Source organism: Colletotrichum costaricense, assembly GCF_030867565.1.
Source record: "Colletotrichum costaricense strain IMI 309622 chromosome Unknown Scaffold_35.1, whole genome shotgun sequence".
In the NCBI taxonomy this organism is placed as follows: Eukaryota; Fungi; Ascomycota; class Sordariomycetes; order Glomerellales; family Glomerellaceae; genus Colletotrichum; species Colletotrichum costaricense.
Genome location: NW_026848264.1, coordinates 8,437 through 146,625, shown reverse-complemented (window position 1 = coordinate 146,625; position 138,189 = coordinate 8,437). Strand labels below are relative to the sequence as shown.

General features: G+C 38.6%; 28 protein-coding genes across 28 annotated transcripts; 15 read left to right on the top strand and 13 right to left on the bottom strand.

The window, feature by feature from the left end:
• Positions 1-7,505: 7,505 nt before the first annotated feature.
• On the bottom strand, positions 7,506-9,092 carry CCOS01_16910 (riboflavin transporter MCH5; the record flags this gene model as incomplete). Its single annotated transcript, XM_060465045.1, has 5 exons — positions 7,506-7,780; positions 7,876-8,111; positions 8,175-8,206; positions 8,253-8,840; positions 8,883-9,092. 5 exons carry the CDS (start codon positions 9,090-9,092, stop codon positions 7,506-7,508), a joined length of 1,341 nt encoding a protein of 446 aa, XP_060304410.1.
• Positions 9,093-10,421: 1,329 nt separating this feature from the next.
• Positions 10,422-11,397, bottom strand: CCOS01_16909 (uncharacterized protein; the record flags this gene model as incomplete). The annotated part of the gene is made up of 3 exons (XM_060465044.1): positions 10,422-10,532; positions 10,589-11,128; positions 11,209-11,397. The coding sequence occupies 3 exons, from the start codon at positions 11,395-11,397 to the stop codon at positions 10,422-10,424; spliced, it is 840 nt and encodes a 279-aa protein (XP_060304409.1).
• Positions 11,398-12,212: 815 nt separating this feature from the next.
• Positions 12,213-12,681, top strand: CCOS01_16908 (uncharacterized protein; the record flags this gene model as incomplete). The annotated part of the gene is made up of 3 exons (XM_060465043.1): positions 12,213-12,260; positions 12,331-12,579; positions 12,628-12,681. The coding sequence occupies 3 exons, from the start codon at positions 12,213-12,215 to the stop codon at positions 12,679-12,681; spliced, it is 351 nt and encodes a 116-aa protein (XP_060304408.1).
• A 2,939-nt stretch (positions 12,682-15,620) lies between these two features.
• Positions 15,621-17,012, bottom strand: CCOS01_16907 (uncharacterized protein; the record flags this gene model as incomplete). The annotated part of the gene is made up of 1 exon (XM_060465042.1): positions 15,621-17,012. The coding sequence occupies one exon, from the start codon at positions 17,010-17,012 to the stop codon at positions 15,621-15,623; it is 1,392 nt and encodes a 463-aa protein (XP_060304407.1).
• A 1,879-nt stretch (positions 17,013-18,891) lies between these two features.
• CCOS01_16906 (fungal Zn binuclear cluster domain-containing protein) lies at positions 18,892-20,034 on the top strand (the record flags this gene model as incomplete). The annotated part of the gene is made up of 1 exon (XM_060465041.1): positions 18,892-20,034. One exon carries the CDS (start codon positions 18,892-18,894, stop codon positions 20,032-20,034), a length of 1,143 nt encoding a protein of 380 aa, XP_060304406.1.
• Positions 20,035-20,195: 161 nt separating this feature from the next.
• On the bottom strand, positions 20,196-21,111 carry CCOS01_16905 (uncharacterized protein; the record flags this gene model as incomplete). The annotated part of the gene is made up of 2 exons (XM_060465040.1): positions 20,196-20,881; positions 21,015-21,111. The coding sequence occupies 2 exons, from the start codon at positions 21,109-21,111 to the stop codon at positions 20,196-20,198; spliced, it is 783 nt and encodes a 260-aa protein (XP_060304405.1).
• A 3,663-nt stretch (positions 21,112-24,774) lies between these two features.
• CCOS01_16904 (uncharacterized protein) lies at positions 24,775-24,924 on the bottom strand (the record flags this gene model as incomplete). Its single annotated transcript, XM_060465039.1, has 1 exon — positions 24,775-24,924. A coding segment is annotated over one exon (150 nt), but the record flags the coding sequence as incomplete, so codon positions are not given.
• Positions 24,925-60,393: 35,469 nt separating this feature from the next.
• On the top strand, positions 60,394-61,549 carry CCOS01_16903 (uncharacterized protein; the record flags this gene model as incomplete). Its single annotated transcript, XM_060465038.1, has 2 exons — positions 60,394-60,517; positions 60,570-61,549. 2 exons carry the CDS (start codon positions 60,394-60,396, stop codon positions 61,547-61,549), a joined length of 1,104 nt encoding a protein of 367 aa, XP_060304403.1.
• A 2,987-nt stretch (positions 61,550-64,536) lies between these two features.
• CCOS01_16902 (uncharacterized protein) lies at positions 64,537-66,573 on the top strand (the record flags this gene model as incomplete). Its single annotated transcript, XM_060465037.1, has 2 exons — positions 64,537-65,536; positions 66,356-66,573. The coding sequence occupies 2 exons, from the start codon at positions 64,537-64,539 to the stop codon at positions 66,571-66,573; spliced, it is 1,218 nt and encodes a 405-aa protein (XP_060304402.1).
• Positions 66,574-70,361: 3,788 nt separating this feature from the next.
• CCOS01_16901 (uncharacterized protein) lies at positions 70,362-70,787 on the bottom strand (the record flags this gene model as incomplete). Its single annotated transcript, XM_060465036.1, has 1 exon — positions 70,362-70,787. One exon carries the CDS (start codon positions 70,785-70,787, stop codon positions 70,362-70,364), a length of 426 nt encoding a protein of 141 aa, XP_060304401.1.
• A 754-nt stretch (positions 70,788-71,541) lies between these two features.
• CCOS01_16900 (uncharacterized protein) lies at positions 71,542-72,936 on the bottom strand (the record flags this gene model as incomplete). Its single annotated transcript, XM_060465035.1, has 6 exons — positions 71,542-71,893; positions 71,967-72,370; positions 72,421-72,488; positions 72,546-72,582; positions 72,660-72,755; positions 72,862-72,936. The coding sequence occupies 6 exons, from the start codon at positions 72,934-72,936 to the stop codon at positions 71,542-71,544; spliced, it is 1,032 nt and encodes a 343-aa protein (XP_060304400.1).
• Positions 72,937-77,386: 4,450 nt separating this feature from the next.
• On the top strand, positions 77,387-78,123 carry CCOS01_16899 (uncharacterized protein; the record flags this gene model as incomplete). Its single annotated transcript, XM_060465034.1, has 2 exons — positions 77,387-78,038; positions 78,095-78,123. The coding sequence occupies 2 exons, from the start codon at positions 77,387-77,389 to the stop codon at positions 78,121-78,123; spliced, it is 681 nt and encodes a 226-aa protein (XP_060304399.1).
• A 1,538-nt stretch (positions 78,124-79,661) lies between these two features.
• Positions 79,662-79,922, bottom strand: CCOS01_16898 (uncharacterized protein; the record flags this gene model as incomplete). The annotated part of the gene is made up of 1 exon (XM_060465033.1): positions 79,662-79,922. One exon carries the CDS (start codon positions 79,920-79,922, stop codon positions 79,662-79,664), a length of 261 nt encoding a protein of 86 aa, XP_060304398.1.
• Positions 79,923-81,969: 2,047 nt separating this feature from the next.
• Positions 81,970-82,875, top strand: CCOS01_16897 (NAD dependent epimerase/dehydratase; the record flags this gene model as incomplete). Its single annotated transcript, XM_060465032.1, has 1 exon — positions 81,970-82,875. The coding sequence occupies one exon, from the start codon at positions 81,970-81,972 to the stop codon at positions 82,873-82,875; it is 906 nt and encodes a 301-aa protein (XP_060304397.1).
• Positions 82,876-83,531: 656 nt separating this feature from the next.
• Positions 83,532-85,432, top strand: CCOS01_16896 (dihydroxy-acid dehydratase; the record flags this gene model as incomplete). The annotated part of the gene is made up of 2 exons (XM_060465031.1): positions 83,532-83,651; positions 83,771-85,432. The coding sequence occupies 2 exons, from the start codon at positions 83,532-83,534 to the stop codon at positions 85,430-85,432; spliced, it is 1,782 nt and encodes a 593-aa protein (XP_060304396.1).
• Positions 85,433-85,951: 519 nt separating this feature from the next.
• CCOS01_16895 (uncharacterized protein) lies at positions 85,952-87,484 on the bottom strand (the record flags this gene model as incomplete). Its single annotated transcript, XM_060465030.1, has 1 exon — positions 85,952-87,484. One exon carries the CDS (start codon positions 87,482-87,484, stop codon positions 85,952-85,954), a length of 1,533 nt encoding a protein of 510 aa, XP_060304395.1.
• A 4,181-nt stretch (positions 87,485-91,665) lies between these two features.
• CCOS01_16894 (uncharacterized protein) lies at positions 91,666-92,322 on the top strand (the record flags this gene model as incomplete). Its single annotated transcript, XM_060465029.1, has 1 exon — positions 91,666-92,322. One exon carries the CDS (start codon positions 91,666-91,668, stop codon positions 92,320-92,322), a length of 657 nt encoding a protein of 218 aa, XP_060304394.1.
• Positions 92,323-95,322: 3,000 nt separating this feature from the next.
• CCOS01_16893 (pectate lyase B) lies at positions 95,323-96,307 on the top strand (the record flags this gene model as incomplete). The annotated part of the gene is made up of 2 exons (XM_060465028.1): positions 95,323-95,858; positions 95,920-96,307. 2 exons carry the CDS (start codon positions 95,323-95,325, stop codon positions 96,305-96,307), a joined length of 924 nt encoding a protein of 307 aa, XP_060304393.1.
• A 2,361-nt stretch (positions 96,308-98,668) lies between these two features.
• CCOS01_16892 (WSC domain-containing protein) lies at positions 98,669-101,155 on the top strand (the record flags this gene model as incomplete). The annotated part of the gene is made up of 3 exons (XM_060465027.1): positions 98,669-98,807; positions 98,873-100,298; positions 101,023-101,155. 3 exons carry the CDS (start codon positions 98,669-98,671, stop codon positions 101,153-101,155), a joined length of 1,698 nt encoding a protein of 565 aa, XP_060304392.1.
• A 4,807-nt stretch (positions 101,156-105,962) lies between these two features.
• Positions 105,963-109,832, top strand: CCOS01_16891 (uncharacterized protein; the record flags this gene model as incomplete). The annotated part of the gene is made up of 1 exon (XM_060465026.1): positions 105,963-109,832. One exon carries the CDS (start codon positions 105,963-105,965, stop codon positions 109,830-109,832), a length of 3,870 nt encoding a protein of 1,289 aa, XP_060304391.1.
• Positions 109,833-111,917: 2,085 nt separating this feature from the next.
• On the bottom strand, positions 111,918-112,106 carry CCOS01_16890 (uncharacterized protein; the record flags this gene model as incomplete). The annotated part of the gene is made up of 1 exon (XM_060465025.1): positions 111,918-112,106. One exon carries the CDS (start codon positions 112,104-112,106, stop codon positions 111,918-111,920), a length of 189 nt encoding a protein of 62 aa, XP_060304390.1.
• A 1,164-nt stretch (positions 112,107-113,270) lies between these two features.
• CCOS01_16889 (alpha-L-fucosidase 1) lies at positions 113,271-114,806 on the top strand (the record flags this gene model as incomplete). Its single annotated transcript, XM_060465024.1, has 1 exon — positions 113,271-114,806. The coding sequence occupies one exon, from the start codon at positions 113,271-113,273 to the stop codon at positions 114,804-114,806; it is 1,536 nt and encodes a 511-aa protein (XP_060304389.1).
• A 742-nt stretch (positions 114,807-115,548) lies between these two features.
• On the bottom strand, positions 115,549-117,008 carry CCOS01_16888 (lactonohydrolase; the record flags this gene model as incomplete). Its single annotated transcript, XM_060465023.1, has 6 exons — positions 115,549-115,757; positions 115,807-115,983; positions 116,030-116,239; positions 116,295-116,402; positions 116,455-116,797; positions 116,853-117,008. 6 exons carry the CDS (start codon positions 117,006-117,008, stop codon positions 115,549-115,551), a joined length of 1,203 nt encoding a protein of 400 aa, XP_060304388.1.
• Positions 117,009-117,677: 669 nt separating this feature from the next.
• On the top strand, positions 117,678-118,751 carry CCOS01_16887 (uncharacterized protein; the record flags this gene model as incomplete). The annotated part of the gene is made up of 1 exon (XM_060465022.1): positions 117,678-118,751. The coding sequence occupies one exon, from the start codon at positions 117,678-117,680 to the stop codon at positions 118,749-118,751; it is 1,074 nt and encodes a 357-aa protein (XP_060304387.1).
• A 3,556-nt stretch (positions 118,752-122,307) lies between these two features.
• CCOS01_16886 (uncharacterized protein) lies at positions 122,308-123,476 on the bottom strand (the record flags this gene model as incomplete). Its single annotated transcript, XM_060465021.1, has 4 exons — positions 122,308-122,832; positions 122,886-122,921; positions 122,976-123,306; positions 123,361-123,476. The coding sequence occupies 4 exons, from the start codon at positions 123,474-123,476 to the stop codon at positions 122,308-122,310; spliced, it is 1,008 nt and encodes a 335-aa protein (XP_060304386.1).
• Positions 123,477-124,409: 933 nt separating this feature from the next.
• Positions 124,410-125,495, top strand: CCOS01_16885 (uncharacterized protein; the record flags this gene model as incomplete). Its single annotated transcript, XM_060465020.1, has 1 exon — positions 124,410-125,495. One exon carries the CDS (start codon positions 124,410-124,412, stop codon positions 125,493-125,495), a length of 1,086 nt encoding a protein of 361 aa, XP_060304385.1.
• An 803-nt stretch (positions 125,496-126,298) lies between these two features.
• On the bottom strand, positions 126,299-128,016 carry CCOS01_16884 (uncharacterized protein; the record flags this gene model as incomplete). The annotated part of the gene is made up of 9 exons (XM_060465019.1): positions 126,299-126,486; positions 126,551-126,618; positions 126,673-127,008; positions 127,063-127,100; positions 127,173-127,240; positions 127,300-127,336; positions 127,393-127,577; positions 127,640-127,778; positions 127,888-128,016. The coding sequence occupies 9 exons, from the start codon at positions 128,014-128,016 to the stop codon at positions 126,299-126,301; spliced, it is 1,188 nt and encodes a 395-aa protein (XP_060304384.1).
• Positions 128,017-133,449: 5,433 nt separating this feature from the next.
• On the top strand, positions 133,450-134,955 carry CCOS01_16883 (uncharacterized protein; the record flags this gene model as incomplete). Its single annotated transcript, XM_060465018.1, has 1 exon — positions 133,450-134,955. One exon carries the CDS (start codon positions 133,450-133,452, stop codon positions 134,953-134,955), a length of 1,506 nt encoding a protein of 501 aa, XP_060304383.1.
• Positions 134,956-138,189: the final 3,234 nt, after the last annotated feature.

Sequence of the window (138,189 nt, the reverse complement as noted above, 5' to 3'; positions counted from 1 at the left end):
TATATACTTATTAATATATAAACTACTACTTTATTCTTAGTATATAATTAGTAATTAATAAGCTAAAGATGCTTATTAATAAATCTACCCTTTTTAAACTAGGCGCCCTTAGCTAGCTTAATATTATAATTATTATAACTAATATAAATATACTTAAAAAGTAGTAAAGTACTTTTGAATAATACGAAATTTAGTTAAATAATATTATAAGTATTATAAATAGCTAGGCTAATACGGATATTAGGATTTAATATATTAATATTAGTTTAGTTATAATAATTATAATAAATAGGCTAGAGGTATATAAAGTTAAAATAATAAGTTAATATTTTAAATAGCTTTTATAAAACCCCCTAAGTAATAATAATACTTATATAAAAAAAGAGATTATATTAGACTTAGTTATTTATATAAGCTAGTACTAAGAGGTTTTATATATATTAAAATAAGTAAAGCTCGTTTTATTAATAAGTAATAAAAAGTTAAGAATTATTAATAAAAAAGAGATAATAATTAAGTTAATTAACTATTATTTTAGTTAGTAATTAAGTATAGAGCGTATTATACTTAGTTTTTTTTTAATATATAATATATAGTACGGCCCTAGCGGATTGCTTTATTAGGGGGGTATTAATAAGAGAATTAATATACCGGCGTTATAAATTAATATACCGACGTCGCTCTTATACTAGTATCGCTACTTTACTTTTTAATTAGTTTAAAAAAATATTATTAATATAATTAGATTTTATTAAATACTTATAAAATATCTTAAGCTTTTATTTTTTTACTTTCTTTATACTTAAGTTATATTATTAAGCCTCGAAATTTAACTTATAGTATTTACTTATAATAGCTTTTATAATTAGAGTTAAAAACGTTTTTTAAAGCTAATTTTAAAATAATACCCTTATTAAGAGACTTCCCTTTTTATAAAAACGATTATTAATTAATTATAGCCTTTTATTATTATTTAGCTAATTATTATTATTATTTTTTTGTTTTTTAAAAAGTAGCCGCTTTAATATTAATTAATTTTATAAAATTAATAATTTTAAAAAGTAATATAACTTTATTACTAAGCTCTTAATTAGTATATTATAGAATACGTAATTTTTTATAAATAATTGTTTTAATATAAAGTTTATATTATATTTTATTTATTATTTCCCTAAGGGAATAATAAAAACCTAGCGAATTACTTTTTTATAACTTTTTTTAAAATATAACCCCTCTCTCCCTAATAAATAATTTTAATAACTTTCTTATTTTATAATAAAATAGTTTAGTAATATTCTTTAGCTTATTAAATAAGTTATTAAAACTAATTAATGATTAATAATAATATTACTTTAATAATAAAAATATATTCGTTAATAATAATAAATATAAAGTCCTTAAGTTAATTTATTATTTTATTTACCCCTATAGCTATTTTTTATTTAAAACAAAGCGTTTTTTTAAATTATAACCTCTTATTATATTTTAAATAACTAATCCTCTTTTTTTTTATAACTAAAATCCTAAACTTATTAATTTTTAATAATTAAGAGTAAATTTATAATACCCTTTTTAACTAAGTTAATAACTTTATAAGAGCTAATAAATTTAGTATTATAAAATAAAATAAGTATAAAGCTCGAGGCCGAATTATTTAATATATTTTTTAATATAATTAGTTTAATAAACTTAAGCTTATATAAAATACTAATATTTAATAATATAAGTTTTATAAATATAATTATAAATAATAAGTTATTATTAAAACTTAAAAAAATAATAAGTAGTTATTATATTATTATTTAAACTCTTAATATAAATAATATAACTATAGCCCTAGTTTTAAAGCTTTTATATATTTTTTATATTATAAACTTATTAAAATAGCTAAAGATATTATTAAAACTATAAACTAATAAATTAAAACTCGGGTTTATAATATACGTATTATTATTTAAAAATAGTTTTTAAAATCCTTATTTATATAGCGAGATATTTATAATATTAAAGCTTATATAAATTAAAGAAACCAATTAAATACTAGCTAATTATAATATTAATTAAGCTATTTAATAAGTAAGATATTTTATATATAATAAAATAGGTAAACGACGAGCTAAACTACCTTATTAACCTTATTTAAACTTTTTTTTATTATTTTTAAATATAAAAGCGATTTTTTAAAGTAATTAGTTTTAATAATATTTATAATATTAATCGCTTTAAGCTCCCTCTTTTTTAAATTACTAAGTAAACTTATTTTAAATTACTAAGTAAACTTATTATAAATCTATTTATAATACTACGTTTAGCTTTATTAATAACGAGAGACTAGAGAGTTTTTAATTTTTTTAATAAGTATTTACTAATTTATAAACTAATATTTAGTCCGTTACTTTATTATTATTATTATAAATTACGATAAGTAAATAAAAGTTATACTAAATAAGTAGTTCTTAGATATTTAGTAATAATTTTATATTTATTATATTAACTTTAATATTATACTTAGGCCTAAGTAAAAATAAGTTAAGGACCGTAGTTATAATAATAATAATAATAAGTTTAATAACAAGAGGTATTAATTATTAATATAAATAATAATTATACTAAGTAATAAAAATAAAGCTTATATTAATATACTTATTAATAAGCCCCCTTTTTATACGTATTATAGGGTTTTTATAATATAAAAGCTTATTATATTTATTAAAACTAAGTATATTTTTAAAAAAGCCTAGACTAAGCTTTATAAAAAGTTTAATACTAATACTTAATTCTCTAGTACTTTTACGTAATATACCTATTTTTAAAAGTATAATAGGCCCGTTATTTTATTTAAAAATATTAAAAATTTAATACTTATATTATTTTTAATACTAAGTTAAGTAATAATAATATTAAAGGTTATTTTTTAAATAATCTTAATTACTTATATCGGCTTATTAACGTTATATAAAATATAATTAATAATTAAAAGCTATACTTTTACTAAGTTTATATAAAAAATAAAGTATTTATAAGCTAAGAATATATAAGTACTCGCTTTAAATACCTAAATAAACTTTAAATAATACTTTTTTTAAAATATTTTATTTTAATTAGGATATAAGGCCGGTTTATAAAAAAAATAATATTATTTAATAAGAAGCTATTTTTAAACCCCCTCGGATTTTATAATTTAAATTATACTATTTTAATTAAACTAAGTATCTTATATTATTATAAAATTTATTTTAAAATATTAAATTTAGCTATTTTTAATAAATAAGAAGTATACTCTTAATAACATTTTTAAAAAACGTTTTTTTTAAATCTATATTACTAAATCCTGAATTTTAAAATTATTATATTCTTTTATAATAAGCTAAAAAATATAATATAGCTTATTTTATTATAATTAGTTTTATTTAAAAAAAAGCTAATTAATTAGTTAAGCCTATATTATTTATAATAATTAAAGTATAAATAATAAAAAACGAGGCTACTTATTTAAAAATAAAAATAAGTTAATGTTAACTAGGCTTATAAAAAAATAAGTTAATTAAATTAAAGCTAGATATTAAGCTTATTTTAGTAATAAATAGGGAGCTAGTTTGGTATTCTTAATAAGGGGAGGATAATAAGGAATTATATAAATAAATCTAGTACGTATAGCTTTAATAAGGTACGGGATATTCTTATAAAAGAATATAAAAAGTAAATATTTATATAGAAATAAGAATATATGAATATAGGGGTAATAAGCGTATATAAAAGAGGTTTTTATATTAAAGAGAGTAATATAAATAAATTACTATATAAGAAGTTACTTACTTAACGAAAGGTCTAGGTAGGTAAATATATGCCTATATATAGGTATAAAAACCTCTTACTAGAACATTTTATTGCTTATTAATTATAAAATAATTAATAAGCGCATACGTAAGTAAATGCGTAATCGTAGTACGTAATTCTATCTTCGAGAGGATTTTAGCTTATTCTATTTCCTTCTAGTACTTTCCATTGCTCACGTAAGCTTATATAAGCAGTATTGCTTATATAATCAATGCCTATAATAATCTACGGAAGACGTAGATTATTATGGTATATATATTGCTTACGTAATATTGATAATAAGGCGAATAATAAGGTAAACAAAGTTACCTTTGTAATAATAAATAACTAATATAGCTTAGTATTTAAAAAAAATAGAGCTAATAAAAAATAGTTTATAATAATAATAAATTATTATAACTACGTTAAAAGAGGTAATTAAGTAAACGTTATTATAATTTATTTTTTATATATTTTAAATATATAATAGAAAAAAGCCTTATTTATTTAAGATTTATAAAATTTTATATTACTAACTAATTTAAAATTTATAAATTTTAAATAGATAATATAGTAGTTCTAGATAAGTACGTAAGTTATAGTAATATTATTATTTTTTAAAATTTTAAACTAGAGCTTAAATTAGAAAAAATAATAAGAATAGTTATATAATAGTTTTTTTTCTAGCTTTATAAGTATAAGAAATTAACTTTAATAGGATTACGCTTTTAAAAGAAATTATATAATACGGTATACTTTTTAATTATATAATATATATAATATACTCTAAGTACGTACTTAACGTAATATAGTAATTTTAATATAAAAACCGCTATATAATTCGGGATAAGTAAGCTACCTTATTACTTATTAATAATAAGCTAAGTAATATACTTACGCAGTAGTACTAGTTAAAAAAGTTAATAATAAAGGTTAGTTATAATAGTTAGCTATAATAGTTAGTTATAATAGTTAGAAACGGCCTTTTTTAATTATAAAAGTTCTAAATTTTAATAGCGACGTAGAGGTTTTTAGAAAAAGGGCTAAATAGGCTAATATTTACTACTTTTTAAAGCTCGTAAAGATTCTTTTTATTTTTATTATTTCTAATATTACTTAAAACTACTCTCTATTTAAACTAAATAAATTTACTAAATAAATTTATTAAATAAACTTATTAATATATAAACTATTATTTTAATAAGAACTTATTTTATTTTTAATATATAGTTAGTAATTAATAAGTTAGAGCTTTTTAAAAATACTTATTAATAAGTTTACCCCTCTTAAACTAGGCGCCCTCTTTAACTAGCTTAATACTATAGCTATTATAACTAACGTAAATATGCCCGAGGATTAATAAAATATTTTTTAATAATATAGAATTTAGCTAAGTAATAATATAAATACTATAAATAGCTGGGCTAATACGGATATTAAGATTTAATATATTAATATTAGTTTAGAAATTATATTTTATAAAGCTAAAAATCCCTTTAATACGGGCTATATTATAAATATAAGAGAATATATAAGGGGCTTTTTAACTTTTAATAAAAAAGAGTATATAATATAAAATTTAGCTACTTATATAAGCTAGTATTAAGAGGTTTTATATATATTAAAATAGGTATAGCTTACTTTTTAAATAGGTAGGGGAAGGTTAGGAATTATTTTTAATAAAAAAAAAATAATAGTCGAGTTAGTTAACTATTTTAATTAGTAATTAAGTATAGAGCGTAATATACTTAGTTTTCCTTAATACGTAATATATAGTACGGCCCCGGTAGATTGCTCTATTAGGGAGAGTAATATTAATATAAGAGCGATATTAGTATATTAATTTACGACGCTAATATATTAATTCTTATTAATAATTATATTATTTATAAAAATATATACGTTTTATTAAATTTTAAAACTATTAATAACTAGTTTATATTTTATTAAATAATTCTTTTACAAGTTAGGATTATTTAATATAATATTAATTATTTTAAATATATAAAATTTATATCCCCCCCGATAGAACAATCCGCTAGGGCCGTACTATATATTACGTATTAAGAAAAATTAAGTATATTACGCTCTATACCTAATTACTAATTAAAATAGCTCCCGACTTTTTATTACTTATTTAAAGGGCGAGTTATATTTATTTTAATATATATAAAACCTCTTAATATTAGCTTATATAAGTAATTAAATCTTATATTATATACTTTTTTTTATTAAGAATTAGGGGGCCCCTTATATATTTTTTTATATTTATAATATAACTTATATTAAAATTATTTTTAATTTTATAAAATATAATTTCTAAGTTAATATTAATATACTAAATTTTAATATCTATATTAGCCTAGCTATTTATAATATTTATATTATTACTTAGCTAGATTTTATATTATTAAAAAGTACTTCGCTATTTTTTAAATATACTTACGTTAGCTATAATAACTAGGGCATCGAGGGGGCCTAATCTATCGAGCCCTAGAGGGGGGGACTTATTAAGGGGTATTTTTAAAAAGTCCTAGCCCGCTAATTACTAATTATATATTAAAAAGTTCTTAACGAGGTAATAGTAATTTATATATTAATAAGTTCGTTTAATAAGTTTATTTAATAAATTTATTTAGTTTAAATAGAGCTTTAAGTAATATTAAAAATAACAAAAATAAAAAAAATCCTTACGAGCTCTAATATAAATAGCTAAATATTAGCCCTTTTAGCCCTTTTTTTTTAAAAAACTTCTATATTAGTATTAAAATTTAGAACTTCTATAGTTAAGGGCCGCTTTTAACCTTTATAACCGACTTTTATTATTAACTTTTCTAACTAATATTATTATATAAAAAGTAGCTTACTTATCCTAAATTATATAATAATTTTTACATTAAAATTATTATATTATATTAAGCGCGTACTTAAGGTATATTACGTATATTATATAGTTAAAAAGTATACCGTATTATATAGTTTTTTTTAAAAACGTAATCCCGTTAAGGTCGATCTTCTATGCTTATAAAGCTGGAAAAAAACCACTATATAATTATCTATAATAATTAGCTATAATAATTAGCTATAATAATTTAAAGCGGCCTTCCTTAAGTATAAAAGTTCTAAACTTTAATAGCGATATAGAGTTTTTTTTTTTTAAAAAAAAGGCTAAATAAGTTAATATTTACTACTCTTTTACTAATAAAGCGTAATATATTTAGTTTTTTTCAATATATAATATATAATACGGCCCTAATAAATTACTTTATTAAGGAGATAAAATTAATTTATAATTAGTTATAAACTTTAAAATAATTAAAAATCTCCCGAGTAACTAATAGAAATAAAATAAAAAGATAAATAAACTTTATTAAGAAAAATTAAAAAAATTAAAAAATAGTTTATTCAAATAAAAAGAGTATTTATCAATATTATATATTATATTATATAAATAATACAAAAAACTACTTAAATAATTAGTAACAATAAAAATTATAAATAAATAATAGAGTTATAAAGTCTTGTTCTAGTAAATATTATAAAAACTAAAATAAATAGTAAGTTAAATAATAATAAGTTAAAACTACCCGTATTTAATTAACGCTCTTTAAGATTTATATATTTAAAAAATTCTCAAAAAATTAAAAAAATAATATGCCCTGTTTAAAATGTACTACGGTTTTAATTACTTAGACTTTTGCTAACCCCCAGCCTCCTTTAGCAATACGAGAGGCGACTAAGAATAATGTACCTAGAGCCAGACATAGCCCTCCAAATATAAACGCATAAATATACCGACCCTCACCGGCCTTGATCAGAAGTCCGGCCAGTGGAGGGCCGGTTAAGTTTGCGAAACTAACAATTGTGTAGACCATTCCCATCCTTGTGCCTGCTTTCTGAAGATCGGTTGTCAATGATGACAATGCTGCTGGGAAGAGACCCTGAACTGTAGCCCCAAAGATACCTGGAGGTGTAAAAAGAATGGTTAGTTTTGTTAAAGCGGGAATTGTTTGTCTGGAATCCTCAAAGAGTGGACACAGAAAGGAATGGGTGACTTACCATAAAACACAGCCCAAGTATACAAGGCAGTGGAACTCTGGATTGCTATCCAACAGAACAAAAGAGTTGTACAAATAGCCGCGGCCGGAATCACAACATTTAATGGCCCCAAATAGAGGTCTGCAAGTAAGCCAGGAATCACACGACCGATCGCGCCGACCCCATTCATAACCATAAGAATGTTGATTGAACTGTCATACGAAAATGAAAGCCTGTCGCGACTAAATGGACCAATGCTATATAGTCTGTTAGCTTCAGTGAGGTACAGGAGATGAAGCAGCTTCAGCTGTCTAACATACTAATAAAACGCAAAATAGACGCCCCAGAAGTTCTAAAGATATTAGTGATGCACGAAGATCAAATTAGGATCAACTTACAAAAAACATGCCAATCGTAAAGAGAAGATAGGCTTTCTCCGTAAAAGCGGAAAACTCAATCACCGAACCGGACCGCCTCGGTCGTATTCTGGATCGCATCGAGAAGTTGGCAATCAAGAGAGTGATGAGTTGGATCAGTGCCATGACACGCATTGTCCAACTGAATCCAATCATGGGTAAAAGCTGGCGTGCAATAATGGGATAAATCATCCCTCCAGTAGCTGAGCCACTGATAGCAACTCCGATAGCGAGGTTTCTGCGCCTGCTGAAGTATGTCGACAACACAGCTATAACAGGGCAAAACAAACCTCCCATGCCAAGTCCCACGCAAAGCCCTTGGGATAAGAATAGTTGCCAATACTGATTCGAGAACGATGCGGTCAGGCTTCCCAGTACCACCAGCGTAGATCCTGAGGCAAAGACTGCTCGAAAATATCCAGCATCGGTGAGACGCCCGGTGAATACACCAACGACGAAAAGAAAAAAGACTTGCATGGAACCAATCCAGCTAATTTCAGAAGCCGACCGAGAAAGATAATCTCGATAGAATGTTTGAAAAATGCCGAAAGAGTTGATTGTTCCCCAAGTATTGAAAACAACAAAATGGGCCATGAGAGCCTGTGTCCAGGCCTTGACGCCGCCGTCGGGGGGCGGTCCATCAAACTTGTTCTCATATCCAACGCAGAGGTGATTTCTTGCCAATTTCTTGGTGTCGGTTTCTTCGTCGGACGTATCAAATATGATGGATCGAGAAGGCCTAAGGCTTTGGTGGGTTGACTTGTCTTTCGGCTCGTTGTTTCCCGAGCCAGCCGTGACAAATACAGGACTGGTTTTAGCCATGTTGAGATGTGATAGGATGAATAACGAAACGAGACAGGAAAGTTTGGGGCCACTCAAAGGAAGCCCAATGAGATTGAAACACTGAAAGCTTGACTGTTGCAATTCTATGACCAATATATAGCATCTTTTGAAGAATTCGCCAAACAGAATCCTCTAACACGCAAGATTACTAGTGTGAATTTCTTCGTATTCATCACCCTTACTCTTGCCGTAACAAACCGAAATGATTGCCCCATGTTCCGACAATCTTTTTCATCACCTTGTAATGTAATATTCCACATGCCCCTGTAGTTTGGCTCCTGAGGCGTGCGAGTTTTCCGGACGAAACCATTAGATAATGTGCTGATTAAAGGTTTCCCGCACAACTTACCCGGCATTCGGCGAACTTTCCCGCGGAAAGATAGTTCCCCATCTATGGACTGTCTCTAGCGTCCTATGGCGATGCTATTGGTACGTGACCTCAAAATGAAATGGGACTCAGACCAGCCTGCTTGCCGATCATGGTCCTACGATAAGCTCTGGGCGGTTGACATCGGCACAAGGCATTGCCGGTGTAATGCTGGTTCGATTCAAGTATGGGTCTGATGGCATTCGCAAAGATGCAGCGATGAACTACGTAGTAAGACCAGAGACTGCTCGACCTTGCTCCGCCCTCAGCTGACAATGTCACGATGCCGCGATCTTTCATCTAAGACTTGCGTCTTGATGAAATGAATGGCTTCAGATAAGACCGGGGCGATGTTATTTGTCTGCGTCTCGAGGAGGCCGGTATCATGAACGCATCGAGAGTGCCTAGATACTAGACGTCCGATAGTCTGCCTATGTTAGATACGAGAGTATGTAGAGCAAGATTTTCTCCCAGATAAACGTACCCCAGGCTTACTTACGCAGATTAGTTAGGGAAGTTGCGAGTAGCCACTTATCGCGATGGCGCAAGCCGTATAGAAGCCCCCTGCAAAATTCAATGCTGCTTACGCCATGTTGACTCCGACAACGGGCTCTTGAAAGCCCCCGATCATAAGTAGGTCATTTAGTCAAAGGGTAGGTGCGTTTACAGAAGCATTCCAGCCAAACAATGTTGGCACTAATTATAGTAGCTATCCACTAACAGCCAACAGAATTCAGTGTTTGTTACATTCAAATGAAAGTCGAAAGGCCCAGCCCGAACTTTTCGTGTATGTACATTGGACACGATCTATCAATCCCTCCCAGTATGTTTTTTTGAGGCACCATGACGCAGACCACAGTGGAGGACGTCATTAGGTTGAGTGACTGCGACACAGACCAGTTCAGTGAACGTAACTCTTCCGAAAGACAGCACCAAAATGATTATCGGAAGTTGCCGCTACCATTACACCGGGACAATGGGATAGAGCTCTGCCTCTTGATGCAGGCAGTAATGGCACCACCGACCCAAGTAACGCCCTCGCAGGAGCCATTCTGCGATAGAGTAATTAGCCTCGGTCAATACTATTACAACGCAAGGATTCGCGCACCTCGTGGCTGTCAGCCATAAAAGTTCCAGTCTGTCGGAGGCTTCCAATGCAACCCTGGAAGGTGCGGCCGTATTTGCGGTTGGTCCAGGGGCGAGTGATAACGACACCAGTGTAACCATCATCAACGGTGCCTCGAATGAGGTAGCCCCGGCCCGTCGTCCAAGTACGCGAGTAGTTGATCCCAAAGCTAGTCTTGAGTCGGTCCTTGATGAGACCCAGATCAATGCCAGCAGAAACCTGGACACTGTTCGCAATGGAGTATGACTTGGGAATGGTAATGTCAATACCCTTACTGCCAGCACCGATGACAACAGGGGACATTTGGACATCCCAGTCAACAAAGCGCTGAGTGCGATCAACTACGGCCTGATAGTTGCTGTTGCAGTCACGTTTTTCAAGGGCGAGACCGGTGTGGTTCACGGATATCTCCGAGAACTCATCACCAGACCTAAGGAAATCATGATCAATGTCTGGAGTCTCGGCCTCAAGACCCTCGACCTTCAACAGGAGTTCCCAAGTGTTCTGGATGATGATGGCAGCCTCAAAACAAATTGAAAAGTCAGCATGGTAAATCAACGATTCGGATTGAGTTGCGTACTTCGAAAACTCGTTCCAAAAACGACAATTTCTCCGTTGCGAAGATTGCGATCTAGGGTATCGGTGATGTTAAGGGCACCATAATTGTTGTCAGCAATGGCGGTTGGCGCAGCGCTGACTGCGGCAGCAAATGCAGAGAGGAAGGCAATCCATATAGAAACCATCTTGAGGGAAACGACGGAGAAGTATTTCACGCGAGTAGATGAGGACATGAGGAGAGTTGGAAATAGCAAATGACTCTTTGTGGGATTATTCCGAGGCTTTATATATATTCTTGGAATGGTATGTATTCTTCTTCTTACCGACTCATGCAATACTCTCTGATCGGCTGGTGAACTACTGGCAGCATTCTCATCATGATCGTTGAATCCACGGGAGCGCGGTTGTGCTCATCCGAACGTCTGTCACTAGTCAGGCATGGTCCCTGTAGGCCTAGTCCAACATATGGTTGCTAAGTGCCCTAACGGCCAGGTGGAGTTTTACCTACCCATGTGGCGTCAAGACGTGATGTCTCGTGTAATTACCGCTGGAGTGCTGTTCTCATACACAGGTGAATTACCTGCTTAATCGACTTTAGCAATTTCCAGTACAACACGACTCAGCAGCCGTCACGAGAAGGAAACCGCAACCACTAAGCTTCTTTCTGATAGATCAAGCAACCATCTACACATCGATTCGTCTTGGGGACCAAATTCGTGGAGTTCAAGGGCTGGATGAGCGAGTAATACTTTCACTAGACAGTATCTGATAGATTATAAACTCCCTGAGGCGGAAAGGGCATTTGACCATGATATACGATATTCCAACCGCATGATCTTTGGAGAGCCACCATCATTCACTCTCCCTCATCCTAGGATAACAGACCGCAGGGATACTTCAACCTGTGATTTTGCTGTTGTGCTGGAAAGAGATCAAATCACTCTCAGAGCAAATCTCTTCATCAAATTCTTCACTTGTGGTTAAACGAGTGTTCCCCTAGTCCATTACTCACTATTATCTTACTTCAATATCTTTTGCAAACGTCAAGATGCAAATCTCCACGTTTGCGACTTTTGCCGTTTTTGCTACGGTTTATGTACACACAGCCGTTAGGCGATTAATCATTCATGCCCCATCGCTAACTCGACTTCAGCGCTTTTACAAAGATGCACAACGCAGCTGTCTGCGTTAAGAACAGGCAGCGTGGCAGCACCGGGAATGGGACTCCCTACGGCATCACTTACGGCTCATGGACGGAATACGAGATCGACACTGCGGGAACTCAGTGTGCCTGCAATTACTATAAAAATCGCAGCACCGGCAACAACCAATGGGACAAATGCCCCGACTGTCACTTCGATGGTCTTCAGTGCCTTTCCAATGCCTGGCATATCGGCGGAGACGAGGGATGTCATGTAACTTTTGGAATTGTGTCATTAAATCTGACCATCGGGCTTTCTTAGATAACCTACTACTGCGAGAAGAAGTGCGGTAGCCAGGGAGCCGAGGCGAACTAAAAATGTGGCAGAGGCGATTGGTTCGACAGCGCAGCCATGATGCTGTACTTGAATTCTGCTCTAGCCGCCAGAATGTGCCCTTGCTTGAGGGTAATTAGTCTAAAACCAGCATAGTAAACTACGACTACGAAACCGTGACTGCAATAATGAATGAACCTCTGTCTACACTAGACCTGTGACCTTGATTCTTGCTTGCTTCGTAATGATTGGCGTATTAAGGTTCGCACCAACGCACAGACCAACTTTTACTTGGCGTCATCGGGAGTTTAAAGTGGTGGGCAAAAAGGTGAAAAAAAAGAGGTAAAACTGAAACTTGCGGCTCAGAAGGCACGATGTATTGTTAAGGCATAGAGGCCTATTCCCTATGTAAACGACACCGTCTTCCTCTCCTAAGGTCACACCGGCTGCGAAAGCTGTACCTTGGTAATGTGTGTATGTGATATATGTAAACGCTGGTTCTTCAGAGTGATAGGAGTAAGCATGGGTGATTTCAGAAGCCAAGCTTTTGACTCAAATTCTCATGTAGCTTACGTACTACTTAGGAAAAAACACCACTTAACCTCAGAGCCGCTGTGATGGCCTTGCATGCCAAGCTTTGCTGCCAAATTTGGTCAGATCCAGCATTGCGGGGTGCAAGGCTTGTGCGCAAACAAGCTGAGGTCCGTCCTCCTTGACAGGGTTATATTGCCCACGTGCTCGGAGTAACCAATCCTTTACGGCGTCTGAATTACCAATATGAGCTATGACTTCTGAGTACTATGGCAAGTTCGTTCAAGCAAGAGCTTTGCTCTTTGCTACTCATTCGCCCGCCGATGTAGATTGCAGGGTTCAGGGAGTCACACCAAGTACGAGTCAAGGAGCCGTTTGTTTGGGTAGGAAACATTTGCCCTGCCACGGATAGAGTGATCATATGTACGAGGAGCGCTTCTTCTGAGATTCACATTGTACTCCGGTCTCTCCCAGGAGATGGGATTTTTGAGCGCCGTCCGACGGAACGAGGACTGTGGTATTGACACTAGGAACCGGCGAGGGTAGGTTTGCCCCTCAACGAACACATGACCAGCTGCCGATCATGAATTTCCCCGTCTGACAGCATTGTTTCCGACCGACCTTTAGTCAGATCTGGTGGAGGTTGATGCCTAGGACGAAAGGTATGGATCACCGGCAAGAACTTCCTGACTCAGATTTACAAATGTTCCGCTTCAACCAGGGGACGAATACAGATATGTTCATTTCCTTATCAGAAAATAGGGGAGTGTCTAGGCCGTTTTGTATTGAAAGCGTTGGCTCGGAACTTCCTAAAAAACGCAATAACTGATGGGGGAAGTTTTGTTCTTCCACCAATCAGATATGCGGTGTTCCTTTGAGGGAACTCTCTCGACAACAGCGATGTAGGAATAGCCCTGTTACAAGCAATATAAGGCTTTACTGAAGTTCACGACTCGGATGCCGCTCATGTGGATCCGAAAGTCACTGCAGTACCGGTGGAATATACGCCCTCACTATCTCTGCGTACTCTGTGACCCTGTGTCTGGGTGGAAAGAACGTGCGTATCTGTGTTTCGTTCCAGTAGGGTACCACCCACAATAATTAGACTATCTCGAAAGATGTGGTGTGGCCCAAATGAAAATGACTCATAAAATAATCTAACACATTAAGACATCTCTCCCTTTGAGATAGTGAAGACTGCGAGGGGCCAAATGAGGCCGCACGTTTGCTATCTGGGCGAGAGTTGATTATGCGTATCCTCTTAGAGCTGCGAAGCCTTCCAGCACATTATCATCACTAGGCGTCTTCCCAAAGGAATTGCCACATGATAAGGCACTAACGAGATGTCAGTACAAGCGACTGAAGGAAATGGAGAGTGGCTGTCCGAATTGAATAAGCGCACGGTCGGCATACGGTTCTCATGTGTGTTACTGAGCCATCGGGACAAGTCAGATGTGTGACGAGGCCTACAGCCTATCACCGGTACCAACTTGCTTGCTCGGCCAGATGTCGAGTTACAGACCCACAATTTTACTCTTTTCATGAGGCAGAAAGGAAGAAACATAAGGCCTTTGCGTCTGGACGTCTACCTATGATATGCTACCTAAGGTACACCTCGCAAAGGAGATGTTTTCTCAAAATGACTAACAGCAAAACCTTTTATCACATATGTGAAAGATGTAGAATCTCTACTTCCTAAATGTACATTCTTGGGCCGACTAACACTTTAGCTTGCTCTAGGGAGCTTGGCAAATAGAGCAATTATGCGATGATGTAGCATGTCGAGCAGTGAAGACTTACTTCCGGCCATGTTCCTATCTTCAAGGTAGGTGGCCGTGTTTCATAACCCGAACTGACTATGGAAGGAGCTGCTTGATACTAATCCCTTTGGTCGACGAGCAGTAGCGGCAACGTAGTAAAAGACTGAGCCACGGAATTAATCATTTCCGATGGCAATGAAGCCCAAAGTCTGATGGCGTAGAATATTCCCGATGTTTTGCCCAATTGTCCATAAATACCTAAAAGCGGACGCGAAGTTGGCATTTTAGTGTTGGCATAGTGTTTTCCTCATGGTTCTGAGGTGGTTGATTTTATGCACTACGCGCGTAAAAAGCTCACCCTGTATAAGTATATCTCTATATATGGTTCCGCTTTAATAGTGTATACTAACATATACGTATTTCTTTGAAATAAAAGTTCAAGTCGGTATCAATGTAGAAATAGGAAATGATACGTGATTCGGTACTACCACAATTGGCAATGTACTGACGCCATTCAGCATCCGATGGGATACCTAATACGCGGTGGTAAGCTCGAGATAGAGGCTATGATTTCGTCAGTTTTAATCTTGGGATGAACTTAGGAGTCACCGCATAAGGTTCACCATGCAACAATGTTATAGGTAAGATAGACAAGGAATCTCTATGTATCCAACCGCATTACACTTGTGTTTATTGATTCATTTTCGAAGTTTCTCGTGGGCCTATCTGAATGCTCCACGGCATAGAGCACCAGGGATGTGATTTCAATGTCTTGTTAAAGACAAACGTGGAAGAATCGTCAACGAGATCGTCAAAATCCGCTGGTGGTAAGGAGAAATCTGATAGATGTATGGTTGGATGTGTAGATGTCGATGACCCTGGCGTCGCAAGATCAATGAGAAGGCCGGGACTCGAGGGCAACGTTAGCGACCGCTCACAGTCTTCCAACTTGATACCATTCTCATCTTCGATAATCTTTCTTCCTGCGGCCATCAGAACGTCTCGATCCCAGAGGTTCTCTCTCGGAAGTCCAAAAAGCTGCATAAATCTTAGGAATTCGAGCCTAATTTCGGGGTAAGGACATGCGGACACAAAGTAGAAGATGATGGCGGTGAATCCCATTTCGAACATGAACTGCGGCGACTGCTTTCCGGTGGCAGCCTGAACATCCGGTGGCATCTGAGACTGGAGCCATTGAAGTTGCTTGAGCACCCTTTGAAAATTAGGAAGGAACCTGTCTCTGGCTTTTGGGGTGTCTCCGTCAAATGCCGTCTCGATCCATATTCGAGCGGCCTCGTAGCGAGTCAGCATGAATACTTGCATCTTCTTCTTCTGGTACTGCTCTTGGGAACTCAAGCGTTTCCCGCTCGCATCTATATGATGTATCTTGGCGATGAGCTGGGCAAACATATACAGCCAATTCTCCAGAAGATCCTTGACAATAGCTTGTTCGGCCCGGTGATCGTCAGAATAAGGGGGTTGTGTTTTGGTCCCCTCTCGCTCCACATCTGTTTTTTGTCCCGTCTCGGCAATGACGAGCGTTAGGTGTGATATCCGGGCGATGATGATGTCAAACATGTGCTGAGCATCATACGCTGTTGAAAAGGAGCATGGGGCAGGCTCCCACAATTCGGGCATGTCAAGGAACGTGCCGTCACTATCGCTGAAGTAAAAGGCGGACACGCTCAAACGGCGAAAAATGGGCAGCAGGTGATCTTTGATCCACCAGCTGTTAGGTAAGGCGGCTTTCAAGATTTCGATCCCGTGTCGACCGTGGCGTACAGCTGACTGCACATCTGACCGTAAGGCCTCAATGCAGATGAATAGAAGGCAGACCACAAGTACAACAGTCTGCTTTTCTTTCAAGTCCTCGGTCTTGAGTTCCCGAATTGCTGCATTGTAGTGGTGCAATGCCTGTCTCTGGTGGACGAGTCGCTGGCCCGCGGTGACCTCTTGCTGCAATTCGTCAACTTGCTCAAAGAGACCACTTATCGCGACAAGAGCGTGCTTAACCGCGGCCTCATTGGCTCCGAGCTGCATGACAAGGTGTGTCCAAAAGTAGGGGTCTGAAGTACCAGACATAGCTGGCCCAACAACCTCGCAAAAGTACTGCAAAGCGCGGCCCTCCTTGGCCGTTGTACTTGGGAAAACAACATGTGGCTGAGACAGGGAAGCCACTCCTTCGGAAGTGAGCTGGGGTGGATGAGCGAGTCGTGAGCCATAGCCGTCACAAATGCGACCGGCGGTCACACACCGAGAACAGCTTGGTTTGGTTTCGTCGCACTTGACTTTGCGGACTCTCGTGCATTATCAGCTCAACTTATGCGAGGTACGAGACGAGACGCATACTACGCGGGTTCGGCGCGGACTTACTTGCAAGTAATGCATCCTGTCTTAACCTTTTGACTCCCCTTGCGAGGCATCTCTTCGGGTTGGTCCAACCTGACTAGGTTTTGGATGTCGTGGGAAGTCGAGGTTGTAGATGTCTTAGGTAGCGATGGCCTGCGACTGTGAATTTGACCATTATGTCTTGATCGTCGAGCTTCTCTGGCGGTGAGACTTCCGTAGCGTGGTCTAACCGAGCCACGGTAATCTCGCTGCGCTTACTAAGGTGGCGTTAGAAGCGCCACAGAGGCGCCTGGGCCAGCCAAGCGTAGTTAAGTCAAAGCGCCCTTACTCGGCCACCCTGATAAAATGAGGTCTAAAAAGTATTACTACTCAAATTAAAATAAATAATAGAAATGATTATTTATTCTAGAAAAATATAAAAAAAGAAAATAAAATATTAAAAAGTAGAATATATTCTTAAGGGATAATGAAATTAAGATTAATAATAAGAGTTCTCAAGAGTAAGTAAGCTAAAGTAGTCATATGAGGAATTTTATAATTATAAGTAAATATATGGAATTATTCATTATCTTCAATGTATTATCATAAAGATAAATAATCTCCGCGGACATGCATCCTCTCTAAGACGGGCGACCTCAATGCATAGAAGGATGTCAAGTTTCATGCCTGGGAGAGCGATGAGCTGTTGGGACTTGACGACGTGGTGGCCAGATTTAGACACAGTGTGCATTACAGTCATGCTCATGGATAATAAAGATGAGTACTGGGCTACTATGAGGGAGACCTGGGAGATGCGGAACGACTAAGACAGAGCGTAGTTCAGATTCTCTACCATCAAGTAGTTGTCCAAGATACTAAATATGTAAATCACTGCGACATCTCACTTTTTTTTCCGCTTTTTCTTCTGGTATCTTGTAGAGTAAATTCTCGGGTTCGTTATGTACGTGTCTTCAGAAATGACCATTCCAAAGGGATTCATTAGGTGGGTTCTCAAGCTGCCTTATCGTATCGGGAACTTTCCGGATACGGATACACGTACCTGGCTACGCGTTTCAGCGAACACTGCCCCCTTTTTACCGGAAAGCTCCCACTTACCTCTGCAAGACATCCCTCTGGGCTCTGCCAGGGATTCCAGCTGGACCTGAGACTTCTTTCACTGAATAGCGTGGCCAAGGTGTTGCCAAATTCTGCGTTCTCTTCCACTCTATCAAGAACCTAACGGCACAGCAACTTAATTTTCATGCTGCTCATATATTGAAGACGTCCTTGTACGCAATGAAACCTTCTCCCGCGGTCGTCAAGGCGCACGCCATACGACATCATACTAAATCGAGGAATGGATGCATTGACTGCAAACTCAGACGCGTAAAGGCGCGTACCACCTATCTACATTTCTTCTGTTTGCAGTCTCTTATACAGTGAATGTGTAGCATGTAATCATCTCCTGCTGACTGGAAGACGCTGCATTTAGTGCGATGAACAGAAGCCCGCTTGCTCGGCATGTGCAAGGCGCCAGACGCATTGTCGTTACGCACCTCGTTCAAACTGCATATCACAGAGCAACGTGTCGCCCGCGAACGGGTTCTTCATTGAGGAAATTGAGCAAACAAACATGGTCGAGCAGAATTCCCGAGTAACGAGAGAGGGGGAAGAGCCGATGCTGTGCGATCTTCGCCCGCTATATACGAACCATGAGATGGATCATTTGCGCCTGCTACACCACTACTCCAACTTCACCGTCGAATCATTCGCCGCAACGTTTCAGCTCGAGGATCGTGCTTGTCGGTCCCTGCGGCTAGATATTCCTCAGCTAGCTTTTCAGAACCACTTTCTTCTGGACGCCATCTTCTCGGTCGCCCTGCTGCACCTATCAAGCACTGATGAGTCGACGAAAGACGGCTTGCCGCAGCTGGCCCTGTACCGAGATCAGGCTTTCCGTCGATTGCGTATAGAACTCATGCGCAGCTCGCAAGTCTCAATGGTAGAGAGACCGAATGATAGGTTTCGGGCCGTAGTAGCGACATCGATTCTGCTGGCCGTCACGGCCCTCGCCGCGGATCGATTTTCCGGGGACAATGGGATCTGGTTGACAAACTACCTGGCCTTGAGCATAGGTCCGCGAACAATTTTGCCTTGGAGAAGGACGACGCTGAGCGTCCCCTCCAGCGTTGGGCGAGGGAGAGGAGACAAGAGAACGAGCGACAAGGATTCGGACTTCAGTCACATCTGTCCCGTGACCATCGTGCCCGATCTTGAGCTAGTTCAAATGGGCATCGACGAGAGCGACGAGGACTGGGGCCATATCGATGACTTACGGCGTGCAGTCAAGGGCATTAAGAGGCTATTTGGCGCGCTCTTCTGTTCAGAGTGCGATGTCTTTTCCCGCATCTCTGACAACGAGAGACAGCCCTGTATCGCTTACAAAGTCCGAATATGGCCCTTTGCGTTTGTGACGTCTGGATTCGTTGACATGGCCCGCAAGAAGCGGCCACGGGCTCTCGTCGTCATGGCCTACTATCTCGCTTTTTTCCCATGGCTGCCGCAGACGTGGTTGTACCGAGACGTCGCCCCGGCAGACATGTATAAGCTTACCGAAGCCGTCGGACCCACATGGCAGAGTTGTTTAGCGGCCCCCAAAGTTGCTGTGCTGGTGAAAGACTTGGATCTGCTCACGCCCTTCTTGTCTGAGCTCGCGACTTGTCAGGGCGCGGGCGATGAACCTCATCATGAGGGATTCTTCGATGGTATAGCATAAAATTTTGAGTCTATAAGTCTATAAAGATGTATCGTACATCTATCTCAGCGGCATCTTACACTTTAAAACAGATTCAAGCAGAGTTGAATTCCTCAGCCACTAAAGCAGAGCAAATGATTTGATGCATCCTCTCTGAGAAGTGCCCTCCTGATGCGGCAGGCTCAGGATCTGCGTTCTAAGCTCTGCAACACGAGAAGTTGTTTCTTTCCTGGAACGTACTTGGCCGGGTGGAAGACAGCAGTAATGGCCACAACACTGACCATGAGCAGGGCATCAAAAATGTAGAAAAACACTTCGGTGCCGAGCAGTGCGCCGTCATTGCCCTCGACGTACTCGGCAAGTCGGAACAGCGAACGAACAAATATCATGACGCTAGCGATATAGAGAACGCTCATGACGCCCCTCCAGCCATTGAACAGTCGCCTCCATCCCGTGTTTGCCTCCTCTTCCATCAAGGCTGGTGGCATATGCTTCGACACTCGCGAATGAAACACGGCCGAGGAGATAACAAACAAGCCGAAGAATATAAGCTGAACGACCAGTCCGAGTAGGATAACCGTCTTTCCTGTGTTCATGGTGGTGCTGCTGGCCAACATGCCGGCGCCCATGATCTGTACAATGAAGGAGAGGATGTCGCCGATAACAAAAATCTTCGTGAGCCGCGAAGGCTTTATAGGGGAGAGCGATTCGGACCGGAGATGGATGATGAGGCGACTAAGGACCATGTAGATGGAGGCGGCGAAGAGTGCGGGTGCCACGAGGAGGCAAAGTGCTTGGATCATAAAGAAGACGATTACGTCGGGGGCGTTGGAGGAGAGGAAGCGGCCCATGTAGCCGATCAGCTCAACTACGCCCGATTCTATGTCAGTCGGGCATCTCCATACATTTGGTTCTACGATAGAAAGGCAGCGAGTGAATATTGACAAGAAGCTTACACGTGCATCCGATCAGCATTGGTGTAAAATACCACGCTCGCTTACGGATGATGATGCAAAGGTGCCATGCGCCCCCGATGACGAAGGCAACGAAAAATACTATAGCAGCTGCCCCGGATGGGGAGTACTTGTAAAAATTCATTCCGGCCGCAAAAGGTTACTATTGTGACTTGAGTTTGATGATAAGTATTGAGAGGTTATCCGTTTTGTCGTGCCCAAGCGACAATCTGCGTTGATCGGCTGGAAAGAAGTTCGTGCAACTGTTGACATGATATCGAGGGCCTCAACTGAACAAAATTGGGAAATATTGTTCAAGATACTTATGTAGTTTCCTACTCGTTCATTAGTAAGAGACCAACCGTCGTGGCTCACATCCTGGCTCCTCGCATCCCGCACCTCGCACTTCGCACTTCGCACTTCGCACTTCGCATCTGACAATCTCCACAGAGGCGTGGCTATATCTAGATGCTTACAACTAAACGCCATCCATTGACCCGTCTTCTTGCAGGCCTGATTTTCAATGCTCCATTCGAGCTAAGCGTAACGTGACTGCAGCTTATTTCCATTTACATGTCTTCAGCACCTCACATTGTCATTGTACTCATAGATTTATCACCGACAGCAACAAGCTGCGTGCCTGGACTGTCATTGTGTATCGGTTCCGATGCACCTGGAAAAATTGCTTGGCCGGTGTGATCAGATTTTGGAACGCCCATACCTAACCCATCAACTGCGGAATCGCGTCAGAATATAGATACATATTCTATATAAGAGGCAGTTACGTATCACGTATTCTTCCTTGTTGTTTTCCAGTATTGCTGTCTTAGTTCATTTCGATGCACTCAATGAAAGCGATCATAAAGGAATCAGCGTTGGAGAAAGCCGGAGACGTATGTACTGACGCCATTCCGCAGCTGATGGGATATAAAGTAGGAATGGAATTTCACACATAAAAATATACTTATACAGGGCGAGCTTTCTACGCACGTAGTGCATAAAATTGACTAAAAACAAAATGAGCTAGTAATGATAAGCTTTGCTTGGAATAATGAAGCCCAGACCGCCCTTTTGGGGATGAGCTTTTACGAAGTAGATGGGCTATTTCTTCACTGATGATAGAATATCCGCACACTTTAGGGCTAATTCAGAGGAGCGACCGAGTCAAACTGTTAAAACTTGCCGAATCTAGATTAAAATACATTTTGTTTAGTTAATGCTATTAAAATGCTTCCGAGTCCTTGAAACTGACTGTCATAGTAAAACTTAGAAGATTATAAATCTCTATAATAATTACTTACTGTACATAGGCGACCCCCCCACCCCTTTGGGCTGCCTTTGATCTTTAACGTATCTTATTCTTCGACGTACTTCTTGAACACTAGTAATTATTGTCGCTGGATAGCTCTGTTGATGATCTTGCTTACGAAATTATTATTAAATTTGTTAAGCGTCTTTGTTATCGAAGTCGTTAGTAAGCTCAGAGCCGGACGAATTTTTAGTCCATAGCCATGGGCTACTAAGATTATTTAAACTGGGATGCTGTTGCATTTTGCTAGATACTAGCCACAAGATGGGGTTATAGCCAACGTCTAGGCCATAGAATAGTAATAACCAATGCCTTCCTCTATAACGTCATTACTTTACCTCTAAATTTAGGGTTTAATTTCGTTACTAGTTATTAATATAAAATATAGCGACGATTAATACCCTATATTAATAAACTTATAAGCCTATTTATATTTATAACAAGCTTAATAGCTATTATTAATATTATAACTAGCTAGTTATAATAAATATATTAATAAAAGTTAAGGTTACGAGTACTAAGTAAATAGTATCGTAGTTATAAATAGCTTTTTTAAAACTATATTTATAAATTATAAAATAAATAAAGCTTTAGTAATTAATTATAATCTTATTAAAAAAGGTTCTTAATAAAAATAGCTAAAAGCAATTAGAAGATTTAATACTAAGTTAATTATTAAAAAAGTTATAAAAAGTCTATTTTTAAGTCTAATTTAAGTTTATATTATATATAAATCTCGTTTTTAAATATATCTTTTATAGTATTCTTATTTATTATTATCTAACTATTTACTAAACGGTCGTTCGTTTTATTTATTTACGATCGTCCGTTTTATTTATTTATAAGTATCTGTTTTTTATTTTATTATATAATCGTAATTACGTAACTTATTTATAGTTTTTTTATTTTAAAAAGAGTTACCCTAAGTCCGTATTTTTATATATATAATATAATAATTATTATAAATTTTATAAAGCGAGGCCCTAGTTTTATTATACGTATTAAGTTATAATATTAGCTTTTGTTTTTAAAAGTTTAGTCCTCTAAGCTTATAAATAAGTCGTGTATTCTTAAGTTAGGGAATTATTAAGTATTTTCTTAGAATATATTAATATAATATTAGGTTAAATTAAAAAATCGAGATTATTAATAGCTACGTCTCGTTATAAATTATTACGTATTATTCGTTTTTTTAATAAAAATATAAAAATAATACTTTATTTAAATTGTCGCTCGTAAGGGGTCCGTTACTTAGTTCTTTTTAATTTTAAAGTTTATAAAATATATTATTATTTAAGTATTTTATATAATACTTTTATTAACGCTATTTATATTTATAAATATTATGTTTTTATTTATTAAGTTTTAGCTAATTAGGTATAGTTAATTAGTTAGTAACGGAGTTTAATTATTTTAATTATAAAAAAGAAGTAAAAGAGTTATAGTTTTAAAAAAGAGCTACGAAGTTATAAAAAAAGGCTAAGGTTTATTAATAAGTTTAGGCTAAGTTAAATAAGTTATTATTTAAATTAGAATGTTTTCGTTTTTAAAAGCGAATAGTATTTAAAAAAAGTTAGGTTATATTAGAGGAGTTTCTTAAGGGTTTTAAAAATACTTTTTTAGCGGCCCGTAAGGTATAAACTAATAATATTTTTAAAATTATTAATTAAAACGCCGTAATAACTAAAAGTTTTAGATTTAATTTTAATTTTAATACTCTTTAAGAAGTTATTAAAAGTTCTAGAGGTTTATAATAGGTTTTTATATATTTCTTTTATATTTATAGTTTTTTTATTTAATAAAATGTTCCTTTTTATTATCTTTTATTTTATAATTAATAATTCGTTTAACTTTATATTTTAATTAGTTTAGTTTAACGATAATATAATTTTTTATATATAAACCTCTTAATATAAGCTCGAGTAATAAGATATAAAAAACGGGATAATATTATATTATATTTAATAATCTTAATTCGTAATTAATTAATAAGACTTTTTTAATAATTTTAAAAAGTCTAAGTTTTTTATAATTTAATTTATTACTTAGTCGTTTTGTTTTAATATTATAATAAAAGAGATAGGTACTATCCCCCTCTTTTAAAAATAATCCTCTAATCTTTAATCTATCTATATTTCTTTTTATATACTATTATATAAATTCGAGGTTTATTAATACTTATTTATAAATTTTTTTAAGTTTATTTATATTTATTATAACTTATATAGCTTATAGTCCTTATTATACTTTTTTATATATTATTAATTAGAATCCGTAGTTAAAATAGAATGGGGATTCTTTCGTATTTTTATTAACTATATTATTATATACGAACTAGGCTATTAATAAAAATATTACTTAATTATTTTAGTTATAGTTTATATAATAACGGAAGTATATTTTAAGGATTTAGTTAATCCTTTTTATTTATCTATCGGTTTATAAGTAAAATAACGTTAATAGTTTATAATCTATACTAAGTTATAAAATTAGAAATTTCTAAAACTTTAAAATAAATAACTTATCTTTATTAAAAATAATTTCTTTTAGTAAACCGTAGTTTAAAAATATAACCTTAGTAAATATATATATTAGGTTTTTTATAGTACTTAATTTTTTATAAAAAATAAAGTACGTAAACTTAATAAGTTAGTTAACTATAATTAAGATACTATTATACTATACTTTAATAAATAGTTCTCTAAACTTTAGTAATTTAATAATAAAATCCTATATAATTAAATATTATATTTTTATTAGTAATTATAATAGTTATAGTTCGCTATAAGACTTATATAAGCTATTCTTATTTTTTTTATAAATTACGTAATCCTTAATTATTTTTATAATTTTAATATATATAACGGATTTATTATAATATTAATAAATCCGTTTTTACGTTTTAATAACTCCTTAGTAATTATATATTAATATATTATAAATTTCTATAATAAGCTTAGGGATTATCTTTTTAATTAGGCTAGTATTAATCTTCTTAACTATTATAAAAAGCTTTATAATTAGTATAAAACTACCGTCCTTCTCCTATTTAAAAATAACTTATATTTCTTTAGGGACTATAACTTCGTAATTAGGTCTTTTACTAAGAGCGTCCGCTTTATTATTTTCTAAACCTTTTTAATAAATAATTTAAAAATTATACTTAAATAAGAATTCGCTCTATTTAATTTATTATTTATTTAAATTCTTATTTATTATAAAGTTTATAAAGTTCTTATAGTTTATATAAACTATAATTTTTTATTTAGTTCTAAATAATTATAATCTCTATTTTTAAAATATTTTAATAATTATTATTAGTTCTTTATTATAAATTTACTAATTTAATTTTATTTTATAAAATACTTTAAAATAGAAGTAATATAAATAAAGCTTTTTTTACTTATTTCGTTATTTTAAAACCGCTCTTATAATAAAGTTTAAAGTATTAGTTTTAATTTTAAAAAGTTTTTAGAGGTCCGGGATTATAATAACTAGTTTAAAAACGATTATATTTTTAATTTTAATAAATACTTTTTTATATTTAAGGTCCTAAATAAATAAGGTATCTTTTTATATTAGGTTATTAAAGAGTTTAACTATATTAATATAGTTTTTAAAGAATCGTTAATAAAAGTTAATAAATTTTAAAAATCTTTATATATTTTTAACGTTTTATAATATAGGCTAGTCCCTAATTACTTCTATTTTTAATACTTATATATAGATTTATTTTAATATAATAATATATTTAAAAAAGTCTACTTTTTATATATAAAACTTATACTTAGAGGGTTTAGTATATAGCTTAGTATTTTAAAACTTTTAAAATATTATATAAATATATTTTTTATATATTTCGAGATCGGAAGAGAAAATAAGAATATTATTAATATAAATAATAATAAAAATATTAACGTACTCCTAGAGTACGTAATTAACTATTATTTAAAAAGTTATTAGAGTATTAGTAAGTTTAAAGGGTATAACGAGGTACTTAAAAAATCCTCTATAAATTCAAAATACCGTTTTTTATTTATCTCTTTTTTTAATTCGAATTTAATTAAATACTTCTTTAAAATTTATAATAATAAACTAATTAGCTTTATAAAATAAATTTCTAAGCTTAGTAATAAGTAATAAGAGGTAGTAATTCTTTTTCGTAATTTTGTTAAGTTTTCTATAATTAATAATAGGTCTTAATTTCCTATCTTTTTTTAGTATAAAAAATAATAAGAATCTTATAAGAAAGTTCGACGGTTAAATATATCTTTTCTCGAGCTTTTTATTAATATATTCGTTAAAATACTCTTATTTTTCTTAGTTTATTAAATATATTAAATAGAACTTAAGTTATGCTCTTTTTTTTAGTTCGATCTTTATATCTTAATTATTATATTTTAATAATCCTATTTCTTCGGGTTTTATAAATAATTTTATATATATTTAGTACTCCTTAAGTATAGTTTAAAATCGTTATAATCCTTAATTATTAGTATTATATACGAACTTTTTAAAGCTTTTTACCGTTTTAATAAAAGCTATATATTATATTTATTCTCGTTCTTTAGGAGTTATTAAAAATCTATTTAAACCCTTTTTTTTTTTTAAGTTATTTAGTAATTAGATTTTTTTAGAGGACTTAGTTAGTAATCTAATCTATTTATAAGTTATATTTTCGTAACTACGAAATTCCTAAGATAATATTAATATTTTTAATCTTTATAATATCGTATTATAATTATTCTTATTAATTATTAATATATATCGAGAGGTATATAGTCTTTTAATTAATATATCCGTAATTATAGTTAACTCGTTCTCTTTTTACTATTTATAATTAATATAAGTTATCTTTTTATATTTATAATAAATTAAGTTTATTTACTATTTTTAATAAAATATAAGTTTTTTATATATTACTATTAATAATAGCGTTTAATCCTCGTTTATAAATATCGAGGTTAATTTATAAATATATATTATTATATTATTTAGTTATATATAAGAACTTTTTTTTTATTCTCGCCTCTTATTATTCTTTTATAATTAGCTTTTTTAGTTTTTTAATATACGCTTTTTTTATTAAGTACCTTATTTATATAGTTCTTATTATTCCCTCTATACCTTAGCTTTTTTAATATAGTAAACTTAATATTAGTTATATTTATAATCTTCCTATTTTATATACTTATTATTAAAGTATTTTATAAGGAAGCTAGGGTCTAGACTAAATATTACCTTATCGTTATTATCGAAACTTAGTAATATCTAGCTAGGTAGTTAGTCTTTTATATAAATATTTTTAATAAGTTTATTATTACGTTTTTATAAATAAAAACGGCTATTTTATTTATATATAAGGTACTAAAGGTATTTATTATCTAAGTATTCTATTTAAAATAATTCCTTATAAAAAGGGTCCGTAAAGTTAAATAAAGAATAGTTTTTATTTATATAGGGGGTTATTATAACTTTTTTACGTTCTTTAGTCCTATAGAACTAAATAGTTTAGTTATTTTTAAATAGATAAATATATTTATATTATAGTTCTTTATTATCTTTTTTAGAACTAGTATTATTAATACTAAGTAATATTTTATAATTAATCTCTATTTAAATACGTCGTTAAGTAACGTTATAAAGTTTATCTAAATTATAGGGTAATTCTACTTTATTAAAATAAAAGGAGCTAGGTCTTATTTTAATATCTTCTTTTTTAAAATTAAAGTTAATTTTTCCTTTTTTTATAATTCCGAAATTAAGAATCGGTTTTTTAATTATTTCGATCTTATCTTTACATAAAAAGTTTTTAAACTACTTTTTAATTTTATAAATAAATTTTTTATTACTATTTACTTTTCGTATTATATAAATAAACTTAGTTAAGATTTTATTTAAATTAAGTCCTTTTTTAAACTTAGTAAATTATTTTTAATTTATATAGTTTCGTCGTACGATATAAATAAGGCTATTTATAATTTCTTTAGTATTAAGTCCTCTTTTTTAAAATTTAAAGAGTTATTTCTTTATATTAGTTAGGAGTTTTTATTTAATTCGGCTTTTAAAAAGGTAAAGTATATTTTTTATAACGGGGTCTATTCTAGCCTTCTTTTTTATATTTTTATAAATCTAAGAGAGCGTAGTAATATACTTAATATTATTTTTTTTAAAAATATAGGGTTAGTAAGTAGGTATTTTTTTTCCTTTTATTATTATTATTAGGGTTTTAATAGGGGGTAGTATAATATTATAACCGGATCGTTTTTTAATTTTAAGTTATTTTAAGTACTATCCTATTTATTTTTTACTATTTTAATAAGTAAGATAGTTATTATTATAATAAGCTATTTATAAGAGTTATTTATAGGGGACTTCTTTATTAGTAATATTAGTTCGTTTTTTTAAAATAAGTTAGTATTAAATACGCTTAGGTTATTAATAGTTTCTAGCTATATATCCTAGTTTATTATAATTATAGTATTTAAAATCCTTTTTTTACTATAATTCTTTACGTTTAGTAATACTAAGGTCTATAGGTCCTCTATATTATCTATAAAACGTACTTTATTATTATTAATTTTTTAAGTTATTTTAGTAATTACTTAGTAGTTTACTATAATTCTAATATTTTTAATTAGAATTAGCTTAAGGGCGTCGTATTTTTTTTTTTTTTACGTCGTTCGTATAATTAAGTATCGATTTTAATAATAAGCTCGATATACTATAAAAATTCTATTAGTATTTTTATTTTACTAAGTTCGTCCTTAACTTTATTTTTTAGTCCTTAATAAAATAAAAAAATATAGGTTTTTTTAATAAAATCGAGTTATATTACGAGTTTTTTAAACTTAGTAACATAGTACGAGGCGGACTTAGTTTATTAAAAGTTAGCTAAGTCTCTCTTAGCTTATCGCTTTTTATTAAGGTCTTAGAATAGGGATTTAAAAGTATTTTAAAATCTTATTATACTACTAAAAATATTTACGGTTTTTTCTTTATAATATAGTAAATAACCGTTATTATTAAAGAATTCTTTTTAAAAGGGTTCGAACTACTCTAGGGCTCGTCCCCTAAGGAAGGTAATTATATAAATAACTCGTTTAATTTTATTATAAAAGTTAGTAATATAGAACGTTTAGTAGGTTCTAATCTAAATTAAAAATCCTTTAAAACGTTTAATAATTTTATTAAAAATAATAAGTATATTAAGTTTAAGTTTCTCTTATTTATTTATAAAAGTCTTAATAATATTAATAACGGCTTAGAGGGTTTTAACTTCTTATTCTAAGTTATTTATTTCTCTTTTTTTAATTCTTAGGTTAGTTATAGCTTTATTAACTATATTTTAAAAAATAATAATATTTTTATTATTCTTAACTAGGGTTATAGCTATTTAAGCGGAGTTATTATTAAAAAGTTCTATAAGTTCTTTATTTTACTTACTACTTTTTTTAATAGTACGCTATATTTTTTTATAATTTACTTTTTTAAAAACTACGTTATTATTAAAGTTATAAGTAATATTAAGTATTTTATTATCCTCGACCCTAGCTAGCTCGCTAACTAAGTTAATAAGTTACTTAGAGTTAAATAAAGGGGTACTTAAAATCTTAAAGAATATCGTCGTTTATTTTATTACTTAATAAGTCTCGTAAAGTTAACTTATTAAATAAGAGTAATTAAAGTATTATAACTAGCTAATTATAATAAGTATATTAATAAAAGTTAAGGCTACGAGTACTAAATAAATAGTATTATAATTATAAATAACTTTTTTAAAACTATATTTATAAATTATAAAATAAATAAGGCTTTAGTAATTAATCGTAGTCTTATTAAAAGAGGTTCTTAATAAAAATAGCTAAAAGTAATTAGAAGATTTAATACTAAGTTAATTACTAAAGAAGTTATAAGAAGTCTATTTTTAAATCTAGCTTAAGTTTATATTATATATAAGTCTCGTTTTTAAATATATCTTTTATAATATTCTTATTTATTATTATCTAACTATTTACTAAATAGTCGTTCGTTTTACTTATTTATAATTATTTATTTTATTTATTTACGAGTATCCGTTTTTTATTTTATTATATAATCGTAGTTATATAACTTATTTATAGTTCTTTTATTTTAAGAAGAGTTACCCTAAGTCCGTATTTTTATATATATAGTATAGTAATTACTATAGGTCTTATAGGGCGAGGCCCTGGCCTTATTATACGTATTAAGTTATAATAATTAGTTATAGTTATTATAAGAGCTATATAAATCTATTTATATTCTTAAAAAACTTTATTAATAAGTATATAATATAAGAAAGAAGCTTATAGAGGCTAACTACTATTAGGGTTTAAAAAATAAATTATTAAAATTTACCCTTTTTTTAAGGTATATTATTAGCGCTTTATATATACCTAAGCTACTCTTTTATTACTTAGTCCCCCTCTTTATACTTTTTAAGTTATTTTTTAAATAATAGGGTTTAATTAGTAAGGCTTAATAAGGTATTTCCTCCCTAGGGCTTTATTTTAAAAGCTATTTATAGTTTATGTATATTATATTAATTCTTTATTTATAAAGTTTTTTAATATATAGTACGAGGGTAGGTAAAAGCGGCGCTTATTAGCCCGAATATAAACCCCTTATTCTAAATAATAAATTTAGTTAGCTTTATAATTCTATACCTAAGTTACTCTTATTTATAGTCCGTTTTTATAATTATTAGTATTTAAGTAATTGTTATCCTATTTTTATTTATTAATATTAACCCCTTTTTAAGTTATTACGATTCCTAATTTCTTTTTTTTTTATTTATAATTATTTTAATTATATATAGTTTTTTATTTTTATTAGCGTTTATACTATTTTTTTATTACGTAGATTTTGTAGCTAACGAATATTTTTTAGATCTTTTAATTTTATATACTCCCTTATTTAAATTAATTTTTTCCGGAGTTATATTATATTCGTTACTAATTTTATTTTAATATAAATATAGCTCTTTTTAGTAGTATTATTATAATTAGTAACGGACCGGTTATTAGTACTATAGGTATACTTAGTAATAGTAGTAGTAGCTATTTATTTAAAAAGCTTAATATCCTCTTTACTTACCCTAACCTTATACGTATATTACTATTTATACGCTACTTATACTAACTATTATAAACTCTTATTAAAAAAAAAAAAAGTAAATATTAAAAAGATTAGAGTTAGCTAAGTACGCCCGCTCCCTTACCCCGCTTATATTACGTATAAGGCGCTTAATTTAAAAACTAAGTATTATAATTAGCTAAGTCGGTAATTTATAGCCCCTAGTTCGTTCTTTTATTTAATACTTTTTTAAAATTTAATATACGTTATATAAAATATACTATATAGAACTATTTTTATAAAAATATAATAAGTACTTAGCGCTATTATTATTTTATTATTTTTTTTATATATTAATTTATAATATTTTAGGTCCTTAAGTCCGCGGAATTTATAGTACGAACTTTTTAAAATATTACTCTCGCTTTAAATAATAACGTTTATAATTTAGAAGTTTATTACTCTATTATTACTCTATTATTATTATTATTTAGGTTATTAATATTATTTTATAGTTTTAGTAAACTTATAAAATTGTTATTAGTAATATATAAAGGGCGTTTAAATATATTAATAAGGAGGCCCGTTTTACCCCCGTTATTAATAATAATAATAATAAAGTAATTATAAGCTCCTCTCGTACTACGTTTTTATTTTATAATAATATAATAATCGTACTATTATATACTATTTATAACGAGGTATACTATTTAAATAATATTTTAGCCGTAATATAGTCGCCCCGCTTACGCTCCGTATTTATAACTAATTATTTATAAATTTATTAATAATAAGGTAATTTTTTTTTTAATAATCCCGAAAATAAGGATAAGAGCGGCCTTTTTATATATAAGGGCGGTCCTCTTATAAATTATAAAAAATAAAAAAGCCGTTTATAATTAGTACGTTCATATTACTTAGTTATAATTATATAGCCCCCTTTTTTATTATTAATAACTAGTTCGCTATATTATTATACTTATTAAGAGCTAGGGCGCGCTACTTAATTAAAACTCGTTTTTTATATATACTAATTAACGTTACATTTTTAATATACTTAGCTAGCTCTTACGTATTTTCGTTATTATTATATCCTTTTTATTAAATTAAGTATTATTACCTCTTTTTTAGCCCTTTATATTATATAATATTTTTTATTTCGTAAAGTAGCTTTTTATTTATATCCTTAATAAATAAGGGTTTTTAAGGGGCTTTTTTATAATATTAATACGGCTTAAGTAAGGATATATAAAATACGTTATATATTTTATATTATATTAATACGTCTAGTTAATAAGTAACCCCCGCTATTTTAACTATTAATTTAATTTTAAATAAGCTTAGATATTTATTAACTAATTTTTAGCTAAGGCGCTACTTCCTAATATTTTTTTTAATAATAATACTTAGTTATTTATTTTATATAATATATTTATTTTAACTTTATTAGCTTATTATTTATATATCTTACGTACTTTTTATATAAGGGGTCGTAAAGCTTTTTAATTAACTTATAATTAAGCTATATACTCCTTAACTAAAATATTCTATATACTATCTCGAGTCCCTATTAAGATTAATATAGGGTAAGTAAATAAGAACCTAAGTAGGGCCTTAATAAGCGTTTTATAAATTACTAAGTACTAAGTGTTATTATATATAAACTTAGCTAAGTAAAGACGCTATACTTAATTTAATTAGTTTTAAATATAAAAATAATAAAAGTATTATTTTAAGTATTAGTTTTGCTATTTTATTTAACTATTTATTTATAAATAGAATATAGTATTAAAATACCTCTTTATTATTAAAAAATAATAAAAATAAGTTTAAAACTTATTTATAAATAACGAGCCCCTATTAGAGACGATCCTTTTAAGTATTTTAAACTTTATAAAGATTTTTATAAATAGGAGGTTTATAAAACCCTAGGCTATAAGGGTCGTTTTTATAGTAATATAAACACTATACTTCGTAAATTAGTTTATTATAATAAGTATTATATCGTAGGGGCGCTTTTTAATTAGTATAATTAATATAGGTAAGTTTATAATAAAGTTTAGTAATATTTTTTATTATAGCCTAACCGGGGTAAGTAAGGGGCGTAATAAGCTATATAGCTTATAATAACGAGGCTTTATTTACTAATATATTATATAAATATTAATATAACCTTTTATATTCTTACTTATTCTATTTTAATAATAGTAGCGTTTTAGTAATACTATTATCTACTTTATATTATAATATTTTATTATAGGTATGTAGTGGTTTTTTTTTAGTTTTATAAGCATAAAAAATCGACCTTAATAGGATTACGCTTTTAAGGGAAATTATATAATACGGTATACTTTTTAATTATATAATATACGTAATATGTCTTAAGTACGTGCTTAACGTAATATAATAATTTTAATACGAAAACTACTATATAATTTAGGATAAGTAAGCTACCCTTTTTAATAGCGGCGCCGGTTAGAAAAGTTAATAATAGAAGTTAGCTATAATAATTAGCCATAATAATTAGCTATAATAGTCAGAGGCGGCCCTTAACTATAGAGGTTCTAAACTTTAATAGTAACATAGAGGTTTTTAAAAAAAGGGCTAAATAGGCTAATATTTACTATTTATATTAAAGCTTATAAAGATTTTTTTTATCCTTATCGTTTTTAATATTACCTAAAGCTGCTTTTTATTTAAACTAAATAAATTTACTAAATAAATTTACTAAATAAATTTATTAAATAAACCTATTAATATATAAACTATTACTCTTTTAGTATATAATTAGTAATTAGTAGGCTAGAACTTTTTAAAAATGCCCGTTAATAAGTCTACCTCTCTCGGGCTAGGCGCCCTTAGCTAGCTCGACGCTATAGCTATTATAGCTAACGTAAGTATACCCGAGGATTAGTAAAGTACTTTCTAATAGTATAGAATTTAGCTAGGCAATAGTATAAATACTATAAATAGCTAGGCTAGTACGGATATTAAAATCTAGTATATTAATACTAGCTTAGAAATTATACTTTATAGAGCTAGAAATCCCTCCGATATAGGCTATATTATAGATATAAGGGAATATATAAGGGGCCCCCTAACCCTTAACGAAAAAGAGTATATAATATAAAATTTAGCCGCTTACGTAGGCTAGTATTAAGAGGTCTTATATACGTTAGAATAAGTATAGCTTACCCTTTAAATAGCTAGAAGCGGGGGAAGGTTAGGAGTTAATAAAAAGAAAATAATAGTTAAGTTAGTTAATTACTATTTTAATTAATAGTTAGGTATAGAGCGTAATATACTTAGTTTTTTTTAATACGTAATAAAAACGTATAAGGTATAAAGGACTCTCGTAGTACAGTACTTTAAAAAAACTATTAATACTTATAAAAGTAATATAAGATACCTTTTTCGATCGGGTTAATACGGCCTTAATTAACGGAGTTACGACTAAAGGGAAGAGGATAGTATTAGCTAGATCGGAAGGGTAAACTTCCTAATCGTTTTATATTATTACGTTTAAAAATAAATTATTAAAAAAGCTCTAGTTTAATCTTAAAAAGGTATATATATAATTAAAATAAAAATCCGCGCTATTAAACTTGCTATTTTTAATCGGGGCCCTTCCCTTTATATCTTATTCCGATTAGCCCTCTCGTAAATACCCTTATTTAATTAAATTTAAAAAAAAATTACTAAGACTAATTACCCCACCCTATTCTAATCATCCCCTAATTTCTTTTTCCCCGATCCTTTATAAAAAGAAATTATTTTAAATTAATCCTAATTATTATATATAGTTAATTATATTAAGCCCTCTATTTACCCTTTCTTTTTATAACTACCTTTTTTATTTTTTTTATTTTCTTTATTAGTTTTACTTAGTTCTCGTCCCATTCTTCCTTAGTAATCTCCTAATCTTAATTTTTATTATTCTAGTTCTTTTTAACTTTTTTTATTAATAGCGGTATTTAAAAAGTATAAGCTAGAATTATATATATAGCTTTTATAATCGGGTCGTCGTACTAATTAACTTATTATTCTCTTATACTTTTATTAATATTAGTTTTACTTTTATATATATTACGACGCTATAAAAGGTCTTAATAAAACTTAGCTAGTTCTTAATATTAGCGTTTATTATTCTCTTATACGGCCCGATTATACTTAAAGAGCGTACGTTTAATAGCCTCTTACTTTAACTAAACCCTTAGTATTTTAATTAGAGTTTTTATAATAGGGCTATTTTCGCCCCTAACTAGAGTATTCAAAGGACTACTTTCCTAGTTACTTAAACTAGCTTTACTAAGAGCCGGGCTAAGGTATAATAGCAATTTAAGTAGCGATATATTTAATAAGAACTACGTAACTTAACAGATCTTAGGGGTATTAATTAGGTATATAAGTTAATTATTAATAATAGCGTCTAGACGCCGGTTAGTAACTTTCGTTAATTTAATTACCCACAGAGTCTAATTAAAATTACTACTTATTAAAAATCCCTAAGTATTTTTTAATATTTTTAAAAATCGAGATAATAAGGGCGACTTTTCGAGGGTAATAAGCTCTTATTTAAAGCTTTTAATTATTCCTTTTTACTTTTTAAAATACGTAAAATCGATTAGAATATAATAGCTATAATTATAGGGGTTATAAATTCTTAGATCTTAGTTAGTAAATCTAAAGCTAAGTAAGTAAGAACTAGATTTCTAAGGGGTTAGTACCTTAGGGGCGTTAGTTATAATATAATTAGAGTTATCCGAGTTAGTATAGGGCCTACTCTTAGAGTCCTAATTATATATTATTTCTTTAAAAGACCTACTTAGGGGAGGTTTTATTACGTTAAAAAAGTAATTATTATTATATTAAAACTCGTAACTAATTTACTAAATCTAAGCTACACGGAGCTTATTATTAAATAGTTTAAAATATTTATAAGTTATTTAATACGGATTATAAGTTAAGTTAAGCTAGCCGTATTAGATTACGTTACGAAACTACTTAAGTACGTATAGATTATATTCCTATTTACCTAGTTATTATACTATAAAAATTACGTAAGCACTTATATTAATTAGTTATTAAATATAAAGAGGCGTATCGATCTAACTATAAAAAGCTTTTAATACTTAGATATTATTAACGAATATCCTTTTTAAACGCTTAAGAGCCTACTTTAAATCGTATTAATAGACTATACTATTTTACTAATTAATAATTATCCCTATAAAATAGCCCGGATTATTAATATAAAAAAAAAAGATTACTAAGTATATTAAAGTCCTAATTTTTTATATAATCTTTTAGGTTTAAGGGTTTAGAGTAGGGGTCTTATTTAGTTTAAAAATACTCTCCTATTTCTCTTTAATTATAACTATATTACGTACTAGAGCAAGGTCTCGTATTATAACTTTTATTATAGATCCGATTTTATATTTTCGAATCTAGTTTTTATGTAATAAGTATCCTTAAAAGTTATAATAATTAATTAGGACTTTTATTACCTTATAGTAGTTCTAACCTATCTAAGTTTTCTAGTTTTTTAAACCCTTAAAAGCCTCGGGGCGCTAATTAAAAAAGGGAAGTACGTTTTTTATACTAAGCTAATCGGAATAGTTAAATTCGGGAGGGGTTAGGATTATTTGGGAAAAGCTAGTTCGTTTAGGTACTAGGCTTGGGTAATAGTTAGTATGCGCTTTATATTAATAGTTCGTATTAAAATTAACGAACTAAGAGTTCTTAGTATCCGTAATAGTTCTAGGGTTAGTCTCGTTAAAAGTAATATATCTATTTAGATCCTATCTTCCTAATTAGTATTTAATATCGTTTTTAAAGCCTTTTATTATAATTAAACCCTAAATTCGCGCTACGTCCTTTTTATTATTTAGCTTAAAAAAAGAAATAAAAAGTAAGGAGGCTATTATAAATAACTAAGTTAATATTTATATAATAAATTAAGAAGTAAAAATTAGGGGAGGTTTAATTAGTAATAATTATAAGGAAGTAGTATTTTAGGTCTAAAAATATAAGGGAAAGCTAAAGAATATCTAGGTTAAAAATAGCTACTTAATAATAATAATAGTAGTTAAAAAGGAAAAAAAGAAAAGTTAAGTAGCTAGGTAAAAAGCTACTTTTTTATACTAATTACGAAATAGCCTCTATTAATTAAAAAAGAAAGCGCTAAATTATAAATAATAAGAAGGCCCCGATCCGTAATTTATTTTTTCTTCTCTTTATATAGTAGCTATAATTTAGTATTAATTAACTAAGAAGCTTATAATACTTTTTTTTTTAATACCCTAAGTCTAAGGGGGGGTATATAGAGGCCTTCCCCTAATCTTTTTATTCTTTTTTATTTCTTTTTTTAAATAATAACTTCTTAATTATAATTATCCCTTTTTACTTAGTCTCTTTTCCTCTTTTAATAATATAATCTACTTACCTATTATATCTAATACTTCGGCTATTAATAACGCATATCGGATTACTAAAACTACTCGTTATAACGTACGGCCTTAATAATATTTTTCTTCCGCTCTTAAAAAGGCTTATTCCTAAAAAACTTAGGGCTATAAGTTCTAAAAAATTAGTAAAAAATAAACTATAATAAGTACTACTCTATTTAATCTTTTTAATCTTAATCCTAATTTAATATTCCTCTTTCTTAAATCCTTAAAACTATTAATTAGTTAACTCTTCCTAAATTAGCTAAAGAGCTTTATACTAAATTCTATATTATAAATCCTTAGTTTAATAAATATACTAAAAAATAAATAGCTTAAAAGTTTTAGTAATTAACTACGAATTAGAACGTTATTAAGAAGTACGTTAGTAAACTAAGTATTATAAACGGATCGTTTTTATAAAGCCGTTAGGTTTTTATTAGTTATAATTACGCTAGTTATTTTAGCCCTTTATTTTAATAATTAGGTAAACGAACTCTTATTATTAATTCTTTACTTATTTAGGCTTATAGTATTTAGAATATTATATTTTATAATTATTATACGCGATCTTTTTAAAAATATATCGGTTTTAATATTAAAGAGCTAATTAAAAAAATAGTCCCTTATTTTAAGTACGTTTCTTTACTAAATTACTTTAATAATTAATACGGTAATTATATATATTTTAAAAATAAGAAATACTATTTTAAAAAGAGCTAGGGTTAGTAGAATATTAGAAAGTCCGGGGCCGATCCTAAGTAAGGTTATCGTTATTATTATATAATAAGTAGTAATAAGGTAGTATTTTTAATCCTAGTTAATATTAAAAAAGTTAAAACTTTAGTTTATATAGTTTCTAATTAGATCGAAGCTACTAAAACTAAAAAGAATAAGTATAATTCTATTTTTAAAAATACCTTTTTAACGTACCCTACTAAGAACTACGTATTCGTAATTTATAAAAGTTATTAATATTTAAAAATAAAATAAGTAGAGTAAGAGGTTACGTAAGCTAAGCTAGATTCTAAGCGGGCTCGATTAAATAGGGAACTAGGCTTAAATATTTAAAAAGAGGGATAGGGTTTTTTAATACGATTATATAGTTAGTAAGTAGGGTTATTAGGTTTTTAATTATAATAACTAAAAAATAATTCTTCTCCTCTTATTATCCCCTTATATTTTTATTCTAAATCTAAGTAAAAAAATAACTAAAAAATTAATAAAATTCGGTAATATCTTTATAAAATAAATATTTAATAAATAAAATTCGTAGCTTATACTAAGGATCGGTAGTAATAAGGGGTAATTTACCCCTCTTAAGAGGCTTTTACTTATAATCGGGTTTACTTAATAAGAGGTTAAGTATCCTCGTCTCTAAAATCTATTATATTATTATTATAATTAAGAAGTAAGATCGTAATATCGATTATATTATCCTATAAGGATAAAAAGTTAGCTAAGTTAAATATAAAGTTATTATAAAAATTAGCCTCGTTAGGTAATAAGTAGAGGCCTTTTAGAAATTTTAAAAACTTCTTAAGTTAATTACTAATATAAATAGCCCCTATAATTAGGTTATTAATAAACGTTTCTAATTAATATAATAACCCGTTCGGAGTAGCTAAGTAAATATAAAAAGGTCCTTATTAATAATAGTTAAGTTTTTTAAAAATTAATATATTAATCTTTTATTAGATATTAAAAATAAAAACTAGATTACTAAGCTATAACTTTATTAATTAAAGAGAGTATAAGGAATTAAATTGGTTATAAGTTTAGGCTTAGTATTAAGCAACTTAATTAGCTATAGCTTCTTAGTCGTTTACTAAAGAAATAAAAGCTTATAATCGAGCTTAGATTTCTTAATCCGTTATATATATATTTTCTTAATTAAGTACCCTTTAAATCGCCGTTCTTCTTTTAATTAAGGTCGTTATATAATAACTATAAATAAAATAAAACAGTATATAACCTAATAATATTTTAATAATTATCCTATTTATAAAAAGGGCCGTAGTAAGTATAGGTTTAATATTTTTTTTTCCTTAATCTAATTAAATACGAAGTATATATATAATAAGTTAGTAACCCTTTTTAAATAGCCCGTTAGCGCGAGGGTTATAAGCTAATATAACTTTTTACTAAGTACCGTATTATTAATTAAGCTAAGTAATAGCACCTATATTTTCTTATCCCCCGTTAATAATTAAAGTATTATAAATCCTATAGTAATAAATAATATCTTCTTAAATAAACTTCGCAATATTTTTTAATATAGCGTTCGTTATAATCCGTATTTTTAAATATTTTATAAACTTATAACGTACTTTAACGACTTTTTATTTACTTATATACTAAACGTCTAAATAGATTTAAAAAAAAGGTTTATAGATCGGGACTATAAATATATAGGGGTTATCGAAGCGTTATAATCTAGCTTTTTAATAAGCTTCGTAAGTCGTAATTAGCTTCTAGGCCTAAGTATATATTCTTAGTTAGTAATATCGTTTTATAAAATAAAAATAAGTAACCTCTTATCCCCTATACCCGGACTTATTATATACTTCGTTAATTAAGTTTACTTAGCGGCGCTTATTATTAATTACTTAAGTAAGTTAGAAACGGGTCTTTATCCCCTATTAAAATAGAAATTTATTTTATATAACAAATCGTATTACTATTTATTTAAAACGTCTAAACTAATTAAAAAGTATACTAGCTAGCTTTTTTAAAATAAAAAGGAAATAAGTAATTTATTTTAAAAAATCTAACTATTATTTATTTAGTACTAATAGATTAGTTAAAATATTTATTTTCTATATTTAATTAATAGTAGCGTTACTACGACTATATACTATAATAAAAAAGTTCTTTATAACTCGTATTTATAAAACTCGTACGTTAATAAAGTCTTTAATATCCTCGTTAAGCTCTATTTTAACTAAGTTAGATTAGCTAGGGGGTTTCTTTAAAAGGCTATTTACCGTAATATTCTTCTTCTTATTAATATACTTAATTTTAAAGTTAAAAAGTCTAATTTAGGAGAACTAGTACGTTATTATTGCTAATAATAAGTTATTTATTATATTATTAATCTAAGTAACTAGGACCCGGGCGTTAGTTTTTAATAAGAAATTAATTTTAAATAGATAATTATAAAGGTATTTTAGGCTTATTAAAATACCTCGTATTTCGAGCTTATTAAAGTTATAATTAAGCTTTAGTCCGCGCTATATCCCGCTCTTATATTAAGTAATAATACGCTTATTATTAACGATTTAACTAAGTATACTACCCTATTTTTTAATATTAGCGTCCGTTATAAGGATAATCTATCTAACTTCGGTATTATAGTTTAATAAAATTAAAATAGGGGTTATAATAATTACCTCTTTAAGTATTTTTATAGCCTCGATCTATAGTACTCCCTATTTAAAAAATTAGTTCTTACTAAATAAGGAGTATAACGGGGCTATTATAAAAGAAAATTACTTAATTTAATAGTAGTAGAAGGTAATAATACTAAGAAACGATTTAATTTTTAAGATATTTAAGTATTTTATTTATTTAAGGATTTTAAAAACTTTAGCTTAATTAGGCCGTCTCCCTTTTATTTTATAAAAGTAGCTTATAATAACTACGGATAGTTAGTATTATTATAACTTTGCTTTAAAAATAGTATAGTTAGCTAGCTCGATATTAACTAAAACCTAATTAATATTTTAAAAGTATTTATAAACGAATTACTAAATCTTAAGATAGTTAGTTAAGTACTCGTCGTTATAATAGGATCGCGGGCCTTTAACTACGATATTATTAATAAAAATATTATAATATTTTAGAATTAAGTTATAAAAAATGCGGGTTATAATTTAATAGAACTAGGTTACTAAATTTATTACTCCTTATAAGAGGGTATAGTATTTATATAGCCCGAATAGAGTTAAAAAAGTTATTAAATTATAGCTCTTTTTATTTAAAAAGATCTAATTATAATTAAAAAAGAAATTTAAAAGGGAAATAAGCTAATTTATAATAAATTCCTCTAAGAACTCGTTAGTATTAAGCGGTTATTAAGTATTTTAAAGGGTAACGGCGTTAACTTTTATTATTAAGTTAATTAGCTAAAAACTACTATCTTTTTTTATTATTAAGAACTAGGGGTTCTGATACGTAGTATAGTTTTCTTTAATAATATCTTAGGTAATACGTTTTCGGATTATTTTAAAAGTTTTTAGTAATAAAGCTTTTAGAATAGGGATACCCTTTACTTATTAAGCTTTATAGGGTATAGTTTTAATTAATTATAGTAGCGCGATTATAAGGTCGAAATGGCCGTATTTAGAGAAGTCTTATACTAATACTTTTTTTTAATTAAGGAGTATCTATTTAAAAAGATCTTATTTACGAAGTAAAAAATAGTCGTAATTTTTAAAAATAGCTTAGAATTAATCGTTCGTTAATCTAGAGCCTAGTTCTATATTAAAGAACTTAGGTATAATAATATCCCTATAGGGGCCCGATCGGTTTTATAACTTATTTCTAATCTCCTCGAGCTTCTTAAGTTTTTAATAAGGATCGCTATTAAATATCGACCCGTTAGAGGGCGCGTTATTAACTAACTAAATTTTTTAATCCTTTTTCTTATATATTATATTAGTTTTAATAGCACAGGGAATCCTATAAAAAGTTTTTTTAGCTACCTCGTATAGTTTTAATACTTTTCGTTTTAGCTTCTTAATCTGTTATTTAATATATAATTCCTTTTATTAAAAAGTAAGCGTTCTTATTAAAAAACGTAAATCGTTTTAATTAGCCGATCTGTTCGGCCTATTTTTAGCCTTACCCCGAGCGGTTATTATTATTCTCTTAATTTATATAATTTAGGGTTAGATTATATAAAGCGCAATTATAATTATAATTTAATTAGCTTAATCTTAGTTTAAAACTACTATAATACGCTCGTTTTTTTCTAATTTAGATTCTAAATAGGGGTTATTAAAATTAATAATATTTTTAGTTATACTATTAATATCTAATTTTCTAATCTAAAAACTTTTTTTACGTACTACTTAAATTAAGGTAAAATATCCTTTACGTCCCGAAACCCGTTTATCCTAATTATCCCTACTAAGATCCTTAGCTTCGTATCCCTAATATAAATTAGAATAGTAATTATTAACTTATTATATCTAAAAAATAGCTTAGTATTTTATATAAATAGGAAACTTAGTAATAATAGATCAGAAGTTTCTCGCTCGTTTTTAATAAAAAAATAAGTAGTTACTTTAAACTTACTAATTTATACGTTTATAAAATAAAAACTATTAAAAGTTATTTAGCTAGTTAAATCGTATTTAAACGTCTATATTTAAAGCTTTGTTACTATATAAGAAATACTAGCTTTTTTAACGTATTATTTTAAAAGGATATTAACTTATACCCCAGTATTTAGGATCGTAACGATTATTAAACCCTTATTATCCTAATTTATACTAAATATCTAAATTTCTAACTATAAATAAGCGTTCGAGATTATAGAAGTTAGAATTTTAAAAATCGGGTTAGTACTTTTAATTTTACTAATTTTAACTATATAGTTCGGCTTTAAAAAAAGGTTCTTATTATATTCGTTAAAAAGATCTTTAATATCCTTTTATTATTATTCGTTCTCCGTTAAGTTAGTTAAGGACTTCGGAGCTTTTAATAAGATTCTATTAGTATTAAAATACCCTTAATCGCATATTAAAGTTATTATTATTATAGTATATTTTAGTATAATTTTTTATAAAAAGTTTATAAAAAGCGAGATTAGAGCTTTAAGCCTCTTTTTTATTAACTTTTTAACCTCGGCCCTAAGGTTAAAATCGCGGGGCTAATTTATAATTATCGTTTTTTAAGTTTTATAAAAAAGAGGCTCTTAAGTTCCCTAAGTATTAGTATTAGGGGTATTAATTAGAACTTTAGTAAGCTAGGGCCTAGAGATAGACCTAGGAGTTACGTTCTCTACTATTTCGAAAACCTCGTTATTATTATCGATCTTTATAATCTCTTTTTTTTAATTAAAAAAGGAAACCGTCTTTTTCCTAAGTTATAAAGGCTAGCTTAGGTTATTAATCCCGTACGTCTTTTTAAAATAAAATTCGGCTATTAAAATACGGTTTTTAAAAAGTCTTCCTTTATAAATAGTATAAACGTCCGCTTAGTTATAATAACCTAGATTAAGTCGTACTATATAAATATATCTAACTATATTTATAAGATTAGCTAAAGGGAGTATAAGTATAATTTATTAAAGTAGTCCGATTTAGTAATTTAGAATCTACTTAGCTAAAAGCTTAGTATTTTCCTTAGTTAATATATTCGCTACGTAAAAAAAGAGGATAATGCGATTAATAATCGCACGCCTTTTTCCGTTTTTAATTATAATAAAGGGGATATCGTTTATAAGCTTATAACCGTTACGCTTTCCGTAATACTAAGCTCCCTAAGCTAAAATAATAAAATAGGTATCCTTATTAAAAGTATACTAATCGTAATCCTTAATAATTTAGTAATATTAACTTTAATAGTATTAGTAATAATCCCTAGGTCCTATAATTAGGGGCTAATTAGGACGCGCAGCGCTTATATTAAATATACGGGTAGGGCCTTAAAAATAAATACTATTTTAATAAATTTTTAGCTTACTTATTTTATTAACTAGGTTAGAATTAGCTATATTATTAATAGCTATTTAGGTAACTTAGACTTCTATTATTAGCTAGCGATATTACTAGCGGTTCGGATATTAGTATTAAGTATTTTTATATACTTAAAAAATAGGGAGCTATAGTAAGGGCTCGGGTTAATTTTAATCGTTTATAAAAAGTAAGTTATACTCCTTTTTATATATAATCGTATTAAGAAGTCCTATTTTAAACCTCGCGTACTTTATTAATTTAATAAAGCTATTTAAAGTAACCCCGACTTTTTTTACTACTTTTTTTATAATATTAGTATAAAACTGCTTATATACGGCCTTAATTAGGCTCTTATTAATTATAATATAAAAGTCTTATTATTTAGTAAGGGTAATTATATTATTAATTTTAATAAATAGTACTTAAGTAGAGTTTAGATTAGAAAACGAGATAGGTAGTCCCTTAATAACTTTTTTAATTTATTTTTCTTTATTTAAGAAGTAGTTAGTATCCTATTTCTTATACTCTTTTAAAAAAAAATCCTTAGCTTAGGCTTAGAGTAGTCCTCTAATTATATCCTTAACCAGAGTTTAATAATCTCTTCTTATAATATACGTAATAAGTTTACCCCTAAATTAGTCCGGGACCTTACTAATCTCGTACTAGTCCTCGAACTTTTTTAAAAAATTTATAATATTATCGCTTTTAAAAACTATAATCCCCTCTTAATTAAGGAATAGTATTTTATAAAAACTTATATTTTTTATTAAATTAAGCTAAGGAATTATAAAGCTCTTAGTTTAAAGCGCAGCTATTTAAATTTAAATAATAATAGTACTTAAAAAAGTATTAATTAAAGTATTTATCCTAATTTAAGCCGTAACTAGCTTTTTCTAATTAGATTAGTAAGTAGATCTATTAAAAAGAATAACTTTTTCGTTATTAAACAATTCCGTAACTTATAAGTTTTAATAAATTATAAAAACTAGTTTAGTAAACGGTCTATCTAAAATAAAAAGGTTAGGTTCGTATAATTAAACGTCCTAAGGGGTACTAATAGTAGCAAAAGTAACGTATTAGTTATTTATATTTACGATCCGAGGTTATTAAAAATATAATTCGTCGATTTTATTTATAATCTCGATAGTTTTATATTAGTTTATTTATTTTAAATAGAATTTAGAAAAAGAGAAAAGGAGCCGTTTTAATAACTAGAGTATAGCTATTATCCTAATTAACGTAATTTAAACCGTTCTTTTTAGTCCTTACTAAACATATAACTAAAGTTCTAATTAAACGTTATATTAGGCTTACGGTAATACTAATTAAAATTATTAATAAGTTTAGTTAAAAACTAGTTTCGTAAGTGCTCTTAGTTCGATACATCCGTACTTCTAAATAGGTTTATTATTAAATCTCTAGGCTATATTAATTAACGGGGAATAGTTTAGTTAAATAACTAGCTATACTTATTAAAGTATTTTATTAGTTCTAATCCTAACTTGTTATTTATTTTATTATACTATTACGGTATTTATATTTAGGCCCAATCCGGTTTTAAGTATCCGCGTTCTCCTCTACTTTTTATCTCGTTCGCTTTTTAAGGTTTATCGTATTCCCCGTTTTATTAAATAAAAAGTCCTTTTTTATACGTTTTTATTTTTATATCCTAATTATTTAGTTACTTTTTTTAAATTAAAGTCTTACTACTCGTATTTATCTTAATTATTACGCCGTTCTTCTTAATTAATTATTTAAAATATTTTTAATCGAATTAAGTTTTTTCTTACTTATTCTTTTGTTTAATAAGGAAGGGATTTTTAAAAAGGGAGATTATTAAAAACGTATAGGGTATAAAGGACTCTCGTAGTATAGTACTTTAAAAAAACTATTAATACTTATAAAAGTAATATAAAATACCTCTTTTAATTAGGTTAATACGGCCTTAATTAACAGAGTTATAACCAAAAAGAAGAGGATAGTATTAACTAAATTAGAAAAATAAACTTCCTAATCGTCTTATATTATTACGTTTAAAAATAAATTATTAAAAAGGCTTTAGTTCGATCTTAAAAAGGTATATATATAATTAAAATAAAAATCCGCGCTATTAAACTTACTATTTTTAATCGGGGCCTTTCTCTTTATATCTTATTCCGATTAGCCCTCTTATAAATACCCTTACTTAATTAAATTTAGAAAAGAACTACTAGGACTAATTACCCCACCCTATTTTAGTAATATATAGTACGGCCCTAGCGGATTACTCCGTTAGGGGGTTTATTATAAGTATATTATAATATATTTTAATAACTTCTTTTTTTAGTCCCTTATATAGTAATACATAAGCGCGGTTATTATAATATAATAGCCCTCTTAAGTTATATACTTAGCTCTATTATTACTTTTTTTTAACTAAGCGAGGTTATTAATTTTTTTTAATTTATTACTTATTTTTTATAAAAGCGTCTTTTTATTAAGCGGCCCGTAGTTAACTTATTATTAATAACCCCTTTTTACTAAATACTATTTTAGGTACTCTTATTATATTAGAGTTTTATAAAATAAGTAGCTCGTAATTTATAGTTCTAATAGTAGGCTTAAGTAGCTCCCCGAGTACTATACTATAATTTTAATACCCTAGGTTTATAGTAGCTCCCTTAAACCGGAGCTCTTAACTTCTTTTACTTATTTTTTTATACTATTACTAACTCCGTTTTTAAAACGCTTATTATCTTTTTTATTTAGGAGCTACTCCTATAGCTCGTTCTCGTATATTTTATTATTACGATTTTAAGGGGCTCTTATATATTTTTAATATTATTATTATAGCTAGCTAGTCGTAGTAAGTTTATTAATAAAAGTTAAGGTTATAAGTACTAAGTAAATAGTATTATAGTCGTAAATAGCTTTTCTAAAGCTATATTTATAAGTTATAAAGTAAGTAAGGCTTTAGTAATTAATCGTAGTCTTATTAAAAGGGGTTTTTAATAAAAATAGTTAAAAATAATCGTAAGATTTAATACTAAGTTAATTATTAAAAAAGCTATAAGAAGTCTATTTTTAAGCTTAGTTTAAATTTATATTATATATAAATCTTATTTTTAAATATATTCTTTATAATATTCTTATTTATTATTATTTAATTATTTTTCGAATAGTTATCTATTTTACTTATTTATAATTATTCGTCCTACTTATTTACGGGTATCCGTTCTTTATTTTATTATATAATCGTAATTACGTAACTTATTTATAGTTTTTTTATTTTAAGAGGAGTTATTTTAAGTTCGTTTTTTTATATATATAATATAATAACTACTATAGGTCCTATAGGGCAAGGCCCTAGCCTTATTATATATATTAAGTCGTAATATTAGCTTCTCTTTTTAAAAATCTAGTTCTCTAAGCTTATAAATAGGTCGTCTATTCCTAAGTTAGGGAATCGTTAAGTATTTTTTTAAAATATATTAATATAATATTAAGTTAAATTAAAAAATCGAAGTTTTAAATAGTTATATTTCGTTATAAATTATTACGTATTATTCGTTTTTTTAATAAGGGTATTAAAATAATACTTTATTTAAATTATTACTCGTAGGGTATCCGTTATTTAGTTCTTTTTAACTTTAATATTTATAAAATATATTATTATTTAAGTATTTCGATAATACTTTTATTAATACTATTTATACTTATAAATATTATAGTTCTATTTTATTAGATCTAACTAATTAAATATAGTTAATTAATTAGTAATAAAGTTTAATTATTTTAATTATAAAAAAAAAGTAAAAAAGTTACGGTTTTATAAAAGAGCTACGGAGTTATAAAAAAAGGCTAAGGCTTATTAATAAGCTTAAGCTAAGTTAAATAAATTATTATTTAAATTAAAACGTCTTCGTTTTTAAAAATAAATAATATTTAAAAAGAGTTAAGTTATATTAAAAAAGTTCTTTAAGGATTCTAAAAATACTTTTTTAGTAGCCCGGGAAGCATAAGCTAATAATACTTTTAAGGTCGTTAATTAAAATACTATAATAACTAGGAGTTTTAACTTTAATTTTAATTTTAGTACTTTTTAAAAAATTATTAAAGATTCTAGAAGTTCGTAACGGGTTCTTATATATTTTTTTTATATTTATAATTTTTCTATTTAATTAGGAATTCTTATATCTTATTTTTAACTTTATAATTAATAATTCGTTTAATTTTATATTTTAATTAGTTTAGTCCGATAATAATATAATCTTTTATACATAAACTTTTTAATATAAGCTCGAGTAATAAAATATAAAAAACGGGATAGTATTATATTATATTTAATAATTTTAATTCGTAATTAATTAATAAAACTTTTTTAATAATTTCGAAAGGTCTAAGTTTTTTATAATCTAATTTATTGCTTAGTTATTTTATTTTAATATTATAGTAAAGGAAATAAGTACTATCCCCCTTTTTTAAAAATAATCTTCTAATTTTTAATTTATTCGTATTTTTTTTTATATACTATTATATAAACTCGAAGTTTAATAAGGCTTATTTATAGATCTCTTTAAGTTTACTTACGTTTATTATAGTTTTTATAGCTTATAGTCCTTATTATACTTCTCTATATATTATTAATTAAAATCCGTAATTAAAATAAAACAGAGATTTTTTTATACTTTTACTAATTATATTATTATATACGAACTAGGTTATTAATAAGAGTACTACCTAATTATCCTAGTCGTAGTTTATATAGTAATAAAAGTATATTTCGAGGATCTAGTTAATCCTTTTTATCTATTTATCAGTTTATAAATAAAATAACGTTAATAATTTATAATCTATACTAAGTTACGAAATTAGGGATTTTTAAAACTTCGAAATAAATAACTTATCTCTATCAAAAATAATTTCTTTTAATAAACCGTAATTTAAAAATATAACCTTAATAAACATATATATTAGGTTTTTTATAGTACTTAATTCTTTATAAAAAATAAAATAAGCAAACTTAGTAAGTTAATTAACTATAACTAAGATATTATTATACTATATTTTAATAAATAGTTCTCTAGACTTTAGTAATTTAATAATAAAGTCCTATATAATTAATTACTATACTTTTATTAGTAATTATAATAGTTATAGCTCGCTATAAGGCTTATATAAGCTATTCTTATTTTTTTATAAATTACGTAGTTTTTAATTACCTTTATAATTTTAGCGCATATAGTAGATTTATTATAATACTAATAAATCCGTTTTTATATTTTAATAACTCCTTAGTAACTGTATATTAGTATATTATAAATTTCTATAATAAGCTTAGGGGTTATTTTTTTAATCGGGCTAATATTAATCCTTCTAACTATTATAAAAAGTTTCGTAATTAATATAAAACTACTATTCTTTTCTTATTTAAAAATAATTTATATTTTTTTAGGGACCGCGACTTTATAATTAGGTTTTTTATTAAGAATATCTACTCTACTATTTTTTAAACTTTTTTAATAAATAATTCGGAAGTTATATTTAAATAAGAATTCGCTTTATTTAACTTATCGTTTATTTAAGTTCTTATTTATTATAAAGTTTATAAAGTTTTTATAGTTTATATAAACCGTTACTTCGTACTTAGTTTTAGATAATTATAGTCTCTATTCTTAAAATACTTCGATAATTACTATTAGTTCTTTATTATAAATTTACTAATTTAATTCTACTTTATAAAATATTTTAAAATAGAAATAATATAAATAAAGCTTTTTTTATTTATTTTATTATTTTAAAACTGCTCTTATAATAAAGTCTAAGGCGTCGGTTTTAATTTTAAAAGGTTTTTAAAGGTTTAAAATTATAATAACTAGTTTAAAAACGATTATATTTTTAACTTTAATAAATACTTTTTTATACTTAAGATCCTAAACGAATAGAGTATCTTTTTATATTAAGTTATTAAAAGGTTTAACTATATTAATATAGTCCTTAAAGAATTATTAGTAAAAGTTAATAAATTTTAAAAATTTCTATACGTTTTTAATATTTTATAATATAGGCTAGTTCCTAACTATTTTTATTTTTAATATTTATATATAAATTTATTTTAATATAATAGTATATTTAAAGAAGTCTACTTTTTATATATAGAACTCGTATTTAGAAGGTTTAGTATATAGTTTAGTATTTTAAAGCTTTTAAAATATTATATAAATATACTTTTTATATATTTCGAGGTTAGGGGAGAAGATAAGAATATTATTAATATAAATAATAATAAAAATATCAACGTACTCTCAGAGTACGTAGTTAACTATTATTTAAAAAGTTATTAAAATATTAGTAAGTCCGAAGGGTATAATAAAGTACTTAAAGAGTCCTCTATAAGTTTAAAATACCGTTTTTTATTTATTTCCTTTTTTAATTTAAATCTAATTAAATACTTCTTTAAAATCTATAATAATAAACTAGTTAGCTCCATAAAATAGATTTCTAAGCTCGGTAATAAGTAATAAGGGGTAATAATTCTTTTTTATAATTTTATTAAGTTTTTTATAGTTAATAATAAGTTTTAATTTTTTATCTTTTTTTAGTATAAAGAATAAGGAGAATCCTATAAAAGAGTTCGATAGTTAAATATATCTTTTTTCGAGTTTTTTATTAATATATTCGTTAAAATACTTTTATTTTTTTTTAATTTATTAAGTATATTAAATAGAACTTAGGTTATATTCTTTTTTTAAGTTCGATTTTTATATCTTAACTACTATATTTTAATAATTCTATTTTTTTAGGTTTTATAAATAATTTTATATATATTCGGTACTTTTTAAGTATAGTTTAGAGTTATTACGATCCTTAATTATTAGTACTAGTTACGAACTTCTTAAAGCTTTTTACTATTTTAATAAAAACTATATATCGTATTTATTTTTATTCTTTAAGAATTATTAAAAATCTATTTAAACCCTTTTTTTTTTTAAGTCGTTTAGTAACTAAACTTTTTTAGAAGACCTAGTTAGTAATTTAATCTATCTATAAGTTATGCTTTTATAACTACGAGATTTTTAGGATAATATTAATATTTTTAATTTCTATAATATCGTATTATAATTATTTTTATTAGTTATTAATATATATTAAGAGGTATATAGTCTTTTAATTAATATATCCGCAATTATAATTAACTCGTTCTCTTTTTACTATTTATAATTAATATAAGTTATTTTTTTATATTTATAATAAGTTAAGTTCGTTTATTATTCTTAGTAAAATATAAGTTTTTTATACGCTATTATTAATAATAGCGTTTAGTTCTCGTTCGTAAATATTAAAATTAACTTATAAATATACGTCGTTACGTTATTAAGTTATATATAAGAACTTTTTTTTTATTTTCGCTTTTTATTATTCTTTTATAATTAGCTTTTTTAGTTTTTTAATATACGCTTTTTTTATTAAGTATTTTACTTACGTAGTTCTTATTATTCTCTTTATACCTTAGCCTTTTTAATATAATAGACTTAATATTAGTCGTATTTATAGTCTTCTTATTTTATATATTTATTATTAAAGTACTTTATAAAAAAGCTAGGGTTTAGGCTAAATATTATTTTATTATCGCTGTTAAGACTTAATAATATTTAGCTAGGTAGTTAGTTTTTTATATAAATATCTTTAATAAGCTTATTATCGTATCTTTATAAATAAAAACGACTATTTTATTTATATATAAAGTACTAAAAGTACTTATTATTTAAGTACTCTACTTAAAATAATTCTTTATAAAAAGGGTCCTCGGGGTTAAGTAAAGAGTAGTTTTTATTTATATAAGGGGTTATTATAACTTTTTTACGTTCTTTAGTTTTATAGAACTAAATAGTTTAGTTATTTTTAAATAAATAAATATATTTATATTATAGTTCGTTATTATCCTTTTTAGAGCTAGTATTATTAATACTAGGTAGTATTTTATAATCGATTTTTATTTAAGTACGTTATTAAGTAACGTTACGAGGTTCGTCCGAATTATAAGGTAATTTTATTTTATTAAAATAAAAAAAGCTAGTTCCTATTTTAATATTTTTTTCTTTTTTAAGGTTAAAATTAATTTTCTTTTTTTTTATAATTTTAAAGTTAAAAGTTAGTCTCTTAAGTATTTCGATCTTATTTTTATATACGAGGTCTTTAAGCTATTTTTTAATTTTATAAATAAATTTCTTATTAGTATCTACCCGTCTTATTATATAAATAAACTTAATTAGAATTTTACTTAAGTTAGCTTTTAATTTAATAAGTAGTTTTTAGTTTATATAGTTTTATCGTACTATATAAACGAGGTTATTTATAATTTCTTCCGTATTAAGTCCTCTTTTTTTAAATTTAAAAAGTTATTTTTTTATATTAGCTAGGAATCTTTATTTAATTCGTTTTTTAAAGAGGTAAAGTATATCCTTCGTAATAAGGTCCGTTTTAGCTTTCTTTTTTATATTTTTATAAATTTAAAAAAGTATAATAATATATTTAATATTTTTTTTTTTAAAGAATATAGGGTTGATAAGCGGGTATTTCTTTTTTTTTTATTATTATTACTAAGGTTTTAATAAATAGTATAATATCGTATCCGGATCGTCCCTTATCCTTAAATTATTTTAAGTACTATTTTATTTATTCCTTATTATTTTAATAAGCGAAATAGCTATTATTATAATAAGCTATTTATAAGAGTTATTTATAAAGGACTTCTTTACTTATAATATTAGCTCGCTTTTCTAAGATAGGTTAGTATTAGATATACTTAAGTTATTAATAATCTTTAGTTATATATCTTAATTTATTATAATTATAATACTTAAAGTCCTTTTTTTAGTAAGGTTATTCCTTTTTAATAACGCTAAAGTCTATTAGTTTATTATAATACCCTATTATAGTAGTTGTTAATCTATATTTACGTTTATTATTAAGTTTAGCTCGGTTATTTTAAGTATTCTATCCTTTTTATTTAAAGCGTCGTTCGTAAAGTCGATTATTAATCTTAATTATTATATTAATATAGTTATAGAGTTTATTAAGCCGGTTTTATTAAGAGAGGTCGTCCTTAACTTTTTTTTTTAGGCCGTAATAAAAGGCTATTATAAGTACCTTATTACCCTAATTAAGTTTAGAAATAATTTACTTAAATTTTAATACGTACTTACTAACTAACCCTTTTTATATAAAGGTTATAAGTTTTTATTTAGTAATTCGTTCTTTATTAAGGTTACTAAAGGTTTTTTTAAGTCTTTTTTTAAACTCGTTATAATTATTAAAGATCTTTTTAGTATTTTTATTTTAAATATTATATTTATTTTTAAAATAGTTTTTTATAAAAGGTTCGAACTAGGTAAGGGTATTTTTTTTAAAAAATAAAGCTACGTAGTAAACCTTATTTATTTTAGTAATAAAAGAGGTCTTATAGTAGTATAAGTAGGCCCTAGTTTAAATAAGAAATCCTTAGAGAGTATTTAAGGACCCGTCGTAAGGTTCTAATTTAGGGTACTTAGCTCTAAGTACTAAAGGAGGTCGGGGCGCTATAAACTAAGTATAAAATTACTTATTCTTATTTTTAAATTTAAATATTATATTATATAATTATTAAATAGTAAGTATAGCTATTTTAATAGGCTACGTAGTATTATTATTATTAACGGTTAATATATTTATATTATTTAATTAGTTTTTTAAAAAGTAAACTTATTAAATAAAAATAATTAAAGTATTATAATTAGCTAGTTATAATAAGTTTATTAATAGAAGTTAAGACTACGAGTATTAAGTAAATAATATCGTAGTTATAAATAGCTTTTTTAAAATTATATTTATAAGTTATAAAATAAGTAAGGTTTTAATAATTAATCATAGTTTTATTAAAAAGGGTTTTTAATAAAAATAGTTAAAAATAATTATAAGATTTAATATTAAGTTAATTATTAAAAAAGTTATAAAAAGTCTATTTTTAAGCCTAGCTTAAATTTATATTATATATAAATCTCGTTTTTAAATATATTTTTTATAATATTCTTATTTACTATTATCTAATTATTTTTTAAATAGTCGTTTATTTTACTTATTTACGATCGTCTATTTTACTTATTTATAAATATCCGTTCCTTATTTTATTATATAATTATAATTACGTAACTTATTTATAGTTTTTTTATCTTAAGAAGAGTTATTTTAAGTTCGTTCTTTTATATATATAGTATAATAGCCGCTATAGGTCCTATAGGGCGAGGCCCTAGCCTTATTATGCGTATTAGGTCGTAATAATTATATAGGTCTTTTTTTATTTTTAATAATAGCTCTTTTACTTTATTATTATTATTACTTTTATTATAATTAGGTTTTTATAATAGTTTATTTACTAAGTTTTTAATACTTAGTTTAAACCTAATTTTAATATTAAACGCTACGAGTTTATTTAGTTAGTATAGCTATTTCCTATTTAGCCTCTTTTTAGTATCTAAGAACTATAGGTTAAAATAGTTTATAAATATTACGACCTAATTTTAGTTATAGGTAAGGTAGTATTATTAGTTTTTTAGTACGTTTATAATAATTAATAACTCCGTATTTCTTATACTATAGTAGCTCTTTATATTTATTAATTTCCTTAACTTATAAGTAATTAAGTACTAATTATTTTTAAATAATTACGTAATTACTAAGTTAATAGCTCGAGCTAAAGCGTTTATTTATAATTACGTAAGTAGAGTAGGATTAAAATATTGTAATATTAATATATTAATAAATATTATTAATAGCTTTTTAAACGACTTTATAATAAGTATTAGTAATTTTAACTATCTTAGTTTTACTTTTTTTAATAAGTTTATTAGAAGTACGGTTATTTTAACGTAGTTATTAATAAATTTATAATAGAACCCTATAAATTTAAAGAATATTTATATATTTTTAATACTCTTTAGAAATAGCTAATTTATTATAGCTTTAGTACGCGCGGGTTCTATTTTTATACTTTTATTAAATACGATATATTTTAAAAACCCTATATATAATATATAGAACTCGTATTTATTACTATTTAAATATAGGTTCTATTATTATAGTTTTTATAGTACGTTGCGTACGTGCTTTTTATATATTACGTAGTTATTATTATATATTAAGATATTATTTAAGTATATAATATAGATAGTATTAACTAGGCTACTTAGAACGTTATTAATATATATTTAGAAAGTTACGGGTATATTAGTTAGCTTAAAAAGTATAATTAAGTACTCGAATTACTCGTATTTAGTACGAAAAGCCGTTTTTTATTTATTACTTTTAACTATATATATATAGTAGTACGCGTTTTTAAAATTTAGTTTTATAAAGATAGAGGTATTAAATAGTTTATTTAGTATTTTATTAATTAGTAGTAGCGGTATTCTATTTTTTTATATAATTCTATTAATTATTTTATAATTAATATAAAGTCGTAGCTCTTTTTTTTTTTTAAATATAAATAAGATAGGTACTCTAGCCGGGCTTATAAAAGGGCGTATTTAGCCCCTAGCTTCTATTTTTATTAAATAATTTTATAAAATCTTTAGTTTATAATTTAATAATAAGTAAATAGGTCCCTAGGGGATAGGCGTAGCGTTATTTAGTTTAATATAATAGTTATGCGGTACTTTATTTAGTAACGAGATAGCTTTTTTTTTTAAAAATAAGTTATTAAAGTCTTAGTATTATAGTTTTTAATTTTTAGCTACGCTTATTAATACTACCTCGCTATTTATAGCTATGTTAATTATAATATGCGTAAGTATTATTAAAATTAAATTATTTAGTAGCCCTTTTTTTAGGGTATTTAAGTAGATATATTATTTATAAATTAGATATTACTATTTTTTTTATTTTTAACTAATTAGTAGGTTAATATTTTTTAGCTAGGGGAAACTAAGTATAAGTATAAGTACTATAATATTAATTATTACGAAGCGATATAACTATGTTTTTATTACGTAGTTATTATTAGTAATTCGAAGTTATAAATAATAACTTTTTAGTATTTCTATTTATTTACCTTTAACGTTTATTAGCTACGGTAATAGGTAAATTCGTAAGTTAATATTAAAGCTATTAAGTAGCCCAATACTAATTATATTCCCTTTTGCTCTTAAATTAATAAGGGTACTTAGTTTTTCTTATATATAGTTTAGGTATATATAGGTCGGGATATCTAAACGCCGCTTTTATTAATCGCTAGCTATCCTTTTTATTAAAATAATATTTAAGTTTATTATTAATCCCCGCTACTTAGCTAGAGTAAGGTTTAATTAATAATTAGTAACTTTATACCTTTTTTAGTTATATTTACGGTATATAACGCTCGGGTAGCTATTAATAAGGTACCCGGTTTTATTATAATTATAATATTACTAATATTACTTTTATAGTTATAAGTAATCTTTTATAATATAATTAGTTTTTTTATAATTATAGTACGTAATATTTTTATTAAGAGAGTTACGGCGTGTTCCTTCTATAGTTAGCTTATTAGCGCCTTAATATCTCCCCACTAGCTTATTTAAATTTAAATTAGAATATTACCTAGGGGACGTTCGTAGGCTCCTTATTAATAATAAGGATTATTTAATACGTTTTATTAATAATATTAGTTATAAATAAGTCTATAAAAGCTCTATTTATAATATTATTATAAAGTATAGTTCGGGCCGTAGTTTATTTATTAATATAGAAATTCTTTACTTTTTTATTAAAATATATTTTAGTTTTATTTTAAGCTTATTAATATAATTAATAAACTCGTTAACCCTCTTTTTTTAGCTTTGCGAGGTATTATTTAGTTATATACTTATTACTATTCTTTAGCTAGCGGGATTAAATAGGTTATTTTATAAAAAGGTCTCTAGTTCTTTTTACGTAACTTAGTTTATTATAAACCTAAGGACCCTTTTATAATTAAAAATATAATATATTTAGGAGGTTTTTATACTACTACTTAAGTAACTAACCATATATATTATTTTATTATAATTTATTTTTATTTATTAAGTTTATAAGTTAAAGCGATTATAATAGTTAAATAAGAAGCTCTATAAGTCCCGTACTAATTTACTAATATATAATAAGTTAGGGAGGAATAGTAGCTTAAACGTAAATATTCCGCTTATAATACTTATTTAAATTAGAAAGGAGTTAGTAAATAAAGGTTTAAGTAGTATAAACTTATTATTTTATTATTACTTAAGTAGTATTTTAAGTATAATTTTACTTATTAAGCTATTTTTAATCTAGGGGTTTATATTTTTATTTATATTAAAATTAATATCCGAGGTTATTATAATTAAAACCGTAGTTCTTAGTATAGGGGCCGGGCTACTTAAGGAGCTCTATAAGCGTTTTAAATTTATTTATTTTTTATATAGGCGCTTTTTATATATTATTATAAAGATTTTTTTTTTTAATTATTATTCTTATTTTTATAATTTTATTAGCTTATTACTTATTATTTAGTTTAAATATTAGCAAGTAAGGATAAGAGGTTTATTATTTTATTTAAAATTTATTAATATTTTTAATAATACGGTCCCTCTATATTATTATTACGTAATTTATTTTATTACGCTCTATTTTTATATTATTTATTAAAAAAGAGGCGATTTTAAGGGGTTTAATAAAAACGAGTTATCCTTTTTTTATTATTATAATACTAATTACGCTCTCTTATTACGTTTTATTTTTATAAATATTTTAAGTTCTTAATTTAGTCCCTTTTATAAATAGAAATTTTAAATTATTAATAAGTATATAATATAAAAAAGAAATTTATAAAAGCTAATTATTATTAAGGTTTAAAAAATAAATTATTAAAATTTACCCTTTTTTTAAAATATATTATTAGCGCTCTATATATACCTAAGCTACTCTTTTATTACTTAGTCCCCCTTTTTATACCCCTTAAGCTATTTTTTAAATAACGGGGTTTAACTAGCGAGGCCTAATAGACTTTATATATATTATACGTAGTATTATTAAAATTTTATAGTGTTTCGTTTTTATATTTAATTTCTTAGCTGAGTGTAATGTTGTAAATAACGAAGTTTTTTTAGACTTATATTTAGTATAAGATTTCGAGCTTATTAGTGTATTGCGGCGCGAGCTTGCTTTGCCTTTTAAAGATTAGATTCGGTGCCGATTATTATGTAGGGTTTTGATTTGGACTATCCGTGTGCTGTCTAATTATTATCATTGGCGTGTTTGTGTAATGCTAAGTAGAGGAAGTCTTAATTTCTTTGTGTTTAGAGGAGGGAAGGTGTTCTTTTTAGGCGCGACGCGCGTATGTCAGGCTCCCTATCATAGTGACCACTGACAGGGCATTAACTAAGTAGTGACTCGGGCTATGTTGTATAATCGGTATAAACAACAGAGCGGGCTTTCTCCACGTGACCCTCGGTCAGTTACGAGACTCATAATAAAGAGAAGAATACTGTGAATATTACGGGTTTGCTATACTAGTACGCGATAAGAAGGTGTTAAGTAGGATGCGCGACTCTTAACGCTTGGTCTGATTGCAAACTACGGAAATATATACCGAGCACCTTCGCTGAGCGATTCTTATTGAGGGTGTGCCATCCGACGAACCTAACCTGGACGGAGGCAATTAGAAGCTGGGGTTGAGGACCGAGAGTCGCACAGCTGGATCCAGACATTGAGAGCTAGCTGGGACTGGGTGTGGTACTTGTTCTTTCGCAAGCTCTGGCTGAGTATGTGATGGCTGCGTTGAACATTCGAGGGGAATGCGAATCGACTTGCAAAAGTAAGACACAAGCACCGATATAACCAACCCGTGTTGCGATAACGAGCCTCAAGGAACCTTGTAAAACGATGAGTGCCGGAGTGAGTGGGTCAGAGTATGGGCAAGACCTCGACTGACTTTTCAAGAGAAGAGAAAGAGAATAATCGATCCCCTATTCGACGAGCGCCACTGTCAATCTTTCTACTCCATATGATTCCCAAGTCTCTTCAGTGCGCACTCTCGCTCCTAAACGAAAGGACAAGAATGAATGACATGCATTGCCAAGCCACCGAAGTATATGGATGCTACGGGATTCAGCACATCTTCAAGTGCTCGTTAAGTGGACAAGGGAGAATTTCAGTTACTAGTACAGTAGTGCAATGTAACCAGCTACTGACAGTCCAGCAAGATACTTAGGGACTTCAATCACTATATGGCCACTAATGCTGCCACCCCCCTCTCCCCCCTTCGCTCGGCCTTCCACGGGAAATGCAGTCTATCTATGCTTTCAATGTTGAGGCATGGCAAAAGAGTGTGGAACACGTGATTGGATGGGCCTTGTCATTTTAGAAGGTGATGACCTAATAGCTACTGACGGAAATAAGCAACGGCACACTATGCGGACTAGAGGTACGGTATACGGTGAACACTATGTGGTAAACGGTATACGGTATACGGCATAAAGTGCTAACTGATGGGCGAAAGGTGGAATCCACACCGGAGTCCGGTTGCGGCGTAGTACGACACAGCGCGGCAATTACGTATGTCGAGTATTGCAGCCATGCGGTATTTTGAAGTGCTCGAGACCTGCCAAAGGCCGTTGAAATGACCTCAACTGGGACCAATCGTGACTCATCATTATCGCCCACGGCCTAGAATATGAAGTGCCGAGATTGCTAGGGATAGTGACACTGATTCACAGCTCTTCTCTGCTTGAAGGATTATAAATCACTAGAAGTGGATGAAAGCTACCTACGATGTAGTAGTAAAATCTCATAGGAATTGTTTATAAATCCGGAATGTCCCAACCAAAGGAACCATTTTCATATCACCACATCAATATCGAGAAGCAACCCGAGCACCATTCATCATGAACTTCCTTACTACTGCGTTACTTTTGACAATAAACCACAAGACATCGGCTTGTGGTGGACTTGTCCCAGTGCACATACAGCGCGCGGCAGCTGCCTCGGGGAGGCATATTCTGAGGCGAGGTAAGAGGCTAGCCTAAGGACCATACCTTGTAGGCGACTAAAAGTTCATCAGACACGCCTCCCCTGGAGTCTCCAACGAACCAAAACAACATCACACACTGGACAGTGGATCAGAACACAAGGCAGATGCAGCTATCTGACGACGCTTTCAATGCCCGAGATCTAGCTCGCTTCCATCATGATGAAAATGTCAAGGTCTATCAAGGGACGGCCATCAGAAACCTGACAGAGCATCTTGAAGACATTGTAGTCGTGTACTCCAACACTGACTTGACCCTGCATAATCACGACTACAAGATCTTGTTCGGAGAAGGAGATTGGACAGTGGCCATTGAGACCATCACCGGCATTCAGAATGGCCCCTTGACTAATCTTGACGGCACCTATCTACCTCCTACAAACAAGCCAGTCCAATACGACTTGATGACGATCGCCCGCTGGAACAACGGATGGATGGTGGAGGAATACCTGTGGTCCGACAACCCTTTGATTTACCGCCAGCTTGGCGTGTTGCCGAACAGACCGGCCGAGAATCTACCTGATCTGGAACTGAATCTTGCGTCGCCGCTATCAACGGGTCCCAACAACACAGACACCTCATACCTTAACAAAGCCTACATGGCACAGTCCGATAATGCTCTGAATGACAGTAAATTTACTTTGGAAGGCCTCAAATTATCGCCGAGTGCCGAGATCTTTGGCCTTTCTGATCAGCCACTGAGTCCGCAGGGATACATCGACTGGCTTAACAACTTGAAGACCGCATTTCCCGATCTACGACTCGAAAATCAACCCTACCGACAGACCGTGGGCCAGGGGGACTGGACTGCTTCCGCTGCCTTTCTCAGCGGCACTCACAAGGGTGAACTGGTTCTGCCCGAGTACATATCTGGAAAGCCGATCTCGGCCACTGGGAAAGACTTTGACCTGTTGCATTACACGATTGCTAGGTGGCAGGACGGCACAGTTGTTGGTCTCCGAGTCAACTGGGACCTCTTTGACCTGGTCAGTGCGCTGGGCATCTCTCTGTAAATTTCAACATACGCCGAGTGACTTGTACACCCGGTTGCGGCAGACACACTTAAAGTCTCCACTGGTGGAGAGCTAATTTGACAAGACGCACTTTTTAAAGGGCTGCTTGACAGTGGAGGAAGAATTCTTAGCTCTTATTGAATTTGAATAGTCATTCCTTAGAAGTAGGTTAAAGAAGGCAAGATTCACTTCCAACAATCGTCATGGCCAATTCGAGAAGGAAAATGAGCCTTTTATGATCGAGGTTTAGTAGTTCCGTCACCGCTCCGCCTATCATAGTGGGGAGGGACATGCTCTTCAGATATGCTCAAATGGTACTCATTACACTTCTTTGAGTCATGGTATCCACGATGCAGGTAAAATGATGAAGACATAATCCTCTCTGGACGCCTCATGACTCAATGGCTCGCCGTCGGTAATCATGGGTTCGTCCTACGTTGTTTTCAAGTACTGAATTGGAAGATTGTCTGAGTAACCTATCAAGTCTACCTACCTTACGACTTGATACATGAAAGTAACGTCGCTCAGCTTGGTTCTGCCTTTTATATACAATAATACAAGTCTGGAGATTGAGTAACATTTCAGACCTTGGGCTTCACGTATGCCCAAGTCTGTGGCCCCATAGTCGCAAACGTTCGGGAAGATCCATTGGCCGATCGTAAGCAACGCCGCAATGACATACAGTATGGTATAATTCAATTACCCGTCACCTCTTCTCTACCGCAGCAGAGAGCGCCAAGTCGTCATTGATTCGATGGAACTGACCGACGTATGCGCAGGTAGTGAGAAGACCTTTGTAGATACCTTACTTTGAGTAACGTCTGCTGGACGCAATGCGCAGCCATCAAAAGCAGAAAAATGAAAGAGCAGCTGAAGCGAACTAAACCACGTCGGTCCCAATTCCACATCGCTGTCGCGAGAACAAAATCAAAGCTTTTGACGTCTTGTACAAGGTTTTAGCCAAAGTATCATTTATACGTAGACGATGGACAGCGGAAAAGGTTACTGGAGGTGCTTCAGAGATAGCGATCAGACACAAGATAACGCTCCGCTACTGTTGTCACTTACGAGATATATTGACTGAATAGTACGGCCCCCATCTTATCAACATAAGGAGAAATCGGTCGTGATATGTGTATGGTTATGAGGCCAAGTGCGTTCTATGAATACACACCAACTGCCGTAAGCTATGGGGTTTTGTCTTTTCTTGTATTCTCTCTCCTGTGAACTACGTCTTGAAGACTTCCACGTTGCGATTGAACATGGTATAGATACCCCGTAAACATACTTTCGCCTCATTCTAGCAATCCCATAGGAGTTAGAGCCCTGTACCTCTGCCTTGCAACTTAGGTAGGCCGGTATTCAGCATGAATTAATTGCTCACACAGCCAACTGTTGCTGGAAGATGCACGTAACGATGTCACGAACAATCATGTCTTACCAAATATAAGGTAGTCTACACACTCCAATTTCTTCCAGTGGCCACTGGACGTAATCTTTCCACTGATTATCGAGACGTCCAATTGTTGACTGGAGGAGTCGCGATCCGTGACCCTTCATAAACCAACGTGTTTCGGACCGGTGAATTAGGATACAGAAATGAGCCAGCAGGACAAGAGCCCATTGCTCTTCCTTTTGAAGAAGCGAAATATAATCATTAGGTAAAGCGCCCATCCAATTATTGATGGCATTTCGTAAAGGAGTGTTGTGATGCCGCATGGAGGCTAGTGCGAAGGGATATTGGAGAGTGGATAGAAGAGCCTCGCAGGCCGGAGAATACGTTTTGTAAGTCAACCGTATTCTTAATGCAGATATTTTGCAGCCGTCTGTGCTGTTGAAAAATTCAGTCATGTCGTCGAGCTGTGGCGGTAAAGCGTATAGGCAGTTCGTGGGCCAACGTCTGCACGATTCAGCAATGAGGCAAGATCCACGAATCAGTCTTATGGTGAATTGAAAGCAAACGTACTGCAGGCCAAACACCTCATTCCCTTCGGCTATGACAAGGTACTAGAACTTGGAATTAAACGACGCCCTTCGGCCTCCAAGGATCGCCTGAACGTTTTGACTGTCATCATGAAGCATTCTGTATGCTGTGAAATCATTGTATTTGTAACGGTGCATTGGTGAAAGAGAGCTTGAATTAAGAATTCTGGTGAACACGATAGTATGATGAATTGTAGTACACATATTCTGATAGCTACCTTATGTCATTGACCGATCCTAGGCAAGGGACAAATTTGCATCGATGTTCAACAATATTGAAGAGTACGCTCCAGTATCATGGTCAGTTCAGTCGGAAGCCAAAGCAATATCCTTTTTTGTCGTATGATTTTGTGAGCTTGCTGCCCCGCATTTCTCGATGCAGATATCTTATATCAGCTAAGAGTTATAAGCCTTCCCGTCAGATTTTCCGTTCATTCTAGTCTTAAGCCAATTGGCTTGCTGGACATGATAAAAGGCCCGCTTTCAATAATCAGCCGTGTCTGACTTCAATTCCATGGCGTTCGCTATGTCTGGAGCGGGAACGCGTTGGCGGTCTCGTGCGCAGGAAGGATTGGCGAGACTACGGTGTCATGTGGGTGTCAAGACAATTTTACTTGACGACTGAGCCTCCAAGGTTTATTCCTTTCTTTAGGAAGCCTCCACAGCATGCTTGAGATTCACCGCAAACAGAATTTGTGGGCTACCTAAAGCATTTGACAAAGTTTACTGGCGGCTTTCCACAACCGATTGTTGCAAAACGCACGACTGCCTAGATGCAGCTATCTTCGAAAACTCGGGCTTGCAGTCGGTGTTGAAGATACACTTTGAGGGACGGAAAGGAGGTGGAATCTCTGTGTTGTACATCAGAACTAAGAAATGTACCAAGACAAAGCCAGACACGCTATAAATCGTTATAAGAACAGGTCTTCTTCCTAGCCAGCCTGGTCATCTAATGTAACAATACTGCCGACGAACAGTGCATTCTGTATCAGCGAGATATTACCATGGCACTTCCACAGACTACAACACAACTTAGCCGTTTGGACGGCGCCCTTAGGCAATCTATCGTATCCGAGACTCATTCCAATTCCAACAACACCATTCGCAACGCCAGCCAGCATTTGCCCGACCACGATAGATCTCTCTCAACAACAATCGACGCTGCTGCAGAGAAGGCTTGCCCTCACGAAAATTTGCGTAGCCCGCACATGGAAGATTTGGAAAAATATCATGATTTGACCCCTCGCTATAACTCCTTTTGTGGCAAAGGTGACGATACGGTGACAGTGTTGTCCAATGACATCCTCAGCGGTCCCAATCTTCCTAGAAGGCTGAGTGGGTGCGCGTGTGGGGATCACAGGAAGCCCAAAGCAATCACGCGAACATCGTTTTGGAAGCATAGCAAGGTTGAGGTTGCTGTGCACACAGCTGCTCTAGCTTTAACAGCATTCGCTCTATGGCTTGGATGGAAAGAACGATACTGGTTCGCCTTAGAGGGTCCTTCTCCAGATCGAGGGATCAACGCGGACGTCATCATCAATTCACTCCAGCTACCAGCAAAACTACACGAAATTCTCATCGTCGCCTCTCTTTCTTTCATTATGCTGGCCATGTGTCGACGCAGACTAGTAGGGGAGGGCGTGAAGCTAGGATTCCTCACCGGAGCCTATCGGGTCGGAGACTTGGAATACATCTTGGCTCCGTCTTCACCTCTGTGGCACATGGGATTCAAATATCTTTCTCTCACGGAAATCGTTCTGACTTGTTACCTGGTGTTTTCTACACTCATGTCTACTGTCGTTGGTCCGATGTCCGCCTTTATGCTTATTCCGACCCTGGAGAGATTTCCATTGGACCACGCGAGCGCATTTAGCGAGATCAAAATGCCCATCGTCTACGACTACAGCCCTGAGGAGGTTTGGCCTCGAATATTGAATGATATCGCCATCTTTTCCATGCTATGCTCGAAGAGCGAAGGAATCGTTCAGTCCTGGTGCCCAGCTGGTGGGTTTCCAGAGATCTGGAATTGGGCATATAGCGTCCGATCGACCTATTTATAATATAATCTCACTTTCCAACTTCCCTCGGCTGATCTTCGAAGGGACCTGGTGCACGTCCCAGTCGGACGTCGAAAAACATCGCTCTCAACTACTCCATTCCATTTTCTACTGTCTAGGTTGGGTCTCTTTCAGCAGCTCATTGAGGACAATGATGTTGGTATCTTATCGCGCAACTCTCGATATAATATCAAGGCTCGACTTGTTGACTATAACGACACCGAGAACGACGCAAAAGACAGACCGTTTTTTCAGCCTTTCGTACAGTCGAAATGCCAGGTTCACAATTTGGCCAGCGTTTTGGACACAAAGGAGAAGCTCACGTATCCAACGGATGCCCTGAACTGTTTTGGACACCCTGAATGTCAGACCTACAAGCTCAATCCTCCAGAACTCGAAGATGTATGGTGGACGAGATCAGTCCAACATAACTCCACTTTCACGACAGGTTACTCAATTGACGGGAATCGAAACTTGGTGATCAAGGTAGCTGGAAAGCTATCGAATCCCCAGTCTGCGGCGAACGACCTTGTATTCACCTGTGGCTTGTTAGCAAGCTGGATGCCTTCCAATTCCTCAATGATGTCCTCCAAGGATGGAAGCACTTTTTACTCGGCTTTTAATAGCAGGAAGCGCATGAAAGAAACTTTTCATCCAAATTCTTTGAGTGGCGGACACGTCATTACGATGAATGAGACTTGGCTGCGATACACAGATCCCAACATCACGGCCTCGATGAGCGATGATTGAAGTAACAACTCTACAGCACTTTACAAGATCCTTCACCTTTTCAGTGGCTCGAGCGAGGATGTCGACAATTCTCCCGAGATGCTCCTTACTGAGCTGGGAACGACTGGAGCAGAGTATCTTTTGTCCACAGTGTTCGGCGTGTATCTTACCGAAGCCCTAGCTCGCACAGGAGCTGGCGGTATGGCGTCTGTGGATGTAGAGGCAGACGCAGATCAGATGAGCGATATGATCTGACCAAGCAGTACAATCCTCAACAAGGAGTGTTCAGAGTACAGCCACTAAACGCAACCCATACCAAATGGGACTATGGCACAAGGCAATCTGTCAGAGCCATCAATCTAGATCGTGTTCACAACGAGATGCTTCCTAGCCGCCTCAGCCTTGACTTTGAAGTTGAAAGATTTGGCTTCGGAACCGGGCATCCTCGAAAGACCTTGACGTTTTCAAGAGTCATCATGTACATCTATGTTGGAGTGGTGTGTCTCTATGCTCTGACGGTTGAGTATGCACATATCCTGGAGCTTATGGGACGCCAACAGCGATTCTGGGTCCAATGTATTAAGCCTTGGTCACGTCTACATGAACTTTTCGTTCTCGCCCTTAGGTCAACACCACCTAAAGACAAGGAATTCGCAGACATCGGTGCAGGAGTAAGCTCTTCCCTTTTATGGCAAAAGAGACTGATAGCCAGGGGGGATAGGTTTCACCACATATATCTAGTGTTAGATGATGAGGCGGAAACCGAGAGGCTAGATATGACTGGAAAAGTAAAGTATTACTAAGAAAGCAGCATGGGACATTATATGGTTATGATACTTCAGTTTCTGAATAAGTACTAAAGAGATTGTTTTATTTACAATCTACTATAAGCTGGTCTTACTTGATGAATTCTGGTATGTATTCACATACTTACACTATTCTGAAGCCCGTTGACTGAGCTTCGAACATGATCTTGCAGAAAAGACCCTGTCCGCAAATGTTGAAACCTGCTATAAGGCCTAGATAACCTTTGAAATCACAAGGCATACAAGGTAAACAGCCAGTTTAACTCGGAAGCAGGTATAAAGGACGATGCTCTTGCAATATATGAAAATACAGTCATAGCGAGACAGGATTGCTCTAGCGGGACCGAAGACGGTTTGTCCTGTAATATGAACGTTTCCGAGCGAAAATATGTGGCTGCTAGAGTGGTTAATCGTTGATAGGCGTAAATTACCGTTTTCATACGTGAAAGTTAAATACTCATGGGTAATTATTGGCTGAAAGCTCACGTTTACGCGGTTCAATTTAAATTGCCAATACGTTTCAGCTGAATTCATGCCTAGTACCACTGGCAGATGACGGCATTTGGTAGGCTGAGCTGTCTGCATTTGATCGAAAGATAGAACGTGGATGTCTCTATCTTATCAATACGTCAGGTCCCATTCTCCGACCCGAGCGAGAGTAACTAAACCATAGTGTAATCTCGTGTGGTTGATATGTTATTATAGACACCCGCGCGATACTCTGTTATTTGTGCTCGGATAAAGTGATGGCGCGCAACTAAGGTTTGCTAAATTAACTAGAAGGCGAATGCAACGGAAGAGCCACCTTCCAATGATTGTTTTATAATATATACTATGCCGCCCCGCGAGAAGCCAGTGGTAGTATCACAACGCCTCGGTCACACTAATACTCCCCCACAACCAAGGACTCCCAGGTCGTGCCAGAAGTTGACTGCCATGACTGACAAAGCACTCCTTAGCCTAGACACAGCTCAAGATATAGTGCTGGTTGTGGAAGATTTGGAGGGATTAATACGTCGCTTTTCATAACAATTATCCCCTACAACCACGCATGAGTAAGTAGGTGATCAACGGAGTCTGGTCAAATCTGGTGGTAATTGAATGAAAGCTCGGACGCTTTGGTGTCAAGAACACTACCTATAATGTTTGATTGCAGGGATGATCTATCTCTTATAACTTCCTCTGCTTTGAGATTTTTTGTCTCCAAATCTGGATATCAATACGTTTCTCTGACTTTTGCCCCTCAATCATAATCTCCTTCTTTGCTCTCGATTCGACTATATTTTCTCCATGCTTTCTTCATTCTGCTCTTCTGGAAGTTTGACAACTCCCAGGCTCTTGGCGTCACGAAGCACAAGGGCAAGATCCCCGCGTACCTCTATTACAGGGCCTTTTTTTTCTTGACAGTATCGGTATCAACATTACTGTACTCTGGTCAACTTAAGACTCAGAACCGCTAAAGCACTGTCAAGGATACTCGAGACTACCTAGCCTGCAGGTAACGTCTTCCTTGGATTGCGCAGTGAAAGTTTGCCGAAGAGTGTGCAGCACTTATTTGCCCAGGGTCGAAGTTTCGTACAGAAAATTGACGATAGTCACAGGTGAACAAGTCCACGTCTAGACTAACCATAGATGATCTCATATCCAGCGCTCGCAGTACTCAGAGTCCACTCCGGCCTACGGGCTCGAAAAGTCTGCTTCGTGACAAGATTGGAGTGACCGATCCTAAAGAGTTCTCATCTCATATCGATATCCTTTAGTGCATTTGCAGATATTGACCGCCAAGGTCCAGGACTAGTTCAAGCTCGATTCATCGTGAAGAACCACTCCTCTTGCCTGCTTGAATTGCTCGGTGCCGCAGTATGATTCAGTGTGAATGCATGTATACTTTACACACATGGCGCTTGATGCAGGGCTGCGCAACAGAATTGAGAGCAGGGCGTGGCTATCGCCGGCTCACCAGTGCCGGGGTGGAGCTTGCCTCTGGTCGTCTGGCTAGTGGTATGAAAGCCATCGTGGTATCTGCCTGCTACCTCAACGCCAATGGCGGCGATGATACTTCGTCATCATCTTCGAAAGAACACTATTCGATCGCTTCTAAAAAATTATTTGGCACTCTCACCCCCTGCCGTATTTGGCTGCCACGCTTGGCGAAGAAAGACATGCGTAGAATTCAGTGTCGTACAGAATTTGACCCAAGAATGAGACGCTCGAAAGATGCTCCCCCGTCCTGGAAAACACACTATAGTCACAACATGCCATCATCAACGCAGGAGATGGCGATGCAACATCGTGGTAGTCCTCTGCGGTGATCTTCTTGGTCATTCATCCCTCATTAAGATTACTGACAAGGGGAGAGGAGGTTGAGTGAAGATGTTGGGGCTCAACAGAAAAATATCACACCGTAGTAGTGAAAATGCAGCTTTCTTTTCAGTCAGGGAAAGTCAAATGCAGCCACGCGCTCAGATGAAATGATCTACTGCCTCAATTCTTCCCGGGATTCGTAATGTCTCGCCGTTCCCACATCAATGGAGTGGTTTTGATTGATGGAAAGTCTTTGCTACTACTGTATGGTGCTGGGCGGTAGACCTGAGCGGCCCGTTATCTACTCTGCAAAAAGAAGGACCAGCGAAGAGGAGTAGCAACATTGACAATAAAAGTCCCAGAAATGCTCCCAAAGGGGAAGTCACGACACGCGAAAATCCAGGACTACTCGACTCCCGGCAAAGGACTTCGCGCGCGAGCAATTCGAAACCAAGATGAGCGATCGCCCTCCCATAGCCTAGTGACATCTCCACGGAATGCATCGCTTTGCTCTTTAGCATCAACTCGCGTCGCTTTGAAAGGCAGGAGCTCGCCAGTCAGCAAGCAGTCTGTCGCGCCGTGTATAATTTGCTGCTCTTGCTTGCGAGCACACCTCAAGGTCTACAGGAGACCGTTATGGCATCACCATTTGTCTGTCAATGAATTGCACGAAATGTCAATAGATCAGGGGTCTCCCGCAGCATTGTTTACTATGATATTGAAAACCAAATTTCAGTCGCTTCTTCCCAAGTCCCTACGCCCCCATAAAATACAATGGTTATCCACCCAACAATCCACTTTCACCGTGGTACACTTGGCGTAACGATCTACCAGTCCCAGCCGTCGAAGACATCTTTACAATGCCGTACGGATACATGCACTGCGAGTGAGATTAGCTCAGTATTTCCAGCTTTGCATTATTCAAAACCAACCTCAAGCCTTCTTTGCCGCCCGGGCACGCGCCATGCGTGCAACTCTCGCTGCTTTGAGCTTCTCCCTCTTCTCCTTGTTGGCGACTCTCACGGCACGCGCGTGGGCGGCTCGAGCTTGCTTTGCCTGCTGAAGATCGGCTGCGGTACCAGACATACTGGCGAATGTTGTGTTACGATGATGAATGAGAGTTTTTTGTTGAGTAGGTGTAGGGAGGAGAAACGCTTGACGCGCCGTGACGCCTCGACGCGTCAAGTTGAGTAGCCCCGGCTCACGGACCCTCCTCAGCCCTTGCTGACTCGGCCTTAGCCGGAGTTTGAACCGCGCCACACCTCTTCCGCCACACTTGCCGGCTATCTTCCATGATAAAGTAGGAGGAGAGGCGCGGCGTGAGTTATGCCGACTGGGGATTAACGTGGATTTTTGCATGGTGCAGCTCGGGATCCAGCTCCCCAAAAGCACGCAGATTCCAAAATGTGCGGATAATGACCGGAGTCATTTCCGAGAATCGTATCACCAAATCTTTCCACATATTCTGCTCAGCTCATTCTTCTTGTGCTAATTCGTGGCATGGATGGCTGCTTGGCCCAACAATCCAGTCGGAAGCTGGCTTAAAGGTCAAATCAGTCAAGTTCAAGGTCTACGGCACATGCCGCATTCATGATGTGCCTCCGCCCGGAAGCCGGGTTGACGCCACCGGAGTCCAGGGCCAGTAAATTTCGGAAATAGGATCGAGAGTCGGATCGGGATTTTTCACAGTTTTTCGTGAGGAACCACCAACCATGAGTGGTGTACTACTATCTTCGACAGCGTCTTTCGAATTCATTCACTGAGACTAGCCAGGACTACATCCCATCCAATAAGTCGTCAATTGTGTTCACATGGCGCCGTAGTCACTTGAGCTGAACCCATTAACGGGAGAAGTTCTAGATATCACTGGGAGCACTGAGATCAGGCAAGCCGTGAAATCACTATGTGCAGGCTCAACGGCACACATTCAAGCATGGTTTCACCAATGAGGGTAATTCATGTCTTATGGCTCGAGCATACGCATGGATACGTAGCGTCTGCCTATCGGCTTGCATCTGCTCCAAACACCTACATATACCACTTCTCGAATGCTTGAATTTCAGACCTTGGGTATCACTATCCAACTAGAATTTTCCACACTGGACCCTTCTCGTCAACCACTTAACGTTGCTTGGACTGTCGTCGAACGTGTCGGCCCGCCGCTGATTGACGATATTGGCATTCGATCCAAAAAATCGCCGTCGTAAGATGACGCAGTCGACTTCAGACGGAAGTCCCGAGGTTCTGAAATAACTTCAAACTCTCTTGTGACCCAGATTTTGCTCAAGGCTCTCTGAGTGACTGGCCAAACGATCGGGATAGACGCGCAGACTGTTGCCAAATTCACTTCGACTGTTGCAAGTACGGCAGGCACACAACCATACCAAGACGGATCGAGGATGGGATATGTGCCTGCAGCCGTGTTGACAATGGAGACGAGACGACTGACGCCAATGGCAACGACACTATTGAGAAGATTAGCCATTTCAAAGTTAGGGAAGCTGACCGTCACTGCGTGGAGTCTTTGAAGGGACCTACATGTCGCCAAGGACAAAAAGAAAAACGACGCCGTAAATAGACCTCTTTTGAGCCGCGTGCTGCCAGGCCCAAGGAAGCGGTAGACCGCACACCAGCACGTCGAGCACCATATTCGTTGCAACGTGGCTAACGTACGTCCTTCTATAGATTCCAAGATCTGAAGAGCCGAACCCCCAGCGTGCCGTGGCCGGTTGCGTGAGTTTCCATTGAGACGAGACGGGGTCGCAGGGAAACCAGGCGATGGTAGAATACGCCAGACCCCACATCGCCGTGACGATGGCAACGATCATGGTTAGTCTAAATGACAGCGACCCGAACTCAAACATCGCGAGATACTGAGAGAGCAAGGCGAGTTTGATAAAAGTTGTGGCCATACAATACGCCGCGTTGCAGATGTAGAATGTCTACCAAATCTCAGTATCCGCGCTTCATGTTTCTTATCATCAAGACTAACCTTTATGAATGCTTCCATACCAAACAGGCCAAGGCCTGCGAAATGCCTACCCAGACCATTTGAAAGAGCTTGAGAAGCGTGTCAGATCATATTCGTCACCTTAATTTAGGATCCATTGGGCTTACCTATGCACGTTGCTATAGACAGCAAGGTGGTTGTCATCTAGCGAAGAATAGGATAGACGAGTCAGCATAAGGAGATAGAGACACCAAACTCCCTGAAGTTTATCAAGAACTCACCAACACTATTATGAGGAACCCATCGTCCCAGCCAGGCCGATGGACCACGCAAAACCGGATGTATAAGCGGGCTAGGCCACACAAGTACGCGAGAATCTGTATATAAATGTCAGATACCTCATGTTCGTATTCAAGCAGTCTTCAAGCAGTCTTCAATTACAATGAAGATGTTGAGAAGAGGGCAGCAGCATGGGTGGCATACCAGGAACACAATGATGATACCCAGCGCAGCTGGCTGACGATTAAGCAACGGAGTTTCGTCGTGGGCGGTTTCCATCGTTGTAAATACCACCGTAGCTTGTAGGAACGAGCCAATGTTTGGAGAATATCAATCCACAAGATAACGAGGTCAATTGTGCGGTCAGCGTGCGAAGTCTAGCCCTTCCAAGAAACAGACATCTTCCTTGGAAGCGACTACGGAAGTGATGAAAAATGCTTGGTGAGAAGGAAACCCTTTTATCTAACATTGCAAGAAATCCGGTTAATGCTCTGAACCATCCCTGTCACAATGGCAATCCGCCGATGATTTAAACTCCAGTTTTTGTTTCGAGGGGTTCCACACAAAGTTTATCCCGATGTGATCATTAGCCCAGTTTGGGGGTTTGGTCGTTTCATCATTAGCTTTGGCATGCCAGCCCTGCGCGTGCATCACGGCCCCTGAACTATGCCCAGCCAAACTATTGGGCATTCGGACGTTGCATCGGCATACAGAAGGGTCGGTCTCCGACAAGCTCATTCTCTGGCTCACACATTTTATGAGACAAGCCTGTAGCTAATGATCCTGAATCTAGTCGAGGCTAGAGTAATTTCCACATCACGGTAACATCGTGGTAATGATTCTTTTGCAGTGCAACGTTGTCTCCATAGCTCGGGCTGATCCGGCTGCTTCAGGAGTCGCATCGTAATAGAACCATCTGGGCTTCTCATCAATTTAAACCACCTGACAGCCTCAATTAAGCGAGATCAAGAACACCCAGTAACCTCATGCCGCCCAAGATCTCTGATAATGTGATAAGGAATCGAAGGGTGTGCCCAATTACGTCTTTGCCACGATGCTGCAGCACAAGCGAGGGAAGGCCAGATTGTGAGCTGTGGTGAGGATGTCGTTGTTTTCTGTGGGATCTCTCAGCCAGGGCCCGACAATGAGCCCGCGTGGATTCGCGTTGCTGCGCTTGATCTTTCGTTGCTTCGATTGACGCTTACGAGCCGTTGCGGTTGGGTCCTGCGTGGCGACATCATGGTTCCGTGTTCAGGTCAAGGGATGAGCTAGGTGCCACGGCTCTTAGCCCTTGCAAAAACCATCAAATGCGGTAGGGCAACATGCCCCGCAAAAATGCGCGGGGTTGGCTTCATGTCGACTCTCGCTTGAGTCTCCGCATAATGACAGGTGTGGCACTGAGCAACGCACCGCTCATTCTTTCATGGCTGCAGGCCAATATTTCTAACCATAAACTCTGGGTTGGAGTGTCGCAAGGCACTGTCTCTGCAGACCAAAGATATCAAATGGGCTTTGCCAGATATCCGATCCAACGTCGTAATCAGTGTCGGAGTGAGCTAATGTACCCCCTAGACCAAATGGATTAAAACTTTTGGTTAGGAGAACCGGGCTACGAGCGGGCGGGACGGAAGCCTGTGGGTAGAGGCGGAGCCGAAAGGCGGTTTGAGCGCGTCCTAAGCCACTTGCACCGAATCTCCGAAGGAGGGGTAAACCGCCGTGCGAACAATCGGGGTGCCAAAAGTAGTAGTGGATGGGCATTGATTCAATCCCACGGTTTGATTATCACGCAACTTGAGAGACGAAAGGCTCAGAAGGACCTGCGATTTATTCGAAAGCTTCAGGCATGTGTTAGTCAAGGATGCAGATTCCGTGATTCGACTAGCTAGCTAAGAATGGAAAACACGTGCATATCGCGTTGAGCGAAGTGTTAATGCACACTGGGAATATCGAACCGATACCTGTTTGCCACGATTGTTAAAAGTCAAATGCACGTCGCCAACATTCTCTTCAAACTAAGCATAACTTGTGCGTTTCATCGTTTGAACCATCTGGTCCCTGGAAACTGTTTATGTATGCCGTGCACGGCTTGCTTGCAATTAAGGTACGATGCCATTCAGAGATGTCTGGTCAATGTTTTGTCTCAGTGATGAGATTGTCTACTCGGAAATGATCACTAAATCTTAATTCATCAATATTGCACGCCAAACCAGTCAGTGCGGATTGCTGCCTAAGAGCTTCCACGAGTCTTTCCCGGATAGCCGGAAAGCAACTCACGGACATCGAAGCCCTCATACTGCACAAAGCACGTGGTTCATTGTGCAAGTGATGGTTGAAGAAGACTAGGCATGGATCCCAGGAGACCCTATATGTTTGAATCAAGTAGATCAGTGCTCTTACAGAATACTGAGTATTGTCTTCCGGGTTATTAGTTTAGGGCAGTGCTAACGATAGCTCCATGTGTTGCACAATTTTCCCCGAAACCAAATTTGCCCCAACGAACTTGTTCTAAAGTAACCTGTATCGGGACTGAAACAGTTCAGTAAGCTAGACCTCTGTTGTTTCGCGAGCTTATCCAATGAGTGCTCAGATCCGAGGTGTGGACGATTCTACACGAAATGTTGAGTTGGGTTCTTGGGCTGTGTCTTGGACTGGCAGGTCTTGGCCCCAACCTCACCCCACGTTGCTCTCCACCTAACTCAGTACCCTTGCAGCCTTATCAGATACGACACCTTGGCATGTTCTAATTACCTTCCTTGCCTGGACCCTGATATATTGAGCATGTTGACCCGTGGCCATACGCAATCATACCTAAACTTGCCTCTCGCCGTCCCTCTCTTCGGACCCCCCCCTTGTACACAGTTCACCTGTCCTGTTATGGTAAAGCCACTCCTTGGAAGGCGTATGCATCACAACTTGACACTGCGGTCACTGAGCAGCTTATTGCCAATGTCTCTAGCAATATCACAAAGCTTATGCCATGTCGCTCATTAGCAGCATAAATGACATCAAGCACAAAAACCACTCCTCAAAACCGACATTGCCGATGCGACAAGTCTCAATTTCCAACGGATCCAGAGATCATCCACGGCTGCCTAGCTTCGCATATTGGAACTGTAGCCATTCTTCGACTAGGATCCAAAAGCCCCGCAAAAGTAGTTCCAGCCTGTGCAAGGAACACTCGCTGCACATTTGTCGATGCTAAAAACTTCTATCGGCGAAATCCTTACTTTCTCAATGCGGACCTCAAAAGCCACCTCCAAACGCCATCTTGACATTATTTCGATAACCGTTGAAGTTGGGCCTGGCGGTTTCAGGGGCTCTAGTTTGTTCGCCCGAGTTGCTTGTGGCGATAGTGGAAGTATAATCTACCTTTCAGGTACCTGAACTAGGGCGGAGTACCCTGCTTACCTTTGTATCTGCCGTCATACACTAAATATAATTGTGTGAAAAGTCTCCGCGGGCCTATCTTTAGAGATTGAGCTCATTTTTCAAGTTCATTACTTATCTTACTGCACTCTAGAATCTGTCAATTCACTTCATTTCAATATACTCCGTACCAATTTACCTCGTGTTACCCTGAATTTGTACCGATATTATTTATTTGAAATAGTATGCCGTACCTTTGGCAATCGATCGAGGTAGTCGGGCAATCTGATTGTCAACTTGTAAGTCTGTATATGCTCGGAAACTCCTTCGACTAAGCTGAGCTTACTCCTCACCACTGGATGGAGAAGTTCGTGTCATGTTTTATCGCGGGGTATCATACCAGATTGCCGGTGCAATTTAGGACCTGCCTTTGGCCACTCCTGTCGTGATAGGCACTTATGAGCTCAAATTTTGCAACCGCGAGTTCGGACTAACCGAGGGGAAAAACCATCAGATAATTCAATTATAGCATAGTACTTATTCCCGACCAGTGATGTCTATTCAGCGGCCGTGACTTTGTTTGCCTACGTGATATGCATCGAACCTACGTTGCGGTAAGTGTCCTTTGGACCTGGCCAGAAAGCAGGCCGGTTTTGGCAATGAACGTCGTGATTATGACGGAAAGCCCACCGAGCAAACCACTCATCTGGTCAGAATGAACACCCAAGCGCCAGGGCTCGGAACTCAAGAAGGCAGTCATACCTGTTCAATTTCTATATATAAGTGTCAGTCAAGGGATCACAGACTCTTACTAAAGGCAGCCAGCTACCTTATGTGACATTTGTGATATTATAGGGTTGGCGAAAGCCCGAGTGAGCGAGCAATGCCATCTGACAAAACTGCTAAATCAAGGGAGAAGCTAATGGAGAGACATATTACCTGAATCGGAGTACCCCGAGACACTCAGACCAAAATAGAGACAGGCAAAATAAATAAATCTGGCCATTGTGATCACTCGTACTTAACCGTCCTCTTTTTCGGAAGGAATTCTTGCAAGGGTGCACCTTCACGCCGACTTTGGGCACGTCCTCTAGTCCCTTTCCCGGGCAATATATGCGCAACGCGGCTACTTGAGCTTTTCCCATCGTCACTCTCATCATTCCAACCATTACTTCCCTCTAAGACATTCCAACACTTCTACAAAGGGAAGTAGCCGAAGAAACGCCGCTGGCAGAATTTGGGTTCAGCTTCCTTTTCTAGTAGCAAATTCAATTTAATCAACAGTCGAGCCACGAACTCTATTGGAACACGCTGTCGGTCAGAATCCAGCACCAGTACCAGTAGTAGATGAGCCTCCTCCAGTATGAACCGCGCTCCCATCATCGTACCCATCTGGGAGTCTGCAGCGCCGATCAGCCTCCAGAGATCCCCAATCACAGTTCCCATCTGGCAGTCAACGCCTGTTTCGTCACATAAGCCATATCAGCATAGTCAGATAAACGCCGAACACATCGCAGATATCACTGGGAAACTTTACCAAGCTGCGCAATCGTCTATAGTGGCTGACGTCGCCTACTATGTCGGTCTATGGGAGGAGTTGCACGATTGTCATTGGAGTTACATGCGTAGCCACAGCACAGAGAAATCGGCTCAATGCTGGCCGGAGTTCATCAAGGGTAAGTTCGGGAACAGAACTGACGCCGTCTTGGAAATGATCTACCGAGGTCATGTCAACACAGTCAAATCAAGCTCAGAATGGAAGCTCTTGGTAAGGTTCGACCGAGTCCGTGACTGGCTCGGCCATAGTGGACCTGTCATGTTTCTTCAACTTGGCCCAGAAGTCGCGATTTGTTCAAAGGCCCTCAAGATAATCCTGAAGCTTCTCGATCATCCCAATGCGCCGACCTTCTCAGGTGCCGAGATCCTGGCTGAAATTTACAATGTCATGATGCAACGAAACGCAACGTCAGAGACACCAACTTATCCGACACTTCGAGACGTACAAGAGGCCCAAGGTATTTTGTGAAGTAATTCTCAACGGTCGTGATGCAAAAGACTAATACAATTCCAGCCGTAATCCTTCGGCACTATCGCTCATAGCCGTAGCGAGCTGCTGAAGATGAGCGTGTTGGGGTAAGACAGTCACTCAAGGCGATGGAGGAGGTTCGGAATTTCCCGAATCGCCGAATAGCGTTTTGACTCGATCAGAGAACCAAAGGGAACTAAGTTGGAAGGCACGAAGCCTAGCTGGACTTAAGGAATCGTCTGTACGCGAGATCTGGAGAGATCTAAGCCCAACATGATCCCCCAATGAGAAGTGCACATGCGAAATTTGAAAATACATTGAGAATCCAGACTGGTTCTGTCATTGTAATATCTTGCTGATGAGTGAAAAAGGTCACTTGATCTTGATACAGCTTCACCAATCAGGCCATGGAAGTCTCTATTCTTCCAAAAGGTTACAGATCTAATATCAATGTTATGATTCGTGGGTCATGTGGATTACAACATGTCCAGACTTTAACTTGAACAAAAACGCAAGAGATATGTGAGACCACCTGAAAACCCAAAATTCGGTTACACGGCAAAATCACACCTGAGCTACAAGAAAGCGAGAATTAAAGCCACGAATCTCAATACCATCATGTTCCATCTGGTCTGGAAAAGACGTTCTTGCTTCACGGTCAACCCCAAAGTACGTCTCTCCCTGCGCGACCACTGCAGCCATTCTCTGCGCTTGATCCCTTTGGGCGGCTTGTGCGCCTGGAAAGTTTCATTGAATCTCACAGATCGCGGTGCTTAGACCTCTCAGTATATTGTGATCTCCAAAGTAATTTCATAGCGAGGGAAGATGCCGCTCAGGTGTGGAACTGGAAGATGAGCCATAGACTGCGCCGTGGTGGTGTTCAGGCTACTGCTCTAGTTGGAGAGTAATCTCTTCAATTGGAGAGAACTGAGCGCCTTCCCCGACTGAAGCATTTTGAAAGGTTTTAGTACCTGGAGCTCATAGCTCAGCTTCCCTTGCGGCCAACACTGATTTAATATTGAATATTGAATGAAGTTTTTGTTTTTCTGATAGCGGTATGCATTGGAGAGATTGATGTCGAATTTATGGGTGCGAGAAGACACCCACTGACTATCAGCGGATGTCGACCGCTCTTCAGACATGTCGCCAGAGGAGTGACTGATATTGGCCTCCAACGTAGCATCATCGAGTATGTCGAGTTCCTCAGTCTTGGCGTGGGCGCTTTCTGGGCATCGTAGGATGGCAGTCAGGGCGACGGATGAGAATGAGAGGGGGGCCGGGGACTGATTGCGACCAGCAGCTAAGTGAGCATTCTTCTTCGAGGACGGAGACTCAGGAACTCTGCTGGGTGACTTCAATGGCGCATTAGCATAAGATCGTGGGTGAAACACTAAGATGGCCGGAGGCGGAAAGGGCTTCAGAACTAGAACGCCAACCATTGTAATTGAGTCCGGGTAGGTTTGTTATTGTGAAATGTAGAACACTGAGGTGAAATACGAACACTGGGGATGAAATTGCAATGCTCATCGATACTGGAATTTTGAGAAGGTTTTCCCATCGCTAGGCTTCCAACTTTCCGCAGCTACATGGAATCGGACCTAACGCCATGACTTCAGTATTGCCGGAAAGTTGCGAAGGCTTGAACGCCAGATACATCACTATGGTTCCGCATCCAAGTGTTGTCGCCTTGAGCGCGATATCGATAGGTAATATCGCCCCAATGATATTGTCCATTACGGGATCGATTTTCCAAAATGTCAAAAGGAAGAAAGTCAAAGTCGTCTCCAATGGGGTTTAAAGATGCCAAAACCTGAGCGTCCCGCATGAACCGAGCTCTGAAGTGGGATGTCTCGAAAAACGCAAAGCCGTTCATTTTGCCAAGATCATCCTGTCCAAAGACGGTACCAAACAAGATGCTTAGAGAGAGGTAAAATAGTACGTGTAGCTGTGATTTATTCATTCTTGTCGTGGGTTGAAGTGGGCTGGCTACGCTGTAGTAGAAGATTGCGGTGGTTGGAAGAGTGAATGTAGCTGGTTGTACTACGGCAGGTAACTAATTACTCATGGAAAAGAGGACATACGACCCCAATGTAATATTGGCGCGGATGACCGGTTGGCGAGTGGAGATGATGAGCCCGTGGCGTGTCGCCAGAAAATAATACATGCGCACAAGCTGGACATCAAGATCGCTCGTTTTGGTTTGATATTGTCATACTGAAGGATTGGAACCAATGACTGTATCATGGCGTTGAGAAATGGTCATTTAAGCGCTTGTGTGTTTGAGTTTGGGGATATTGCCTTGTTGGGTTCAATGCGAAAACACATCTCCTCTAACTCTGTGGGCTCGGAAACCGCATTGTGCCAGTTGGCTCGGGTTCTTTGCCTTTGTATTGGGCACCCTGCAGGATTGCTCGTTTAGGAAGTGAAGGGTCGCTAGGTGTTGCACTTCCGTGAAGTCAGGATTAGGTTCTTGAGGCTAGAAACGCCAACTTCCGGTTGGAGCATTTTGACGATCTGCCATGCCACACAAGCAGCCCAGACTGCATGCTTCAGATGGTTGTCAGCCTATGAGCTTGGGTTACATGGACCTGTTCTAAATTGGGAAGAAAAGGTCCTTGATACTTAGGTTTTACAAAATCGCGCGCTGACTTGGAAACATAGAACTGGCCTTTGTTTGGTGTAATTACTGTTGAACAGTCAACTACGATAGAAGTTTTGTGAGGTATTAGTTCGCACGACTGCAAGTAAGCTTCAAATGAAGAGGTATTAATCAGGAGTTTCTTCAGCGTAGTTACAATAATGGGATGGAACCGCCAAACTCTCTCCAAGCACCGGCCACGGTATCTTAGCGCCATGCAGAACAGCCTCAGCTGTGTTTCCCCCAGTGCCTTCACCCCACCCCCATCTCCATTACCCCGCCTGCCCATCTGTTTTCAAGTCTAATCCAGAAACGGAGTTTCAATTACCTTCAAAAAGAATTCGAAAAACACGTATGTGGCTCGAGCAAGTGATGTTGCAGGAGCAACTGGAAAGATGCCATGGATACCTGCCATCAAATCGATCGAGCTGCACACTCCACTTGCCGCCATTTCCATCTATGTGGGGGCGATGTAGGCTTCGTAAGCAATTTCCACCCGAGGGACGTCAGCCAATGACGATCTCACTGGAATGCAGCCAGGTAACACAAGCCATGTTTGCAAATACTTTGGTATATTGTGACCGTTGGTCACGTCCCGCGATGCATGCCCAGGCGACAGATGTGCAAGGATGCTTCACTGTCAAATTCTATCAAAAGAACTTAGTTCGCATAGAAATAAAAGAATGACTACTTGAGTCTGCTTTCAAATAAATGGGGCGGAGTCGCTTATCCCTGCGTGGACCAAAAAGTAGTTCATATTTCGCATGACCGGCACGGAGTTGGACCACCGCCTACGCCGCCATCCAACGGACCTGGAGACTGCCTGCTTTGCTTCCTCCATCACCATAACGCCATCACTCAAACGTATGCTGGCAAAGGGAAACCTCCTTTTTCCCGGTTATACCCTGCCTCTTCCTTTTCTCAAAGACGTTTCCAAATGTTTGTGTCGCATGTCGCTATGAGTATCATGGTAATCAATTAGCGACCGGCCTGATTGAAGGGCTTCTACCACCATTCAGGCTATGGCTTCATTGTAAATTGTCCATCCGACATCAAGCAGTCTGAGGGTGGTAAATACCTTTAGTGCCTAGAGTGGTCTAAGTGGAACTGGTGATTCGGGGGTCAATTAAAACGCAATTCGGCAATTGGCCAAAAAAGGAATAGTGGACTCCGAAGTTTGGGGCCAGGTACAGACTGCTTCAACTCTTTTCTCGTTGGGGCTTCGTATTGCGAACCTCACTTTTCAAGAATCCCATCGTCGACTTGAAAGACATTCACCTTCATGGGCAAGCGCATTATCTTTACAGGCGGTTCCGGCGTCGCTGGCCGCTGGGTAATCCAAGAGCTTCTACGCGAAGGCCACGAGGTGATGAATCTCGACATTGCCCCTCTCGACAGCCCCGCAGTTCATACGATGAGGTGCGACGTCAGCGATGCCGGCCAAGTGTACAGCGCGCTTCACTCGCAATTACGGCTCAGCCAGCCTCTTGAGAAGTCTTCCGTTCCTGATGCTGTCATTCACTTTGCCGGATACGCCCGACCTCTGCTCGCTCCAGACAGCGAAGTCTTCAAGACAAACGTCAACAGCATCCACAACGTAATCGAAGCCGCATGCAAGTTAGGTGTCAAGAAAATAATCTTGGCGAGTAGTGTCTGCGTCTACGGAGTCACGTTCGCAGAAGAACATCGGAAATTCATCTCGTTCCCGATCGACGAGGAGGTCGACTGCAATCCCACCGACCCTTACGCACTTTCCAAGGTCGTTGGAGAAACTATTGCGAGGAGCTTTGCAAGTCGGTTCGGGGTTGATATCTACTGCTTCCGTATCGGAGCTGTCATTGAGCCTGAGAAGTATGCTGAAAACTTTTCTGCATACATCAACCAGCCGGAGTCTTGGGATGTCCACGGATGGTCCTACATAGATGCCAGAGATCTTGGCCAGATGTGCCATCTTGGTATTGAGAGAGACGGCTTGGGCTGGCAGGTCTTTAATGCGACGAATAACAACATCACAAACACCGAAAACACAACGGCGTTCTTAAGCCGCATTAGTCCATCAACGCCTTTCACTCGGGAGATGGGTGAGCGCGAGGCCCCGATGTCTAATAAGAAAATTCAGGCCTTGTTGGGATTTAGGGAGGAACACCCGTGGACGAGACACGTCCCCATCACCAAAAAGACTGTGTGAGAGACAAGTAAAGAGAATTGTGAAAACGAGGGTCATTAGCCAGCGGCGATCATGTTGCACCTTACGCTGATTTCTATTGCAATCCTCAATGGTAAAAGACTTCTTTTGGCTGTCTATAACAAGATACCATTCGGGCTCCTTCATGACGTCGCTATCCCCTGATGTCTTGAGATATCTGGTAGACGTCCGTTTCTCGAATCAAGAACCCGCAAAGTTTGCCGGACTTATGCCCGAGTCGGTGCGGGGTTCACCCCCAACACTTATCAGCGTGGCTTGCTCCACTGCACCGCCTTCTAAAGTTCCAACAAATCGAATTCGACCTATTTTGATTAGTCGTTACTTTTCTGTGGAGAGGGTCCATCAAAAACCCAGCTTTCTCTTCGTAAACCAACATTGCGTCCATATTCTTTGATTGGGGGCACACTGATATCGTGAGGAAATCGGTCGGGCTCTACCCAGACTACCCCGCACCCCACGTTGTGTGGATGTTTGTCTGTAGCCGGACCGACCAAGCAATATTGAAACTACCTTACTCGTCATACCTGAGTACTTAGCTTCTCTTTTTTGAGATTCTGACTATTCTTCACTTGTAAAATTACTTTTGAGTCGACTGTCACGACCTCTGATCCTCGTCGAGTTGTTGCAAATCATTCAAGATGAATTCAAATTTCGATGCGGTTCATCCGGCTGCCGGAGAGGATCAAGGACACCACGGCCCTCGATATGTCGAGTTTCCCATTGCGCCGAATGATGCCACCTGGGAAGATGGACAACCGGTCCTCAACAAGTATTCCACATTTCTCACTCGCGAACATGACTTCCCTGGTGCTAAGGAAAGACATCGCCCTGGCTCGTACCTTCTGTGCATTCAGACTAACATCATTGACTTTTGCAGGCCATGCTGTATGCTGCGGGAGTTCCTAACGAGGAGATGATGCAGAGGAGTCCTCAGGTTGGTGTTGCTTCAGTATGGTGGGAAGGGAACCCGTGCAATATGCACCTCCTCGACTTGGGAAAGACCATCAAAGATGCCATCAAGAAGAAGGGGTACATTGCCTGGCAATACAGCACTTTGGGCGTATCAGATGGTATTGCCCAAGGCAATGAAGGCATGAGGTTCTCTCTGCAGTCACGCGAGCTCATTGCAGACAACATCGAAACCATAACTTGCGCGCAGGCACACGACGCCACTGTAGCCATACCCGGATGCGATAAGAACATGCCAGGCTGCGTCATGGCAGTTGCGAGGCACAATCGTCCATCTGTCATTGTCTATGGAGGCACTGTTGCTGGTGGGTACTGCGAGGTGTTGAAGAAGCCCATCGACATTGTGACTTGTTACGAAGCTCAGGGGGCCTACCTGTTCGGCACGCTGGGCTCTTGGTCCGATGACAAGTCTGTCACGCCAGAGGAAATTCTCTCATCCATCGAAAAGGGAGCTGTTCCAGGTCCAGGTGCGTGCGGTGGCATGTACACTGCGAATAGCTTGGCTACAATCATTGAAACTCTGGGTCTATCGGTCACAGGCTCATCGAGTACTCCGGCAGCTTCTCCAATCAAGATGAGAGAAGCAGTCAAGGTTGCTGATGCTATTGAAGTTTGCTTGCGTCGCAACATCCGGCCGAGGGACATACTCACCCAAGAGTCATTTGAGAATGCCCTCGTCATTACGATGGCACTAGGAGGATCCACCAACTCCGTTCTACATACTCTCGCAATGGCCAGAGCAGCTGAGGTGCCCCTCAATCTTGAGGACTTTCAACGAGTCTCTCGCAAGACGCCCTTCATCGCCAATCTGAAACCGAGCGGTAAATACGTCATCGAAGACCTATTCCGTATCGGTGGAGTACCATCGGTCACCAAGCTTCTCATTGCAGGAGGTCTCCTCGACGGAAAGACGCTCACGGTCACTGGGAAGACTCTCGAGGAGAACGTTGCCTCGTGGCCATCTTTGCCACTTGAACAGGATATTATTCGGCCACTATCCGACCCCATCAAGCCCGCTGGACACCTCGTCGTGCTACATGGAAATATCGCTCCAGGCGGTGCAGTGGCCAAGATCACAGGGAAAGAGGGACTTCGCTTCGAGGGCGAGGCACGCTGCTTCAACAAGGAGTCCGAGCTTGTCACGGAGCTCAACGCCGGCAACATTCCGAGGGACAGGAACATTGTCCTTGTCGTCCGCTACGAGGGGCCGAAGGGCGGTCCCGGCATGCCTGAACAGCTCAAGGCATCCGCGACTCTGATTGGAGCCAACCTCAAAAACGTGGCGCTCATCACCGACGGCAGATATTCTGGCGCCAGTCACGGTTTCATCGTGGGCCATATTGTCCCTGAGGCAGCTGTCGGCGGGCCCATCGCCGCTATCAAGGACGAAGATATAATCACAATCGATGCTGAGACATGTACAATCAGTATGAATGTAGCTGACGCTGACGTCGAGGAGAGACTGCGTCAGTGGAAGGCTCCCAGGCCTCCCGTGACAAGAGGCACTCTGGCCAAGTATGCTCATTTAGTATCCAGCGCCTCAGATGGGGCCGTGACCGACTTGTTCTAGACTTGGTGGTCTGTAATGTACAAGCTATCGTATGTATTGAGTTTTTGTCGGCTTTTTGTCTGACCATGGTCATTGTTTCTCTTCCCAGACCGTACGCGAAACCGTCTTCAGCTTTCCCACCTCGAACAACTTAGGTAACGCGGATTACAGCGCGATCACGGACTTCTCGCCGACTTGACCCCCACGATAGCCTCCACGTAGCAGGGCAATGCCACGACGCGGGGTTGGATATCCACTGGGAGATTTACCCCATCCAGTAACATATTCTTCTGAGTCGACATTGGTTCAGCTCAGTGGAGACTATCTAGGTAGCCGGTAAGATTGAGTCAGGTATATATGGCTTTGATGACAATAATGTCCCATTCTGAAGTCGCGAGATTATGTGAACGCGGGTTGAAAAAGTTTCTGATCACGGAAAGGTGCCGCCTGAAGTCGTAAAGGTGAGCTGGTTCATGTTCTGAACGTAAAGCCAGCCCTTTCCCGCCTAGAGCTCTTCTTATGCAATCTTCCACTCCGTACCTATCGCCCGAATAATTTCAACTCCAAATAACGAGCAGGCAGATAGGCCACAGCGGTAACAATAAGCGTCATTTCGTTGGCAATATCACCCCCAGATTCGCCGATCAAGCCGCCCAAGGGTCCCACAAACCAAGTCTCGACCATGCCCATGCACCATGCGACCACCCCGACCAAAAATGCGACACTAGCCCCAATGCCAAGAGGCAAGCGGCTCGGGTCGTTCCAACCATCGAGATCGTAATTGGCAAAGTCTCCACGTCGAAAGATGGAATGTTCCATAAGCAAGATGACAAAGTAGCTCGTGCACCAATAGCCCAGCAAGCTGAGGAAGTTTTGCAAATAGGTGTTTAGCTGGCTGCGACCACCGAGAGCCAGACCAATCACAATGGCAAAACAGAGGAAAGTCCAAAGAAACCGAGGTATTTGGGCGAAAGGACGAGCCATTTGCTGGAATGAGATGGCCGCAGAGTAGAGGGAGATGATGTTGGTGTTGATGCCACTGAAGGAGAAGATGACGAGTAGAAACTTGGCAAATCCGCGCGGGTGTAGCATGTCTCGGATCAGGAATCCAAGACCCTGGTTCTCATATGCGTCTTTCCAGGCCGTCTGGTTGTTCAGGGAGCTGGCCACCATGGCGCCAGCAGTCATGCCAATAGAGGTGGGAATGGCAATGCCCAGTGTCGTGAGTGCAAAGACTTTGAATCTGGATACATTGGTCGGGTACTGGACGTAGTAGTCGGACACCATGGTGGCCCATGAGGCAGAACTTCCATAAACGACGGCAAGAAGTGAGAGGGCGCTGGCAGAAAGGTCGGCGCCCGTGACCTGGGCCGGCGTGACGTCGTCGGCATACGGGCCAACCATGCCAAAGATGATCATGAAGATGATGAAGTAGATGAGCCACGCGTAGCTCTCATAGATCAAGATGTAGCGCAGGCCGAGAAAGCTGACCAAAAGAGATACGACGGCGATGATGATGACACCGACGACCAGCGAAATACGACCATCAGCCACGGCGGTCAGAGCTAATCCGCCACTGATGGAGCCGACCGATGCCCATCCAAGCTGTTCCAGGCCATTCAGGAAGGCAATGAGTTTGTTTGGCCACCAGCCAAAGCTGTATCGTGAGACGGAGATTTGACGCAGACCAGTTGCTGCACCAAACGTGGCACAGTATCCAGACACGGCGCCGCCGAGGATGGAACCAAAGATGTAGATAGGAATGGCCCGCTGCAAATCAAGACCAAACTCCCAGCCGAGAAATCCAGTGGCAAAACAGCTGATGCCCATCGTACCACTTGCCCACAGAAGAGCCATGGTCAGCTCCTCGTGCCACTTGACGGGCCTCTTGTCTGCGTCCGTCTTGCGGTCAATGGCATGCGACTCGACCCCCAGAGCTTTATCCATTCTACCCTCAAAGCGTCGCAAAGCGGCCAGAATGCCACCCTCCCTCGGAAGGTCGCCGCTGCCCGCCTCGAGTGAAGCCTGAGGCGACGTCTTTTCACTCATGCCTTTCTCTTCGAAGCGTTCCATGGCAATAGGCCGTCGTCGTGACCGGGATTTTCGTTCTCAGTGTTGATTTGGTGTAAAGTCGCAAAAGGACTGGGTTTGACAAAAGCAACAACGGGTTAGGCAAGACCCGGTCAACGAGGCTGCAAGTCTCTTGGCACAAAAAGGCTGCCAATGCGGGGATCTGACATTATATTGAATTATCTGACTCCCGCCCAGCCGGAGCACTCGTGTGCATACAATTTTTCACCACTATCTTGGTGGGCTCATCTTCAATGCTACCCACCTTCCCGGGTGGACGCCCTAACGCCTGGCTGAAGTGATTTGCGGGTTTCCAGGTTGTCGCGTGCCGCACCCCACACCTCCTCACGCCGCGCATTCTTCGTTGAGTCCAGTCTGCTTGGATTAAGGCACCCTACGGGTTCGATTTGAGGCGTATCCGTCCGTCACCTTATTAGACACTCGGAATTCAATCCTCATCTTTCTATAATCTTTGCGTCCTTTGGTACCTTCCTGTCAAGTTCAACCCCTATTGAATCTTAATCGGAAGGGCTCAAGCCGCGGTTGTGTGACTCTCGACTAAAGCTTTTCGGTTTATCCGGCATCAGCCCAAAAATTGGCGATTGAGGGCTGAGCGCCACTCATTCTCCAATATGTATATGAATGTTTAAAAGACACTTGATCGTTAGTCGGGTTACAGTCGCACTGGGGAAGGCCCAGCTAGGTAATCCCGAAAGCTTACCCCGTAGTTATCCAGGGGGGTGGTGAGGAGCGGTGGGATACCACTATCTTGATCCACATGGCTGATAGCAGGACGGCACAATGGCATGCCAGCTCGGGAGAATAGTCATCTAGTGTGCGCTAACTTGACACCTTGGAATGTGAGGACAGCGCTTATCTGTGAGATGCCGCGCGGACAAGGCCGATTGTGGGGGCAGTCCGGCTCTTATCTCGGCTATCACGGCAAATATTAGTTCCACTTCACGAAACTTTTGCAGCGTGTCCTGCCAACCATGTTGCACATACTATGCTCTGTGATAGGATGTGCGGTACGGATATGCCGGGCTCCATGCCGTTAAGAGATTCACTTACGCTGAAATTCAAGGGAGGCTGGCTGGCTCAAAGCTTGAGCAGAGGATTATAGTAACCAGATTATTTAGATCCAGGCACATCCAATTATATTACCCCGGAAAACTTGGGATCCCGTCCGCTCTCCTGTAGATTAGCTTTTGAGAGCCGAATAAGTAGTTAGGTCGGTGACGACCGGCAAACATCTGGTTTTATATATTCTTGCGATGAATCCTTGATTAATAAAGTTGAGTCACAATACCTCTTTCTAGCCCACCCCCCGCCCTTCTGGCCCGCCTTACCTTTCTTCTTAACTATTAATTAAAACGCATACTTATAAATCTCACCTTACCCCCCGACGGAGCAATCCGCCGGGGCCGTACCGTATATTACGTATTAGGGAAAACTAGGTATAATGCGCTCTATACCTAACTACTAACTAAAATAGCTCCCAACTTTCTACTACTTCTAACCGCTTATAGGGTAAGCTTTACCTACTCTAACGCGCATAAGACCTCTTAGTATTAGCCTACGTAAGTAGTTAAGTTTAGTATAATTTATTTTTTTATATAAATATTATTATTACCTAGGGGGTCTTATAAGAGCTATTTAAAGCGCTAACTTATTATTTTAACTTTATATATTTTTAGCCCGTTTATTATAATTATTATAACTAGGTTAGTATTAATATATTAGATTTTAATATTTATATTAACCTAGCTATTTATAATACTTATAATATTACTTAGCTAAATTCTATATTATTAAAAAGTATTTTACTAATTTTTAGGTATATTTATATTAGTTATAATAATTATAATATTGAGCTAGCCGAGGGAGCCTAGCCCGAGAGGGGTAAACTTATTAACGAGTATTTTTAGGTTCTTATTAAAGTAGTATTTTAACTAACTAACCTCTTAACTAGTTATTTAATTAGCTATTTAAATAGTAATTTATATATTAATAAGTTTATTTAGTAAATTTATTTAATAAATTTGTTTAGTAAATTTATTTAGTTTAAATAAAGAGTAGCTTTAGGTAATATTAAAAATAATAAAAATAAAAAAAATCTTTATAAGCTTTAAAAAGTAGTAAATATTAGCCTTTTTAACCCTTTTTTTAAAAACCTCTATATTATTATTAAAGTTTAGAACCTCTATAGTTAAGGGCCGCCTCTAATTATTATAGCCGACTATTATAGCTAATTATTATAGCTAATTATTATAGCTAATTATTATAGCTAACCTTTATTATTAACCTTTTTAACCGGCGCTACTATATAAGTATAATACTTAGCCTATTATTAATAAATAATAAAATAGCTTACCTATCCCGAATTAAATAGCGGTTTTTGTATTAAAATTATTATATTACGTTAAGCGCGTATTTAAAATATATTATATATATTATATAGTTAAAAAGTATATTATATTATATAATTTCCTTTAAAAACGTAATCCCGTTAAGGTCGATTTTTTATACCTATAAAGCCGGAAAAAAACCACTATATAAATCTCACCTTAATATAATAATTATAATTTTTTATTAATATATTTCTTTTTTCATATATTTATTAATTTATAAATAATAATCTTTTATTAAAAAAACAAGGTTTAGTAAATTCTTAACGTTATTAAAGCGGTTTTTAATTTTAAAGAGCTTTAATTACGTTTAGAGTTATTAAATTATTATTTTATAGTTATAAAAAAAGCTATTAAATAAGAATAAGGGTTTTTATAGAGCTTTTCTTTAGAGTCCTAGCCTATTAGTTACTAACTATATACTAAGAGTAAAGTAGGTTCTTAACGAGTAGTAGTTTATGTATTAATAAGTTTATTTAGGAAATTTATTTAGTTTAAATAGAGCTTTAGGTAATATTAAAAGTAATAAGGATTTAAAAAATCTTAATAAGCTCTAATACGCTAAATATTAACCCTTTTAGCTTTTTTTTTTAAAAAACCTCTATATTATTATTAAAATTTAGAACCTCTATAATTAAGGGCTTTTTTTAATTTTTATAGCCGACCTCTATTATTACCTTTTTTAATAAGCGCTACTACGTAAAGAGTAGCTTACTTATTCTAAATTATATTATAGTTTTTATATAAAAATTATTATATTACGTTAAGTACGTACTTAAAATGTGTTATATATATTATATAATTAAAAAGTATATTATATTATATAATTTTTTTAAAAGCGTAACTTTATTAAAGTCGATCTTTTATACTTAAAAAGCTAGAAAAAAAACCACTATATAAAGTTTATAAGACTTTTTTTATGAAAAGTTAATTAGTATAATAAATTTATATTTTATATATTTTAAATATCATACTAATTTATACATTTTAATTATTATTTATTTTAATTATTATGAGAAAATAATGTTAATAATATTATATATTTTTGTGTTCTGCCTTTGCTAGCTACTCGGGCGATTCTCAGTATCGTTTATACAGTATTAATACACAGTATCAGTGCATACTCTCACTGTCCGTTAATAATATTATATTTATTATAAAAGCTATTATAGCGGCTTTTTAAGTTACTTATAATATATTTTAAATATTAAATAATTTTAAAAAAAAACTAAGTTCAAATAATAAAAAAGAATATATAAATACATTATAAATAAGTAATAAACAGTAATTTTCAAAGTTCTAAAACTATAAGGTTGCCTAAATACTTTTTAAGGGCGGATAACTACTTTTATTATTCTTATTACTAGTTACCCTAGGTTGTTTTGAACTCTAGCCCAGGGCATAATTGTTAGTCGTGGGTAACACTAGTATATTTACGTCTAACGATAACGGCCTATAAAAGTAACAAAGTTGTTAGACTCTTCTCTCCAGATCCTATGTATCTGTAAATTTGTACTAAGTTCAGTCTAGCTTCTTAATGCCCCACAACGCCACGTGAAGTGCCCTGGACCGTGCACAGCCTTATGTCATCATGATCTATTAGCCGCCGTTGACAAAGGCGTTGGTAAAAGCCGCCAAACAAGAAAAAAAAGAACTAAAGAGCAAGGAATTGGTACGGCTAATGCCAAACGACGAAATTGCTCACCCGCTGATGCTGACGGAGTGAAAAGTCTGTGCTTACTCAAAGACTTACCACAGAGATTGCGTCTTGCCAGAATGAGTGGTGTAGCCACTGGTCCGTCTACCCCTCAGCGCCCATCGTCTCTCGCCAATGACGACGCCGTTGATATAGTCTCGAACACCCCTACCCGCCTCGGCCTACTGCAGACCCCCCCAAGAAGATTTTCGCGGCATCTCAAACGCTCCATTAACGCCATAGAGCCTGGAGACGACGCTGTAGCTGATTCAGAACAGGGGTCGGCAGGCTCTGTTCGACTGTTGGCGACACCTCCACGGCGACCACCTCGCCGGGCAAGGTTCTCTACCGGACCCGCTGAGCCAACCGGCTTCGATGTAGGGAAGCCTACTACCACTAAAGACCGCGAATCATCACCTCTTTTTTGTGAGACGAAGCCAAAGGAGAATTTGGGAGTTGAAGAGCAACCAATAGCTGAAGAGCAACAGAGAGTCGAAGTGCGGCGGGGAAGAGAAGATGAGCAGGAGCTGGGCGAGCTTAGGCAGCTTAGAGTTTGGGAGAAGTTGCACCTAAGCGAGGATCGACAACCGCGTGAGGGTGATGAAAACGGGCACTGTGATAATCTTCAGGAACACAACTTCAATGAACCCGAAAGTGCGAGCGCAAGCTTCTACGGCAGTGAGCGTGACGGCAAGCTTGGGATGGAAACCAACTTATTAGACGAATCGGTGTCTTGATCCATCGATTCTCGATATGGGTCGAGAGTGTGCTGATTCATCTGGCGGTACCGTGGTGATCTAGTAGTCGCCCGTAACAAACTTTCGACATAGCGACACAAGTATGCACGAGTATCGACTCTTGGATCTGAAGAGCTTAGGGCGGACTATAGCCTGACGAGAGCATTGGCAAGAGTAGCTGCTAGGAAGTTTCACAATGAAACAAAGACTTTTCCTTATTGGGAGGAAAGAGTGCCTCCGACCAGTCACCATGGGTTTGAAATGTCCCAGTCCAATCCTCAGTCCCAATATCGCGGTCTGGAACGGCCCTCAAAGCAAACGAAAAATGAATCTTTACTCACTTCGAAAGGCCATGGCATGCTCTCAGAGTTTACTGGCAAACAGACATGTAAGGTAGAGAAGCTCCGACTACTTCACAGACACTGTGTTGCTTTTCGTGTTGGTCTGGTCCGCGAAGCTATAGGATCTCGCAAGCCTTGCAGATGTGTTTCACTATCCAGGAGGTGCCTTTTAGTTGTCCAGGAGGTAAATCCACTTAATGTGGCTCTTTTTTGAGATAATTACTAGATCTACTACGCGTATATCTACGGCCGCTTTAGATTTCTACTTCTAGACCTTTATTGTTAAACCTTTACTATTAATGATTTTATTCTTAACTACGACTTTATATTAATAAATACTAATTATATAATTACGATTAACTATGAATATTTCTAACTATTTGAATAGTTATTTATAAAAGCTGATTCAAAGTACAGCTTTTACCAGCTGAAATCGTTGATAAGTAGATATATCGCAGGAGTAGTAGAATTCTTCTAAATACACATGAAAAGTTTTATCTCTACGTGAACCGTACAGGTAAAGAGGTAATCTCGAAGCTAATCATTCGGACCCACAGTATACACCGACCATCAGCAATCATGAGTGATGGCTTTGCCGCCATACCACCCTCATTCGTCACCGGCTGTGCGCATGCCCTTCCGAGGCAAGATGAATTCCAATGGCATAGCCGATCTGGACCGCACTACATCAGACGCCCTTAACGTGCACCTTGTAGCAGAAATGACCCAACGTGTCAGTCTGGATATTCTGCGGTGTATCACGCTACCTGCATCATTCTCTGACGAGCTTGCACATCTTCCGGTCGATATTAGGCTAGTAGTATGAGTCGCGTTGTCCTCCATCCTTTACAAGCAACTTACAAAAACAGGTTATTACTGTAATGATGCCCTCAATATAAGAAGCTTCTTTATATGCGCCACTAATGGAGATGCAAGGCAAGCGGATACGAATCCAGTAATCGACACCTGAGTGAGCTAGACGAGAGAAATAGGCAAGAGACACGAGTAGGATGATGAAATTCCCAGGCTCCCCGAACGCTCGTACCTACGTGCGGTTGAGACTCATGTTAGGAGTCTCTGATGATCTGGAGGATCCAGGGGCCCAAGAGCCCCACGAGCCGAGATGACGCCGCCGCATGTCCTTCTTGGCACTATAGAGCCATAACAAAACGTTGCGTCGGATGTTTGTAGGATAACCTCACTCACGACTAGGATATAAATGACACTCCGGGAACTGTGGCCAGATCGGATCTCAAGCCAACTCAGACCAGATGCTTTGGCCGGGGATTGGTGCAGATTTGGGTAAGAATGTGCTTACAACAAGCTATGATATTAGCTTGGGTACGTCGTGTGGCTTCCCAAACCGTCGGTTTCAAATTGAATGAACAATCCCAAAAGATATTACATATTAATTACCCCATAAAGCCCCTGTAGCCAAGTGGCGGAGGCGCCGTTCTTATAATTACAGCATATTAATTACTTCATATCACTCTCAGGCCCAGACAAATACAGCACCATAACCCAGTCTCAGCTTCGAGCGGCAGGAGCGAGACACTGTAGGAGATATTTCGATCGTTGGAAACTTCAAGATTGAAAGACATAGCGTACAATTTGAGACATACCAGAGATGAATACTCAGTCCAACCCAGTAATGCTCTTTCTCGGCTCTGAACTGCGCCTCATTGGGCTTTCGCATCGGCACAGAGACTCAGTTCGTCCCCTTAAAGTATCGACGGCCGAAGTCAAGGATGGAGATAATACGATAGTCTAACTCCTTCATTCCCCTTCCAAACGGGAGCTCCATATAGTCTTGATTGTCAGCCCCTCGCCCATACCCTCTTGTACGCCTACAAGTCTCCCAGGCTATGGTCCCGATTTTGTCGGTCAGGTATTTCAAATGGGTCGTAGGTGTTTGGTGTTGAAATATGCATTTGACTAAGATTTGAACCCCGTGGAACTCAGTCCGATCATATTAAGAAATGAAAAGCTCAAAAATGTTTCTGCTCCGTCTACTTTAGCTGTGAAAATCCCGCTCAAAGCACTCAAGCAATGCTGGCATACCTATCGCACACAAGCGACTTTATATAGCATTAATCTGAATTCCGCAGATATATCAAAAAGCTCCGAGTGAAAACTTCAAAGACGCTTCACGTGGATCCCCAGACAGGAGAGAAAGGGAGAACTTCTGCGTGAAAAGCTTAACCCACAATGTTGATCTGAAGAAACTGACCCTTAACGCGAACATCTAGCCTAGAGTATACCGAGATAGTTACTTCAAGGGAGGAGGTGGTTTCGTGGCTTTCTCCATTGACTGGAGGAGTTGCAAGGGTGAGGACAATGCCAGCGCCGTGCCAACTCCGTGCCAATATATGCCAATGAAGCGCCAATTATTCCAAAGCTGATTGAGCCAGCTTGGCCCTGAACAATGAGAATTTGCCGTACAAGAGGCCTGGACGGCACATAAGGCGACCTTTTCGCTGTTATCTCAAAACTGATGATCTCTGTATTCTCTGTGAATCTGGGTCCCTGTTTCAATTCACTATATATTGGCGCCGCACTTTCGCAAGACGCTCTCTCTAGCTCAACTCTCACAGCAGTGCGCACTGGTACCCATCGTGCTCAGCTGATCACAAAAGAAGTGAACATGAAGCTTAGTAACATGGTAACTTTTGCCCTCCTCGGTGCCGCCACAGCTGCGCCAACTTCCACTCTTGATCAAAAGTCAACCGGATCCATTGCTAAGCGCACTTCCATCACGGAGACTTGCAATATTGGATACGCTAGCACCAACGGAGGGACGACTGGTGGCGAGGGCGGATCAACGGCCACCGTCTCTACCCTGACTCAGTTCACCAAGGCTGCCGAGTCGAGCAGCAAGTTCAACATTGACGTCAAAGGCTCCATCTCTGGCAGCGCAAAAGTACGTGTTGCTGCAGACAAGACCATTGTGGGTCAGAAGGGGTCCAAGATCACTGGTGCCGGCCTATACATCAAGGGCTTCTCCAACGTCATTGTTCGTAATCTCGCCATCTCGAAGGTCAAGGAGGCCTATGGCAACGCCATCGGTATCGAGTCCTCCACGAATGTCTGGATTGACCACGTTGATGTATCATCCGACATGAGCAGTGGAAAAGACTACTACGATGGGCTCATCGACATCACCAGAGATTCTGACTGGATCACCATTTTCAACTCGTACATTCACGATCATACAAAACGTCGCTCATTGGTCATGTCGATACCTACACTACCTTAGCGATAAGGGCAAACTCCACGTTACCTATGCAAACAACGACTGGAACAATGTCAACTTGCGAAATCCTTCGATGCGCTTCGGTACTGTGCACATTTACAATAACTCCTACAACAGAGTCGGCAGCACAGGTGTGAACACTCGAATGAGTGCCCGAGTCCATGTCGAGTCCTCTGTTTTTGAGAATTCGAGCAAGAAGGTCATCTTGTTCGCCGACTTCAGCCAGACCGGCTACGCCACAGTCTCCGATATGTCATACGGTAGGGGAGAGAACACAGCGCCTAAGGGTGACTTTGGTTCTAGCAAAATCCCTTACAGCTTTTTACTTTACGGAAAAGCCAACGTCAAGAGCAAGGTTCTGGGAACGGCAGGACAGACTCTAAGCCTTTGATATTTTAATCTCTTCGTCGCTCGTTTGACTCTCGCATTTTGGAATGCCACCTACAATTTAGACTTCAATAACTCAAGCAGGGGCCTGGACACACGCGACTGAGTTAGGTGATTGAAGATTACCTGGGCCTGTTTCTACTGTGATGTCGTCTATGCTTGCATGGACTTTTACCATTCTTATAAACATTCTCGACGGCATCTTGAGCCGCTATTGTTTTACAAAACCACTTCAGATTATGAGTCATGAGTGACGTCTTCGACAGGGATCATTAGTGCCACATTAATGATCTTGTTAAAGGGACCAAATAAATCTTTTGCAACTTGGAAATGGCCCCTGTCAGATAACAAAACATATCATTGTGAAAGTGGCTCAAATATCAGGGGCTCAGGATCTGATAGACATCGGGGTGTGAGTCTAGCTGACAAAACTTCGTAACCAAGACGGACCTAACTTAGGTTTCAGACTACCATGTCCGAAGAATGGCAGCCGATGTATGAACGAGCGGACGACTGCTGCTTGATGGCTGTGCTCAAGCGAAAAGCCTGGTCTGAGTCCTGCGGATTCTGGAAAAGCGATGGCAGCCGCTTGTGTCATGCGGTTAATCGCGACTTGAGCCATTGGTATGAGGTTGTGGAGAGTTCCTCATATCCTCTGCAAGACTCTCGGTAGGTGTTCTGGCCGCCGCGACAAAGGCTTACTTTGCAGAGGCATAAATTAATGAGCTGAAGCCACGCTATGCCGCCGGCGTTCAGGCTACAGCTAGCATTTGACCTAGGTGACTAGACAGAAATTTCGCAACTAAGGAGCGGAAATTGAGTGGAATAATCGCAACGCCCTGAACCCGGCGGTGACGTTATTAAGCTTAGTCGTAATTCATTCATCTTTATTTCAGTCCGGAGATATATTGGAATTACATACCGGGCTTCTACGTCCTTCTTCATTACGTAGTCTACGAACGCGATGGCTTTGACCCGTCAACTTCTTGCGCGCTTATGGCCTCAATGAGCTCATTATGCCCACCTACCTAAAAGCATTATCGCTCGGCTATTTCGACCTCATTCTTTAAGTACACGTCGATTTTCCTTCTAGTAGGTTGATAATCAATTAGCTAAACCGGGAAGTCATAGCGCCCCAGTTCGGCTACCCTACTTTACCCTATTTTGTTAATAATACTCTACCCTATATTGAGATCATCGAACGGCCCCTATGTGTAAAGCTGAATCTTATACCTTGAGTCGTTTGTAGCGACGTGTTCGTCAACCTAGCATTGCCGCCACCTTAGCTGGCACTCTCTTTAGTCCTGCCTTCAAGACATTACTATTGTTCGATCAAGATCTTCCTCGTCTATCCTTGCGTATATTGCTTCAATATGGGCGCTAGACGTGTATTTTTTTCGGTCTTTGCGGGACCGTGCAAGATTGATGAAGTTTGCCCCCTTGACCCAATCAACGATGAAACCATTGCCAGTAAGAAAGCGGGTGTTGTACTGTAAGCCCTTGTGCATAGTGTTTTGGTTTAGTAACCTGTCACAGCAAACCTTACCGGCCCCTTTCTATCTTGGAGCCTTTGTTTTCTTTCTTTCTTGTTTTCTTAATGTCTCTTCTTGCAATGAGACTGCTAGTCAACTGGCCTCGACAACTTCTTGACAATTTGGTAATGTAAGCTAGATGCTAGCCTGGTAAACCCCTTCTTACCTATAAGTACCGCGAGTCTTGCTATCTCAAAAATGGTGATGAAAATGCCAGAGCACTCCAGCGATCTTTCGTATTGATTACCCTGACGGTGAGTGGATCTTCAAGCTGTAGGAGGAGCGCTTGGCGCCTTATGTATCCGTTCTTTCAGGCCTGTGCTATTCTCAAACATGGTATGCCTCAAGAGAGACATCAAGGTGATGCTCTGCTGCTGCGTGAGTATACCCTATTGTCAAAGTGGTCCGCGAGTGTATTTGGCGGCCGAATTGCGGCTACCGAGGCCCATAAAAAGCACTGGGCGTGAGCAACTCCGGCAACTTCATGCACCTACTCTCCAGTTCTATAGGCGATGTGGTATATCTTGTGGGTCGATGCCAAGCCAAACACGACCCAATCTGTTGAGACTCCCACCGGAAGCAGTACGACTAATGGTCTGTAATACGAAGCTCGGCAGTACCACCTTCTAGAATTGTAAGTCCTTCCGAGTGATGTATGATAATAGTAATCCCCTCATTGTCAAATACTACCTTCCTCGTTATGTTGAGCTGACTTCTCGATAGATCTAACCACATATCAGTTGAATATAAATGAGAAATACTCTGCACATTATTAGCTGAGAGACTGCATTACACTATTGTGTAGACCCCTTTGAAAAATTTCCCTATCCACTATGTGGCTGGCGCGACTTCTCACTTTCCTAGTTTGGGCATTGTCCTCATGGGAATCGGATGGATATGTCTGGCCTTCGCGATACGACTTCTTGGAAGACTTTCTCGCAATTCAATCCGGAGCCACTATTTTTGGCTTCAGTAGCAGTACAAATTGACCCCATGTGTGAAGCCCTCGCTTGTGATCTTTGCTAACCTAATATTAGTTGTCGCCTCTTGCGGTAACGGTCAAAACAATGTCGGTCGTCAAAACTCCGCTGAATGGATCCGAGCCGCGTTCCACGATGTTGCTACCCATGACAAGGGAGCCGGCACTGGTGGCCTCGATGCATCTCTCATGTACGAGCTAGACCGCGATGAGAACCTTGGAAAGGCATTCAATCGTACATTTGCAGACATGTCTAGTTTTATCAACCCAAGAGCTAGCGCCGCCGATCTGCTCGCACTTAGTGTAGTGACCGCCGCGGCTGGGTGTGGTGGCCAGAAGATTCCTTTCCGAGCTGGCCGTATTGACGCTATCATGGCTGGGCCTCCTGGAGTTCCGAAGCCTGAACAATCTCTGGAAAGTCATAGGACGACTTTTCACCGAGCCGGATTCAACGATAGCGATATGGTTGCGCTCGTAGCCTGTGGCCACACACTCGGCCGAGTTCACGGAGACGAAAACCAACATGTGACGGGCGGCGAGATGTCCAATACGAATGTGGTCAGCTTTGACAATACTCCTGCCGCCTTCGACACCGCCGTCGTTCGTGGATATCTCCAGAACGACGGTGTCAATCCGTTGGTGTTCAACCATAACGACACCCTAAATTCGGATAAGAGGATCTTCGGCGTTGACGGCAACATCACTATGCAGGCTATGGTAGACAGTGTCACGTTTCAAATCACCTGCGCAAGTGTATTCGAGCGAATGATCAACACGGTTCCTGATTCCGTCATCCTGAGCGACCCGCTAGAGCTAATCGACATCAAGCCGTACATAGACACTCTAGACCTTAGCAATGACGGCACAGCAATCATCTTTAAAGGGCGAATCCGCGTGCGTACAACAAATCGCGACCCGGAGGGATTCGGCATTGCTATTGACATCTCTCAACGCAACGGACAACGAACACTCATCCAAACCTCACGAGATCGTTTCCAGGGTGGGCTGTCCACGGGTTTCTTTGGAGAGTCTTTTGCCTGGTTTCACTTTAATACTCAATTGGATCCAGCTACTGGAATCTCGGGCTTCAACGTACAATTAACGGACCTCTCTACTGGCCAAGTCGAGACTTTTGACAACGGTGGTACAGGCGGATTCCCAGTGACTGACGGTTTGATTTATGCGGCAGATAGGTCTTGCTTGGATACTAACCCCGGAGCCGATGGAAACATGACCTTAAATGTTGTAGCTATGGTCCGAGAGGATCTGCTGTCGGCTGGCAGCGATGTCTATCTCGAGCTCACGCACCGAGTTCATCAGCAGAACATAATGTTACCCAGGCTGCAAACTGAGAGCACACCGATGGTTATGGGTAGCGCACATATCAGAGGTTTTGTGGAATTCACTAGAACGATTCCTCTGGCGGCAAACGGATGGAATACAGTTTTTGACATTGTGCTGGTGACGGGGGATGGGGAGCTGAGGTCTGATTTTCATAGTTCCGGCGCATTAACAAGTGCATCGTGCTCTTGAAATTTCCCTTCTTCATCTTCATATTCACCACAGGTGGCCACATAGTTTCAACTTCCTCCCGTCAGCATCTTCACCACAACTTTTGGAACCAAGCACAATTTCTACCTTGTCCTACTATTCTCTTTCTATACCTACCTACATCATGCCACTAGCCCAACGTAAAAAGGGGAAGTAAGAAACTAGCTAGGGTCTTCTGAAAGCGACACTCAATGGAAATTTTGCCTTGATCGAAGGCGTTATGCAACCACCGACAAGTCCCTTCGAGCGCAATACCAAGAAGCAAATCATTAGGTCTCTCTTCGATATACAGCGCAGAATTTACGGTCAACGGCAGTGTCTATGACGAGAGTCTCAATATACTTTAAGGTTACCCTAGTCTAGAGAGATATCTGCGGTTAAGGAATCCCAAGACATTCCCATACTCGTTAATAACGAGGATATAGGGTATTGAGATAAGTAACCTAGCCGTCCAAGGTATAAAAATAACGCCATATATTATTAAATACACTCCTTATCATCGGTTATGCTCATCCGCTCAGGGGAAGACCTTATATTAGCCGCAGACTTTTATAATCCTTACTAGCGATACTATTAAGTCCTTCTTGAATCTACCTCGTTTATAATATCACGTAGCCTTCCGCCACGATTCGTCTACTTACTAACGTCTCTGCCCAGGTCTAGGAGGGAGGGTATAGTCAAGTCCATTCTCGCCACAGGTCACTATCTCGAGCCTACGTGCACAGACTGGACGTTTATCCGCATGTACCATGTGGAGAGGCTATTCGATCGTTCAGCTAGCCTTCCCTAATGAAACGACTATAATCCCAGACTCCAACCATACAGATCTTCTTCCGGCACCGCCACAAAAGCCCGAGAACGAAGGAAATTCCTCCAGTTTCAAAGTACTCAATTAATTTGGCCTGAGTTCACCGCGGAAGGGCCGACATGACCTCGGTTTAACAGTCTTTTTACAGCGAAGAAGAAGGCGTCCCAGAACGCCGGACTCGCCAGACTGCTCGTCCCAGAAGCCTCACTAAAACAACATGCATAAGGCAGTCAACATGCATACTTAAGCTCAAGTTTCAGCGCTAGATCTTACTACAATGGATCACTACTTTAACCATTCATTCCTCCAAAAATATCTACGAGCTGACTCTCTCGTTAATTACGACTAGATACTTAAGATTAGGATAAATATCGAATTTGACCATCTAACCTAGCGAGGTAGCCTCTTAAATATCGTCAATCTACTCCTATCTACTCCACTAGAGCTTAAGTAATATAAAGATCCATACTAATAGTATATCGCAGCGAATCACCCCGCAACGCGATCTCTCCCTTTAATCGCTCTATTAAGGCTTTATCTTATATAGCTTATGAGCTAAGCCTAAAGCATATCTATACATAGTCATAGTGGGGTTCTAACTACCTGCAGTCGGGAAAAGGGCAGCTCTAGTAACGTAAATATTCTCAATCCCTTAAGGACGATAAAGCTCATCCACGGAACCAACAATCTCCTTCGGTCCTATAAAACAAGTACTTAACTCGTAGACAATACCAAGTATAGGAATAGTATCGACTACTAGCCTCGTCTTAATCCAGCTATAAGTTATCTCATCCCACCATTCAATACTCGGCTCGTATTCATTACCGCTTACCATTTATATAATAGTATTAAAGGTTGCCTCATCCATCACGTCCCAAGAGATACGATCGTCGTCGCTCAAGGTGTATTGCAAGGTAACGTTTCAAGTCGGGTCAGTGCCTTTATTAAGAGCGACATAATTCTTATTATTCTTCTCGCTAAACTCTCCAAGAGCCGAGCAGACTAAACAGTACCAGGTTAGCTTCGATCGTCTATATTACAAAAGACAGCTCCATACCAAACACAACGTAGTCCTCAGAGCCAATGAGTTAATCAAGGGTCGCCGCAGCAGCATAATATGGAAATTTGCGAGCCGCATTCTTTGCATCATTCTTAGAAATCGCCGTAACCGAAACGTAATATTATAGGCCAGTCTTAGGTTCTTTACCGGCAAGGTATACAGTAGCAATCTTAAGTATCTCTTACTTCTTCTAACCCTTAACGTTCTTTACGGGACATCGTACAGAAATATATATATCGTAGTAGCCAGTAAATCTCTCACCGACAGTATCGCGGCAACTCTCAAAAGAGTTAAGCAATATAGTAGCATTAGGGACCGTTCTAGCGTAAAGGATAATCTGAATCTTATTACCAGTCCACAATAAAGTGCCCTTGCTGGTTTCGATCATGCGGACACAATCATCTTCGTCACCTTTCTCCATACTTTTCACCGCACAGTCAACTTTTTGTTTCCAAAGGCGCTCCATTATTAGCTTTAGCTAGTTATCTCTATCGTTTCAAGATGCCAAGACGATACCCAAGAACAGAAAACTTATCAAACCGCAGACGAGAAGTCGGGTTACGTCGCCCGACGGCAAGCGGGGCTAACTCAACATAGTTCGCAGTAGGAATATTGCTAATTGAATCTTTGAGAATGCGATCAATGCAGCTTGTAGGCTTTCAAAACGCCATCATTGATCTAAGATGCGGGTGTGACATTCAAGAGCCTCTTGGCCTCTTCCTAGAACCATTCGTGTTCAGCAGTCTTTTTCATAGCCTCGGGAAAGTCGCGCATGAGATCTAGACTCGGTCTCGGGCTCCAAGCCGACCAAAATGTAGATCGGCCACCGAAAAATGGGCAAGAGCCGTAGCAAAACCCAAGCTCCGTGTTTCGAAGGTCTTACGTGAGAGGGTCCAGGGAAATATCTCAGAGGGTCATCCCAGAATCATTTTGAAAAGAATTAGTAAATTCTAAAAGGGGGAGGGAAGCTAAAAGCTTGTAAGAAATTAAATATGAGACGGTAGCACTCATATAAAGGTGCACAGTAGTTCAAAAAGGAGTCATTACCTCCACGCTCCAAACAAAGGATCTTGACATAGGGGTCGAGTTCGACAGCCTTCTAATAAAGGCAAGAGCAGTAAAGCCTAAACCGATAACGATGTAATCAAAGTCTCCATGGGCTAGTATGCTCTCCCAAGTCTGGTCACTAAGCATTACTAAGGTAAGTACTAGTTCGTCGTACAGAATCCAAGTAGAATTGCTTCGTACCTCGCAAAGTAGTCGCGGGCCATAACCGACGTAGGAATAGGTTCCTACACGCCAGGCACAGAATACCCGTAGGTATTAGCTAGAAGAGGGCTAACGATCTTTATACTTCTACCAACACAGCAGTAAAAGCTAGGGATTGTCTTCTCTAGCATAGTCAGATAGTCTAGGAGGCTTTCGGTGTTCATGGTGGAGGGAGTAGTAGCAGGACTAAGCCTAGCTATATATTAAAGCAAGTAAAGGGTTTAATTCGTTTCTTTGCAGCCTAATTGTCTTAAATCTATTAAAGAGCTTTCCAATGGTATTCGTTTTCTCGTAACATATAACACCTTTATAAGTTCAAGGGAAAAGAACTAATTTAGGAAGGCTACAAGAAGATCCACGGGAGTTTTGCCGACGTTTCGTTTGCCCCCAGCTTATTTCGATCCATCTGATTTCGAATCAGCTCAATTACCGTATCCCTACGTATCTTACATAACCACATTTGCATATATGGCTAACGGCGCGCCAAGCATTACGGCCTAATACGGCGGTACAACCCTCTAGAGCCGTTGGCGTTGTAGTTTTCTACCGCTGGCAACTGGCCTTGACAGTCAGCCCATCATAGTTATCTATGGTGACCGGAATAGAACAAAAAATTAACACTGTTTTCATCATTATGTCTAAGACATCCGAGGCAAGCTGAAAACCCTGATATGAAGGTTGACTGAATTGAATGTTTCAAACTTTCAATGAGGCTCTTACCCCGCACAAATCGTCTTGGTAGGGTTCACGAACTAACGAGCTTAGCGGCGGTGCTAACTATAGGCTGTCCTCAGCCGCTCTAGATGCGGCACGGCGCGACAAACCGTGGCAAGCTGAACTAGAACTTTGCTAACAGCCTAACATGAACCACGTTCTCGACGAAGGCCAAGCCTAAAATTTCCTTGGTACCCTGACAAGTGTCAATGTTGCCGATAGCCCGCTCCATACGACGGATTGCCGTTTTCGAGAGCTCGTATTCGGACTTCGCGAAGCCACTTCATATTCATCCCCTATGGCACCAGCAACTTTCCGCTCGTGGAGTCTGGAATGGCCATCGTGATGAATTCTAGCAAGTCTTGAAGGCTGGGCGACATAGAGCTTTGTTCGGATCAAGTCATTGACTATAGAAGTAGTGGGCTTGTGGCTGACTTCGAGTCGTCAGTCTTCAGTAGTGAGATCCCCTACCTCGTATCTCCTTGCGAATCGCCCTGTTCCCATCTTGGCAGCACTTCCCCGAACCGCAGTGATTCGCATTGATGGATTGATGCCCAAAAGTCCTTCCCATTCTTCCATTCAAGGAAGTATCAAAAGGCGCAGAGAGAAAGAAGCTGTCAACCCAACTTCGTCTCGAATACATACGTTTCTATCCGAGCTAATGATAGACGCTCACGTTTCCGAGACGGTTTACTGCAGCACGGGAAGGTGGCCGGATCTTGCCCTTGGCATCAAAATGGCTGCAGGTGGAATTAGTGCCAAGGAATTTGTCGGATCTCGGCGGCGGTCCTCTGATTATTACGGAAAGAAGGCACCTTTCCGTCCTTCAAACCAGTTTTGGTTGTCCAGGAACCATGATGATAGTAGAAAATGTCCTATCTTGGCTGACCACAAATTCGCGGCAACTTAACAGGCAGAGGATGCTCAGGGGACAAGAGATTATGTTCCATGTGTGCGGAAGCCCTGGCTGGAATGTATCTAGAATCTGCTTCCTAGCACTTGATTGCACGCCCGCCAAGCGTTTGGGCGAATCGAGGCGGCACGGCACGCGATGAACCGTGGTGAGCCAACAGGCCTGGGCGGGATTCTGAATCGCTGTGAGTTGTGGATTGGGTCCTCGGTCCTTTCGTGGCTTGGGCCTCGACTACTGTCTCACCCACGTGAGTTTCGCCTCGAATGATTTGGTGTTAATCGACCCAACCCATCTCAGCTCGCCCTAAGAAACAGCTCACTCACCTGCCGCTTGCGATAGTTGCGGACTCAGCCGCAGCAGCTAAAGGCCGCTAGCAAAACTTTAGCTCTCACGTTCAGCTCTAGGTCCCTGGGATCATTGCTGGCATCAGAGATGGCAATTGGTCGTTGATACGTGAGATGCCATGACTGAACGTAGAGGTGGCTCTAATGCAAGAATGTGTGACAGCTCCGGCCTATTCCAGCCTGCTAGAGCAGAGATGCATCCCTTGACTTTGGCAAGAACATGAGACCGGATTCGGCAGTCAAGATATAACCAGAAGATGTTTGATCATACAGGAAAGTGTGATCCGTCGTTTTCAAGCGCAGACTACGGATACAGCAGTCTGGCAATTGGCATTTGGCGATGAATGGGCAGAGGATCGGGGCATACCTTCTACGAAATATATAGAGTCGCCACGTCCGTCTGAAATTCCTGTCCTAGATACCTAAACAGTAAGATAGAAGAGAAACAGTAGCATCGATAGAAAAAACAAACGACATCAACCCGGCAATATGCATCGGCAAGCAGGCATGGCTTGGCATGCGCAACTTGCGCTGGTGCTGACCCTGATCAGCCTGGTCACCGCGCAGTGGTGCTCCGGCAAGTCGGACGACTGCTCCTCCAACCCAATCCCGCTGCGACGCTTCAACGAGCTCAACTTCCACCCCAAAACGTGCGACCTTAAGTGGAAGAGCAAATGCGTCACCAGAGACAAGCACGGCGGTCTGCAGCAGAAGCCACCACCTTACTCGCTGTGCAATTCGTTGCGCCAGCCGGCCGGGCTCATTCCCATCGACGCCTACACGCTGGCGGTACAGAGGAACACCTTTGCCGAGCACGCGGCCGACATCACGCTACACGGACTTTGGCCTGGGTCGTCTGGCGGCACCGGTGCCAAGAACCAACCCTACGGCTGCCTGAATGGCGAGGAGTTTGACGAGACGATCCTCACGACCTTTGCTGGCCTGCTTAATTACTTCTGGCCGACCAATTCAAAGTTCAAGAACACCATGCAATGCTTCATCATGTCCGAGTGGATGAAGCATGGCACTTGCGCAGTCATCCCTGGCGCTGACGGTTCGGCGTTCCGGATGCCGCAGGAGGCCTACTTCCGCACAGCATTTGTGATGGTCAACGAGATCAACGAAAATGCCGTGCTACGTGATCGCCTGCAGATTAGAAAGGAGGACGAGCCGCTTGTTAGCACCGGCTGCGTGCAGTGCGCGTATCTGGCAACCGTAGGCTGGACAGGCACCGACAGAGAGAGCATGCCGCGCATGTCGAGTGACTGTATCGACCAGTGCTTTGCGTGTGGTGACTCCTGGGACACATGCCCGCCGGCGCAGCTGAACAGCACCGTTCAGCTTGACCCCAACAACGCACCGCAGCAGGAGGAGGTTGACAGCGTGAACAGCGAAAGCATCGGAAACGGAAGTTTCCTGATGCTAAATTTGGACTTTGCTATGCCGGCCCTTACGAGCAGCGACAATATCTCCCCCTGGGAGGGCACCTGGCGCTCATTTGGCGCTGAGCAGCTCGGGTCCGGCAAGTTCGAGTTCGCGCAGAGCTTCACCGACATCGACAACCAGAACGTCATGACCGTTACCACAGACAGTCCATACCCCCAGACGTGCACCTACGAACGGCGCGGCGCCGGCGAGCTGGTCCTGCGATGCGGCAGCGGCGCAAAGGCCCACGTGGAGGACTGCTTAGTGTCACGGCTGCCAGATATTGGCGAGCTCGAGGTGGCATTTCTGGCATGCAACCACACTGGAGAGCCGGCGCCGGCCAGCTTCTATGCCGCCATGGATACGCCCGAGTGCGGCAACTTTCTCATGTTCCGCTGTAAGACGTCAGCGGCAGGATGTTCCTTTTCTCCGGACGGCATCTCGGCGGCTGCCACCAAGCCCAAGGAGGAGACCAAGACCAACATCGAGCCCGAGGCTGCCTCTAAGCCCATCAGCCCTGTTAGCCACTCTGAACATGGCATTGCCGGGGCACTTCCCGCGCTGCTGGGATCGTGGCGCACACTGCAGGTATCCAGCCACTATCAAGAAGGCCTCGCGCAATGGAACTTCACTGCCGACGGTCAAGCGTCCTTACAGTGGCCCAACTATCCCTTCCGCGGCGTGCAGCACTATTCAGTCTCGCATTCGGATGAGGATCCCAGCGTAGTGCTCCTTGCCAGCGCCAACGGTGATATCACCACATGTCGCTTCCAGTTCCAGTTCCAGCCGGTGTACTCATATGCCGTGCTAGACTGCGGGGCGCCGAATCAGCCGGCAGCATTCGTAAACAACAAGAAGAATATGCCAAGCTTGAATACGCAATGGGCTATGGGCCGGTGCAATCCGTGCAATGCCCACTGCCGCTACTCGTGCGGCCCTCAGAATGACTTCTGCGGCGCCGTCTCGTGCGACCCGGCCGAGTCGATACATGCAGAAACAGCATCATCCGCCGGTGCCCTATCCTCTTCGCCGCGTCTTGAAACACTGAATGGCGGACTTCGCCACGACTGGTGCACGCCTCAAGACTCTAGCTGCTGGCCCACCAAGACAGCCATCCGTAAGTTAGAGCAGGCGCTGGACCCCACCGTGCCCCGGCTCGGCGTCCGGTGGAGCAAATACCCGCAGCCGCAGCCAGCGCCGGTCCCAACGGGATCCATCAACGAACAGTCCTTCTACGGCCTAGGTGATGCACCTGAGGGTCTCAAGGCGCTGTACTACTACGAGGACGTTGCCGAGATGCAGCGCCCGTGCTTCGTTCTGGAAGCTGGCGCTTCCGTGTGGAACACGGCGTCTGACATGTGCAAGGCGGCGCTGCACCAGAACGAGTATCGCAACTGGAATCCCTTCATTGTCGTCTTTCCGCTCAACGAGCGTCATATTGCCGCCGCTCTCACGTTTGCCGCGCAGCACCGTCTGTGTATCGCCACTGCTGGTACTGGTCACGAGTACAACAGCCGCAACTCATGCCCAACTGGCGGCATCCTGGTCCGCACAATCTTGCTCAAGGATAAGTCCTTTTTGCCGACCTGGGACGAGGACAAGGCCCTGGCCCCTGCCGGTGCATTCCGCTTCGGCGCCGGCTCCATCTTTGCCGAGATGCACGCCTTCTCGGCCAAACATAACCGCGTCGTGGCTTCGGGCTGGTGCTCCACGGTTGGTATGGTCGGCTTCCATCTCGGCGGCGGCCATGGGCCCTTTGCGCCATCTATGGGTCTAGGTGTTGATAACCTGCTCGAAATTGAGGTTCTGCAAGTTGGCCACGATGCAAACGGCCAGACCGTAGTGCACAAGAAGATTGCCAGTCGTCATCACAACCCGCAGCTCTTCTGGGCCATGCGCGGTGGCGGCGGCGGTGTCTGGGGCGTCATTCTCTCCATGACGATCCGCGCCCACGTCGTTCCGGATGGAGGCCTCAGCCGCGTCTTCATGAACCAGAGTGGCACTTTTTGCCAGGACTCGCGCGACTTTGGCTACCAGTGGCTGCGCGACATGTGGACTCGCTTCACTGCATGGCAGCTGAGACTCAATTCCAAGGTCAGCACGCAGCCTGCCTTCTTTATCGACCCCAGCCAGTACAAGGCGACCGGAGACCTCTGCTCGGTCACCTGGACGTTCAACTTTGAGTACTTTTACGCCGGCGGTCAGACAGATCAGGACTACATCCTATTCCGCGACAGCCTCGTAGACGTGCTTCAGACCAAACCCGAGGCCACGCAGGAAAACAATTTCAAGTCGGCGTATGAATACCTTCTGACCATGCCCCCCAACAAGTTCCTCCTCTCCGTGATGAACCCATTGCCGGCACCGCACCCGCCCTCCGACGCGGCCACAGGGTCCCAGAATTCCGTCCTTGTCTCGCGACGAGCCATGGAGACAGAGTTCGCCTCGACTATGATGAATGTGCTGGATATTTGCGTCAAGACTCTGGAGCAAAATGACAAGACGTCGCCAGATTCAGACGGTTATCGCTGCGGATTCCACTACCTCTACACGTCGCTGACGGGCAACCTCGGAAGCCCGCAGCCGGGCGGCACGGCCATCTCGCCGGGCTTCCGCTCGGCGCTCATGTTGTGGAACGCGCGCACCCTGACGACGCAGCAGTCTGACAACACTTTGTACAAACTCGGTCCCAACAGCTATTTCTCCGAGAGCTCGTATGTGATGCATAACTGGACGGCGAGGTACTGGGGCCAAAAGACGTACGAGCAGTTACTGGCTGTGAAGAAGGCGCACGACCCAGGCAATTTGTTCTGGTGCCATCATTGCATCGGAGATAATCCGGATGATGCATATGGCGAACTTATGGGTGCAGCGGCGGACGAGAAAACATTTGGTGCTGCTGCGACTGATTTTGTTGAAAAGGACGAGTTGTAGCGGCTCGGTCGCTGCGTGTCTGCTTGAGTGCTGGCCCTAATATGACCCCTTGCCAGCCTTCGCAAATTTGGGTTTTCATTGTGTAGAAGGCTTAGTTATCTATGTCTCTAGTTTCCTGATAATCAACTTGAAAAGAGATCCCCCCAAAACCAAAATGTCAGCGTTAGATGCTGTAGTTGGCTGCGTGGCTCGTTGCTGTGACCTGGCTTTCACAGTATTGAGCACGCCGCCATAGGAGTCGCATTGCACTCAGAGGGTGACCGAAACAAGGCGGTGTTGGCAAACACGGGAAAAACAAAGGTAGATGGCAAGAGGAAGATGATGGAGCAAAGCGCTAGGTGCAAGAGGTCAAAAGACTCGGTGGTGGTCAATTTCATAGGGTGCGAATTTCGTTCGGTGCACAACGCGGGTGCTACTAAGCTTTCGCAACTCATTAGAAAGTCCACCTCTAGGACGTATTCTATCGACCGCTTGATCATGTGAAACTTGTAGGGACGTACTGCTTACGAGACTCCAAGTATGAATCGCGTGTTGATTCAGTTCATTTGGTATCGTAGCCGTTTTATTTCGAGTTAGTGCACCTAAGTAAAAGTCTCATGTCAGATAAGTATCGGAGAAGACTAGAGGTGTATATCTTGACGTTATACAGCAGCCGATGGGATATCTATGCCCATGTTGTCTGCAACGACAGGGTGCGAGTCTAAAAACGCGACTTTCCTTGTTTGTGTTCAATATACCTAGGAACCCAGACTGTCCTGGAAAAGCTCAATAACTGACGGCCCTCACCAGATCATGTTTCTTTATCTTCAATTGTGATTTTTGACTTGATCACGAGTCTTATTCAACGTGGCCCTAGACCAGCCGCGTTCATATTGAATGGTGTCGTTTCCAACTAGGCGAGATTTCCTGGTCAATGCCCTCTGGGCACATGCAGCACTCAGAGATGACAACATGATTGCGCGGTTGGTTTTATTTCGTGTCATTGTCCAATGACTCGGTACGATGAAGCACTTGAACTTCTTATGCGTTATCTTATGAGACGGACGAATGTGGATATCAGAGAACCTAACTGAACTTAGTCCACCATGACAGGAGAAGTCAAAAATGCGGTTTTTGAGACTTCTGTCCACTCCCCAAAGATCTATACAACCATATGCTTATTTGATTCAATAACCCCAGCAAGAGCACAAGGCGGCATTGGGAGTCAGAAGATAGGCACTTTGCTTACGAGCTGGAGACATACAAATGGGGCCAGTGAGAGTTTATTACAACGATAGCATGCATGGCAGTTTCATGAGTATATATGGCACACGTCTCCTGGACAGCAAGTGAGGTAAATCATGAACTCGGAGATGCTCAAATGCGCCATGGCCAAACCCGCTATGCTAATTACTTGCTCAGAGCTTTGCTCCGTAATTACCTTTTACGTCGCAACTCGTCCTATATAATGGAAAGATACCTGAGCCGAGGAATCTGCAGTATATAAAACGTGTCTCCTTGACGGGAAACAGGTATACAGAAGACTGAGTGAAGCCGAAACCGTGGCCGATCCAACAATACACCTCTTAGAGCTACTGTGTCGAACCTGCGATATAATGTTTCAAGTTTTTTTTCCGCTCTTCTCTTGTATCTAACGCCAGTATGCGATACTAATGTCTAATATGCAGCTATACTTTGCGGTTTACTTAGGGTTGTTGAGCCCTATAAAACTATATTGGGATACTTTCGGGCCGCTTCTCCGCCATATATGTCCTGTTTCACTCTATACCTAGCTGAATAGTCTTTCTAGTTGATCTAAAAGAAAGAAAATGTCACCTAAATCTTTGTAGGAAAACTCCAAAGGCGAGAAGGAAAATTCACACCCGATTTAGAACTTCGTGTATCGGATTTTAGAAAGATGTTGTATAGCTACGATACTGGCATCGAGATGCGTAATGAGACCGATTATTTAGTCGAAGTATCCAGTCGAAGTCAATAATGGAAATGAAAGTCGGGATGCGATCTACTGGGGAAATGAATATGGATCTTAGGGACTATAGAGCCGAGATCACGTATCTTGATTAGTGGTGAGGTCTCTTAAATAGTTCAGCCTTCTATAGAAGATGGTAAATAGTATGAGAGGTATGCTATGAATACGAGACTGCAACAAACTAGACAATTTTTCCAAGCGCCAATCTTCGTCATGCTTCCACATATCTCAAACCCATACAGCCAAGAGCAAAGGTTATACTTTTGCTTTATACTGGGATACACTCCCTTGGCGAAAAGATTCATGTCGAGTAGTAAGGAGCCAGAAACCTCTTGCCATCTATACCTGCTAATGGATGTAGTCCCAATATATTAATGTATTGCCAGTCCCTACAGCACATACCACCATACTCATTGGAAAACTCGGGATCCCGTCCGCTCTCCTGTAGATTAGCTAATGAGGGCCGGATTAGTAGTTGGGTCGGTGAAGACTAGCGAATACCTGGTGTTGTATATAACGTTTTTTGATCGCGTTTACCCATTGACTGTTCCTATAAAGATACCCTCCGAGCCTTCGAGCTATATCAGTAAGAAGCGAGACGCACTTGGAGCACTAAGAGAAATTTTGGCTGGAGTAAAGTGTATTAGCTCAAGGTTGGTATGGCTGGTGTTGTTTCCCCGGGTGTTTAGCTACGAGCACGTGCATAACACGCTAGAAGAACAAAAGTAACCAAAAGAAGATTTGGTTATCTAAGAGGCGACCCACTCACATCGGCGTAAATTAATAGTTGAAATGCTGGACGCACACAACTGCACTACGCATTGCAATGGTGAAGTCAAATGAACGTATTGAGTTGGTAACTAATGGCCGGTCCCATTTGACGACGTCGTACGTACTCATTCATGGTTTACATTCGAGAGCAGTCAGCAACGTATGGTGCCGAAGCATGTTTTAGGAAACGCACGTTCAATGGTTAGTGAGCGGGACACATGGGCTGCCTCTCGTTAGCAAAAGTCAAAGACAAAGATGAGTAGATAGAAGTTATCCTGTCGTTTCTTCCGTAAATGACAGTCGGTCTTGGTAACAAATCCAGTCGTCAGGTAATGCGTTTTGAGGGCATAGATAACACAAGATCCAAAAGAAATTGCCTTTTCCAAAGGCAATAGCTCGCATGTGACGTTTCATGGACAAGTCTCCCTGCCCAGTTAGGAAGTTAAGCTTGTGGTGAGGTAACATCACCACCGAGACGGAGTGGGGCATTGCATTTCAAGCGGCCAAGCATAAACCACGTAGCCGTGCAAATGAGGGGAAACCACCTCTTAATATATTAAAGTCCCGACCATAAACAGCTAGTGACCCCAAAAAGATTGAGAGATCGACTACCATATCATGCCCCAAAAGTAGCCGGCCAGCCAGTACTGCATTCATTCACCGCCATGCTTCGACTTTTGGGGCGGCTAAGCAAAACAATGAGCTCTCTGTATCGTGAGATGCTGCTCGTGATGGCCGCATGCCTCATGCTGGCCATCGGTCAGGTCAATGGCCAGGTTATCGCTCCTCCAGCCGAATTTCTGCAGTTCCCCGTCCAACGTCAGCTCGACTGGCACCGCATGGAGTACTACGCCTTCATCCACTTTGGGCCCAACACGTTCACCGATGAGGAATGGGGTAGAAGCCAGCAAACTCCTGACGTATTCAATCCGACGGCGCTCGACACCGACCAGTGGGCAAAGTCCTTTTCCGATGCGGGCATGTCCGGCATGATCTTAACGGCCAAACACCACGATGGCATGGCGCTGTGGAACACCTCAACTACTACTTACAAAATTGCCAACGGCGGCTGGGCCAAGAATCGCTCAGCAGCCGGGCTGCAAGCGGATGTGGTTCGCATGGCAGCCGTCTCAGCCAAGAAATTTAATCTCAAGTTTGGCGTTTACTTGTCACCCTGGGATATCCACCGTGACCCAGCTATGCCCAAACCACTACTCAACGGCACTATCTACGATGAGCCCCAGATCTTCGGTGATGATACTGCAGGCGACTACAACGATCTCTACCGCCGTCAACTCACGGAACTCGTCAACATGACTCTTGAAGACGGTAGCCCCGTGTCGCTGTTTGAGATTTGGCTGGACGGCGCCAGCGGCTCCAGCACCGTTCAAAGCTTTGACTGGGCCGGGTTCCGGGACATCATCCGCTATCACCAACCAGCGGCAGTCATGTGGGGTCACCAAGGCGTGGACGCTCGATGGGTGGGCAACGAAGAAGGCGTCACGATCCCCACCAATTGGCATACCATCAGCCGGACGCAGGACCAAGATCGCCTGAGCGAAACAGATCTCGAGATAGGGCTGCGAGATGGACTGTACTGGACCCCTGCTGAGGCCGACGCTCGGGTTCGCACCGGCTGGTTCTGGCACGCCAATGAACAGCCCAAGACGGGACAGCAGCTCTTGGACATGTATTTGCAGTCTGTTGGGCGGAGCGTCAGTCTTCTGCTCGACGTGCCGCCGGATACAACTGGCCAAGTTACACAGGAGGACATCAATGCTCTCATGGAGTTTAAAAGTCTCAGAGACGCCTTCCTTGGTCGAAACTTGACCAGTCCCGAGTCAATTGTAACAGCCAGTAGCGTTCGAGGCGGGATCAACTCTACCACGTTCGGCCCTGCAAACGTTCTGACCTCTTCACTTGATACTTATTGGACCATGGAAGATGGGGAACGTACCGGCTGGATCGAGATTGATTTGGGTGGCACGGTGCTCGTCGATGCCTTCGTCCTCCAAGAGCACATTGCACTCGGCCAGCGAGTCGGCGGTTATGCCATTGACTGTGTTGCTAACGGAGTTTTCAAGACCGTTGTTAACGGCACTTCACTTGGCTATAAACGGATTCACAGACTCGAAGCGGCCGTGGAGACCTCCAGTGTCCGCTTCCAGGTCACGCAAGCAAATGCTGTACCCTTGATCCAGAGCATTCTAGTCCTCGGCACCAAGACAGTATGAGTTAGAAGAAAGTCTAGATCACGCTAGACATCTCTTAGTCATTACCTCAGAGATTTGGTTGAAACATGTAATAATGGCTCTCAAAGAGCTGAAGTCTTTACTTAGCATGAGAGTATTGTTATGGAAAGATTACGTCTTTCGAGCGTCAATTCGCTTTTGTTGAGACAATAGCACATGATTGACAACAGAACGAATTTTGCATGCTATGCGGGATGAGATATCTTGATATAGGCAGCTAAAAAGCGTCGTGTTCTATGGGGCTTGATAGAGATAAGTAGAATGATGCGAGCGAGTAGCTGTTCTAGAAGACCTAGTCTGCTGTCCTGAGAAGATTGAATTTAGTCTCGTGACGATAAAAGGTGACATGACGGATGGAAAGAAACACATACAGTCAACTACATACGTCGTCGATGAGGAAAAGCTCATACATCTACCTGGTGGTCCCTATCGAAAGGAAAAACCTATCACCAACACATTCACCTCAGGAAAAGATGCAATCGCAATACCCTCAGCTCGTTAGGGCGTCTTGGTGAAGGGATGATTATGTATTATGAGTACAAAATGGGGCGACTGGTTGACTAGAGAAAAGATCATAGACATTTAGAAAGCATTTTTACCGAGAATGCAAAACATTCTGCAGACAGAGAAGCAGACAGGCAAGGTTTGACATGGACCGCACCATATCGTTATAAAAAGTATCTTCCAGAAAACAACGCGTGCTCAATCGAACTCTCTTTCTGGACTACTGTATGGCTACACCCGACGCCGCAAGTGTGACATAAAACAGCTTCGTCTGTCCAGTGATGATCATTCGGCCATTCCCAGCGAACTGGAAATTGGCAGCTGTTGTGCCAGTGTAAATCTTACCAATAAGTTTGCCGGAAGGATTGAAAACATGAACACCATCGCCACAACCAGCGTAGACACGGCCAACAGAGTCAGTGTGAACACCTATACAGAGTCAGATTCCGAAATTGGACTGCAGAAGCAAAATACTAACCATCGGGGATGAAAGCGGCAGTGTAAGCAAAGGTCTTGCGATTCTCCCAGGTGCCGTCTTCATTCACGTCAAATGAGTAGACTGAGGCGGGAGACGAGAGATTGCGACCGTAAAATCCGAGGGCAATGCCTGTGTCAGTGACATAGGCTTTCTGGCCATCAGGTGAGAAGGTGAGACCTAGTGGTTGTGAGACTTGCATCTTTCCCAATGACGAGTAACTTACCGTTTGGCAAAGTGAAGTCATCAGCAACGACAGCAATAGAACCGGTCTCGAAATTGTAGCGATAGACCTGATTGCGCAGGCCAGGCGGGGGACGGAAATCCTGGAGGAAGCCGTACAGGGTGTCGGTGAAGTACAGCTCCCCGTTACGAGGGTTGATGACAACGTCATTGAGTGAGTTGAACTGACGACCAAAGTAGTTGTTCAGAAGGACTGCAGAAATCAGTTTCATGCGCGTAATCTTGGATCTGGGGCAAGCCGAGCTGACCTGTGGTGTTGAAAGGAGCCACTGGATTCATCAGATACAGTGCCGAAGTGATATCCTCACCTTGTCCTTCACCAGCAAAGACGATGTTGCCTTTGTAGTTTGTGCCACCTGCTGATGTAAGCTCGATGTCATGTTGAGTTGAGGTTATGGAATGACCAACCGTTGGGATTGATGACCTGCGGGTATGAAGGGACAACGGTGACGGTAGCATTAGCCCTGGAACCTGTTCGCACGGCCTCGGCTTCCGCAAGTGAGATCTTCTGGATGATGGATGACTTATTCAACCCAGTACCTGCAGCAGGAGCGCCAGCGTTCTGGACGAAGAAGACCTCCTCCGTAGGAGGATTCCAGACAACGGCCTCATGGAAAATGGGATCCGTGTCAGAGGTAGCAATCAGCGTCAGCGATGGGTTTTGTCCAATGACATCGTAGAACTCGGGGTCATAAATATGGAAGGGTTTGGCTTCAAGAGACTCTTTCGTCACGCCGGGCCACAGGAAAAGCTACGAAAAAGTAAGCAAAGAATAAGCCGCAAGAGTCCGATTTGGGGTTCAGAACCGTAGAGTCGTTGGCCTCTGCAGGAGGGAGCACTGTCGGAAGAACGTTGAAGCTCTTCCAGTCAATGATTTGAGCTGCAGCGGGCACTCCAGCTGCACAGCTGAGACCTAGGGGCATGAGAAAACCAGCAGCGACAACCACCAGTGAGCGCGACATTTTTTATTCTTTGAGTTTCAAGGAGTGTGTTGTGGTTGGTTGTGGTGTGTAACGAGTGAGATGATAGTTCCAGAGGTTGGGTACCATGAGCTTTGTATGCTACTTTGCAAGTTCCCCGCGTTGATGAATCCCTGCAAGCGTGAAATTGCATAGTCACATTTGCAGTTGCGTGGGGACGCTAAACTAGCCCATTAATGACTACGATCTAGGAAGAAAAGAATGGAATGCGACCGTGCCAATGAAGCTGCCCCCAGAACACCCACTCCGAATTTTAGCTACTACGGACTGGTTCCCCGGGTCTTGGCAGTGGTTCGACTTGATCGAATTTGGAAAAGTAGTAAGGCTTCAATGACTCTGGTGCTACATTGATCGCGGCACCTCCAAGGCATATGCCAAGTTGCTGTTTCGCAACATGATCCTAATGGAGAGGGTCTTGGTCATTCAACTCATGTCCTCCCTGTCATGTTCCGCCAGAAACACCCGATGATGCAGGTTAAGAACTTGAATTTGAACCGTGAGATCCTAGCTTATCTACAGAGAGCACAACTGTGCCCTTCATAAATATGTAATAATCATGTTCATTGCCTCGATTGGATTTTTCTTGCTGCCAGACGTATCCCTTCATCGAACCAACAATTACTTCTAATAGCTCAAAGACAGCTGACGACGATGACAGAGGCCGGCAGCATTAACACAAAAGAAATCATCATCGTCATCGTCATTTGTGTGTTCATCAGCATTGCTTTCTACAACGTTCTCGAACTCACAGTTTCAATCTTTACTTCTTTCAAGAGACGCTCCGGATTGTATTTTTGGAGTATCTTAATTGCAACATGGGGCATAGCTTTCAATGGCACCGGCTATCTACTAAGACACCTGTCCTTGACGACCAAGCCCATCATCTACGCTACCCTTATTCTCATCGGCTGGTGTTCAATGATCACGGGACAATCAGTTGTATTATACTCACGACTGCACATTGTTGTACATGACCGGAAACGTCTGCGACTAGTGCTTTACATGATAATTGCCGACGCAATCTGGCTGCATATCCCGATCATCATCCTGGTTTATGGAGTAAACTCGGCGAATCCGGAACCATTCGAAACCCCTTATCAGATCTTTGAAAAGATCCAGCTCACTGTCTTCTTCGTGCAAGAGATCATCATTTCTGCACTATACGTTTGGGAAACAACCAAACGCGTACGCCTAATGAACAGCATCGGTGATGGTCGCGCCAAAAAGGTCATGAGCCACCTGATCTGGGTGAATATTCTGGTCATTCTTCTCGACGTTACGATCCTGGCCCTCGAGTTCACCAATCTGTATGATATCCAGACGGCTTGGAAGCCTCTAGCATACAGCGTTAAACTGAAGCTAGAGTTCAGCATTCTCAATCTGCTGGTCGAAGTCACACGAGGGGCCTCGAACAATAGCGCCTACGTGCGCAGTCAAGGGAATGCACAAGGTCATGATGTCGCACTCGAGACATTCAACGGCGAAAGGTCAAGACACTTCGCTAACACCGAAGAGCCCGAGTATGAGGTTCGTATTGGGAAAGGGGACACAAACTATCCAGCGAACAACGAGTACCCGACAAGGACAACCGAGATTACAATACACACCCAATCGAAGCAACAACATAGTGGCCAAGATAGCGACAATATCAGCGAAGGGCCAGACAAGGAAAGAGAAGGAGATGTCTGTTCAACCTCTTCTAAAGTACAGTTCGCGAGATATTAGCTTTTCGACTTCCTGCGTGATGAAATCAGACTCAAATCGTACGCCGAGCAAGCGATACCCCTTCGAGTGACATTGACAATCTTTCATTTCTCACTTGGTTCTTACACCTTTGTTTCGAGTACTCCTCAATTATTCTAGCCTAGACCTTCAATCATCAATCAATATGCCTGTACCTTCGCTGAGTTCTGATTTCAGCCCATCGAATGCTATGCGCCGTGACTTTGCGAAGATGGAAGACATTGCAGCTTCCCCATACCAAATGGCCACTCAATATATCCAGAGCAGTATGCTTGTGTGAGTTGGAGCGACTTGACACATGCTTGGGATACTGCAGAGGAACAGGCTGGCATTACACACATCAAATCGACATACTGATTCACCGACTGTGCCTCAAAACCTCGACCGCCTGATAGTTGAGCAGACGCATCACATTCCGGTAACTAAGGTAGGTAGGGGTCGATAGCCACCAGGAATTGTGTTAAGCTTAAATCGACAGGGCCTACCCAAGCCTTCATCGCCTCATGGCGGATCGGAGGGCACATATCTTGTCCCCGCTTCCGCCCTACTCATATTCGCAACGAGAGTCCAAGAACTCTCAGTCTCACAATTGCTAGGATAAGAGCGAGAAGTAGACACGGACGAACGGATGATTGTTTAGCGCTTGGCACAAGCTCTGCATCCGTATGGTTTGGTCGATTTCGTGGTCCGAAGTGTCAGACCCAGCTTTCTTGGCCTCATCTTCGTCTCCGTGCTACGTATCTCTTGAGCCAATAATGCCATCGGCATAGGCATACAATGCAGAGACGTTGTAAGATCCGGCACCGTGCTCTCACTTATGCAGCGGCTGTGCCTGCGTCTGGATTGCATTTCAAAGCGGCAAAGTAAGGAATACTATCCGTTCTGAAATGGTCAGTTAGGGTTTCTGGCCAGACTTCATGTCCATGTGGATTTCGTTTGAAATTGTAGTTTCAATTCTTGCACGTAATTGCACCCTGTAGACCACATCCAATGTGCTGGTTGAAGTACTGCGGCTACGAAGTGACCCGCTGTGCCCCATGGCTCTCTGAAAAGGAGCGGCCATTTTATTCTCAAAGCTCGAGGTCGCGCCCTACCTTAGCGTTGAGTTTCACCTCATGAATCGCTTCTTGAAATGATCCGTTCTTTCCGTTTCTTAGAGTAGTCTTGACTACCCTAGTTTGTTGCGTTGATTGTGTTGCGTTGCGTACTTACGCTGAGGTGTGCGTGATGGTTGTGGGACATAGACACAGCCTCCATGCGCCTGGGATCCCAGTCTTAGATTGCCAAGCTCACTGCCCGATGCATTGTATCTAAATGGTGCGACGAACCGTCTTGTGTTGCGGCCAAGTGGGAACTATTGAAAATAACGCTCCGTTGACTTTCACAGTGCTGGTGCATGAACCCAAGAACTCGATTTCTAGTCACACCCGGCGCTACACAACCCTGTGACTAGGTAGAATGAAAGAAGCCGGCCAAAGTGAAGTCAGGAATTCCTAGAATAATGGGTGACAAATCAAGGCACATCCCTGAACCCTACCTAGACACGACCTTTTGAAATCACGAGATAGTCCCGATTGGCTACCTCTCAGCCCCCACGCCGAGAGTGTCCCAAACAGACAAATAAGCTTCAAAGCTGCATAACACCCTGAAAATCCGGGTGGTCAAGACGGCATATCACTTATCGTATAATCGTCCTCAGCCAAGGAAAGGGGCTTCGGACTTTGTGTGTCGCGGAAGGGTGCGTGATACCTTCTTCGCGTTGTCATACGCGTCTACGGAGAGGATTCCGGACAGGGAAAATTCCACCGGCTGGCCTTCCCTTGCTGCAGGGCAACATCTCTAGTTTACATTGGGCCCTCAACTATAGGTATGTAATCAGGGACGAAAACCAAGACTAGATTGGAGTTCTAGCACAAAAAGGGATAACCATCACCGGCAACGTTCATCTGGTTCGATCCGGATGACCCCAAGTTGCACAGGCATTGGGGTTGCAAGATCGCATTCATTTATATTAGTGTCACCTGTCGGTGCTATTCTCAGCCCGATTAGGAATAGACAAGGACTGAGCCCTCTACGTAGCTACTATTGGCCCAGGAGAGATCCTCAAACCCTTGTCGCTCAAAGGGGTCACAAACAAGACGTCGCTTACACCGGTTCGTCCGTATTCCGCTCGCACAAATTTGCCATCCTGTGCATCCTGATGATCTCTATCGTAAATCAGACGTTCTAGGTAGCATTATTAATAGTATCAGGTATCTAGGATCGAAAGACCTTTTGTCCAGATTGACCAGTGATGGCTGAATGGGTTCGAATCATACAGCCCAGTGGTTTCGCGCAACCGGCCAAGGGTTGTTTGTGCCAAAACCGGCCATCTGTTCATCCGACTAAGGGAGAAATTACAACTGAATATTCTCGGGGGATGGTGAAATTTGATCGGGCATTCGTCTCCACGGCTTGAGAGATGAAAGCTTTCCCGTCTGTACCCTGACCAAGCTAGAACTTTAGAGCGGCCATGAAACCGCATTAGCCAGGATGTGTATTGGCCGGCATACTCAAAAGTGAGAGTTCCAAGACAGCCCGGGCTATTAAATCTATTTTTTCCATACATTATGATGCTGAGGCATTGAACCAGGCATGTCAACTAAGAAATTGCCCCACTTTCCATATTCTGATATGTACATAGTTCAATGCATGATTGATGAGCTTCATGTAAGCTTGGAAGCTTTGCCGTGCGAGTGAGCATGCCAGCCGTGAGTGTTTTTGGAGACAAGAAAGACATTTAATTGTTGGTACCTAGGGCAAAGATACCTGGAATCAGATATAAGTGTGACTGTAGACACTATTTTGTTCGCAGTGGCCCTTGGTAGTGTAATCCTCGATCCAATTACGGCCGCGAGGAGATATTCACTAGGCTATAGATGGTGAAGACAGATGGAATTTCCACAAGACGAGAGAAATTCCATCATAGGTAAAGGAGCGTCTAGGTTTGTTGACGACACGCGACCCCAAGAATGCACCGACAACGTGACGTGTAAGGCAAATGGGACGTAGCAACCACCAAATACTACCTACTAGAACTCTCCGAGGCAGTCTGAAGCCTTCGAAGAAATATGGGATGATAATTAAATGATGAGAAAGGCTATAGTAGCGGTAGGCGCGACCATGACAGCTTTTAGACTCAATAATTGCCAAGTCGAGGTATTGGAGATATTGTGAGGGCATAGTCGAGTAGCTTGGCCTTGGTCATACACCCACAGCAGCGACGCTCTATTATACATGTGGCTAGGAGAGAAAGCCGCCATAGGTATATGGCGTTTTAGTATCACTTGCTGCAGCTGTCTGTCTTCGTACATTATGTCACAAGTGGGCGCCAACATAGTTTCCCTTTACCGATATCCAGTATTGAGCATAGTTGAGAGTATTTTACGTTATGCGTTACATTTAATTGTTATATTAGTTCACAATGTTCATCCGGCGCTTTGAACATTTTCTTTCAGAGATGACCGGCTGCTTCTAGCCAAGTTACTTATGAATCATCTTACTCGCCACTCGGTGGATTGATCTCAGTACCGACTGGCAGAGGATCGCCCAGGTCAACTGTATTGTTAGTCCAGCGTACAGGCTGGATAAACACCTTTCGAGTGGTGCCACATCCATCACCCGGATTAAGGTTGGCATGGAACACCTGCCAATCCTGTGTCCCGTCGGGGCTCTTGAAAAAGGCATTATGGCCAGGCCCATAGAGTCCGTTCTTGGTTTCGAAGATGGGCTGAGATAGCTTGGTCCATGAACTCCGGCTGAGCGGATCGCCGCCTTTAGCGAACTTCATGGCGCCGAGCTTGTACGCCGGCGTGCTGCAAGAGTCGGCTGAGTAGACTACGTAAATCGTGCCGCAAGGCGAGACTACTCCGTATGGTCCCTCAAGAACGGCAGAGTCTTCTTTCTCCCATCCGTATTCAGGGGCTGCTATCATTGTGGCATTGCCGCATTCTGTTGGCGATAGGAGCTCAGCGATCCAGAGTGATGCACCATCAGGGCTGATAGGGCCCTTAACAGCAGAAAACTAAAAAGTGGCTCAGTACTCTATCTGGCAAAGTTGTAGGAAAATTAACATACCAAAAAATACTTCGTATTTTCAATCTCAAAAACAGTCTAGAGGTTATTCTGTCAGTTCTGTAACTGGTATGGATCAATCGTACAGCATACCGCATCAAGCATCCCTCCGTCGTAGTTTGGAGGAACAATCGAGTCCAACAATGTGTAGTTTGCAGACAATGGGCTCTCTTCGCCGCCTTCGAGAACAAATACTCTCAAAGACGGCAGCACGATACCCCAGTCGGAGTTGCATACACTTGCTGTAAAGTATGTGTACCACCGATCGCCAAGTTTGTGCATCTCAGGCGCCCAGAAATTGCAGGCTCTGGCCGGATTCGTGGTATCGGACCAGATGACGCGAGGCTCTGCTGTCTTGAGACCTTCGATAGTGGAGGCCGCGGTGATACGCACATCGGTCCACGTTGTGGAGGTCAAATAGTACCTAAGATGGATTGTAAATGATGACAGAAAATCAATGCTAGCACATGACACTTACATTCCATTCTCATACACCATTTGCGGGTCGCTCCCTGTTCTAATAGGATTGACGAAGCCATAAGTGAGGCACGGCCAAAGACCAGCGAGACATATAAGTGTTGAGAAGGCACGCATTGTGGACATCGGGCCATATGATGGGACTCAATACTCATAAAGGCTGGATTCACTATGACCTCCGTCGCTCGGTCGTCTTATGTGTGTTTTAGAAAATTTCGTAACCTTATACGACAAACATCAACTCCTTCCAAGAGTGTATTGTCAACATATCGGCTCGGGTCCCAAAACACCGAGTAGCGCTTTGAGTTTATAAGGGCTCACGACGTAAGATTGGGGCGGGTCGCTGTCTTTATTCGCAAGCCACGATGAACTACTGCGTATTTGTGCGGGGAAGAAAATCGCGGGGTTCACACGGGGAAGATGATCTGGGCGTGCTGGGGTAAAGATGGCTAACGTGGGATCGACGACACTAATATGGATTCCATTGACGCGCTCCAATCACTGGCCTCTCTCGTGTGAAGCGGGTCCGGCGTGCCGGGTTATTGGCCGGGTCGGCTTTTGTCACGTCCGGGGGAATCTGAAGTGAGCCAGCGATTGGCTGTTCCCGGCTTGAGATCAAACCTCATGTCCTTGATAATCCAAAACGTTCTTCTCGTGAGGTGACTGGCATACCTTACTTAGCGATGCGATGTGGGATCTACAAGAAACCTTAGCCACTGGCGCGCTCTAAGCAAGAATGCTCCATTCTCTGTCCAACCTCAAACAACGCTATGTACCAAGACAGCAGGCGCTTAAGAAAAGCTAAACCAAAGTTAATACGAGGATCGGATCAGAGTTGCATCTTTCTTCCCAATCTGGGTTTGACAATGGATCAAGCAGGTAGACTCAGCTGCATGGCTGCCGTGTCACTTATTTAAGAGTCGCTCGGGCTGACAGCAGTGTCAACTCTGACACTCTGACACTCCTGATTAACGTGCCCACTTGTACAGCCTCACTCTACTACCTTCATGATCTCTCGTAATAGGCGCTGTGCTGATTTTTCTCGTTAAAATGTTTATCAGCTTCAACCCATTGCTCGCCGTTGCCACTTTGGCTTCTCTAGCTATACTCGCCGCGGGATCACCAACAAACCTTGGTAGCATTATAAGCCCAGAGCACATCAAACGCCAAATCGATTGCAACTCTCAATACGAGGGATACGCATTTCTATACTTCAGCAACCGCGACGAGAATATCTATCTGGCTGTCAGGAACGGAAATGATGCCTTATCATTCACAGAGCTCAACAACGGGCATCCGATCCTGAAATCGACCGACGGAGATGGTGGAGTTCGTGACCCTTTCATCATGCGTTCCCCTAAAGGCGACAAGTTCTACATACTAGCCACGGACCTCTGCACCGCCTGCGGCACGTCTTGGGGGGAAGCCCAGAGTTTTGGCAGTCGATACCTCGAGATCTGGGAGTCGGAGGACCTCATCACATTTAGTGCTCAACGCCATGTCCTGGTATCACCGGATAATTATGGCAATACTTGGGCACCTGAGGCGTACTATGACGAGGAGCTACAGACCTACGTTGTGTACTGGGCGTCCAGTGTCTACAATAGCACGGCCAATTCTAAACACGATCCTCTCGAGTACCAGAGAATGGTCTACGCTACCACGCAAGATTTCCAGACTTTCAGTGAGCCAAAGATCTGGCAAGACGAGCCTCCCAGAGGCCGGATCGACTCAACTGTTATCAAGGAGAATAACATCTACTATCGCTTCACCAAGGCCACTATAGATGGCTGCGCAGACATTGTCCAGGAGAAGAGCTCCAATCTAACTGCCGGACTGGCAGGTTGGGACAAGGTGGCCAGTTGCATTGGTACAAACGCGGGGACCAAGGAGGTGGAGGGTCCCTCCATCTTCAAGGCGAACTGTCAAGATGTCAATGGACCGAGGTACATTATGCTGACCGACGAATTTGGCGGCAATGGCTATGTTCCACTTGAGTCATCCGATCTTGCAAGCGGGAGATGGACATTGCGTAAAGATTTCAAGTACCCCGCCTCTCCTCGCCACGGTACTATCATCCCCCTTACTGCAGAAGAGTTAAGTAAAATCAAGGTAGCTTACAACACCACTAGTTGAATTCTATAAGTTGTAGGATGGTGGTATTTACAATCTAATAATCTTAGAACAGTGAGCGGAAAGGCTGATAAAAAGAGTTTCATAAACCCGTAAGATTTTCAATGGGTAAATGTGTTGAGTTCGTCCACTTGCCATCATATCTCTAGGACTTCTCCATACTAGCCAAGTGAATGAGCCAAGTTAGCCAAGTAAGTGACTTCGTATGCTCGTTGCACACTAATTGCCTCTTTCTGTAAACTCTTCTCAGGGTTTCACAGAGCTCACAATCTCTTTGTGCTCGCGGACTAGTGTATGTCTAGTAAATTGGGACGCCGTCATTTCGTGGAGAGCTCCTCCTCATGTTCATAGACATTAGAATATGATGTAATAATCATACGCATGTCGAAAATTGGATATGATTACTGGTCGGTCCAAAAGGGAGCATGAACACCGATTAGTTACTGAGTAACGTACCCTGGATGTGTAAGCCAGCTAAAAACTACAGCGTGCGGGGTGCGTACTCTGGGAATCTCTCCTAGGCTACAATATTTAGATATCTTGGCATCTGCAAGGCTTGGATGGATAAGTAGACATATGAATCTACTTGCTTGTCTTCTTCAGGCAGTCGTCTTGCTCTCTACTTGGCGGGCCAGGGTAGAGTTTGGGAGGGTACGACTTACACTCAATACCGCGAGCCCAGCCAGCGATTCTGGCTCTTAGATCAATTTCCGAGTTCGCGTTCGCACCTCAACGACCAGCATTCCTTGCGTCTAGGTCATGAGACGGTTTTCAAAAGAACAGCTTGCGAATTATCTTGATCATTCTTAAACTGGAATTGCTCCTTCTTTCCTTTCCTCCCGTAAGGAGTACATGCTTTCACTAGTCTCCTCCTTTACAGTAGTAAAGTAAGGTACGAGATAATTGAATAGGGCTCGTAATGCCGCCAAGCTACCGCAAACCACGGCTACATTCACCTCGACGCCACTCCAACTGACAACATCAGCGTTGTCCCCTAGTATCGAGAGTGTTAGTAACCATTGAATGTTTTAACATAATACCCTGGGTTAATGACATACATGTCGGGTCAAAGCTGTTCGCAAAGGACACTAAGTACTTGAGTCGAACCACGCTGGCAATGCATCCGCTAGATGTCTCATTAGTATTTTCAATCAACTCCGGAAGAGTCGGTGATTCTTACAACGAGCCAAGGCAGAACATGAAGATCAGGCCGAGCTTCTTCTTGAGCCCCAGCTGCAGGTGCAGAAGCTCGGGGATGGGCATGATAAGAAGTGCCACATCCTCAACAATGCCAGAGATGGCGCCGGCGTAACCGATGGCCGTGAGGTTAAGACATTGCCCCTTGGCCGACTTATCCCAGATTGCGGTAAGCGGGACACATTGGAAAGCGATCAAGAAGACCACGACAAGCCCACGAATAATGAGCACCACAATGGCAGCCTTTGCAGCTATCTGTGATCGCTTACTGGGGAAGACTCGGTGGTAGAAACAACAGATGGTGATCTTTGCAGTAATCCTGATGAGATTCAGCTTCAGGGAATCCAATATAGGGCTTCAGAGCAAGACTCACGTTACAAGAACATATATGATTTGCATCGCGTAGAACATCTGTGTACGAAAAGTGATTAGCTGATTAAAAGTGGAAGGATAGCCATGGGGGGGGGGGGGGGGCCAAGTTACCTGTAAAATTGGCTTGGCATTGCTAGGGTCAATGACCCAGTAATGCTTCCCGAATCCCAAGGAACAAACTATATATTGAAGTTAGCCCCCCCATCCTCATGTTATTGTAAAGCTGTTGGCAACTTACTCGCTACGCCACATGCCGATAGAACAATGAGCAAACCCTTCTGATCATCAGTTCCTAAATTCGGATGGCGGGATGAAATAGCGACATGCATACCAAGGCGAGTAGTGTAACGTAGTCATCCCACCACAGCTTGCGAGCAACAGTCCAGCGGGCGAAGCATCTCAGAAACACGATGAAAGTCGTGATGACTGGTAGGGTGATGGCGAATATAGCATAGCTTCCCTTCCGTTGTTGATTCGGGTAGTCGTGGCACAAGACTTGGGATTTTCGTGTGGCATCTGGATAGGACAAGCTTCAGAACGGTGCTCAAAGGTCGCAGGCATAAGCAATATATACTCACCGACTTGATCGGCAAAGTCACAGGACAGCTGCACGCATGTTGAGACTCTTAGTTGAATGTCATCGTTCGTGCAGGCGCATTTCGCAAGCCCCTTGAGCTGACAGCTCCCGGATGAGAGAACCTCAGCGAAGCATGGCATCTGAATCCAGAAGAGTGTGAGTATATGTTTGAGCAGAACGTGGGTTCAAATCGCGCCGTAGAATCCACGACAAGAAATAATCACTTAGCCAAAGGGGCTTATGACCTACCGAGCATTGTGGTACTGCACCAAGCCACTGTGCAACCGCCGTCGCATTTGTGTCGAATATTGACTCTGCTCCTGCCACCAGCGCCAATGCCGCCAGGATGCCTGTCCTCAGAAGCATGGACTTCATCATCGCGATAAAGTTGCAGAACCTAGTCGTGTCTTTTGGCAATGGTGAACGCGAAAGGCCCTGCTAACGCAAACCTTGTCGCCAATGATAGGAGACTCCCGGGGGGAAACGCAAAAGAGAAGAAAGTAGCAACACCGCTACCCTTGCGCAACGGGTCTGGCAAGCTCATATGAGATTCGATCTGCCCAAGGGGGGTTCCGCACTGCGGGTTCCGTTGTCCGCATGCCGCCGTAGGGGCCGGTCGCTTTTGCCAGAACAGTTTAGAAGCGGAATTTAACAGTGCTTTGAGTATGGATGCCGGTGGGCCATGGCGCTAGTCTCAAGGTACAAGTCGACTCGTCGCGCGACTGATGCGCCTACTCCGGCCGACTAACAGCTTAGGTCGACGCTACGCCCTTGACCCTAAGCCAGACAGTGATGGCTGTGTCGCGGTCCCATCACTGATCCAACAGCTCGAAGTTTGATGCTTGAGGATCGACTTGCCCCATTTGTCCGAGCCGTGTTGGTTACTGGATGCGGAGGGCGGGATAAGCTGCGGCTAGTCCCTATTGGAGATGTCTCGCACGTGGACTCCGACACTAGTAGCTCCTAGTCGCGCCACTACGGACGACCAGAACAAACAAAGGGCGGAATTGCCTGTCTTTCGGCAACGGTAACAGAGTTTTTCAAAATACGCTTGTTTCACTCATGAATCGGGGAGTCCATGGGGGCAAAATAGGCAAATTCTCTCGTATTCAGGTAAGTAATGCGGAATCCATCGCTTCTAGACTGTATTGGGATCAAAAGAATGCAAGCCACCCGAACACGACTACCGCTCTTAACTCCCGATAGCTGTGAAATATGAGGCACGGTCACCGCATTCGTCTAGGTTGAATATGAAATGGTGGTTTACGCTACCGAAAGTTGAAACTCAATGTCTGTTCATACGACCAAACTCGGCTAACACAAGAAATAAACATCGAGTGTATTCTAACATCTCGTTGTTGGAAGAAATAAAGAGAGAGAGGCGGGGAAGCTTCAAGAAAATTGACTGAGGCAGAATCTCCTTGTTAAAGTCTGTTCTAGTTAGGTCATCGAGGGGGTAAAATGAATGAGGGCTACACCTGTTTCTTATTGTTGGCTGATTTCTCTTCAATCTACCACACCTTACCCGGCCTGCCTGCCCTACCCCACAATTTACCCCTGGATCAGCCTCATTGTCTATCCTGTGCATGGTTCAGGCGGGCTCTACTATATTGCCGTCGAAGAATGAGGGGGACGGGGAAAGGGAGAGTGTAATTAGCTGTCAATCAACATACCCAGGCAACCTAAGGGCAATGGCGATAAGGGTAAAGGCAAGGTCCTGAATTAGAGTAATTGGCATCCATGGAAACATTCCAGAGTGTCACTATCAAGTAACGCTTTGTTCTTTTCAAAGCTCCGAGTGGAGTGCAAAGGTATTCCCAAACACCAGAGAACAGTATCCTTAGAAATGGCCCAAAGAAGGTGAGAGAAATGTGATTTTAAACCACTTGGAAGCGATGCTTTATTGTGTGCCTGGAGTCATAGTCCACTCTCGTGTAGGCCCAATTCAAGAAGTGCAATCTGGAGCGCTCAAGACGGGGTTAATTGGACTTATCTCTGTACCTATCAACTTTACCACGGCCTGCTTTTAATCTGCTTCCAACACACCCGGGTATGAACAGGAAGCCACGGGAATCTGGTTCCAAATTTGCATCTTTGGATGAACTAAAAAAGGAAAGGTTCGTGTTGGTCTATCAAGATCTCAAGAACGTTTGATGATGAAAAAGCCGCGTGTATGGGACTTTCCAAAGCCATAATCCTTTCAGCTGCCTGGCACACCAAAGGAAAGGTGTCTTTATTGCCATTATTTCGGCCTTGTTATATTCGATTGGCATTCCTGGCCCAAATTCGTCTCTACGGACCTTGCTGCTCAACTTGCCCCGTTCAAGTTATCATGCCGGCCAATTGCGATTGAGAGAAGTTTTGAAATGTGTAATTCTACGTCACGACAAACGACACTAGGGAGAAACCGCGCGAGAATCGCAAGTGCTCCACACTCTGCCGCTTGGTACTAAGAACGCCGGCCGCCTAGCCGCATGTTTTGTGATGTGTGGCAGGGTCAATGAGAAGAACAAGGACCCATTTCAGGATACTATGCCAATATAAGAGTGTTGTGGCTCCTGGAAATAAAGCGCCCGAAAGTATACATTGTTAGGGAAATAAAAGCGCATCAATTCATGACCCAGCTATTACTCAGAGATGCCACTGTTGCTAAAAAAAAAAAAAAAAAAAAAAAAGAAAGCTGTCAATGGGCAGCGCTAGGGCTTGGACAGTCGAGGCTATCGAGACTCACATGATGCATGCGTTGTTGAGTCTTTTCGAGAGAGAGAGAGCGGGGATGAGGGTAGATAATTTCCGGGTTGAGGTTGGGAAACGATGGTGGTGGAAGGTGAAGTGGCTGCAACGATGTCTCACAGCCAGGAGGACACAATGTGGTTCTGGCACCTAAGATGGATAGGGTAGGGGAAGGACAAGCTGGGAACATGAGAATGGATGGCTTGGCTAGGAGCGAAGCAATCCGCCAGATGACCACGTAGGTTGAATCGCGAGATGAAGACGAGAGACTCAACGCGACATATCCAAACTGTGTGAGATTCGACTGGAAATTAGTGGCGGAGGCAGCATCGTCTGCTTGACGCGTTGGGTGGTCGCAGGTGTGACTTCACAGGGTTGATATAATCACGTATCGCCGTCTAATAATTTCTGCGTCAATTGGACGGCGGGATGCCAGAGGTCTTTGTTATTGATACCTGACCCGGGTGCACGGTGTATTCCGATAGCGGGACTTCAGAACAACAAAACCAACTCGGGCGAACCAAGCCACAATAGCCCCAGCAACATCAACGCCGAGGCGGCCCCTCCTTCACAATCACTAACAAAGGCAAGTAGCAATGTAATAGCTCAGACCTCAGCTGAAGTCCGCTGCTATAACCCGACCAATATTCCAGTTGGGGCCCACTCGCAAAATCAACTCGAACAGTCCTTTGTCTCATTGTGACAACTTTACCTAAGTAAGTGTACGGCAGGCCCCAAGATAACCGCAGTCTAAATTCTAAGACTAGTATTGTCACCTACTAATCTTGCTAAGATCGAAAAGCAAAAGTCTACCAAAAGAAAAAAAAATTTAATACCAGATATTCGCTGTAGTCCGACCCTCATTGGCTTATCTATGGGAGAGCGGACGGGATCCCGAGTTTTCTAATGGGTACGGTCGTATGTACTTTCCTTGATTGACGAGCCTGGCTATACAGCATGTCGAGACGAAGCACGTCTTCATAAGTGGCAATAGTAGTATGTGAGATGATCATTCCTATTAATTTATACCTCTTCCAGTGAAAAGGTCTCGTTCGATTGATGAAACCTACTATTTGTGAAATACATTAGTATACCGGCCATGGGGCGACTACACAATCAACGGCTTTCTCTTATAGCATATCCGACGCTCTTTCGAATTACTTAGCTAGCGATCTAACACTATACGACTTATACACAAAGCCGAGGGCTATGCTGCTGGAGAATTAGGGGCGCCAAAATATAGAACTTTTGGGCAGCCTGGCATAAGTCTTGTGCTTCTCAATGTTTTCACGTTGAGTACGCATGGTATTGAGAAACGTTAATAAGCAACCCTTAGTCTCTTAACCGATGGCTTGCAGGTATTCGAATATGGGGCGAGGGCGAGTGAGAAAGAAATTGCGCCGAGAGAATTAGCATGAATGGACACATTGGCAGCTCCATTTCATGTCACGTTATCGTTGGTACTTTTTTCCAATATTGGAACCTTGTATCAGGCATGCTATGTGGCACATTGCTGTCGTGTCCCAGACGACGGGTGCCCTGGAAAGGACAAAACTGATGCTTTTAGATATCTGGACATTTTCTCATCAGCCCTACGGCTCGCAAAACCTCTGCCTTAATTCTCTAGCATGTTGTCTGACTGCTAAAGCGGATTAGCTAGGGATAGAAGTAACGGAGACTTTCCTGAGCTAAGCGGCAGCGCGTTCAATCTAGGTATCGATGTCCTTACGTTTACTGGTAGTTAAGGCGCTATTCCTATGGCATCTCCCTTGAAGAAAGATAGTAATAGGGATAGAGTTGGGTTGGATGTCGGTGACAATCTTAGCGCTAGCAACAGTGTCGTCAAATGCAGTTAGACACACGAAAAGGATGTGGTGTAAAAATAAGATAAAAGTCAAACTAATCGTATTTTAAGAATGTGGTGATGACGCCGGGAAGTCCGGGTTAAGATATGACCGGAGTGATTCGGGGAGGAAGGCGTCTGTGCAACTGGTAGTCAGAGTCACACCATCCGTTCAGGCAGGAAACGGTACTGTCAATCTGAACTAACAACTGTGTGTTGTGGTCATCAACACGCTTTAGGAGAACGAGAAAATTCCTGGAGGCTTTTCTGTCCTATAACGCATTGATATTAATCCGAGTCGTAGGCCTTCTTGTGCCCATTGTAGGAATCGGCTTGCCGGTCTACGTGCACCTAAGTCTCGAGCGTTTATGTAAACTATGCCGTAGCAGTGTCGCCCTGGGAACTCCCTAGTTTTCAAGGATACAATAGCTTATGAATATTAAACAAATGGCACATGAAGCTAACCAGCATTTGAATCTTGGTCAAACGCTGTCGCATTTAGAATACCTAAAGAAGAGTGTGCTTGAGATGTTTGGCTGTATTCTACGTGTTCTTGCGGGCAGGCTTGAGTGCAGCTGACTAATACCCGCCAGAAGCAAGCTGTAAGTCACATGTTCGTCCGTATAATGCCACCTCAGACCCCACCCATTGGGCTCCCACGAGCAGGTCAGCATTTGCGCTTACTAAGATACGGAAAAATATTTCGCTAACCCCGACGGACCCCAGCAGCCTGGCATCCGATCCACCCAGCCACGCGGTGGTTGACACAACGTCGCCATCACCATGGCGAATTCCCGTGGGGTCGCTCCATCGTTTCCATCTTCAACCTCATCTTTCGCACGCGCGCTTTTTGATTAAGCAGACCTGCTCTAGTCACTTCGACCATTTGACTACTCCTGAATGCTTGCCTGACTCTCTGTGCGAGTAGGAACAGAATCCCGTCAGAACCCGTCCAACCTGTGAATCTTGCTTTGCAACTTCACCCTTGGACCTGTCACCCGTCGCTCTGTTCATTCTACTGCTTGTGCAGGAGTCCCCAACGCATCTCGGGCAGGGCTTCGGCCACGTTGGAACTAGTCTTGTCTACGAAAAACCTCGCGACGTATTTGCACTTGTAGCGAAGAGAGGAAAAGGAAGGGCCATGACTTTACCGCGGTAAGTATCCACCTAGTTTGTCCCTGGCTGCTACCAGACATTGTGTACATCTGCAAGATTAAATACAGAGCGAATTTAATATGTCGTCCGGCGGAGGTGTACGCTTTGTCCATACTGTTTTTGTGGTGCGTGAAGATGAAGAAAATGGACGACAGCCCGAATTCCTTGACCAACCCTTCAAACTGAACGCCCTCTATCACCCGTCGTCATCAGTTCTTTTCCGCCTCAGCGTAGCCATCGCCCACAGCACCTCGAACAACACCACTCTCTATCTGCACATCACCCCCGACCGCATTGCTTCGCTGCGCCACACGACCTGCGATACGATTGATACGAATGACGAAAGCCCGCCGTGCCTCGAACGTGTCCGCCAGCGACTAGGTGCCAAGCGCCTCGTGACTCGCCTCCAGCTCCGGTTGCACAGTGGCTTCCATTGCCAACTTATCGCGCCCACTGGCTTAACTCGCGATGAGGTCCAAGCCTCCGACAACCCGGCGCGGCACACATTTGCCTTGGCCACGTCACTCGCGACGGCCTCAACATTTTCCCTCTATTTCCCGCACAACGTCTTGCGGATGACCACATTCCAAGCTTTCGCCGAGGGCGTTCGACAATTTCCGAATCTGACAGCCGCCCAGCGTCAATCATACGAGCGTGTGTTGGATCTGCGCCGGCTGTATCATGGCAAAGGTGGTACTGTGGTGACGCTTGAGGAGTTCACCGCGAAGGTCCAAAGTAGCCCCCCGCGCGACGAAGAAGACAATAGAGCTACCACGCCAGTCACATCCGAGTCGTGCGGTTCCACTGTTGCTTTTGACATTGTGCCGCGCGACCAAGAGTCACCGCCGCCGCAGTATGACGAACACGAAAATACTGGAAGACAGCCAAGGGAGCAGGCGAGCGCCAAATCGACCGCCACGGCTTTCGTTGGCGGGGGTCTTGGCGGTGACGATGTCCTCCCGCCATACGGAGATAGCAAAGGGCAGTACAACAATACGTCAAAGACTTCCAAACGAGGGCTGCACTTTGGTAGCGAAGAGACGGACATACATCCTTGCTCGAAGAGAGTCTATTGTAAGCGTGCATTCACCACTATTTACACAACTACGACGGACGAAGAACGCCCTGGAGAGAACTCGAAATCTCCACTTGCAGACCTGGAACGGTCACAGAGTAGGTTGACGATTCTGCTTGAGCAGCAACGCCGGCAAATCCTACAGCTACAGGCAGATGTCGAGGAACTCAAGAGGCGCAATAGTGAACTTGAGGCACGGCATGACGATGTAGAGGACAACTGTTGCGACTTGGGCAACCGACAGACCGAAACTCAGGAGACTGTCGAGTCATTGCTCATTCATACCGGCGAGCTTGACGATGAGTGCGAGAAGCTCGGGAAACAAATGCCGGACATTTGCGATGATGTGGAGGAGTGGGTCAGGGACAATTTAGGAGACGCAATGCAGGAGCACATGAGCAAATGGTTTGAAGAGAACATGGCAGAAACCGTGAATGGATACATCAACGATAAAGTTGCGGCCAAGATGGCCGTCACTAAGGCAAGAATGCGTAGAGCACTCCAAGACTAGGGTATGCTGCTACTTTGAATAATTACCCCTCTTAATGCCATTCTTACTGTCGTATAGGATATTTAATGTGACGGGAAACGAAGCTGACTTGGAAACAAAGGTGCCGTTAAACTTTGCTAAGCTTATAGGAAGAGGTTTGCATTGAACTATAGTGCCTTGATATTTTCTAAATAAGGCGGTTAAAACGTTAGGACACGCGCTTAGTAAGCTTACGAGCTTTCTAGCTAGAGTTAGCGTCTAGACGCGACTAGTATTCGATAAAAAGTAATATATCAAAATCAAAGAGCTAAACTCTTATATCTATTATCCTAGGTATTTATTATATTTTAAAACTATTTACTATTATAAAGCTTTTGTAATAGCTAAAAAATAATACTTTACTACCTAATCCTTTAAAAACTAGCTTTAATATAAAAGAATAGAAAAAAAAGAAATATAACTTTATTATTATTTATAAATTAGTTTTAAAAAAGATTAGTCTCGTATATTTACTATTAAACTTATAGAAAGATAAGGTAGGTATTACGACTTAATACGTATCAAGTAGGCTAAATGGGCTTAGGTTTAGGAAATTTTAAGAATTTCGTATATTTTTTAGTTAAAAATAAGGCATATTTTAAAAAAGCGAGAAATTAATAAAAATATTATTATATTATAACTACCTAGTTATTACTTTTTAATATATTTAAATAAGTTTATTTTTTTAGTTATAAAATATAGAATTACTTTATTATTATAATTAATAAATATTACTTTACTACTATAGCTACTAAATATTACTTTATTACCGTAGTTACTAAATATTACTTTATTACTATAGCTACTTAATATTACTTTATTACTATAGCTACTTAATATTACGAAATAAAAAGTTTTTTTAAAACTTTAATATAAATAAAAATAAGTAAATAAGTTTACGGAATTTTTTCTAACTATTAAGTAATTACTAAAAGAATTAAATAAAACTTAAGAAATTCTTTTATTTAATAAGTAATAATTAAAAAATCTTTTATTTAATAAGTAATAACTAAAAGAATTAACTAAATTCTTAGTAATTCTTTTAGTTACTATATAATAAATAAAAGAATTAACTAAAATCTTAATTATTTTTTTATTCGCTATGTAATAAATAAAAGAATTAACTAAAATCTTAGTAATTCTTTCAGTTACTATATAGTAAATAAAAGAATTAACTAAAATCTTAAAATTCTTTTGTTCGCGAGGTCGTAAATAAAAGAATTTAATATTTATAAATTTTTTTATGCGCGAGGTCGTAAATAAAAGAATTAAATACTTATAAATTCTTTTATATACGAGGTCGTAAATAAAAGAATTTAGTATTTATAAATTCCTTTATATATCAAGTAGGCTAAATGGGCTTAGGTTTAGGAAATTTTAAGAATTTCGCATACTTTTTAGTTAAAAATAAGGTATATTTTAAAAAAGTAAGAAATTTATAAAAGTATTATTATATTATACCTACTTAGTTATTACTTTTTAATATATTAAAATAAGTTATTTTTTTTTAGTTATAAAATATAATATAACTTTACTACCGTAGTTAATAAATATTACTTTACTACCGTAACTACTAAATATTACTTTACTACCGTAGCCACTTAATATTACTTTACTACTATAACTACTTAATATTACTTTACTACCATAGCCGCCTAATATTAATAAAAAAAGTTTTTTTAATAATTTAATATAAATAAAAATAAGTAAATAAGTTTACGGAAGTTTTTCTTTTATTTAATAAGTAATAACTTAAAGATCTTTTATTTAATAAGTAATAATAAAAAGATCTTTTATTTAATAAGTAATAACCAAAAGAATTAACTAAATTCTTAGTAATTCTTTTAGTTATTATATAATAAACAAAAGAATTAACTAAAATCTTAAAATTCTTTTATTCGCTAAGTTGTAAACAAAAGAATCTAGTACTTACAAATTCTTTTATACGCGAGGTTATAAATAAAAAAATCTAGTATTTATAAATTCTTTTATACGCAAAGTCGTAAATAAAAAAATCTAATATCTATAAATTCTTTCGTACGCTATATAATAAATAAAAGAATTAACCAAAATCTTAGTAATTCTTTCGGTCGCTATATAATAAACAAAAGAATTAACTAAAATCTTAAATTAATTAAAATCTTAAATTAACTAAAATCTTAAATTAACTAAAATCTTAAATTAACTAAAATCTTAAAATTCTTTTATTTACTAAGTCGTAAATAAAAGAATCTAGTACTTATAAATTCTTTTATACGCGAGGTCATAAATAAAAGAATCTAGTATTTATAAATTCTTTTGTGCGCAAGGTCGTAAATAAAAAAATCTAATACTTATAAATTCTTTTATTTACTAAGTTATAAATAAAAAAATCGAGTACTTATAAATTCTTTTATACGCAAGGTCGCGAACGAAAGAATCTAATATTTATAAATTCTTTCGTACGCTATATAATAAATAAAAAAATTAACTAAAATCTTAATAATTCTTTTAATCGCTATATAATAAATAAAAAAATTAACCAAAATCTTAAATTAACTAAAATTTTAAATTAACTAAAATTTTAAATTAACTAAAATTTTAAATTAACTAAAATTTTAAAATTCTTTTATTTACTAAGTTATAAATAAAAGAATTAAATACTTATAAATTCTTTTATACGCGAGGTTATAAATAAAAGAATTTAGTATTTATAAATTCTTTTATACGCGAGGTCGTAAATAAAAGAATTTAGTATCTATAAATTCTTTTATACGCTATATAATAAATAAAAAAATTAACCAGAATCTTAGTAATTCTTTTAGTCGCTATATAATAAACAAAAAAATTAACCAAAATCTTAAATTAACTAAAATCTTAAATTAACTAAAATCTTAAAATTCTTTTGTTTGCTAAGTTATAAACAAAAGAATTTAGTACTTATAAATTCTTTTATTCGCTAGGTCGTAAATAAAAAAATCTAGTACTTATAAATTCTTTTATATGCGAAGTTACGAATAAAAGAATCTAATATTTATAAATTCTTTTATACGCTATATAATAAACGAAAGAATTAACTAAAATCTTAGTAATTCTTTTAGTCGCTATATAATAAACGAAAGAATTAACTAAAATCTTAAAATTCTTTTATCTATTACGTAGTAACTAAAAGTATTAAGCAAACTTATAATGTTCTTCTGTCCGTCGCATAGTAACTAAAAGAATTATATAAACTTA